The sequence below is a fragment of the Solea senegalensis genome, linkage group LG11 (genome assembly GCF_019176455.1).
Source record: "Solea senegalensis isolate Sse05_10M linkage group LG11, IFAPA_SoseM_1, whole genome shotgun sequence".
Taxonomy (NCBI): Eukaryota; Metazoa; Chordata; class Actinopteri; order Pleuronectiformes; family Soleidae; genus Solea; species Solea senegalensis.
The window spans coordinates 23,166,441-23,310,619 of NC_058031.1; the positions used below are offsets into that span (position 1 = coordinate 23,166,441).

The window sequence follows — 144,179 nt, forward strand, 5'->3', positions numbered from 1 at the left end:
ACAGTGGCGTGCAGAGACGTTTCATGGGCCAGGTTTGGGTTACAAAAGCCCCCCTATTTCTGCTGTTGATAATTTTTTATTTATTTCATAATTTTACTTATTTATTTATTATTCATTTCTAACTCTGGTATGTGCAAACGTTTCCTCAGAAGTGAGGACATTTTGGGAGAGTGAGGACATTATTTTGGCTGGTCCTCACAACTTTAAAGGACTCTCTCTGTGTTAAGAGAAAGGGAAAGAATAAGGTTTATTTTGGGATTAGGTTAAGGATTAGGGTTAGACATATTGTTGTGATTGCTAAGCTTGGGTTAAGGGGCTAAGGAATGCATTCACTATGTCTGTGAGTGTCCTCACTAAGGGACCTACACAAGAATAGTGTGTGGGCTTGTATTTATGTCTTTGTGAGGTCCAAAAAATCTTTTTGGGCACATTTGGTCTCTCTACTACAACTTTAAAGGGCTTTTTCAGGTTCTAAAACCTGGTTTTAGGGTTAGGGTTAAAATTGGATTTAAATTAGGGTTAGGTTAAGGGTTAAGGTTAACCACTTAGTTTTGATGGTTAAGTTTAGGGACTGCATTATGTCTGTTGTGTGTCCTCACTAAGACATAAAAACAAGATGCTTACGTGGTCAGAGGTGAAAAGTGCAGGTGCTTCAGCGCCACCTGAGGTCGTCCTGTGCACATTCGTGCTCATCATCATCATCATCGTCATGTGATCTCGACCTCAAACACGGTTGTGAATGAGTGTATTTTAGTCAAACGCTGCCAAACGGAATATTTTCTAAACAAGAGAAGGTGACGAGTGTTCAGGTGTATGTCACACTGGCAGCACAAATACCACACACACACGTGCACACACACACACACATGCACACACACACACACACACACACACACACACGTCAGCACAAATGTCTGGCAGAACTTGTGTCACGCTGCAGAGTCACTTCCCAGACTCATGATTCTTTTTCTGGTCAATGACATTATTGCACGATGTTGTTGATGAGGGCGGTGACGTAGAGTAAACAGGGCTTTAGCTCCGCCCTCTTCCACCACCACACTCTGATGAGCCAATAGAAGAACATCTCTCTCTCTCTCTTAAAGCTGTATTTCCAAAAAGGAAATCCCGACTTCTGTGACGCCAGGTTTCTCATGCTTCAGTGAAACATGAGCTGAATCCTAAACTATATTGTTTTTATTTGTTTTTATAAGCGTCCCAAATCCACCTTAATCAGAAAACGCCCAGGTTTGCCACAGGCGGCAGACGGATTTGGAGTTAAATTTAAGTCCAAATTTATCTCCGCGATCAGCTGACATGTCATGTCATGCAGTCATGGTTGACAGCAAATTACTGAAGTAATGTGCCTTAATAAGTTGAATTATGCATAAATCTAAGTGAATATATCAGTATACAACAACCTTATAACACAGAGGCGTACTTAAACTGTTCAAATGTCTCATGCAGGAAGCATTTTACTGGGAGAGAAACTATTACACAGTGGGAGATGATTATCAGGATAATGACAGACAAAAATGCTTGGTTTCAGGCCAGAATGTTCGAGAAGGGTCATCTGCCATGTCAGTGACTGACCACAAAACAAGAATATGTTTCATTTTAAACACAAACGTTTCTTATTTCCTCACCTTTGAGGGGTTAAAAACCCACCTGGAATTCAACTAAACCTGAATGAAAAGACCGGTGCAACAGAGACTTTCTCCACATTTTTAACACAATAGATGTTTTTCAATAACAGCTCATTTCCTTGTCTTTAACGTTGTGACACGCTGTAACACTGAGAAACATGAGGGGGGAAAAAACGTGAGCGCGTTTCACACACACCTGGATGAAAAGAGAGGTCTTTATTGTTAGAGAAACAACGGACGTGTCTTTAAACAAACTGGATTCTGGGAAATATATCCTTGTTCTCATTGTGCTCCTGGAGTAAAACGAGACGACGGATGATGTAATGTCACTGAGCTGGAACGGCGGGGGCACGGTTAGCTTAGCGGCGGGCGTTAATGTAAATAGCTGAGACACTTTAGCATAAAATATACATGTAATCATAGAATCACATTTATTCATGAGGAATTTAAAAAATAAACATTTTTCACTGCACCAATGTTTTGTTGAACCTCTTGAGTACACGCTGCTATGCTAACACCAGTGTCGTAGCCCTGTTGTTAGCATAAGAGTCTCTGTGTCAGTTTATTGACTGTTTTCTTTAAAGTGCTTGACAGATTTGTGCAGTTTAGGTTTTTTCAAGCTACTTCCAAGTAAGTAAGCAAGTATGGTATTAATCTTTTTATGCATTTTTGGTTAAAAAAAAAATCTTATTTAAGCTCTGAAAATTATACATTTTAAACCAATAGTAAGTAGGAATACCAGAAAATGTAAAAATTGCAAACATGTAAAAAGTGTATTTTCAAACAAATAAAATACAATAATTTTGCACTTTGTGTATTTTGATTTTCGGGTTCATTTTTTTGTTGTTGTTTGCTTCTTATTGACACAAATGTAATTCTATAAATCTTGGGTGTGTCGTCATCAAATAGCAGCGACAAGGCGTCAAAATCACGCAATACGCTCAATTGATCGAAACGCCATAGCCAAAGTATGTCTGACTTTTTTATGTTATTGTCTGTAACTGTATACTTCCGCACACATTATCTTGTTCCGTACGTAAATCTGTGTTTTCTGTGTTGGGCAGGGCAGCAATCAGGAGCAGACAAAACACCACAGTCATGACAAACCTGAGCCCGGTCGTGATTTTACTTTGATAAAAAAAAAAAATGATTCAGAATCCCTGATATTGATCTTCTTTATCTTCAAACATAAAAAATAGACAGAAACATAAATATTTCTGTCTTCTGTCTGAGACTCCACCCTGATCTTTATCTCGGGTCTACCTCCCCAATTTCTCCTTCACTCTTAAACAAACAGAGTTTTATCTTGACAGGAAGTTACAAAACAATATTACATGTATGATTTCTTTATTATTATTATAAATATTATTATTGTAAAACATGTTTTATGAAGCCACATTATTGCGACACTAAGCCGCTGTTTGTGTTCATCAGAAGCTCCTTTAGACTTTAATATCCTGCTGCAGCTTCTCGTTCCTTCCTGGAAAACAAACAAAGCGACGAGTGCAGAGGATGAGCGTGAACATGACTGCAGACTAAAAAGCATTTAGCTGGGGATTCTGTCACAGGAGTGAGGCGGCGGGCGGGCGGGGATGAGAACGTGGAAATGTGATTTTTAAATCAGTAAAGAAAGAGGTGGATTTGTGTCGGAGGTGCAGTACAGTGTGTGGAATGTGCTTGTGTTAAAAAAGCAGCAGGAGGTTTTTTTGGAACGTGTTTCCACTTGAGAGAAAACCATTGTTCCCACTTAACCACGGGGCCGGCCGAGGAATGGTCCCTTTGTTTCGTCCACATCCTTAATGGGAGGTGGACGTCCAGACGTGCGTCCGGCTCTGACGGAAAGATAACACGTCGTTCTCGACCTGACATCTGGATCCACCTCACACCAAAGAAAACTCCGGTCTGGAATCTGAGCCGGGTTTTATTAACAATCAGGACAAAAGCATTGTGTGTGGAAATGAAAGTATTTTTGTGCTACTCTTGATTTCCAGGTATTTTTTTATACGAGTGGCGACTGGAACGGTGACAACAAAGTGTTACATGTGAAGCTAAAGTGTGTAACTTTTAAAAAAAGTCAAATTAATGAGTTCACACCGTGCTGATAATTGCCGCGCTCCACGTCACAAGTCGGGGAGCGAGGGCATCGTCGCTGCGTTCCAGAGACAAGCTGGGAGAAACCAACGTATACTCGGGTGAGACCATTGTTAGCAATAACAGTCTATAACAACGTGTAGCAACACGTCTGTATTTAAAAAGTAAACTACGCGTACGACTAATTTACTGTGAAACAAATACGACAGAAATGCTATTAACGATAACGGTATTAACGTGTTGTTTGTGTGGGGGAAGCCATTAGAGGTGGGACACACCAGAGACACCGCGATATGATATTATCACAATAATTAAAGTCACAATATGACATTATCACGATATAAGATATTATCAGGATAATTAAAGTCACAATACGATATTATCACGATAATTAAAGTCACAAAACGATATTATCACGATATACGATATTATCACGATAATTAAAGTCACAATACGATATTATCACGATAATATTGTGATATTTTAAGTCACAATACAATATTATTACAATGTACGATATTATCACAATATTTAAAATCACAATACGATATTATCACAGTATTGTAAAAAAAGAGTGTTTGTTAAATCATATATTGTGACATACTCAGTATATTGCAAATTAATTTCATGGTAATCCACAAAAAGTTTAATGTTTATTCTAATAATGTAACATCAGTTTTAAAAAAAAAATCGTTATTTGGTCTCTTAAAAGCGACATGCAAAATATCGCATTATTTGACTGTATCAGGCATCTTGAAAAACTGGGAAGTTGCTACAGGTCGGAAGTCCGAAGTTCAGGGGACCTCGGAAATTCCCAATTTGACTGACTGTAAATGGAATGCGCCACAAACCTGTCAGACTCCAGCTCGTGTCACCCGGTGACATTGTTGTCAAGTGATTTGTTTTTTGTCAAAACAGAAGCAACGGCAACAAGTGAGAGTACGACCGAAAAACAAAGGCGCGTCCGCGAAAAATTTCCAGGAGTTGTCCCCACCCGCCCGACCTCAGCTCTGCTGCTGTATACACACAAACACTCCCTCAGTGAGGTCTGATAGTTTTGCTTGACACCGCCTGTTTTTTTTTTACACAATGAACAATGATGTCAACCTTTAACCAAAGTTACACACTTAGATGTTGTAACAGATGAGTCCAGGTGTGATCCTCCACACGGCGATGAAATCATCGTCTCGCGCGATGAATTCCTCCCTGAGATGTCACCATTTTTCAGGGCGAGGTGTGAGAAACTTAATGCAGCGTGTCGAACTGACAAATCTGTCTTCATGTCGAAATTTTGACTGTCTGTCATTTATGGGATGATCTGATTTCTTCACCTCACAACTCTCTCATGACACAGTAGCTTCAAACCCCCATGTGATGACCTCAGAGGACTTTGGCTGCTGTTTTGACTTTAACCCTGATGAATGAATGAATGAATGAACTGTGTGTGTGTGAGCAGAATAATGACCGGCAGAAATGTCAAATGTAATCATTTTAATTGTCCGTCATATAATTTAGCTTTGACACATTCATAAAAACTGTAAAAGTTGTTTTCAATTTCCTAAACTGAAAAATGTGAAATTAAATGACCACATTGTTCCATGTTTATGAAAACTTTCATGAGTTTTTTGATATTTACTTCCTTTTTCTTGTATTTATATGTATTATTGTCATTATTCTTTTTTTCATGACATTTGTGCTGAGATTGTGTGTAAATTTAAATTTGTGTGGTTTTTATTGATTTATTTGATTGTTTCTTTACATGGATTTATTTTCAGGTTTGTTTAAATCTTTTGTCTTTGAGGACTCACTTGAAAACAACACGTCCACAGGTTTATCTTCTAATACACTTTCAGTCCAATACACTTTTAAAATACTGTGTTTTTTTCTTTATTAAATCACTTAAAATTGCCACTTAACAGATAATTAACACATTTATCAGACTTTTCACAAAGGGTTCACCTTTGTGAAGAATGAAGGAGAACAGTTCATCACTGTTGAGTTAAATAATGACTTTACTAAAGTCCAGAGTCCAGCTGGACAAAGACAAGGTCTCAATGTTACCTTTGGGGAAACATTCTGGAATTAAAGCTGTATTCTTTGACTTTACCTTCTCTTAAAGTTACCTCCCAGTCTAATTTAGTATGATTCACGTCTCAGAGCTAAGTTTTCAAATCCCGCTGAGTCCTCACAATTTACCAACTTTGGAGGTTGTGGAGCACAAAGGCATGCAGTGAGCCGTCCTGCGGTTTAGGCCAGTGGAAAAGAGGGAGGCGACTCAGGGGGGAGTGGGAGTGGCCAGAGGGGCGGACCTGAGGGCCCACAAGGTTTATATAGTTTAACAGCGTTCACTCTCCTCCTGCCTTGTGTCTGTGAGCTCCCACTTCTTCCAGCCCAGCCGGTTCCTCTCTCTCTCTCACTCTCTCTGTGTTCTCGTGTCCCTGAAGTCTCACACTCTTCAGCAACAATGCAAACTACCAAGCAAACGTACTCCATGCGCTCCTCCACCAGTAGCAGGCCCGGTGGCATCTCACTCACCCGCACCTCTGTTCCTGTCTACAGGTCCTCCAGCGTGCACGGTGGCTCTGGAGGACAACGCATCAGCGTCTCCAGCACCAGCCGCAGCAGCCTGGGCTCCGGGGTGTCCATGGGCTCCGGGGTCGGGGGCTACTCCAGCAGCGTCCAGGTGAGCGGCAAGAGCGCCGACATCATGGGCAACGAGAAGTTCGCCATGCAGAACCTGAACGACCGCCTGTCCAACTACCTGGAGACGGTGAGGAACCTGGAGCAGGCCAACCTCAAGCTGGAGATTAAGATCAAGGAGGCGCTGGAGAAGAGTGGGCCCGACTTCAGAGACTACAGCAAGTACCAGGCCATCCTGGACGACCTGAGGAGGAAGGTGAGGAGCTGGAGGGATGGATGAATGGATGAATGGATGAATGAATGAATATAACTGTTGAGAAAGAGCAGATGGAGGAAGGTTGATTGTAGAAGATAGGGGCAAATGATTCAAGCTTCTTCATGTTCTATTACAACTTTCTGTTCAGGTTTGGTCCCACAGGTTCTCCATCTATGTGTGTGTGTGTGTGTGTGTTGAGAGGCTGAGGGGTGAGGACCGGAATGGACCGGAAGGAATATGGAGGAGGAATGTTGGGACGTCACGGGTCACAGAGGGAGAGACAGGAAAACTCAGAGAAACAAATCATGAGGGTCCAGGGAATTTAGAGACATTTAGAAAAAAGGGTCAATCTGCATCCGTCCAGAAAAACTTTGTTTTTAAAACAATAAAATCGTGTCGTTAGTGAAAACAATGGGTCTGAACATATGCTATGTAACGTCATCACGACTGAGTAGAAAGACAAGAGATAAGTGAGTGAGTGAAGAAAAGTGGAGCTTTTTTGGGGACTAACGATAATTAAAGTGTCATTAGAAAGTAATTTCAGTTCAGTCAATGTGAGGCAAAATAGAAGAATCTCTCTCAGTTTTGGTCCATTGATCATCCCTGGAAAAAAAAGTAAAGGACAGACAGAATGAGAGAGTTTTGGACGGTGTAAGCGTCCACTTTCTGCCACTGTCCACTGAAAATGACAGTTTCCACAGAGTTAAGCACAGTTTCCAAAATGGAACATTCCAGTGCCAGACTGCTCCACTGGGACCAACTTTAGAAAACACCTAAACTTCAGAGTTTATGGGATTTACAGCTGAAATAATAAGGAATGGACACAAAATGGACAGAACAGAGATACGAACACGTAGAGAGACTTCATGAAATGTTGACTTTTTTAACCTTGTGACATACTGACATGAATTGTAGTAAATAAACACAAACCTGGGGCCTCAGTTCTGTGTCGACAACTCATGCAAATACATGTTGTAATAATGTGACTGAGCACACACACACACACACACACACACACACGCAAGCCCCAACACCACCTATGCAAATCACCTCAGTCCCTGTGATGACACAAAGACCTTGTTCCCAAGCAGCAGCAGAGACAGTTGGACAGTTGCTGTCTGGCAGCTTCTGATTGGCTGGTCACTTGTGTCCTGTGTCCTGTGTCCACTTCTTATCTGTTCCACTGTAACTGCTTTGGCAAACATGGCAACCATCTGCTTTTTTAAGCAAAGCAAACTACATTTACACAGAGAGAGAGAGTGATAACTCTGTCACTCACAGTCAGTGTCGACAGAATCAACACCTACTTCTTTAGATCTGCGACTCACACTCTTCGTGTCAGAGTCAGTTGTATTTACTTATGTTTTTAGTGACACTGTTGTTGAATGAAGCGACACATTTACACACAGGTGTATATATACATATATTTACATATACATTTTGACCTTGGATCAAAATACAACTTAATTAAGATAAGATTCTTTTGTACCAAGCCAAGCTTTCTTGTTGCATCTTTGCGTTGACTTTGTGTTTGCGTTCGTAAATGCACCTTTTCATAAGTTTGTTGGCTTATTTAAAAAAGACTAACGATGATTTAATTAATGGTTGCCAGGTGAAGCTGCTGGCAGGTTTTTCATATTTACCGCGTCAGACTCGTAAAAAGTATAAACCAACTTTTCTTCATTCTTGAAACTCAAGAATGAGCGCTATGCTAGCAGCCTTTTTTCATATTTACAATCACAAACAGTGCTTAATTGTTCACATCAAACTTAGTTGCTTTTCTCACTAAAAGCTGTTTCTGGTTAAGAAACGCCAACATTAACTCTTGTTTTGATTCTTTAATGTTCTTTTCATGATTTTAGCATCAATGCTAAACCAGTTAGCCCCAGTTAGACAGGTCAAATCTCTTTACTGTCCGATCATAAATTCTGTGTTAGGGTTAATTTCATTTTATTTCCCCCCCAAAAAAACTCAGAATATCCTCGACACTGAGAATCTAAACCAATAAAATGTCTTTGGGTTTTAACTGGTTTATTCAACTCCGTATAAACTATGTTTTTGGGGGGATTAATGACTGACATTGGAACTTAATGGATCATAAACTCTGTTAGAGATAAACTCACCAGCGACCTCTCCATCATATCATCTCACAGCTTTGTGTCTGACAGGCAGTTACAACCACTGTATGGTACATTATATTCTTTTATATAGTTTAAAAATGTATTTGTGTGACTATAAGAGCAGTTCCTGACATATCTGTAACATTTGTATAGTTTTACTAACACATGTCATAAGTAGGTTTAAAATAACTAAGTCTTTTGTCAGTTCCTCGTTGGTGTTTACGCAGCTGTTGCTTCTCTTGTGTCCGGGGCTCTGAAAACCTCAATGACGTCCACCCTTTTGTTCCTCTTTCAGGTGTTTGATGCCACCACCGACAATGCCCGCCTGGTTCTCAACATCGACAATGCTCGCCTGGCGGCGGACGACTTCAGAGTGAAGTAAGGCCACGCCCACACTGTAACCGCTCAGATTATGGACAGACAGACAGCTGCGGGCGGTGGGCGGGCACACCCACTTTTATTGTATTGTAGTGTGAAAAACACAGTGTGCAATTTGTCTTTCTGTCATGAATCAACACCTTTGCATCATAACCAGTGTGGTTGTTATGAATGAAATGTTGTGCGGCAGCAAACACAGCTGCTGGTAAAGTGTTGAGTGACTGCAAACTTAATAACGACCATATTTATTATTGTAGTTGTTGACGAGTTGATGAGCTCATTGAAGGGATTTTTGTTTAGATTCGAGTCCGAGCTGGCCATCCGCCAATCTGTGGAGGCCGATATCGTGGGTCTGAGGAAGGTCATCGACGACACCAACATGAGCCGCATGAATCTGGAGAGCGAGATCGAAGCCCTGAAGGAGGAGCTTATCCACCTCAAGAAGAACCACGAAAACGTGAGTGTGACGCGCCATCGAGAGACCAAAGTAAAGAAATCAAACGTCTAAACGACTAATGAAGCAGAGAAAAGGCCAAAAGTTCAAGTTCACATCTGGAAAATCCAACTTAATTATAGTTTATGAAGAAGAGTTAAACTTTCAAGTGTGGGGTTATGGTTTCATCCCATTTTAGATCAGATTACCAAATACTGTCATCACAATTTAATCCAAATGTACTCACCACTTACTGGTCGCTTTATGACATCACTTTAAAAAAACCCACTTTGAAATGATTGGGGGGAATCTAAATTTAAAAAAATACTGATGTTTTCTTTCCATTGAAATAAAAAGTCTTTATTTCCGATAATAAAACCAAAAGGGTTTGAGTTGAAGAAAGTTTTTAAAAGTTTATAAAGATATGAGAGAACTGGATAATTTTGTGTTTTATTAGGTTCTAAATTAAGAAAATACATAAATTCAGAATTCAGAAATTCTCAAAATAAAGTCACAAATTTATGGATACACATACTTTACAAGTCAAAACACAAATACTATTTGAAGCATGGTGTCTTTTCTTTACTCTTCATCTAGTTTTTGTGTAAATTATTTTTAAAAAAAATATCCGTATACTATTCGTTCAAGTCAAATATTAGTCAAAGGCCGTGTCCACACTTGTGTTGAATCCCGAACTAACTCCACTTTAAATAACTCCTCGAGACATCACTTAAGCAAACATCCGCGCCCTTAAGACGAGCATTCAAACACACCCCCGTCCCCTTGTGTGTGTATGTGTGTTCAGTGTGTGTTTACACACTGTTCCACGACTGTGGTTGACACATCCTTGATGGACGGGGACGGTCTTGACAACAAACGATAAAAAAAAAAAAAAAAAAGGAAAAGACATGAGTGTAAAGAGGGAGGTTTGAAATCTGAAGCATCTGTGTGGAAATACTGTGGGAAGCCTCATCGTAAAAAAACGTCTCCTGTCCACATTTGGCAACAGAGGAAAACACCAAATGACTGTCATTTAGACAGCGTTAAACCAAGACACGCCCATTTGTTTACTGACGGAAAACTCTGAATTATTCACCTGACCGTAATTCTCACGTGATTACGCTCGGTGGAAGTGGGAACAAGTCGCGGCGTGGTCACAGTTCTAGTGATGAAAGAAGAATTCTGTCCATTTGAAAAAGATTCGGCCGGTTAAAAATGCTAAATAATCCCCAACAACTGTGATGAGTTGTTTCAGTAAAAGTCAAAGTCAAATGTTACGCAGATGACACTCAGTTATTTACCAGTCACACCCAAAACTGTATCTTCCATCAGACTTCGTCAAAACTATATAAAACCAAACATTGACATTGTCAAGACATTATCAACACTTAAACAGAAGCAAAGCTGAAGTTATTTAGTTTGGTAGTTCTACCATTTTGGCGTTTTTCCATTATACAGTTCTAGAGATTCTCGGCTCTACTCGACTCGACTTGTCCTGTACAGATTTGGTTCCGTCAAACTCCAAAACCTCCGGTTTACAAATGGTTGAGAGTTCAGCCACCAGACTTTCCCGTTCTGAGACAGTTGCGTTGTTTTACCTGTCATGTACAAACTCCAAGTCAAAGTCTAACCATTTGTCAAAAAGCACCGTTTTCTCAAAAGCTCCGATCTCTTACCTAAAAAACTAAAAGCGATAGTGTAGGCGCTTCTCATTTCACATCAGGTGCTCTCTCGCTATCAATGTTTTAAAATCTACTTTAAAGTTATTTTAATTTGGATGCTGTCAGATTGTACTTTGTTGTACAAACATTCTACCAAACTCAGGCAAGTCCAGTCACTTATATCTGAATCCTTGAAGAGATCTCTTGTACTCCTGCAGTTTTTTATCTGCTGTGTAAATAAATTTGACTTGATTTGACACTTGACTTTTTCTTTTACCAGGAGGTAATGGAGCTACGTAACCAGATCGCCCAGTCAGGAGTGCACGTGGACGTTGACGCCCCGAAGGGACAGGACCTGTCTCAGATCATGTCGGAGATCAGGGCCAAGTACGAGAAGGTGGCACTGAAGAACCAGGAGGAGCTGAAAGCATGGCACGAATCCCAGGTAAATTTTTATTAAGTCGTCGACAAACAAGGAGATTCCTCTGGAGCACAGGATGTAATTTAAAGAAAACAAAACTGACTCTATCGTAACTAAAAATTCTTTTTATTATTATTTCAGATTACAAAAGTTCAGACCGAGGTCAGCCAGAACACAGAGGCCCTGAAGGGAGCCCACACAGAAGTGAATGACCTGCGCAGACAGATTCAGACCCTGGAGATCGAGCTGGAGTCGCAGAGGAGCCTGGTGAGAAGTACACGCTCTGTCGGACAATCGCTGAATCAGCCACTCTCACTTCAACTCTCTCACATTTAATTTGTTGACACAAGCCGTCACACTCTGATGACCCGTCGCTATGGAGCTGTCATCAGACACCAGGACAGGTTCACTTTCAAACTTTAACCCAGTCTTTTTGCTTTGTCTCGCGCTCACAGAAAGCGTCCCTGGAGGGCACGCTGAGGGACACGGAGATGCGTTACAACATGGAGATCGAGTCCCTCAACAACATCATCCTGAGTCTGGAGGCGGAGCTCACGCAGCTGCGCAACAACATCCAGCAGCAGACGCAAGACTACGAGACGCTGCTCAACATGAAGCTGAGGCTGGAGGCAGAGATCGCGACATACAAGCGGCTGCTGGACGGCGGAGACTTCAAGTGTGTAGACGCATGACTTTTTGGTACACAAAAGTCTTAGACCGCCATTGGTTGATTGGTTTCGCCGTCTCTGTATTAGAATTCAACCACAGAAAAATGCATGTAGTATGTAAAAAGTGTGGACCAGGAACATTTGTGGTCCAAATAAACGTTTACATTCAATACTAATGTGACTCCGAACTTATCTGGACGCGTTAGTCCCAATTTGAGAAATTTCGGTTTACACGTCTGTTTTTATGTCTGGTACCACCCGTACGTCCAGGTACTTCAAGACATTTTTCGTTACATAAACACATTTTTACGAGTTTTTACCTCACTGGAAAGTTACATAATTCCAGTCAAGTAAAATCTGAGAAACAAGAACTCAAAGTGAGTACAGTTGCTATTCAATTGGTAAATTAATTAATGAAGTTAATGAATGAAGTTAATTCATTCATTAACTCAATAATTCATGGACTTCATTCAGGTCTTAACATTCAGAGGTTTGTCAAACATTTCCATTTTCTGTCTAAAACTAATGGTGGTACAGAACCAGTCAGTGGAGGCTGAGTCCCTGACCTCATTAGGCAAAGATGTGACCGTTAATCTTTTTCAAATTCAGACTCCAGGACGCTCTGGAAGACCAGAAGACGGTGAGGACCAAAGTGATGACCGTCACGCAGACCGTGGTGGACGGCAAGGTGGTTTCCTCCAGCACAGAGACCAAGAACCTTTAAGACAGTGGACGCAAACACAACGCAGTGGAACACTAACACGTTTTGATTAACAGTGGTTTCTCTCCATCTCTAACTCTAACAGTTGTTAGTTCAACTCCATGTCATGCAGCTCACGCACAGGCGGATTTAAAACAAACTGGATCAGAGGAAAACAGAGTCATCTGTTATTTATTTCATCATTTTTATTATTATTTATATGTTTGTTTTTATTGATCAGAAATTCAGAATTGGAGAGCTGTGAGATTTGTCCGAGACAAAGCGATTTAAAAAAAAAAAGAGTTAAAAAGTTAATAAAAGGGTCCAATTTAATGCATTTAAAAACATTTATTTTCCATTTTGTCATCTTTGGTTTTCTTTTTTTTGTTCCAGTTAAATCTGCCTGTCGCTCTGTGATGTTCAGACGGTTCAATAAAGTCCATCTGAGAATTCTCTGTTTGGTGTGAACGTGGTGTTTTTGTTGGAAACTGAAAGCAGCAGATCATATCAAAGATTATGATAATCACTGAATTCTCCAAAAATAAAATTATGTACATGACACACAGTGAACTCTTTCTTAAGTCTATGGCATCTTTAGAAGACGTCTTCCACTTTATTTCACAGTCAGACAGCCTTTTTACAGCTGTAAAGTGAAGTTTTGTAAACCACTCACGCTCCCGTGCAAAAGTCCATAGAGAAAATCAGTGATTTTAGCTCACGGCGAAACAGGAGCTGCTGGTCCACTGCTGCCTCTTTTGGTGAGTGTGTGTCACTGTGGTGAATCTGAGGAAAAGATTTCAAATGCCAAAGTCATGAGCTAACACAGTTGGACTTGAACTGATGGAGGCGGCAGTGGAATAATAACATGTGTGCTGTGTTGTAAAAAAGCTGATTTTTTCAATGGGATTTGGTGCAGGGAAAAAGATAACACAGACACAAGCAGGTGTAGATTTTTAGAGTAAGTGAGTGCTAAGTGAGTGCTGATTCTGTGCCAACACATACAAACACCTTTTCTTAATCTCTTACATCGTACATTAAAGCTACTGTATGTTTATTCTCTGGGGTGAGAAAATACCTGACAACCATTATTCAAATCCCTCAGATGACAGAAAAACACTCAGCAAACAAACTCACAGCCTGCTGTGAACAAAACGCCTGAGTGACTTAGTGTAATTACATTAAAGTGCACATTCCGGGTGGATTTTGTAACACGTACGGGGCAATTACCCTACCTTAATGTTTGTTGACTGTTGAGATGAAAGGATGTCAAGATAAGATAACAACAGTTACGAAATATTTCCTCATAGTAGTAGTGAGTCTAACTCTTTGTTATTCTGTAGAGAACCACTGCTAAATGACTATTTTTAGGTATAAAACATATGACTGTTATCATCAAATCATAGTATTAGCATAGGAATAGTTCAGTTTTGGGGGTCTGCTATGTTTTTTGATTGATATTTTTCTCTTCTCTGATTATTATAAATGTTATCCAATGTCATAAGGAGATACAGTTTTCACTCTTTTTATCATTACTATTGAATAGTTCAGTTGTTTAATGTATAACTGACTAAAAGCTGCAAGAAAGAAAAGGATGTTGAAAAATGACTCCCCATAAGTTCTTTTTTAACCATAAAACTGTCTTTTGAGACAATCTCGTCCCGTGGCATCGCGGTTACCATAGATACGTTTCTTTTAGTGCACACAATCAATCTGGAAGTGTCAGCACGCCCTAGTTCTCGCCTTTGACAATGGGTGTTGGGGGACAAAGTCTAAGCGAGGCTAAAGGTAAAAATGTAATATAGATAGGAGAGGAGTGGCAGCGGGAATTATTGCTTTTCTGAATCATATATAAAGCGGGAGACACTTCTCCGTCCTCCACTCTCAGCTGCCAACGCCCTCCGGAGTACTTCGCCTTCACCTCGTTGATCTACACACTTCTTCTTTGGCCATGGAGACCATGATGAGACGCCAGAGTTCCGTGGTTCTCGGCTCCAATTCAGGACCCAGATCTCTTCAGATGGACCGGCACTACGCCCACAGCATGAGCGGAGGAGCCGGCGGCCATGGCATCAGGATCTCCACCGCCACCCACCACTCCCGGGTCGGCAGCGGCTACAGCGGCGGGTACGACTACCAGTCCTCTGGCTCCAAAACCCACACCATCGGCAACGAGAAGGTCGCCATGCAGCACCTGAACGACCGCCTGGCCAGCTACCTGGAGACTGTGAGGAGTCTGGAGAAGGCCAACAGCAAGCTGGAGATCCAGATCAGGGAGGCCATTGAGAAGAGAGGCCCTCTGGAGGGCAAGGACTTCAGCAAGCACAACGCCATCATCGCAGACCTGAGGACCAAGGTGAGTCCCTGATCCTGATGGAACCATTGTCCTTACCATGTGAGAAACTGCCCTCCATTAAAGTTATTGAGATTTCTCACGTCATACCCACGGTCACGCTGAACTTCCTGATCTCCTGCGTGTCCGTGAACACCTTTGACACATTTTCAGACATTTACACCCCTGTAACGGGTCGCCTTATCTTTATGTGTGAGGCGAGGCGTGATATCGTTCCCTCCTCGTGTAAATAATCAGCTTCATTGTCAAGGCCGATCTTTCACCTGCAAAAGTCAAAGTGGAAATTCCCCTTTTCGGAATTCCTTCAGACTAAAGTCCTTTGAGAAGTTAACCAGTGTTTAATTTTAGATTTGCTTTTATGTGTGATTCCTCTGCACATTAGCACGGCCACACAAAGTGCCGTCAAGGGTTTTTCTGGTATTTGTTCTTCCCTTAGGATTTTTTTTTTACCACAAATGTCCCTTTTTTTCCTGAACAACACGCACATGTAATGTTCTTACACTCTGAACTTTATCAAGGTGGTTTGTTGCTTTAAGAACAAGAGTAAAGACAACTGGAAGATTTACTTAAACCCTTGTGTATAAATAAATTAACAGTTAGTTTTTCATCAAATAATGATTCCGTTATTCAGGACAATTAAATATGAGCAAATTTTAAACATCCACGCCCTTCTTGTGAGTACTTTATTGGTGCTAATCTCAAAAATGTCCCAATCCAAAAAAAGAGAACCTTTTATTTATTAAGATCACGTTATGTTGGCACAAAAAGTCACGGAGTCCATCCAGGTTGAAGCGCTTCATTAATTGCCCGAACCTCACTCTTACCTTTATGTGCAAGTCGAGCCACGATAGCATTCGCTCCTTCTGCAAATTATCAGCAAGTGCGGTATCGCGGCAGATCTTTCGCCTGCGTGATTTCAGCAAAGAGGAAGTTGGCCGTCCGTCAAAGTGACTTTGGGAAAATAAAGTAGCATAGACACAAAGAAACCTGCTAACAACAACGTCTTTTTTTTTTTCATTCCAGATATTTAACCAAATCAAGGAAAATGCCCATATCGCCATTTCCCTTGACAACGCACAGCTGGCAACGGACGACTTCAGAGTCAAGTGAGTCTGTTTTTACATTTTTAAACATCAGAGAGAGAGAAAACAACATCAACAAAGGAACATTAATTGTATTAACACAAAATAATATCAGAAATGATTCTACAAACCCAAAGTAAAGATGTAAACTTACATACAAACCTACAAGAATACATATGTTTAGTATAATGTTTAGTAAAAACAGTGACGCTGCAGACTATTTACAGTACACTGTAGTACGAGAGAGTCATCATGTGCTGTATACTTAGTTAAATAAAGAATGAGCTAAATTGACAATAGCTACATATAATCTATACTGCACACATTAAAACATGCATAAGTACAGCTTTATACCAAATATAGTAGTTTGTCGGCTGCCTGTAGTGTTTGACGATACTATTATTCAGAAATATTATATAACAAAAACAGATCCAGCTCTTCTGTATATTTAAATAAAAGTCCCAAAGCATTTGATATTCAATTAAATGAGGGCCTTTACATTAATAAACAACCTCAACATGTGCCTGATAGTAGACTAGATAAACCGTGTTTCCATCGAGTGGAACCGGTTGGTTTGGTAGAGTACGATATGTACTTTTTACGCTCCTACTGTTCCTTTTGGTAACATTCCCATGGGGCACCAGAGTGAAATGGTACGGTACGGTACGGTCTTTTGTGATTCTTCAACGCTTGTAGTCTTTTCTCGCAAAAAGCCGCAAACTGCGTTCGATGTCATCGTTCGCTATCGTCGCACAACGTCACACGTACAAGTTAAAGTCCTGCACTAGGTCTAGAACACAAGCCTGACCCAGGACAGGACTTTACCATTCCAAACTGTACCGTACTGTACCACGATGGAAACACGACAATAGTAGACTCTTCGTCCAACATGGACGGGTCAATCTAATGCACAAATGCGTGTCTTCAGGATGGAGTACGAGCTGTCCATGCGCCAAACGGTGGAGGCTGACGTCGTCAGACTGAGGAAGGTTCTGGACGACACCAACGTCATTCGCCTGCACCTGGAGAGCGACATCGAGTCTCTGAGGGAGGAGTTGATCAACCTGAGGAAGAATCACGAGACTGTGAGTGAAAGAAACCAATTTATTAATCTCACACAACTGTAATTAGGAATGAAATTGCCTGCCACGTTTGCTTCATGACCTTTTTGCACAGGAAAATCCAACTAACCTTGTTCTGGAAATCACTCCCTGTCTATTTCCTCCTCCACAGGATGTTGCTGAATTGCGTGCCTACATCACCCAGACCAGTGTCCATGTGGATGTTGACGCTCCTAAGGGACAGGACCTGGCTAAGATCATGGAGGAAATGAGGGCCAAGTACGAGACGATAGCACGGAAGAACCAGGAGGAGCTGAAAGCTTGGCATGAGTCTCAGGTAGTTTTCTCTGCGCAGACGGTATCTGTGGTCCACCTACTGTTTTTGGTTTTTTTTTGCACCATATGAATGAAATGTCTTTTATCTTGATTCCAGATCACAGAAGTCCAGGTCCAAGTGACTGAGAGCTCAGCAGCTCTGAAGGAGGCCACGACTGTCATTACGGAGATCAGAAGGAGATATCAGGGACTAGAAATTGAACTACAGTCTGCACTCAGTATGGTGAGAGCTTTTGAGCCACTTTTATAAATGAGTGAACTCTCATGGTGTCACCAGTGGTTGCAATTTACTATACTATACTATACTACTGTACTATACAGTAGGTCCTGAAAATCCACATTTGGTGAATTCTTTCTTGGTAGTTTTGGAAACTGGTTGGAAGCAATTCCTTGAGCATTTTAAAGACTGTCACAGGAGAATCCGACCAATCACAGGGCATTTCAGTATGTTTTCATTTAAAAAAGCTACTTCTTCTACCAATTTCCCTGTTGTTCATGATACCCTCGTATTTTAGAGCCCCCCAAAAATGGAAGAGTTTAAAAACTTTGCTAGATCGTATTTGTCGTGACAGACAAATATGGAGACCTGCAGATTAAACTCAACAATCTAAACCCTACAGTCTAGATCCATTACATTTGCTAAAGGAACCTAGCTCAATCCAAAGGTAGTCCTCCAAGGGTCGCCACGGTAGATCACCTCCACAGTGATCCACATGTTTTTGATTTGGGAGATCTTTTGTTTTCGTGCCCTTCATGGCACTACTCTCCCATTTATCCTGGCTTAATTTGCTCCCCAATCAATGGGGAGCAATGGGGATTAGGTACCTTGCTCAGATGTACTCCAGCCCTTGACCTACTCGAATCAGCAATCATCTGGTAACTGGCCAAGTTCTTTATCCATGAGGCAATGGGCTAATCTTTAGCTCTAGCTCTAGGTATCTCCCTGTGTTTCCAGTCTTTACCCTAAGCTAAGTTAATCAGCTGCTAGATCTATCTACATACGTACCAGTGTCGATCTTCTGTCAGTCTCTTGGCACGACCGCCAGGATTGGGGGAAATGGAATTTGGGGGGAAAAACTAAACCGTTCACCTTCCACCTATTGACAGAAAGCGTCCCTGGAGGCCACTCTCAGAGACATCGAGATGCGTTACAACATGGAGGTGGAGAAGTACAACGCCATCATCATGAGGCTGCAGGAGGAGCTGACTCAGATCCGCAGCGACATCCATGGTAACACCAGAGAGTACGAGCTCCTACTCAACATCAAGGTGAAACTGGAGGCTGAGATCGCCGAGTACAGGAGGCTGCTGGACGGTGAACCTTTAAAGTGAGTACGAGGACGGAAAAGAGTGATGAGACAATCAGTTCGTGAGCAGATCTCTGATCAAGGGCTGTTCCTGCAAATTTGAGTCAAATTAGCTTCATGCAAACATGAAGTGACCACAACATTGGGAGCTGAAGTACGAGTCAATACTTACACTTTCAATTCCTGAATATTAAGAGTTTATCACAGTGTATTAACCAAACTTGTACTCATTTTACTTCTGTAATCTTTTTTTCTTCCTCTCCAGACTGGAGGATGCAGTCGATCCCAAGTTGGTCCAGACCAAAGTGGTGACAGTCACTCAGACTCTGGTGGACGGCAAAGTGGTGTCAGAGAGCAAGGACGTGAAATCCAGCGATAAGCTTGTCCATTAACCGCAGCAACAGATGTCGAGTGGGAAACGGAAAAAACAACCTGTAACAAAATAAAACAAGCAACAAGGCGAAAAATCTCATCTGTGTCAACTGTCTTTATTTAACTCGTGATTCATCGCACATTTATGTTCAGTATGTATCACATACTCATGATTTCCGGGAAAAGGGTTAGACAATGTGAGAAATATGATGATTAGAAATCTGGTGCTGGTTTAAATGTGAGAATAGATACCACATGTTACAGATTCAGTGAATCGCTGGATCAGACATCTGAGAAGGAAAATAAAATGTTTAAATCAGTCTGTAAACTATAAATATTACAAAACAGCTCCACTACACAAAGGTACACTGGGTTGTTGTGACTTATTTTGATATAAACGAAGGAAAAAGAGTATTACATATTATTAAGTATTTAAAAGTGGTAAATACAACCATAGAAATGTGTTGTTAATAGCATGGTTGTTTAAAACGGCTTACATCAGTATCAGCAGAGATGTGATGTGATATGCTACCATGTTGCCACAACGTGAAGGTAAAGCCAATTGTTTGCTTTGTGTAGCTTAGTCCAGCTTAGCTTAGCAAGGTACCTGGGTGTGTCTGACCAAAGGTACAAAAGTCTCCCCCCACTTGTCATCAGGTTTTGTCTTGGGTAAATATGCACACACACACAAAAGGTATAATATAAACGTCACATGGTTGTTGTAAAGTAGTAGAAGAGTTCATGGGAGTGACTTCAGACAAGAAACTGCCTTTTAGAACAAATCCTGTACATTACACAGCCAAGCGAGTTTCCCCACAATTAAGATAAGCTAAGATAAGCTAACGCGCCCCTTTTCCAGAAAGTGTTTGCCTACAGTTTGTTTCACTTTGGTAAAGATACACAGTTGTTTTCATTTGATTGGGAACATTTTCAAAAAATACCAAGAAAACTGATCAGGTGCCAGTATTTGGCAGCTGTCTGTCGGGGTACGTACTGAAACACGTCTGTCTGATACTGAAAAGGTACAAACGGACTCACACTGTAGATTTAAAAATTGAGTTTTCTGTGCCATTGACAACAGACAATAAAATTCTTTGGAAGGCTTGACTGTTGTGTTGGTGCATTCCAGTTGTGGTTGGGTTGGAAGGTCGGATTTCCAACTTCACAAACCCTGACGTTAGATTTTAAAATCCGTTATTTGTACTATTAATTGCACTTTTGTCTTATTTGTTTCACATTAAGTCAGTCGTACGGATCACTTTTATCCATGGACATGTTGCTCCACTGTGAGTGTGAACAGAACACCATGTCGAGAGTGGTGTTATCAACTGATGTTGCTAACAGTGTTTAACCAGAGATACATTTGCATGTGTCTTTTTTTTTTTGTCATGACTTCCGATGATTGTAAATGGAACGCACCATTTAGGAGCGACGCCCAACTCCTGACGGCTGGTTTGGCAGTGTGTGAATGGGTGAGTGAATGGCTGAATGGGTGAAGCTGTAGTGTAAAGTAGCTTTGAGTGGTCATCAAGACTGCAGACCATTTATTTTCCCCTTCATGTATGTTGTCTACCTAGATTAATTGTGGGCGTGGCCTCTCTCACCTGTGCTCCTGCTCATCACCTGCATCTCATCAACTAATCACTGCACTGCTGCTACAAGAGCTGCCGCCTCCCTGACTCTCATTGCAGGGCTGTTTCATCCACTCATGAGGTCGTAGTTTACCTCAGCTCGTCTGAGTTCTGTTTTATTTTCTTCTGTCTAAAAATAAAAACTAAGGATGGGTTGTACCATAATGTGTAATGTAATTTTCTTTTTTAGAAATTATATTATAAAACAGGTATCGAAAAAAGTATCGATCAGGAACTGGTATCGAAATGAAGGTATTGGTACCAGTATCGAAAATTTTGGATTGATAGCCGGCCCTATATCTGACACGGGTATCTCTCCATCGTCAGTTTACACTACACACCGAGGAAACACAAGCCAGATCAGGGTTTACCGTTCCAAGCTGTACCAGGGTGAACTAAACTGCACTTTTAACTTCAAAGTGAGATAATGTAGGATTTCAACCTTCAAATAATAATGTCTCCAGAGATTATTCTGTTAATCTTATCTGTTAAAGCCTGAGCAGGTCTGCATCACCCGGAGCTTCTGGTTTCGGGTTCGTGCCACAAATAAACTTTTTGAATTGCGTGAGTTTCTTTGAGATCCCTGGACTCTCCTCCCTGAAATCGGTTGATTAAAACACCAAGTGTGAGATTCCTGAGTCTTAACTGGATCATTGGGTCTGTGCATTGTGATCTCCCGTGTTTTCCAAATCAACTCAGATTTGATAATCCTCTTGTGTGGAGCAGGTTTAAGAAAAAAAAGCTCTCTTTGGGGTTGAATATAATCTGCAGACTTATAACACATCTGCTCGTCAATAAAAATGATTTATGTATTATTACATAACCTCAGCGTGCGTACATACATGATGTAAGACAACTCCCACTTCTGCACGTACACATACACACCGCGGGGCCGTCTGACCTCTCGCCCTCCTCCTCCTCCCACACACACGGCCGAGTCTGCAGTGAGCTGAGGAAATTCTTTCTGCTGCTGAGAAATTCACATTTTGACCTGCTGTTACAGACGGAGCCGCGCCGTTCCCATGCTACGTCCAGGCAAACCGCCGTGCCCTCAAAAAAAACCGTCTCTGCGTGTTTGTGTTTATGTACGTCTGCATGAGTCAACATCAGTCCTGTGCTCTCTTTAATACAACACACACATGTCTTTGGTCACAGGACATATTTTACACCCCCTCCACCATGAATCAGCTTCAAGAATGGACATGTGTTCTCACGAAAGCGTGGCTGCAAGTGGTCGACATGCACATTTAGCTTCACTTATATTAACACCTAAATAACCAGCTTTATTATCGCCATTAGACAGCATTTTCCAACTGGAAATTGGAGTTTTTTAAAACACTCTTCTTCACCAAACCTCATTGAAAAAAATCAGCATTTTTAGCTCACAGGGACACAGGACTAACTGGTCTACTGTTGCCATGTTTGGTAAATTTGTGTCACTTAGTTAAGTGGGGACAAAGGATTCAAACCACAGAAGTCATCAAATAGCACATTTGGACTCAGTGACAGAGGCAGCAGTGGCGCAACAACAACCGCGTGCTGTGATGTAAAATCGCTGATTTTCTCTATGGAATCTGGTGTGAGGAAATGAACGGGTTACACAAGTGACACCATCTTTATTATTTCTTGCTAAAACAGGATTTCTACTGGTGAGGAAACATATTTTGTAAGATATCCTAGTAAATCATTTTATTTAGTGAGGTTTTTGCTTTTTTTAGCCATAAAAATCCTTCTCCTATGGCAACAACAACCGTACTTGAGGCTGATGATAAACATCATGAATCATGTCTGATCATCTGGATTACAGTGACAAACTTCAGTATGTGTCAGTGCGTCATAAAACACTTCAAAGAAAGTTAAATTATGGGGTTCAAAGGAGTCCATAATACCATCATTTCTTACGGTTAGCCCAAGGACACATATATAGACGAGCGGAGCCTGGAATCAAACCCACATCCTTCAAGTTGAGCTACTGTTGTTTTTTTTTAAATACTTCTACTTTATATCTGAAGACTTTATACTTAAGTACAGTAAATGTCAAATACTTTAAGTATGAAGTGACTTCAACTTCTACCAAAGTCATTTTCTGGTCACATACTTTTACTCAGTTATTTTCAATGATCATTATCTCATGGTTCTGTTCATAGACGACATCATCGAGAGCAGAGAAAACCCAATGAGCAAACAGAAACAACAGTGGAGAGAAAAAAAGGAAGAAATCTCTGATCTCTGACTGATGTGTGGCCATGTGCCAAGACAGGTTGGGGTGAAAGGAAAGATGGGGGACAGGGGAGAGGTGGGGGACAGAAAGGACAAGAGGGAGGTGAGGTAGAGACAGAAGAGAGAGACCAGGAGCAATTATAAATACAACCATTATATCGAGGTATAAGTTTAGGTAAAGACAGTTCTCTTATCAATTCTCTCAGTCGAAGGCTGACAAGTCACAGTTTCCTGCTTTTTGCCAATTTCCGGTGCAACATGTTGTGTTTCCAAAACTCTTAAACTCAAAGCCTCAATGAAATATGATAGAGAGAGAGAGAGAGAGAGAGAACAGACAGAAGATAAATGACAAGTGCATTTCTTCTGCATGCCTGTAATTCCTCAGTGGGCTCCAAACTGAGCTGAACAATGTCTGTCTGTCCGGGAGAGAGGGAGAGAGAGAGAGAGAAAAGAGTGAAGAGGGACACTTTCATCCTTTCATCTTTTACTCTTAACTTCAACAGTAGTTTCATAATAAATTTCTTTTATTTTTCAGGGGGCGGGGTTTTGCACATTTGTTTATATAAGAAGTGATTATTTTGTAACCAAGATGTAATTGGGACAAGTCATCTTGTGATTATTAGTTATTAAATGTAATGTAAAGTAATGTGACCAAAATGAAAGCCTTACAGACCCACAGCGTTAAAAACACAAATTCATGAAACATAAATCAAAGCATGAAAAATGTATTAAATTAAAAACACACAAGAATTAAAAGAATAAATCTGTCACTAAAATAAAAGCTGTAAATATGAATACATATGTTTTACGTTTGGATGAAACAGGTTTCAGCTTTTCTCCGTTACTTTTTCTTGTCCATCATTCATTCATTCATTCGTGGGGCCTGAGGTAAAAGAGAGACTCATCAAAGTGTGAAACTAACAACTAACGTGGACATTAACATTTGTTTTTCATAAAATCTTTGTCTGCTTATGTTTCACATTATCTAAAGAATATGTTAGAATAATGTTAGAATAATATTTGCCACTTTATTTAAACCTCCTGCACCAAACCCCATAGAGAAAATGAGTGTTTTTAGACTGTGAGGACACAGGAGCTGCAGGTCTGCTTCTGTCTTGTTTGGTAACTTTATGTCACGTCAGTAAATCTGAATGAAAGTGTTTCAAACACACAAGTCACACAAGCGATGGAGTCTGCAGTGTAAGAGATGACGTGACACGTAACGTTTGTCCTCCAGAATGTTGCAATCCTCCAAAAAAGAATGTGAATGCATTGAAACATCATGACATCGACTGCTCTGTGTTGCAAGTGCGTTGCATCACCCTGAGGTTTTTATTCAGCGTTCACAAGAACACGACTGTAAACTTTACAACAGCGTCAGAGTCCAGACTTAATGGCTTTATCTGGAAATGTCATTTCATGTAATGTTTGTTTTTAGCAATCATATGTGAGTTTGTCTGTCACCTGTCTCCTCACCTCCTCACCTGTCCCCTCACCTGCCTCCTCATCTTTACACGTTCTGATGACAGTTAGCTCAACTTTATAAAACTGGAGCATCACTTTCACACTGATGACCCATAACTCACTCTGTCACTCACTCACACACCCACCCACCAACACACACAGACATTCTTGATCTTTCCCTCTACCCCACACATCTGCTGGGTGTGTCCAGTGTGAGTCAATGGGAGCAAAACAACGCAAAAAAAGAAAAGGAGGGGAAAGTTATGGATGTTTAGTGGAAAGAAAAAAGGTGTGTGAGTATTTATGTTTCTGTGACGTTCAAATAAACGTAAAAACACAACTTTAAAGGATCTTTAAAGACCTGGTTTTAGAGTTAAGGGTGCGACATTTAGTTGTGAGGATTAACCCTTAGAACCCATAGTAGGCTACAGTGCACCGCCCTCCTTAAGCCACACGAAAAAAAGAGAGAAAAAACTAGTCTTAATAAGTCTTAATAATATCAGCACCCTTCAGGTTTCATTTAAGTCAATCTTTTAAAATGACATGAGGCATGAGAATGGTGCTTTAGTGTGTTTTAGTGGTGATAGGCGGTAACTGCATATCACCACAGTCCATCTGAAAAACTGAAAAATAAAACGTCACCAGCCGCCACTGCCTTAGAACGCACTTTTCTTTACCATTACTGTTTTAAAATGTATATAAAGCGTTTATATTTATGTGTATTATATCTTTTTTTTTTTAAGCACAACCTTCAGGCAACTATACAAACACACCTGAGCCAAAAGTGACTCAAAATTCTTTAAATTGGCTTAAATTTGTTAAATTTTGGAAATAGGTCACAGTTTAAAAGTTCACTTTTCTCATTTTTATAGACATAAATAAAAGAAAAACTAAAATGAATCATAATTTTGACTCAACAACACAAAACACATTTTGTAAAGGATCAGCAGGTAAATGTGGCGCAGGAGCCAATTTCTTTGTGAATATTTGAATATTTGGGCCAAAACATCATCAGGGCAGGCCATGGACAAGTGGACAGGACAGTTGGCTCGTAATAGGCAAAGTACCCAACCCCCATTACTCTACTAATTCTAGGAAGGTTTCAAATAGAGGATAAAGGACTTATTCAATTTAAGGCAAATTTTTATATCTTCATCAGACAAACGTGTCTTAAAAACGTCTTCAGTCACAAACATTGATGTGGACGTTGTCTTTCATGCGTGTGAGACACAAACTCATATACTGTTAATATTTACTCTGCGTCATTTAAATTTGAATTTTATTTAGTTTATGTCAGCTGTCAATTCTAGAAATAGAATCTAATTTCAAGAAGTTCATATTTTTTCAGAATAAAAGCTCTTTTTGTGAAGATAAGCAAATATTTAAAGATCCCGGGGCCACATACTGATGCTGGCCAGCCACTTTTGGCCCACGAGCCACCAATTGCTGACCACTGGGCCACTAGGGAGTGCATTATTTAACGTTAACGATGTGTCCTCACTAACATATGAAACCAAGCTTGTGTGTGTGTGCCACATATGGGATGGATTAGAGCAGCAGCGGACGAGAGCACGTTGAGTAAATAATCGACAGCTGAAATTGTGTTTGATTCACTGTAACTCACAGACTGAGCTCTGTGCTGCAGACAGACGCTCACAGGAAGTGTTCACGGTCTAAAAACCAAACAGTGGTGAGGAAACGCTCGGCACGGCGGCTCACCGACCTCGCCAAAACTCTCCCAGGCTCCAACGAAGTAAACACAAAAGTGTGTGTGGGTCGAGAGTAGAAGAGCGGACAAAGACAGAGAGAATGAATGGGAGGAGAGGGAGAGTGGGTGAGACGGGGAGTGAGTGTGGGAGAGCAGACGTGTGAGGCCCAGAGCAGATGAAGTCAGAACAGAAGTAGGCAGCGTGCCACCGTCGTCCAGACGCTGCTTTCACTTTCCACTCCTCTCTCTGAAAACTGAACCGCTCCAACTGCTTTTAAAATAAAGTTTCTGTGTGTGACTCATTTTTCTGGTTTCCATGGAAACCCACTCCACCGCAACAACTCCAGTGACCGGAACCCAACAGGAGTGAGTCGGACTCAGCAGAGTGAGGAGCGCGTCGTTTAATCCAAGGTTGGCTTTGTTAACCTTGACTTTCCTTTGAATCGGTAACTGACTCACATTCCAGGGAAGAGGGTAAATAAATGATTAGAGAGGAACAATGAGACTCAGTGTCATTCTAAAACTATAACTAAAAATGACTCATCATACATTTACAGACGAAAGTAAAACATCTTATCAACGAGGTGATAAAGGTTTGCGTCTGCGTGGGTTTAAAAAGCCAACAGTTCACACAATGAGCAAAAACTAGAGGCAACAGTGGAGAGAAAAAAGGAAGAAATCTCTGACAGAACCAGACTCAAAGATGAGCGGCCATGTGCCCAGACAGGTTGGGGTGAAAGGGGGGAAATGGGGGACAGAGGAGAGGTGTCTAAACAAGTAGTTTAAACAAAACTACTTGTTTTGTAAAACTTGGAGCCTGAGGTGCAAACATTCTTCTGACTTTTAAAATATTGTCTTGGGGCCACGCGGTTGGTGTAGTGGTTAGCACTCCTGCCTTTGCAGCAAGAAGACTCGGGTTTCTCCGGGTTCTCCGGTTTCCTCCCATAGTCCAAAAACATGCAATATGGGGATTAGGTCAATTGGACACTCTAAATTTAACTGTTGAATGGTTGTTTGTCTGTATGTGACCCTGCGATGGACTGACTGTGTCCACCAGTTAACTTCTGGATCTATGTCGTTGTTGTTGTTGTTGTTGTTCGAGGGACGTGTATCACTACTGATACCACGACGGAGACACATTCAGTGGAATCCCAAGATAACGAGACATGCATATGAAAACACCTCTGGACGTGAAAAATCATTTTTTGTCCAGAATGCCAAAAAACATCAAGCTACATAGAATATGTTTACGTTTAAAAATCCGATTTGTGCTGCAGTCTAAACAAAGAGTCTACGTTTCATCCACATCTGATCCAGATTAGTGATTTGGCTACAATTTAAATCTGACACGGGGGAAGTCCCGTTTATATCTCAGCGGCATCTGAACCGATCAGGATGAGTTTTGTCTCTGTTTATGTGAGATGGTAACAGCAAACATCTTTTCCTGAAGAATGAGCAGAGTGCAGCCAGTTACAAAAGTGTAAAGTAAGTTTTTAGCAGCGCTCAGTGGCGACACAGAGCCGCACACTCATTCTCCAAGGCCTCATGTTCAACTCCACCCTGATTTTCCAGGCTAATCTTCTCCACACACACACCCTCCTCCACGGTGGGACGCATTCCAACTCCTCCTATTGGCTGCTCCACTACATGTGGCCAAGGCCAAGTGGAAAGGGAATTTCACTCATAACCGACAGGTCAAGGGTCGGGGTTCCCTTGAGCAAGGTACTAGACCCCACTGCTTCCTGGGTGCAGATAAGTGCCGCCCACTCCTCTTGCACCAAGTGCGTAATCACTACTGGTGTGAAAACACAAGGGTCGGCTTTAGAGGTTTTTTCAAACGTAGCATAAATTGCCTGGTTCCATGTGGATAAAAAAGACGAAAACTGTTGTGGATTCTTGTGTTTTTACGGCCCCTGAATCTTAAATCCCTCGGCTTTTACTCCCGCTTGTTAAAGAGAAGGTTCCCACAGAGTCACACCCTTCAGGTTTCCTGTTTCTCGCTCTGTGTTTAGAGTTCAATTTCACCTGCAGAAACGGGGTCAAAATCCATGTCCAGATTATGTTACACGGGACTTATTGTAGGCTGGCAACATGCATGAAAATGTAGTTTGAAGGTGAGACAGCGTGTGTATGTGTGTGTTCTTGTATTTGTGGCTTTATGAGGACCAGAAAGTGGCTGCTCATCATGTCTTTAAAGGGCTTTTTTTGGTGTTAAAACCTGGTTTTAGGGTTAGGGTAAGGTATTTAATTGTGATGGAAAAGGTAAGGGTCCTCATTGAGAATGAAACACCTACATAGTGTGTGTGTGTGTGTGTGCGAGTGTGCGTGTGTGTGTGAGACAGAGGCTCGTTCCAAACCTTTGAAGCTACATAAATGCAGACTCTCCCTTCCTGTGATGGAACTTCTCACTTCAAACAACAACAACAGCGAAAGAAAAACAATCAGAGCCTAAAATCAGAGCACACCGCCCTCTCCAGCAGCATCCTGCAAACACTGGATTATTGGTGCCAACCTAAATTAATTCTATGCAATTCTCTCGAGTTATGTCTGTCAAATTTTGTGGTTTACGGAATAATTTTTGCATCAAAAATTTGATTTTATTGTGCACTACACATTGTTCCCTGTCAATTTATGTGAAATAAACCTGAGCTGAAGAAGAGGAGGAGTTAACAGCGGGGTAATGGTGGAAAATAAAGCTACGTTAAGAGAGGCTCCACCCACGATCAATACATAGACTTTATGACCTTTGTTCTCTGTGTTGTGAATAAACAGAAAAATCTTTTCACGTTAATGTTTTTGTTTTCTTTAGTTAGACAGATATCGTGATGTATCGCTGTACGATTGTCTCGCGATATATTGATTATCATTGACCATGTATCGCGTATCGTACTGAGAGGAAACTCTGTGATTCACACCAATATCATTATATAAGATCATATATACACTTAAGTGTGTCTTTTTTTGCTTGAGTGGCCCCCTACTGACCAAACTAGACACTCAGTGGCCCCCAGGTCATTTGAGGTTGGCCCCTGGTGTAGGTTAATGACCTTCTGTCAAGTGAAAGTTTTCAGTCTTGAAAGAAAACACTCCCCTGCCAGCATGACCATGTGGGTCCCATAAAGGTTATAATCGGGCTGACAATATGGGTCCTAAGCGGGTTTGTTCCTGGTTTTCATGGTGGCCCCATGAAAGGCCATGAAACCATATGGGACCTGTATAATTTTCCTACTTTAATCTCATGCCCACTTCATACCCAAGTAGCCTGGGAAGGGTACAAAGTGGGCGTGAGCTAAACAAAGGACAAACCATGGACAAACCTACTGCGGGGCCCATATTGTGAGTCCAAATACAAACCCTGATGGGGCCCACATTGACATGCTGGTTGGGGGTCGGCATTCCTTTCCGGAGGAGGTAATCACCTCAAAACCTTACATTTGCCTCTTGAAGAAAAAGAAAAGCAAAAGCTATCAGGGGTCACCTGACATCACTGTTTACCCACAATGCTTCAGGGTCGGGGGTTTGAATGTCAAAGACACAGAGGAAATGAGCAGCCGTTAATCTTGGTGGCTGCTGATTGTGTAGTTGTGGGTCAAAGTTCCTGTTGCTCTGGGTTTATTGTGTTGTCATGGTAACTAGATGACATGAGGACAGATTGCGTGGTAAACATTCAGCACATAATGGCTTTTCGGGGTTTGTTTACATTTTGCAGTGAGAAAACTCCAGCGCCAGCTGCCGGAGAGACTGATGACGGGTGATTTCAGAGGGTGTCACATGACCATGTGTCCTTGACGTTTGTGTCTCTGCCGCTGGTTGACTGAACTCATGCATCTTTGCATTCGGGTCCATCTGTGCATGAAGGTCCATCTACACTGTCAACAGAAGCTGTTCAGTGTCTGTCATCGAACCAACATGTCCTCATGACGTACTGCCACAGTTCCCTGCAGAGCAGTCATGCAGGTCATCCTCTTAACTCCTGAGTGAAGTACACACAACCACGCACACACAAGTTTGAGCAGCGACTCTTCTCACCACATGAACATCCATTAATTTATTTTATTTGATCTATTCCCACTTGTTTATGTTTCGTTCCATTTGCGTGTGGATTTGGCCTAAAAGAGCTCATTCCAAAAAGCAGGCAGAAAGTGAACGGGTACTGTGCTAGTTTATTGAAATGGCTGGTCAGCTAGGCAGTAAAAATGTGTTATTAACAGTTCAGTTGGTGTAAGAGAAGTAAAACATTGTACAGGGCTAATATTCGTGTCAGTAGAAGCTCAAGGTTGTGAGAGCAATATCGGGACCAAGAGTCGAGTCATTCCTAGTCCTTGACCTCCCGCTGTTGGGCAACAGTTTCCTCAAAATTCACGAAAAAATGTGTCACTTTGATCTGGAATTGTAATTTTCATTTGTCTTCTTTTGTGTCGGATAATCAGCGTCCGGTTGTAGAATCGCATCCACCCATTTTCGCCTATTCTTTAGCACATCCTCTGCATGGGGAGGGCTTGATCCCAGGGGAACCCTTTTTAGCGGTGACTAACAGACAGGAAGTGCCACAGTCTGTTCCTTCCCTCTGTGTGTGTGTATGTGTGTGCTACAGGATGTGCTTATGTTGGTTACAACAAGGCAGAACATTCTTCTCTTGATTCCAACAAGAAGTACGTGATAGGTCTCTGTTTTCAGCTTGAGCACAAAGTTCTTTCTCGATTGAAAAAATAATGAAATACAGAATAAAACAAGGAATTGCTGTTGGGAATGCTGGGGACTCTTTCCATGTGGGTGATTCCTTCAACGCGGTTCTATGTATTACTTCTTTTTCTTCCAATAAGTTCGTATGATAATAAAATAAGGATAAAACACAAAAAAATGACACAAAAGTACAATATAATAGTATACAATATGTGGTTAAAGTGGTATAAAGTATGTTTTTAAGAGCAGGTTTATCCCTCATCCTAAAATTGGGGCTTTTTTTTTTTTTGAACATTTATTAGAACAAGTTCCTTGACAGAGTCTCACACATTATGACAAATATCAATACTCGTATTGGTATCAAACTGACAAAATACAAAATACAAGGACAATCAATTAGCAAAGAGTTGAAAGAATAGTCTTTGTAGGTACACCATCTAGCCCAGTTGAACAGAGACAGTATTCTCACCTTTCAAAATACATTATAACAGGTGACCATTTTTCAAGATACAAGTCCGTCTGGAGTCGAAGGTTTGCCGTTATGTGTTCTATGCAATTTACATCCTTAAGCCTTTGAGACCACTGGTCCAATGTGGGTGGATGGGGCTTAAGCCAATTTACTATGATCATTTTATGTGCAATCAATAAAAGAACCCTGAGCATAAACACACTATTTTTCCCTAAATCCGTTAACGATACAGTACCCAAAATTAATTGCTGTGGTTCAATTGGTCTATTTGGGTTAGGGTTATTCAAAATCTCACATATTTGTCGCTTCACATTCTCCCAGAATTGTTGCAATTTAGGACAATCCCAGAAGATGTGGAAACAGTCCCCTGTTATACCGCACAGTGGGGAACAGTTATTATCATAAATAGCTATAAAACTTCGGGTCTTTTCATGGCTTTTCATCTTCTCCTTCTGTCATTTCAACGGGACATTTTTGGCTCTGAAGGCGCCGAGAGCGAGTATTTGACACTACACATAAATTGTGTAGTACATGGAGTACATGGAGAATAATGCATATTTTGTGTTTGGTTTTGTATTTTTTATGTTAAAATTTATGTAATCACCTCTGAAAAAACTGTACTTTATAGGGTTGAAATGCTTTTTAAAAAGTGCGGCTTCAAAAATTAGAGAAAGAAAGTATAAAAAGAGAACACTACATATATATCGTTTAGTAGCAGTTTTTAGGGAGGGTAGATTTTTTTAAGGTTTCATGAGAGCTACAAATCTGCTGATTTCAAACTGAGCAGTGGAACAAAAATAGCCTTTACTTAAAAGTGAGAGGTCGTTTTTATTTGTCTTGCAAATATTAGCACTTTACTCCCCCTCGTGTCTGTGCAGTCCCCACAGAGAACCCAAAAAAATGTCCAGTCATAACTGTATATCAGTGTTTGCCAAAGACATTATGCAAGACACACAAAAGAGAGAGAGAGAGAGGGAAATTCTCAAGATGTCTGTGAGCTGTGAGGGGGAAAGTAGATGTTGGATTAATCTTGATCTAATCATGAGGATCAAAACTATTTCCTTCATCTCCAATCTCCAAAAACAGTCAGCCAAGCCAGAACTCGCTGGCTGATGAATGTTTCACTCGAGGAAGGTCACACAGGAGTAATGTGGTCCAGAGCTGAGTCCACAGCGCTGTTCCCAGCAGCTGGCTTATTTGGCGTCCGATCCCTGTGATATGACCAAAAAAGGCCCTCTGGTTTGCTCACTGCTACTGGGAATCGTGGCCTTTATCTCTCACCCAAATGAGGCCGGACGCTTGCAAAACCGCTGCCAAAAGGGTCAACACACCGACTCTGTGAACAGAAAATAAACTGCAAAATTCAAACATTACAGGCCCGTTTTGGCACATATGCAGGTGAACGTGTGACCAGAGCATTCATGCTCGTTAAACACAGCTTAAGTTAATTGTTAACTCTTCTCTGTGAGTGGGAAAAGCAGGAAAATGAAGAAGTTGTTTTTATCTGCGAGGGCAAACATTTACAGTCCTGGACCTTGACTTGACAGCTACACCACTGACTCACACTGTCACAGATTTCAATGTGTTTGAACCTTCAAATTAAAGTTCACCTGCAGCCTTAAAGCTCCTGTGTGCAGGAATGAGTGACATCTACTGGTAGGACTGTGAACTGAAACAGAAAGGATGGTGATTTTACTCCAAAACTAAACATATTTGGGAGTAAATAATAATTCATTTATGGCTAATTGTCATAAATTGGTGGCAGAAAGGATGTTATTTTACTCCAAAACTCACAAGATGGCCACCTCTGTAAAGCAAGGCCCTGCATATGAAAGACAAACTATTAATTTAAGCCAATTATACGCTTCTTTATTTATTTAAACATATTTAGGATAATAATTAATTTCTCCTGACATGAGAACAGTTTGTGTAAGAGAAGAGGACATGAGGACAAGATGGAGGCAGATGATCCGCGGTGGCGTCCCCTAAAGGTAGACGCCGGAAGAAGAAAAGGATTATAATTTCTTTCTGCTAATTAATCCCTCTAAATCAGGATTCATTTTTTGGAAACCGAATTCTCCTCAGAATTCCGAGACTAAAGTCCAAATTCTGACTTTTTTCTTCAATTCTAGCTTTTTTAAACGTAAAGTACATATATTAAAATAGTGTGCAATATCATCCTAAATGGTTTTAATTGCAACATCCTGACGCATTTTCAAGATATATCTGTATATATTTTTAATTTCTAATCACTAGGTCATTTTGAGCCCATAAAAAAAGTGTTGTAGCAGCAGATTGACTAAAAACGGAGGTTAGTTTGAAGTTTTATTTGCTTTTCGTCAGTTTTCTACATCAGGTCTGCTTAATTAATGTTTGATATGTTCCACCATCTTCTGACCATGTCCATCAAAGCATACAGTTAAAATTTAGATTCTATCTGTTTCACAGTCAGGGTCACGTGTGTGTTTCTTTGCGTTAGACAGAGTCCTCTGGTCTCTGCTCTTATAAGGAAGACATGAAGACAGACACTGAGGACGGGACGCTGTTAGCACATCGAGGTGCAACTCCCTGGAGTTCTGTCCTGACTTCATCAGATTAGGGGGGGGAGTAATTATGAGAGGGCGAACTCAGTTTGACAGAATAAATAAAAAGATGCCTTGAAAGTGAGCTCACTGGGGGAGTCTCCGCTCACACAGCCTCATAGGTCTCAGCGCTCAGATGCACAAATTTGGCCCCAAATACCAGCGACAGAGCAGAACACTCCTCATCCTGAGCTTACATAAGAACCCAGTGTCTGAGCCAAGAAGAGCGAAGGTTTGATGCTGCGAGCGAGTGACAAACTTCATTTCCTCCTAATCTGTGTTGGCCGCTCCCATTCCTGTTAAAAGTTGTATTTTATGGATTTATTTGCACTGTGGGAGGCTGGTTTTGATGTTAGAGTAAAGTGGAAAATATGAGTTAATGAGAAATGACAACACTTATGGTGAAAAAGTGTTTGAGAAGTAGGTTTTAAATCACATAGACACAATACATTCCCGAGCATGCATCAAATGCCTTACTCTAACCCTTAACCCTCAAAAAGACCTTTAAAGTTGTGAGGACCAAAATGTCTTCTTCTTCTTTCTGTTTTCTTTAACCTTTAATGACTAATATCTATAAACCTGGGCTAAGCTAAAGTCCACTCTCCAACAGTTTAAAGCAGAACTTTGCAAGTCTGGTCGCTTTTTGAGCCTCTTTCTTTACAGAGCTCCCCCTACAGTTTTGGAGTACATATTTTAAGGACACCACCACAAATCCATCGATGGTCTACCGCTTTATCCTCACTGTTGTAAAAACTCACCATTGATGCTTCCCCTCTCCTGACCATGTGCATTTGTTTTTAACGAACACAAGTCGTGAAGCCATGTCCATGTTGGTCCGATGTTTACTCGTGTGTGGCCCCTCACTCGGTCAGACAGTTGTTTTCCTCTCCCTCACTTCCTCGGACAACAGTTTTCTCTGCTTCTTTTTTCACCGACTTTGCCACGATTAACGTCCAAAAAAACGCTATCGCTGACTCGATCGTATCATCGGATACCTGGCTAGGGTGTGTGTGTAGAGCTGTAAAGCAATGTGTTTCCCACAAGACTTCACTTTTTTTTTCAGGCGGTTTCCCCAAAGGTCCAGTTGGAATAACTTTTTTAATTTTTAATTTTAGATACTTTACTAATCCCCTTAGGGAAATTATTCTCTGCATTTTGACCCATCCTAGAGTTAGGAGCAGTGGGCTGCCACACTGAGTAGCGCCTGGGGAGCAATGGGGGTTGGGTACCTGGCGCAGGGGTACCCCAGCCCTTTCGACCTGGTGGGAACTTGAGCCGGCGACCTTCCGTTTACAAGTCAAGTTCCCTTTCCACTTGGCCACAGGCTCCCCAAGTTAACGGTTTGGAGAGTGCGACTTTAGATATTGACGTTGCAACTCTTCACAATTGTTATAATTAATCACAAGATCCTGAAATGTTTTGAAAGATGCAGACTCCCCTTGTGGCACTACAAAAAACTTGTACTTGTACTTGAACTGTATGTTTTTCCCATTCATGATTATCCCAATAACTGGTGATCGCCCTCTGTCAGCTGAGATTGGTACAGCAACCCCCGCAACCCTCATGTTTAGGATAAGGCGGTAGAATATGGATGGATTAATTTAAAAATAAAAATACAACAGCACAATGTATGACAGTTACAGACTGAATGAAATACCATCATGAATGTGAAGGAAATCTCTCCAAACAATGATGTCACTTTGTTTGAGTTTGAGTGTTCTGAGTAAATATTCAAACACTTTTTGATGTCTTTTTTTCCAGTGCCTTCAGGAACTGGTTGTTAAAGTATTACGACTAAAATCCTAGATACACAAGAGTAAGACTATAAATGGAGGAGAAGCTAAATCCTCCCTGTGCATGTCTTCTGTCCTGTCATGCAGAATATGAAGCAAACTGACGTTTCCGTGAGCGGGAACTCTGGAAAACCTCATGGGAGCGGTTTTCCTTGTCAAGTCGGTGAAAAGAAGCAGAAGCAGAAGCGAGGGAGGGAGAGAGGAGTAAAAGATAGAGAGACAGGGACAGAGAGAGCGGGAAAAATGTTGTGATAAGGGAAGACGAAATAACTGTGTGCAGCTTCTAATTAAAAGCGACTGTGTGCCAACGTAAGCCTTCCACATGAACCGCTTCATACGGTGCAGAATGAAATGGCAAACAAGTGGAGTCTCTGCGGGGGAATCGCTGCAAAGATACAGAGCTAGCACTTTTGGCAACAGGCTGTGAGATCATGTGGAAGTTCTCACACACCTCTGAAGATCAGAGAGGTTAACACAGTTAAACAGACAGAGAGAGTCACAGATTACATGAGGTGCACTCTTTATTTTACGTTCACTCAGAGTACATGCTGATATTTGAGGGAGACCTGACCGCTACTAACAGCTCACAGTCCTGGGGTGTCTAACAATTCAGAAAATAAATCTCAGAAATTCAGAACTGATTTTCTTTTTGTAAAATTCAGACCTGAAAAAAAATCTTGTAAATTCAGACCCGCGTTTCCCCCCCCCATCTATTATGACCCAAAAAATGCATGAACCCCCCCAAAGAAATCTTGTAAATTCAAAATGAAAAAACTTGTAAATTCACACCTGAAATAAATCTTGTAAAATTCACACCTGAAAAATATATTCATTATTAAGACCCCCCCCCACACACACGCACATTTATTTTAAGTTAAAACAAAAGGCTTCCGTAGATTCGCATGTATAATGATGTTTACGTTCTGAGCCAATGAAAAGTGAGTTTAAGGTCATGTGTCAACAACAGGAAGTGATTGGAACGTAGGGAAGATGACGTAGCAAAAATTATCAGTGAAAAACATAACTTACATATTCCCCCGCATTTTTTTGAATGATCTAGTAAAGCCGCGGACTGTTGTATTTGTTATATTGAATAGAGGGACTGATTTTGAACGATTTATTCTGACGAGGAATCTGTGTTCGGGCAGATAGCTGCCTTCATTAGCCTAGCTCTCCAGTGAGCCAGGAGCTATCTTCTCTGGGCTGCTAACAGACCGCCGCCGACACGGAGAATATAACCCGGAATAAACTGCGGTGTGAAAAAACTACACAAGACCCAGGATGGAGAAACTGCGTGGACGTCTTTATCTTCAATATCATGAGAGTTAAGGAAGTTTGACAATCTGGTATGTGTGACGTCATTCGTCATTTCTGTGTATGATTTAGATATCTGTGACGTCATTGTTAATAGTCAAAACTCCAGTTGCAGATTATCTGAGTCAAAATGACGTCACTTTCGCAATTCCTTTCTATGGGGCGTTGTCATTACAGATATCTGTAATCTGAATTGTAGATAGTCTCTAATATTTTGAATTCAAGAAGAATTCAAAATATCTTGAATATTAGTTTCAGAAAGTCGATACTCCGAATTTGAATCATGACTAGTCATAATAACGTAGAAATCAGAAATTGGAAATAGCTGTATCTACAATTCAATTACAGATCTCTACAAAGACAAACCCCACACACATGAATGGCAAAAGCAATGTCATTTTGACTAATGTGAATACATTTTGCAGGATTTGAAGTGTACAGGTGTAACAGATCCATAAAATGAAGTATAATCTATAATCGGGGTATAATCTAGCGTAGGCCGTTATAACCTCGGGTTTATTCTGGACTAGGGGTATGCTATGACACTGTTCTCAGAGATCAGATGTTTTCCTTTTGGGTGCTTTATCAGAATCAGAATACTTTATTAATCCCTGGGAGGAAATTGTTTTTGTTCCAGATGCTCCGTGCAAAGAAATGTAAATACAGAAGCGGAAACAAGGCATAAAATATGGATATAAAAACAGTAAAATAGGAAATAAGATGAAATGAAATAAAATATTAAATAATAATACAATAATAAAGAATGTGGAAATATATACAATATACAAATAGTTAGCAACGAAGTGAGGATGAAGGTCCAGTTCAGAAGGTCCCACTTGTTCTTCTCTCTAATAGCTGAAGAAGATTATGACCTGGATGAGTGAGACTACTTGCACTCATTTCAATTATTAAATATATATCATTGATCCTAGTCTTGTGTGTTGATCAGAGTCGTGATTCAAGGTTTGGGTGTGGACCTCAGAGGATTTTCAGATTTCTTAAATTTGGGAATGCTTTAAAAATTTAAAATCAACTTTTCAACTTTTGTTTCAGTGCAAAGTCATGTAAATACCCTATAATGATATCCAAGATATTATCTTAGATGACATATCTCAGCCACCTCTAGGCGCTACACAACCACACTCAAACGGACCTGAACTGTCCCTTTAAAGTCTTCCTTTATTTTGTATTTTTCACGTGATTGTCTCGAGTTCTGCTTGTAATCCTGTCGACACTCACACTGTTTACCCTCACTTTTATAGGTTTCACGTTTACAAGCCCAAAAACTAACCAGAGGCTCATTGTGACATTTTGATGTGGTGATAAATCAGCTGTCTGATCATCAGTCATGATGAGTGTGTGTGTGTGTGTTTGTGTAAATGACTGACACGAGTGTCTTCTGCCAGGTTTCACATGGACAACGCTGCAGCAAACAAGATTCTGGTTCTGGATTACAAGTACAGTAAGTCTCACAGAAGGAAGATTAATAGTGTTTATTCCAGTTTGACTTCCATAACTCATGCAGCACAAAGATCTCGCTGTATCTTTTCAACCAAAACTCAAATACCAGGGGGAAAAAAGTCTTTAGGACACTTCGGCTGATTCATTTGTCGTAAAAGCACAGTAAAACAATGCAGACAATGAAGTTCTTTCACCGCTCTGCTCTGCCGCTGCAGTGGAGCTGCACTCTCTTCCAGGGGGTGATGTGGTTGAATGAATTTCTGAAGACTCTAAACTTTTAAGAGAGTTCAGCGAGGAGGAGGGGCCGGGAGAGTCTGGGCATCTTTTCTGTGCTGAGGAATCTTTAGAGAGCAGTCTGCCAGAAGCCACACAGTGATCACACTCAAATCAAATCACACTTCAGCTCAGAGAGGACGAAAATCACGCTGGCATCTGCGGCCCGGTCACTCCTGGGCATGCAGTGCCTCGTTAAGCCCTCGATTTGTTTTGAATGCACTGAGCAGAGAAGAAAGTACAGGCACAGTCTGGGCCAGGAACACGGTAACATGAGGAAAAACATCTTAAAATATGTTTAAATCAGTCGTGCAAGGCGTAACTTGAGATAAATTGACAAGAAATTGATAAGTTAAGATAAGTCCTGGGATATTTACACTGTCACAGCAGCAAAGAGAAGAAAGACATTTACAATAAGACTAAAAAGTTCAAATAGAACGTACATTATAGACAACATTATCGTCGTATTGTCTTACCCTAATGTAAGACAACATTAAAGAGAACAACAAACATGACAAAAGTGAAATAGAACAAACACGGATACAGGGAAAATGAGTCTGTCAAAGACAAGCAAACAAACATCCCAGTATTGGGAAACATTGGCTATAATCTGTCATATTTACATGTCTTTAAAACTGTGAAATTTGACCAGTCATCCTCTGTGAGGATAATTAATGAGTTTGTGATGAGCTATTAAAACACATTTTTGTCTGTTTTTGCGTCAAAGCTCCCCTCTGTCTCCGTGACCTTTTTCTCTCCTCACTCAAAATGTCACAAACTCATGCGTTTCCTGTCTGTGTTGTGTTGTCGAGCGTTGTCACGGCGACGCAAAAATGAATGGGAAGTACTGTACATGTGACTGTCCGGTTAGTTGCACAACACGCGAGCGAGCTAACCGGGTCGGATGATGGACGGCTTTTACAGTAACACTTTTCTGGCACAGAGAAATCAACTTCCTTCGTTTTCTCTCTGTTTCTTTCTTTCGTCTGATAACTGGGCCTGTAACAGAAGCGAGGCTCTGGTACATTAATAAAAATGATATTAAACTGACAGTAGGTCACACGCTGTGGTTAGTGCAGGAATGTCTGGGGGAGTCTCTCTGTTGTCAAAACAATGATTGAACTGTTTGGGAGTTACCAAGACTTTCAGGCTTTGGTTTTTAATAAAAAAAAAGAAAAGAAGAAGAAGGGGGAGAAAGAAAACCCTCCACAGCTGCTGTCCCTTTTTTCCCCCCCTCCTGGTGTCTCAGGTTCACCCTCATGTTCACACACACATTACACAGCCCCTATAAACACAGTGACGCTGTAGCTTTCCTATCTCACACACACACACACAGAGGCCGAGACACCTTGTCCTTCAGAAACCGTCGCACGGAGATAATCTGAGAGTTTTGGGCAAAACAGGTTGCATGCGGCGATGGAAAATAGAGAGAAGTGTGTGTGTGTGTAACACTGATCTAATAATGTAGCAGAGAGCGTGCAGACACAATCATCATAATAAAAATATCATGTGATAGAAAATGAAATGAACTTGACAAACATGTGACAGCGAGTCAGCAGCAGCAGCAGCTTGTTTTGATGTTTTACGTCACTATAAAAACACATTTATGATGCAAAACAAATCATAAATTCATATAGAGCCCGAGCAATTACTAAATTCATCGTCAACTATTTCGCATTTTCAAGCTTTTTTCATGACTAAAACAAGAATTCTTATCGTTTCAGCTTCTTAAATGTGAATATTTTCTTCTTTGTTCCATAAAACAAAGAAATCATTTATAACTGAATCATTTTGGTTTGTGGACAAAAACAAGACATACGAGAACATCATTTTTTAACGTTTTCTGACATTTTATGGATCATTACTCGAGAAAATAATCGACAGATTAATCGATTAAGAAAACAATCATTGGTTGCGGCTCTAAATCCATATTAAAAACAGAGAAATAAATATAAAATTAACTAAATCATTTCACGGACAACTAAATAAAACACCAAATAAGTTTATATTCATTACACACATAGTTTCTGTGGTGGGCCACGAGTTTGACACCTCTGCCTTTTCTATTCACTTCAGAGCAATGGACTTGTTTTACGGAGGCAGCCAAAAAGGTGGTGAACGACTAAACGTGATGTCTAAACCAAAAGAGGAAATGGTTATACAGAGGAAAAAAAAGGAAAACAAACAAATAGGCTGATCTGATGACATCAATCCAATGTTTTAATCATATTTTTTGAATGTTGAATGGACAAAGTGTGATTTTGCGATTTTTTTAAATAATAAAATCAAGTTAATTATTTGGTAAATGACCCTGGGAAAGTCAATTTAATGATATGTGCGGAACAGATGGGAGCGCTGTCATGAGAGTCCTGAGTGCCACGTCCAACACAAGCGAACAATGCCGAACTGTAGATTAAAGGCCACATAGACCGGAAGCTCCAATTAACGCTGCGTTTGTGTGTGTGTATCTGCGTCATTACCTCGTTTATGAAACCCTAAAGTTTCAGAACAACAGTTCAGCCACTGCTGAGAAAATAGGGTTTTATTGTTTTCCTGGGCTCTGGGAAGCGGATCGGCACTTCCTTAATTTGATATCATCATCAGAAATCCTCACCACTCCTCTCACCACCGTAGCGCTGTAGTCCGGGCACATCCAGTTGCGTACATTCAACCGCAGAAGAAGAAGAAGAACTACTCTCGTTGTAGCTGCTGAAATGCAGAGCATCCACTGTGCCAGAGGGGGAGCTGTGTATCTGAGAGCTGGCCTATCTATTACGTCACTTCCAGGTACCTGGCCAATCACAGGACAGTGGGAAAGCTCTCGTTGGCTGGCCAATCACAACACAGTCCACGTTCTGGGGGTGTGGTTTTGGTCTGAAACGGCGCGGCTGACGAGAGCGTCAGTGAGGAGATATTTTGATCGGCTCGTTTGCAGCGATTAGGAGGTTTTTAACCATGAAAACAAGTTAATATATGTAAGTAGACCTCCATAACTAACATATATGTGTGATACAAGCATTCGATGTCGCCTTTAAAGTTAAAAAGATTTCAAAATCCCTGAAAACATGGACGTTAATCGCCAACATTTAGCAAAGGAAAAGTCTGAGGTGTCAATACTTAACAGAGGAGTCTGGTGTATTTAGCGACAGCACTGCTGAAAGCCGACGATCACGGCCTAACATTCAGTGTTTTTTGCCTTTAGGTCGAACTCACAGCTGTTCCATCGCATGAACAATAAGAGCCTATATTCTGTGGTTGAATGTGCAGTAAATTGTCTGTTTCCACTCTTTTCGTCTTTGTTTCCCAGCTCACATCGAACATCAAAGAGAAACCTAGTTCATTTTGGGTTAATGTGATGTTTTGGGTTTTTTTTCCTGCACAATGAAGTACATTCAGTGGATTTAAGGTAGTGAAACAAAGGCTCACACATCCAGACGTGAACACTTCAGTCTCTTTGCTCTCATCCTGTTCATATGTAGCTATGAACACACTGCCCCCTAGTGATACAACAGCACAAACCATCACAATTTGTTTTTCAGTAGCTGACAGTGAAGTATTCTGTAAAGCCAGGAGATGTTTCTTTGCTTCCTTCATCAGTTACTGCAAATGGCACAAACCAAAGCAACAAAGGCAGCACACGAGGAACTAAAACACTAATAACTTCACTTTCCAGCCTGTAAAAACTGTCTAGCAGTGAAATAAAGTGAACGAGCTCTAAAGATGTTCCAGGCTTAGGCTGATGTGGATTTTATTTGAGGAGTTATTCTATGTTAAGGGATTAAAATCTGTCTATTCTTACCATGTGTCATCAGTCAAAGTGTCCACAGAGCTGCTGTTGTAGATTTGATGGAACCCAAGAAAGTACTGGTTGCCTGTGAAGCCTTTCCTGTGAAAATGTCATGTATTTACACCTTTTCACCACAGGGTGGTGATGTTGTCATTTAGAGGACGTGTGCAGTGAGGCGTACAGTTTACAGTAAACTTGTTGGAGAACCAGGGATGTTCCCGAGAACTGAGATTGTAAGATTAGTGTTTATATCTGCCTTTTATGTATTGTGTTTATTATTATTCATGTACGCACACATTCAGGATAGTGGTCAGTGCACACACAGCTTCTCACGCATAACCAGGGGGCCAAACCATGTTAAAAAAAGCTTTTTTAAATAGTATACATAGTATTTTTACTCATTAATCAACTTTGTATAAATGTGCATGAATTAATGCAAAATAAAAATATGCAAACGCTGTGCAAAAAAAAACAGGTTTTAGCCACCTGATAAAATCTGTGCCATTTTATGACTATGATAGTTTAAGAATATTTTTATTTATCTTTTTTTGACTTTTGTGCCATTTTCCAATGAGCTCACTCTGCTGCACCAAATTCCGTAGAGGAAAGCGTTTGGTTTGACGTCTGTGTCTCAAACATATCAAATGAAGCAGCAGGAGACCAGCAGCTCCAGTGTCTCTGTGAGCTATAATTGCTGATTTTCACTGTGGACTTTGGTGTGGGAGAGTCAAAGGTTGACAAACTTCAGTTTCCTGACATAAAAAATGAGTTTATCCAGACACAGTTTTCTTTTGGAAGTTATTTTTACTTGTCCTCCTGCAGGAATGAAGACACGCGTCCATCAGTGGGAAGGGGCTGTTTCCCAGCCTGACATGACTTTTATTTTAATTTCCACCTCATCTTTTCCACGACGACAAAGCGAGACAAGTAGACATTTTGTTTCCTGCTTTTGTTTTCATGGAAATGTGACGTAAAATCTCGAAAATCGACATGCTGTAAATCCTTCTGAGCTTGGCAACAATAAACGAGACACACACAAGTACAAGTGCAGCACATCTCTTGCATGCCTCACTGTTTTCCCACCAATTATAATGAACTGTTTATAATCCCGTCTAATAAGTCTGTGTTAACTGGGCACGGTGCCACAAAAGGGGAACACACGCAGGTTTCACAGCTGTCTAACCTCATCCAAGCTTCAACCATGCTAATACTTTGACTTTAAGTGACAGTTTATTATTATTCTTGTTCTTATTTTTAATTTGATTGTATGAGATCGAGTCACATAGTCTCTGCTGGCTGTGCTGAGCTGGCCTCCTGTGCCAGGACCCAGTTTAACACAAGGTCACTCCAAAAGAGAAAAACATAGCTGCCTGAAACAGAAAACAGATTTAGCCTCTTAACATATGTTTAACCTCAAGAAGCCGCTTAAGTCTATGATATATTAACCTTCTGCTTTATGTTACCGTTATACAGCCTGCTTTGACTGAAAATTCAAGTTTGTGTCGCTTTGTTAACCGCTCACTCTCCCACACCAAAGTCCATAGAGAAAAAGACCACACAAGGCAGCACTTGACCAGCAGCTCCTGTGTTTTTGAGCTGCTAAAAATGCAGATTTTCTCTATGGGCTTTGGTGTGTTTACAAGCTTTGGTTTCCATTTGGAAAAGAGTGTCTGAAGACATGATAGAATAAAACTGTACATTTTATCAGGTTATCTAGCATCTCAGGCTGGTTTTTGACCTTATATAACCACTATGAAGTGTTTAAGGTGTGGGACAATGGGACAGTTTGATGTGTTGGATTATCCTGACCAAATATAGTTGTGATTTTTGGGGGATTTCAGATCAGATATATATATTTGGTGAACATTTTAAGTGAAAAATTTGAATTTCAGAGGAGATAATTTGAAACCATGAGGTCCCAACAATAGAAATTCACCTTGATCCACTTAGTGTGACTGCTTCAGTCATTTAGTCATGATTCATCCAATCTGCAATCTTCAATATCAGACTAGCTCTGTCTCTCCTCACGTTGTTGTTTTGCAACTTTGTTCTCAAGAAAATGGAAAATACAGAAAATCAAGAACCTCTTCTTGTGAAATGTTAAATATGCACTTGAAGTTATTTTTGCCCACGAGATGGCAAAGAAACCACGAAGCGCACACCCAGTTTAAAAAAAAAGAAAGAAGCAAAGCAATAAATCAAATATCTGTGTGTGGGACATTTCTGTCCTCCTGTGGGCGCTGTGGGCCTCAAACTCAATGAGATGTGAGCGTAAACCAGCACACACACACACACCCTTGGCATGGAAGTCCTGTGGCCTGGCAAACACACACTCTCTCTCTTTCTCTCTGTCTCTCTCGCTCACACACACACACACAGTGAAATTGTGGTGCAGTACAAGACTGTCCCACAAAGACAGATGCTTGGACACACCAGCCGAACTAAAGAGAGAGAGGGTGGTTTAGTAGAGACAGATGTAAATGTGTGTGAGACAACTTTGGGAAAATATGCGAAATATGTTAACAGCCACGAAAACAGCAAAAGTGAAAGTTACCACTGGATGTTGTTCTTTTCTATTGCAGAGACTCGGACTTGAACTTTATTTTAAAATGTACGGTGTCTTCCGGTTGCAAAATCTACACCCATTTTGAAGCCTTAAGACTTATATCATGCCTTTTTTTGTGTCCAATAGTTCACAGGTGGCACCTGCAACCAGGACGATACCACCTGTTTGGGCCTGTCACTTTGTCGAATTTGTAGTAACCCATAATATGTATGAATATGTTTGCCACTTCCTAATGTGCTACAAATATCAGTTTTATTACTTCGAGTAAAAGCTGCACCAGCTGTCGATCATACTCGTGTTAGTCATGTTTTATCGTCTATTTTCCTCCAAATGGGGACATCATTTAAAAAATTGGTATCGCGTTCTATTGAAGAAGAGCTGAAACTATTTTACTGACGTTATACATCTTATTTTGCCCTGGACTTCATTCTAACAGAGTTGTTTTTGCAACCAGAGTCGCCCCTGCTGCAATTTGCAGATATGAGTCCAATTAGAGAAACATTTATTCATATTTGTTGTCGTTATAGCATTGCTAAAACACCAAATCTAATGATGTATATGAAGTGTATATAAAAATGGTTGTCGTCTTCAGGTTGCAAAACAAACCCTATTTGTATAGCCTCGAGATTCACATTTGCTGGCTCCTATTGAATAATACTAGCTGCCAATCACACTCATGGCCCCTCTTACGTGCTTTATCGCCTATTATCATCTAAATGAAAACTGAAATGTACCGGTTGAGACCATTACCTCAAACTTTTTTTGACCGACATTAACAGCTAATTTTACACTAGAAGTCATTCAAACTGAGTTCTTCTTGCGATCAGTGGAGTCCTGCTCCACTTTGAAAACTTAAAGACCACATTTAGTTGTATATACAGTTTATACAAAGAGCTCCACCTGGCTAGTTTAAGTCCAATTATACAAAACGTATTCGTAAATACAATTATTCCTTCATGTGAACATTAGTTGATGACAGAGTTCCACAAGGCTCAATTCTTGGACCAATACTCTTCTCCATTTACATACTTCCTTGTAAGTTTTCCTGTATGTATTCTGGTTCTGCCAGAGATTTCCTCCTGTATGTATTTCATAAACGTCATCACTTTACATATAAATGTTTGTCATATTCAGGTCTAGTTGTATAGCCTCAAGATTTGCACTTTGACTGGCACAATTTCAGTTTGTGACACCAAACATTCACAGGCTCCCATTGGGCGATAGCAGCAGTCTGTCACACTAGTGTTCACTCATTTGTGGTTTATTGTCTATTTCACTCTAAATGGGACATTATTTATAACATTTACATCATGTTCTGTTGTAGAGCAGCTGAAACTAGCGATTCTGACATTATAAATCAAGTGAGAAGTAAGATAGACTTTAATTCAAAGAAAATTATTTGTCTTGGCCTTCTGTAAAGATCTGTAAAGTGGCTTCACATCATGTATGTGTGATTTACCGCTCGGTTCAAATAGAGCAGTTTTGATGTGATGTCACGGTTGGTTTTCTGTTAAAAGACTCTCTGATACGAGACAAGCCAAGGCCTTCACACTGGATTTGTGTAACATCATCACTGACGTCATCACAACCGTCTCTATTTCAGTCCCCCTTTGTTTCTTCGGATGACACGCGTCTTCTCTTCCTTCTTTCATTGTCCTTATTTGGACTTGGTTTATCTCATTTCTATCAGCCTCTTTCTCTTGCTGCTTTGCTCCCCAACGATATCTCTCGCCATCTAGAAATCTGTCATTGCATTATCTCCACTCATCCAGACCAGAACAGATTCCTGCCAAGTCTGTGAAACGTGTGCAACAGCAAAGAGCCGACACATTTGCCAAAAATGCTCTGGATTAGAGATCGTATGTCTTTACCACTGGTTTACCCCACGTGCTTTGATTTATTTGGACATCTATCTATCACCAAACTGTCCAACGGTTTTGTTTGACAGGCTTTAAACTTGGCAGGTGACTCACTGACTTTGACATTGATTGTTTTTGTCTTGCGTTCACTGTCGTCTGATTTGTAGTTTTTTCTCCCCGCGTGTTTCATGTCCTGTTTCAGTTAGTTTTACTTCCTGTGTTTTTCCTGTTTTGCCCTCCATTGTTAATTGTGTGCCCCACCCTGAGATGATTCCACCCCCACAAACACACGTACATAATCAACACAAGGAGGGAGATCATGTTAGTAGTGATGCTGTGCCTGGACGTCCCAAAAGAGAAGGGTGATAGTAAGCTATCAGTAGTACAATAGTTTACTCATGGAGAGGAGTAAGAGGCAGACGTACAGCAGTAGATTTGAGTCCAGGCCCCTTGACTGGTGGACCTTCTTCTTCCACATCTACTGTTCCCGTCTCATCATGTTTTAGTCGTCAAACGTGAGATGTTCATCTCATCACCGTCTCTTTATCGTCGTGAAAAAAAGAGGCGTCAACAAAATAATTTTGTCATCGCCATCGTTGACGAAATCAACACCGATTAGAACTCCATTAGACTGCAAACGATAAGGAATTGCACCGACATTCAAACGTCATATAACTGAGGAGGAGGAAGAGCTGAGGAGGTATTTCTTGGCCAATAGCTCAGTGGTTTTCTGCTGTGTAAAGATAGCAATACGCCAACAATGTGCCCCGACCACACATTTACAGCCACCCAGTGCATTTAATGCCTATAACCTGGGCGTGGAAAACAAGAGCTGCGTCATTTGGAAACGAGAAATGACGCGTGTGCCGCGCTGTATGCCAGGTGTAATGCTACGGTTCAGCCTTATAACATTTTAAGTGTAAGTAGATAAAACATTAACATTTTGTACACAATCAACAATAAAGGAATCTTATCTTACTCTACACCAGAGGTCTCAAACTGGCAGCCCGTGGGCCCTCCAAACGACTGTGGCCCCTGTCAATCGAAATTGTTATTTCTGTGGGTTTTAGATCCATTTTTATTGTGAACTATACTGTATATGGATCCATGACAAAACAGACACTTTTATTTTGAAAGTTTGAGACCCCTGCTCTACACCATGATGAAATGTCAAAGGTTATCTCCTCGCGGGAACTCGTGTATCAAAATTATCTTCCAATTTCCCACTGGCAATTGCAACATTAGCGTGGGTTCATGTGTATTTTGCATGTCGGGAATTTACCATAATTCCTATTGCATGTCAAGGCAGCCCGCGTTAGAGCCCCATAACAGAGTTTGAACCGATTCTGTACTACGGTCTCTGCGTGGAAATGACAAGTCAGAACATCAACAACAACAAAAATCAACAAAGGTTTCTGTGACTTTGAAAGACTGGTGTGCTTATTTGGTTCTGTGTTGCAAACACTGACTCATACTGGAATTTAATTAAGATGAAACATCTTTAAAAATAGCAGCACTGGCCGTGAACATGTCCTTTTCCCTCATACAGTATTTAGTTCGCAGATTTTAAACCCAGGACTCGAGAGTTGATTAGAAGGAGTTAATTTTACAGCACGTAAAAAAGCAGGGGGTTGGGGGGGTCGTTGTAAAAACGATGTTTGTAGCCTGAGCTCATGTCTGAGAGTCTGTCTGAAGTATATACATGAGGGGGGTGGAATACAGGGAGACGCAACAGGAGGGGGTGGGGGTCAGAAATTAAGTACGCCGAGAGTTGGAGGGTGGGATAGAAGGGTGGGTGGTAGAGAAACGAGGAAAGGAAGAACACCTGGGAGGATTGTCTGGGGCAAAACGCCTGCAACAACAACGCTGCTCCATCAGAAACAAGGTCTCAGGAAGAAGCGAGAGACGCGGAGGGAAAGAAAGAAAGAAAGCAAGCAAAAACAAGTGAGAGGAAAGGGGAGAGTGGAGATGGTAAATAGAAAGCAGAGAGAGGGTGGGGGTGCATTTGGAGGCACATCAAGAATTTGCCTTTTAAGGGGTACACGGTCTCACTCTTCCAGGGCCTGAGAGCTTCTGCGTCGCAGCCAAAAGACATTAAGGAGAAGAAATAAACAACAGCATAAAGAAGAAGAAGAATGTAAGAGAATGAAACATGAGCATGGCTCCTCACGTCTGCAGCCACGTTTAGAGAAATTAAATCTATGATGACGACGACGACGACATGTGTGTTCCTCCTGTCGCACGATGATGTTTTAAAGACAAACCTGATTTAACATAATCTGTATGTTTATATCATAAAGAGAAGTAGATTCTGAAACTTTATACAAAATCAACACGTGAACTTAACTCATTCTTTACTCAACAGAGAGCCACGTGTGAATATTTTTATATAAACAAAGAAACCCTCAGAATTCTGACATATACATAAAAAACTATTGGAATTGTGTAGAAGTCAGATTTCTGAAATTAAAGTCGGAATTAAGTCAGAATCCTGACATTTTGTAAAAAAATCTGAATTTTGATTTTAATCTCTGAAATCTGACTTTTTCTTTTGCTCTATTTTCTGAGATGAACCACAAAAACTCTAGAATCAGAATTGACTTTAAAGTCAGATTCAGGAGTTTTTGTGATCAAAGTCAGAATTCCAACTTTAATTTCTCTGATTAAACTCAGATTTTTGACTTCAATCTCAGACTTCTGACTATTATTTTTAAATTTTGATTCCCAAAAAAACTCTGTTACAAATGTCCATTTGTGGAATCCAATTTTTCTTCCTCATGGAGTCTAGACTCGTTCTGTTCAGTCCAATTCCCAATTTTTTTGAAACACATCCGACCAATCACGTACCGCATCACAACATACATTATTATCTCAGGCTCTGTACATAGACGACATCATCGAGAGCAGAGAAACCCAACAGTTCACACAATGAGCAAACACTAGGGGGCAGTGGAGAGAAAAAAAAAGGAACAGTCTGACAGAGCTAGACCCCAAGATGTGCGGTGATCTGCCTAGACAGGTTGTGGTGAAAGGAAAAAATGGAGGAGAGTGAATTTTGACAATATTGTGACTTTATAACAAGCTTTTTCTTTTTTCAAACAGTCTCTGTAGATTAAAGTTCAGGTGTTGGTATAAAACGATGAGTGTCTTCTCCATCGTGAGTCTGGTGGGGCAGCGTAGAGCAGCGTGACATCAGTTGGAGAATCTCAACACTTACTGGTTGGTTTTCAGCGAGTGAATAATGGGTTTATATTTTCCATCACTTTTCACTGATTACTTTTCATTCATTTAATCTAGTTGCTTTTTCTTCTGCGCTTGGAAATCGAACAATTATTGTCATAATAGATTCATCAGTCGGTTATTTGCTCGATGGAATGATGACGTTCTTGCTTTGTCCACAAATGTATTCAGTTTTAATGATTTCCTTCTTACACGGAAGCAAAGAAACCAGAGAATATTCACGTTTAAGAGGCTGTGGAAAATCTGAGAACTTGTTTTAATTATTGGGAGAAAAAAAAAGTTGTTGTTTATTGAAATAGTTGACTTATTAAATTTAGTAAACAATGACAAACATGTCCTGCTGTCCATTGTTATATTATGTTACATATGTGGATTCTGTGGCAATCACATCTGCGACGAAACAAGAGGAGCCTCAGTGTGACGAAGAATCACCGCATCCTAACATCTGTCGTCACTGCTGAGGTTTTTTTTCTTCTTTTTCTTTTCTAGACAACACCAACAACATGTTGCTGAGAGAGAGAGAGAAAGAGAGTGAGAGAGCGCCTGTATCTGCAGGAGCAGGAAACAGAGGAGAGCTGAGGAGCAGAGCTGGGTGGGGGTGAGAACAGAGAGGTGATTGTATATGTAAGAATGAGGCAACACTGGTAGAGAGGTAGAGGCAGGAGGAAAGAGGGAAGGCAGAGAGAGAGGGGGAGACGCGTTCCCCGGGATGGGAGGACTGGGAGAGGAGAAGAGAAGTAAAACAGAAGAGGACAGAAAGAAGGATGGAGCAGTGACACCGGGGTCATGAGTCCAGACACAGAGGATGGAGTGAGTGTAGAGAAGTAGAAGAGAAGAGGAAAAGTTAGGTTTGGGAAAAAGTACGAGCAGTGAAAGGGGTGGAGGCAAGAAAGAATATGGGGAGTTCAGCAGAGAGGTGTTTTTAGAGAGGAGGAGGTGGTGGTGAGAGGTGGGTGGAGGGGGAACAAGCGTGTATCCTTCCCTCTGTCCCTGCAGCGGCGTTGAAGCTGAGCCAGGAAAAGGGGAAGGGCCTCCTTCTCCTCCTCTGTCCAGCTGACAAAAACAGCTGCCCGGGCCAGGAGCCACAGGCTGGAGCCCGATCAGAGGAGGACGAGTGCACACAGAGGGACAGACAGACAGAAGAAGAGGAGGAGGAGGAGGGAAGACAGAAGGAGAGTAAACAGAAGGAGGACGAGGAGGAGGACATCCCCTCCTCGGCTGGGAGCCTGTCCACCTATATGGGTTGCGTCCTGAGCTCGGACTGGTGCGGGGAGGAAGAGGTGCAACCGGTACCGGTGGTCAGGAGCTCGTCTATGAAGAGAAGGAGCCTGGAGAGGAGTGACAGTGGCAGGATGAGGCTCATGAAGGTCAGTGTGTGTGTGTTTCTGTCTGTTACCTCTTTAGGATATGTCAGGACCTGTAGTTGTCCTCATGGAGACTAAAACCTGGTCCTAATGAGACAGAACCTAACTTTTGAGGAACTGGTCAAACATTGGTGTTTCTATATGTGGACTGGCGATCTGTTCAGGGTGTGACCTCAGCAACCCCTGTGACCCCTCATGTGGATAGGATTGTTGCCACACAGCAAGAACATCACCAGCTCAGATCCCAGGTTTTTGCATGTTCTCCTCGTGTGACTGTTCTCTTTGGTTTCCTTCAACGGTCCAAAAACATGCAGAGGATAAATGGACTTTCTAAATTGACCACAGGTGTGAGAGTGTATGGTTTTTTGGTGACCGGTCCAGGATGTGACCCTGCCTTTCCATCATGGTACGGTTTAGTTTGGAACAGTTAGACCCTGGGTCTCGCTTGTGTTTCAGACGGGGTGTGGGCAAACAACGACGGCAAGTTTTCAATCAAATCGATGATGATGATGATGACGGTGGTGATGTAATCTCCACACTGAGGTCACATCTGTGCAGATACCATGGTTGGGTTATTTTTGTTGTTGTTGTGATGTAAACAGACACACAGACACTCGGCGGGTGTGTGTAGACATTTTAAAGCTGCAGTGGGCGGGGTCTGCACTCTGAGCTGTGCTGTGATTGGTCAAAGCCTTCAGTGACATTACAGATGTAGTGATGTGAGAGACTGAACAGAGGGGGTGAAGAAACGTTGTTTACTTCCTCTATAAACACTTGATTTACTCTGACGCTAAAAGGTTGTTATGGAATTATTGACCAAAGTAAAGTCAACGTATACGAAATAAAGGGATTGTTTATGGATTAAGACTTAGGTTATTGTCTGTCATAAACACTCACCTTGTCAGGACCAGTAGTCTTTATGGAGACCAGAACCTGGTCCTAATGAGGCAGAAAGTTAAGTTTAGGACTAAGATTTTGTCATTTATGGTTAGTGATAAGACTTTGTTTTGTCTGTCCTAAATTATGTCATAAAAGGAATAATTGCCCAAATCTGTGTGTGCACAGTACAAACATATTTGTGAGGACCAAAACCACTTACTAACCACATTAAAGGTAAAATTGTGGACACTTTGGCTGCTCCTCACAACTTTAAAGGGCTTTTTGAGGGTTAGGCATGTAGTTATGATGGTTATCGTTATGGTATAGTCCTCATGGGGACCAAAACCTGGTCCTAGTGAAGCAGAATCTAATTTCTGAGGAACTGGTTAAGTGCAGGGCTAAGATCTGAGCTAAAGTTAACGTCAGAGATAAGGTAAGACTTTATTTGTTAAGGTTGTCCTGAGTCCTGAGAAAAATAAGTGGACAAACTTGTGTGTTTATGTGTGTTTGTGCTTGGTTGCTCTAAAGCCCCCGTGGTTTCACATCACACGCTGAGCAGTGTGGGAATGTTGATCCCTGTGGACGACGTCATTGCGCAGGGACTGACCCACAGCATGAGTGTGTGTGGGAACCAGCTGGATCCCACTGTCCGTCATCTATTTATGGTCAAAACTTCTCTTTCACTTCTTTTCCCTTCGCTTGTTTTTTAATTTTAATGATGTGGTTGTTTTCCGTCAACAACTGCAGACACAAATACTTCACTGCCACTTTATTAGGTACACATGACACCTAATAAAGAGACTCAGGAGTGGCATCTGGTGTGTTCTTCTGCAGCTGTAGTCCATCTGCGTGTTTTGTGGACCAAGAAGATCTTCATATCTAAAATGTAACGTGTACAGAGCTCTGGATGTCACATGACACTGCCATGTTGGCAGGAAAAGCTTCACCAGTGATGGTTTCAAGCGGTGAGAGTTCACTGCTCATTTTAAATCCACAGAGATCAAGCAATATATGACAGAACCTGACTGACTGACATATCTGACCTTTATACTGCCCCCTGGTGCTTTTCACAAGTATGTATATGATTCCAGACCTACTGTTACGACATCTTAAACCTTTCGATGCACATCTACTCCAGAGAATGCTTACGAATCTGAAAAAAACCACACGTAACATAAACACGTTTTTTAAGGATGCTGAAGTTAGCATCCAGATCTACACTTTAAGTGTGGACTTAAGGGAGAACAACAAAATGGAGGTTTTATAAATGTCATAACGTGTCATTTTGACACCCCGTAACAAGCACTTTCATTCTTAGTTTCCCTTAAGTTTCACCTTAACTGCTTCAATGCTAACTTGAGCGTTGTGATTTGATGACGGTGATAATGCTGTTGTCTGTTGATTCCCGTCACTCCGTCTTCTCTGCTCACTTTGAGTGAACAATGCTGAACTTTAGATCAGTTAAAAAGTCTTCAAAAAATCCTGAAAACATGAAAGTTAATCTCCAACATTTAGCAAAGGTCAATATTTAACAGAGGAGTCTGGTGCATATTTACGTCCCTGACAAAAGTCTTGTCACTTATCCATTTTGTAGAAAAACCAGCTCATAACCTAACTTTGAATTAATCCATTGGTTTTAGAAATGGCTCATATGAAAGCTAAAACCATCCCAAATCATGATCAATATACTAAAATAAATTTGCTTCACTGAAGAAAGATTGATCATTTAATGAACACAGAAAGGTCAGATTTTGGCAAGACAAAAGTTTTGTCGCCTACAGAGAGTAATGTGAAAATTGAACAAATAATTTACTTCAAATACAAAAATATGCTGCATAACATCAGTGAATTAAGTAGTGGTGCTGTGAGATCAATATTTAATATCTTGTATGACTTCCATGAGCTTGAAGGACTGCATCCACCAATAATCGATAATGATTCATACAAGTCATCAGGAATAGCAAAGAAAGCAGTCTTACATGCCTCCCAGAGTTCATCAAGATTCTTTGGTTTTCATCTTCCATGCTTCCTCTTTCATTCTACCCCAGACATGCTCAATGATGTTCATGTCCTCCTGAGCAGTTGTCTTGCGGGGTCTGCCAGACCATCTCCAGTCTCTTCAAATCTTTTTCTTATTCTTTGTATTTGACGCTGAGACACATTGAAGGTGTCAGCCACCTCAGCAGTGGATCTGGTCTTCAGCCTCTTGATAATCAACGCTTTGGTCTCAGGGTGAATCCTAGGCATGTTGTCAGAGGTCAAGTTGCAGTTGATGTGAAGGTCTGGTGTGATGGGGTTCTTTTTATACACACCCACTAATTGATTGATCATTTACTGATAACAGGTGAGGCTGTAATCTAGGATTGGGTGCATCATATGACAAGGCGACAAGACCTTTTGTCTTTGCAAAAACTGACTCAGTGGGCTTTTCCAAGCTGTGAACGTTAGAATGCTTTTCAGCAGTTTCATTTGACACCAAAACATTACTTCAAAAGCTGTTGGGATTGAAATTAGCCATTTCTTGTAAAAAATAAATTGAATAGATATTATATTTGAGGGGCACTTAGGGTCAACTTGTACCCAGGCGACAAGACCCTTGTCAGGGAACCACTGTAGTGGTTCAGTGGTATTTCAGTTCGGTGACTGTTGAATCAACTGATTCTAATGATTCAGTTCCACCCAAAACAACTGCTTTACAAGTCGCTAAGTTTGTTCCACGTTGAGGAGGAACTATGAAGTCATGGAAAACAGCCATGATACCAACCTGTGTAGAGCCAAGTCAAGTATTGCTTGAACTGTATAATGGAAAAGTGCCATTATCGCCTGGTTTATATGCTGACTGTTACGGATGTGAACAGTGCCACTTCCCCTCAGCTCTTCACTGTTTTGGTTGAAAAGACATTGTTCTGAATTTCTTTGTTAGAGCTTGTGTCAGTGTTGGCGTTGCTGTTGTCCTCAGCTCATCACAGGAACCTTCTCTGCTTTTATCTTCTACATCATCCACATGTCCTCAGTGTCTTCAGCAGCTGTTGACAGAGATCAGAGTGGCAACAATAAACAACATTCAGACAGAGGAATCCTCACATCAACAGCCAGTCACTGTCATATGGTTGTGGAAAGACTGTTGGAACTCATGTGGGACAAACCTCCAAGAAATGTTGGGGGCCCCAGGCGAGAAAACTTGGCGGGCCCCTCAACTTTTAGCTTTCATTTTTTGACTCTGAACTTCTTGTTCTTGTAAAACGTCAACATGACACCGGCCAGGTTGCTGCTTGATCCATGCATAAACGATATGAGCGGAAAGTGTGGAATATCTTTAATTTAGCAAGAGTTTTCCAAGAAATGTAGACACCTATATCATGGTTTACTAGCTAGAACAGGTCGAACCACATAGAAATAGCTATGTCTTTATTCATACCCACCTGTATGTGGACTGGACCTTGGTCTAGCACCACCAACAGGTGACAGTTTGCATTTATCCTGTCAAATATCTGGTTGTTTCTGGAGAATAACAATGTTTTCTCTGTAACTGTTGTAACTGCTGTTGTTCCCAGTGTTTGTGGTGTGAGCTCATGATGCTGTTTATTTAGAAATCTTTATTTGTCTTTTATCACATCCTGCTCTATAGCAACTGTTGTTGACCCTGGGTTTACATATATATGTATATATATATATACATATATATATATATGTATAATATATAGCAGTGGTGTTGTCGCAGTGGTTTTCTGTGTTTATTTGTTCCTGTTTGAGCCTCCATGATGAAGTTTCCCATGACCGACAGATTTTAGATTGCCCTTGAGCGATGCTGAGGCCTGGAACCGCAGGCAACCACAACACAGACACACGCAGACACACACACCCAACACAGGAAGTTAAGCCTGAGCAGTCAGGGTTAAATTTAGACCCCGACGTCCAGAATAGAAGAGAATAGAAACTTTAAAAATGACTTAGAATGAAAAAGTTGTCTATTTAATCTGAATTAATTTAATTTACTTAGGTTTTACTATCAAAGTACTTTTTTAAGTTTGTCAACACTTCAATGTTAAATGTATATACTAAAAGTGGTCATGCCTAAATTAATTAAGTTAATTCAAACTAAAGTAAGTAAGGTGTCTTCATATATCTTGGTATATTTAGTCTATATTTACGAAGTAATATTCTATGTTTGTCAGCCATTTTCCTCTTTCAGTGAAATCGAATAGAAGAGAAAAAGACAATTGTTAACAAACTTTAAAGAATTACACTGTAAAAAGTGAGTTAAACTAACTCAAAAAATTACTTCAATTGGTCAAATTTAATTTAATCCATTTAGTCAATTGTATTGGATTTACTAAATTTAATACATTTAAGTTAAAGTTTTCCCAACCCAGTTATTTTGCTTTTAGCCCAATGTGAAACCACCGTTGTTATAAATCTCCTCTTAAGACTTAATCTAGTCTAAATTAGTACACTTACTACACTTTTCTTTACAGTGCAATTACTTTTCCCACTCAATTTACTATTCTACTATTCAAATTGGTTGTTAATAAGTTCAATATACAGTAGTAAGTTATATGAATGAACTAATTAATGTAGGTGTTTCCAGTTGAAGTATTTTTTCAGGTTTTTCAACTTAATAGAATAAAACAGAGGTTTTTCACACTGGCAGGAAAAAGGTGAATTCCTGTGTAAATCCCGGGCTCAGGCGGTGTCTGTCCATCAAGGCCCGGATTCCTGCGGTTTTAAAAACAATGATCTGTCCCAAACCCAGAGCAGAGTTTGAGGAACGATTGTTTTTCGTGACACGCAGGGACGGAGGGAAAAAAAGGGGGAAAGACATAAACCATTTCCTCTGCTCGCAGTAAGTCTCCAAAAACCCTGCGACAAATCCCCGGCCTGCACCCACCGCCCTCTCCTCGTAGTAAACTCTACTTTCCTTTTTTTAAACGTGCAAATATGTTGAGTTTGACTTTTGTCCAAGTTCTGAAAATAAGTTCGAGAGAGAGCGAGACTTGACGCTGACGGTGAAGGTTTTGATTGGACTCAGAATCAGAACAATAAGTGTGAACACGTGCTGCCTGTTTGTGTCCTCGATGTTTTTCTGTCTCTCTGTTGCTTCCACAGCTGCACCTTATCAGCCTTTGGCTTCACGCTGTCTTACACAATACTCTGTCAAACTGCACAGCCCCCTGTTCTTTTTTTTTAGCCTCCTCCTCCTCCTCATTTCCTCTTGGCCTGGGCTCCTGCTCTGTCCACCTCTTTCGTCATTTACCTCCAAAACTTCCAAGACTCTTTCATCAAGACTCTGGACAACATTTATTGGTGGACTTAACTAACTTTTCACAGACACAAAACCTGCTTTGCGTTGACCTCTCTACAGTTTAACGTCATGTCATATTCTGGGTTGTGAAGACGAGCGTCAAGTAGAGGAAGTTTGGAGAAACGTGTTGTGTTTACTTCCACCTGAGTAACACGGAGTAACGTTCCTCCCAACTTTGGTTCCTCTTAAACTGGTGTGAATGCGGCCTGGTTCACCAGAACCAGAACTGTGTCTGTCTGAAAGCTCTATGAGAGGCAGCTGAACCAATCCGGACCCAGACCTATTACTATAAATCTGTGATAACTGTTGTTTTGAGTATTTGAATAATTTGGTTTTCTTAATGTCATGTAAACACGTTAGTGCGACTAAAATCCAGCTACTCTTAGTCGGACTAACATACCTCGATGATGCGATTCGTAGTCCTATTACTCCTGCATGTATACGCTTAGTCGGACTGGAGTCGGACTTGTTGCTCTGTACATGCACCAAAATGTCCTCCCTTGTCTTTGACCCCAAAGTAGACGGCGTATAAACTACGTCCGCATGTTTACTCGGGACTCTGCAAGTTGTCTGATTGTCTGACTTAGTCAGACTATGGCCTTAGCTCGATTAAACTGTGCATGAGTGGAGTGGATCACAGATAATGCTGTTTTTTTGGGGTATTTTAAATTATGTTTGACCAGTTAACTTGTTTTTCTTTCTCCCATCTGGGAAAATATAACTGTTTAATGGTAACACTAACCCTATTGCTTAATTTAAAAAAAAATTTGCTCAAAAACCATCAAATGAATTTAACATAAATTGATCTACATTTTGTGTATATTTTCAATTAAAAAGGTACCTTGGGGCTCTGTGGCCCCAAGGTCATTTGAGTTTGAGAGCCCTGCTCTAAACAAAAATTATAAACTCAGTGCAGAGGAAACTTCCTTCTCTCTGTTTTAGTCTCATCATCCTCTAACACCTCATTTCTTTCTCTAACTTCCCTCACCTCCATCTTTCCCTCCAAACTCTCCATCCCCCCTCTTTGACTCAGCAACAGCTCCCTCATTCCAATCCCAACACCAGCTTCCTGTCTCTGCTGCTCCCTCAGGAGTTTATTTGACCTTCCTGCACCTCCTATTACCTTTATTTCCCCCCCTCCCTCCTTTACTAATCCACCTCTCCTCCTCTTCTCTTCTGCTCCCTCCTTTTTTCCATCCACCTTGTCGTAATAGAAAACATTAACCCCCCCCAACACACACACACACTCCACCACCTCCCTCAGTCCATTAGTTTTCTTTTTTCTGCACCATGAGCTGGAAATTCCTCAGTTATGAGTAAAGTGAACAAACCACAGCACTGCACACATTGTTTGGCAGAGGGATCTTTGTGTGTGTGTGTGTGTGCGTGTGTGCGTGTGTGTCATGACTCACAGGCTTCACTGATTGGAGCTGGATATGTTTTCATATAATAGACGTCCACATCAGTCTCACATGGACGTGAGTTAAGAGGCTGCAGACGATTGGCTCGGAGCTGTAGAAAGTGGTGTGGTGCTGTGCCGACGAAGGAAAGATGTAAAGCCCCTTTTCCACCTATGGCCCTAGCTCGCCGCGCCTCACGGCATGGTTGGTTTTCCACTACAAAAAAGTACTGTACCTACTCAACATGGTCGTCACTGCACGGCTAGAATCAGTTCATTAAAAATATTTGGAGTGGGGGTGGAGTGGCTCAGTGGTTAAGACCCCTACCTTGTACCAAAGTACCAAAGACATCATGGTCGCAAGTTCGATTCCACCCCTGGCTAATTGTACTTGATTCCATTGTAAGTCGCTTTGGATAAAAGCGTCTGCTAAATGACATGTAATAATAATAATAATAATAATGTTCAGTAACTTCCTCCATGACCAGAGCACAGACTGGCCTGAACTACACCAGACTCCTGGGTTAAATATTGAGATTTTAGACATTTCCCTGGTAATTGTTGGAGATTAACCCACATTTTTAGGATTGTTGAGTCGGCATTTTTTCTCTTCCTGTGACGGCACTCTGACCAATCAGTGGCCAGCAGTCTGGCACAGTATCGCCTCAGCTCACTTGGAACCTGGTACTAAAAAAAAGTACCAGGTACCGGGTACTTTGCTAGTGGAAAAGCAACTTCACCGTGCCGAGGCAAGGCGGTGGAAACACGCCATATCCTGTCGCGGCCGTTTGTCGGCAAAAAAATCTGTTCAACGTGAATCTTAATAAACTGAACTCAATCAAACGACGCTGTATACCTCGCTAATTAAGTTTAAGTTTTTTGCGAATATGGCATTTTTGAATTGTTGTTATTTAATATAATAAATACAAGTGTCAGGGACCAGTATAAAACCAGAATGCAACTTTTTCTCTACTTTTTGGACAATAAAAGTTCACAGCACAGCAAAATAACCTGGACTGGACATGAAGTTTCTTTCACTCTCATGGTGTAAAAGCTAAATTTAGTTTGGCTTCAAGTTTGTTTGATTTATTTTTTTTTCAAACATAAAAGGAGAAGAAGAAACTCTCAGCTTGGTTTTATTAGCGATGATCAGCAGCTCAGGCAATGTTTTTATATATATATGTATTTTTGATTTTGTTGGCTCTTTAACACTTTACCATTCACTGATGTTTTTACAATTTTTTTTTTATATTTATTTAATTTTCAGACCCTGAATCAAATCAATCAAACATACTTTATTGTCCCCACAAGGACAAACTTATGCTGCAACATCTGCACGACGACAGAGACGAGAAAAGTCTTTTTTTTAAATGTATTTATTATTATTTTTTGTTTGCAAATGACAGCATATCAAACAGGAAACCACTATTACATGCAACAAAGCAAACTTTTCTCCCCGTTCTCCCTCCCATCCCTTCCTAAGGTGTTAAAACAATAAAATTATAAAATTGAGGAAAAAGTCATTTAATTCAAAAATAACTAAATAAAAGTGACTGTGATACAGAAACACAGTGAAACAACACGATTTATTATTAAAAACTATAGAAATCTGTATAAAAACAGTGTAAAAACTACATCTGTGGACATGACAGTTCCTATGTTTGACCACTAGGTGCTGCTGCTCACACACATGTAAACCTCAGCAGTATCAATGCAGATGTTGATGTGGGGTTAATTATTTTACACTATTATTGACTGATTAAAAGCTTTTAAAGAATTAAAACCAGTTTTTTTCAGCTTATTAAATGTGAATACTTTTGGTTTTTTTGCTCGGTTTAACAAAAGATCATGAAAAAGTCAAATCTTTGGTTTGAGCTCATCATTATTTCCAGATTTCAGAAACGTGGACCCAAGTACTTAAGTAATCAAGAAACTTATCAACAGATGAATCAATTATAAAAATAATAGTTAATTGCAGCCCTAGACTGATTGATTGTTTATTGTGTCATACATAGTTTGGCCCAAATGACATCATTATTTACAGATTAGAGACGATTAAACCAGAGGTCCTGATGGTTTTTTTTAGACATGCAGACATCAAACTTATATATGCATATATAAAATTAAACATCTGTTTACTAGGATTTAAGTGGATTTTAAAAAGACTGAGTGCAGGACTCGTTCAGTCTGTTTGTTTTCCTTTCACTGAAATCCCTGGCTTTTCTTATCCAAACAAAGTCTGACGTCTGTAAAGAGAACCATTCCACAGATATGAGATTATCATATTTATTTATAGATTATAATATTGTTCTTACTTTGTCATAACGAGGACAAGGTAAAGAGTTAGTGTTCTTAACTGATCAGCTACAGGACGCTGATGTCATGATGTTTCTCTGGTTGTTCTGCTTCTTACATGTGAATATTGACTTAGTTTCATTAGGCATTGAATTCCACATATGACTTTGTTTGATGGTGAAATCTGACTTAATGTGGTTCAGCGGTGGCATATTTTACAGTTTTAAGACTCTGCTGAAGCGTGTTTCAGGTTGAGAGTGTATTGGATTTTTCATTTTTAAGTCATTTTGATCATTTTTGGTACCTATATTGATACATACAGTATCGTATCAATCATCCCGCAGCAGGTATTGATTTTTTAGAAGGTGAGTTACGAGGAAAAAGTGTGTTCACAACGCTTAAGTGTCTTTGCTCAAGGACTCAGGAGGCAGGAATCGAACCCACAACTTTCCAGTTGAAAGACAACTCGCCCTACCACTGCTTTACCTCTAAAACTTAAGTACATTTTATATCAGAAAATTAAGTTTAAATACTTAAGGACAGTAAATGTCATAAACTTTAAGACTTTTACTGAAGTAATATTATAAAAAAGTAATTTTCTGCTAACATACTGATGTAAAATACCTTTAAAGTACTTTAAAGTACACACAGACTGTGTGAGTTCCCTCACTGTCAAACCTCAGTGACAGGTATTTCAACGCCACCAATCACGCTCCACCTCCTTCACGCTCCCCTCCTGTTAGTGACCAATCAGGCGCCGAGGGCGTCAGTAACTTTACTCCATACATACACGCGTAACATGCGCAACATGCGCGCGCGTGGATCCGCCTCCCCCACCCCCCCCAGCCTCAGCCTCAGCCTCAGCCAGGAGGAGGCTGGACCTGAGCAAAAGAAAACAAGTTATCTCACCAGCAGAGCAGAGAGAGCAGAGCTGCCGTCGTGTTCTTCTCACAGTCATGTTCCTCATGGACTTCCTCCTGAGCGCGAGCGTTTGAGGAGCAGCGGTGGGAATATGATGAGCGGGAAAATGAGCAAGGTAAGAGGAGACGCTGTTGTTGCTGCTGCAGGTTTTCTGGTGTCATGGTTCTGAACTTCAGTTTCAGGAGTTTGTGTGGATTCTGGATGATGCGGTGCAGATTTTTCGCGCGCGCGTAATGGCTGCGTAATTGCGCACTGGTTGTTGTGATTTGGGCTCCGTTCGTCTCTGTTTTGGCAACTTAATTAACTTTAAAATCATGTAAAGTTTCATCAGTGACAAGAGTTGACTCTGTTGCAGTGTTCACATGTCATCACTCTAACAACACACGCGCTGTATTTACAGGGTTTTCCATTGTTTTCATGGCACCGAGGACGCTTTCGTGCGTGTTTCTGTTCATTCAGAGCTTCAGAACCCATGAGTGCGCGTGCAGTGACAGTTCACGCGCTCACTCACTCACTCACTCTCTCGCGCCCTCGGACTTGCGGCAGCTGTTAGATGCGCAATCACGAGTAAAAGCGCGCACTCAGTGTTCGGCTGTTCTGCCGAAAACTGTGTCGCACTTAATCTGACATGAGTTCAAGTCATGTGACGTAAGTGTAGTAGTCCCCCCCCATCATCATCATCATCATCATCATTACCACAAACAATCAGGGGCGTTTCAAAGGACTGTGGGGGCCTCAGGCTAAAGGAACCTGGGAGCCTTCAAGTAAAAGAAAATAACTTTGTTTTTCTCACTCACCTGCAGAAGAACTTTGTATCCAACTAAAAAAACAAAGACATCTGGTATTTTAGAATTAATTCAATAATAAATTAATAAGTGAATACAAAGTAAAACAGGATGAAACTAAACAAGCGTGATAAATCTGCTTCCATGAAACCGAGCTCCCGAGAAGAAGATGAAAGTGTCTTCTTAATTCAGAAAAACTGTGGAACTTTTAAGGAGAAGCAGCTTTATAATGTTATGCTTCCATATTCACTGGCCACTTTATTTATTTATACAGGAGAAACTTTATACTTAAATGGCACCAGGTGTGGTGTTCTTCTCCTGCTGTAGCTCATCATCTTCAATACTGATTGTGTTACACGTTTAAAGATCTTTTTTAGTCTTAGTTAATCTATTTTGACTGTTTGGGTGAGGTGGAAGAAGCACATAGCGTGAGTAAAGTGAGCAAAGCTTCATACAGCAGCACCGAGGCTGAAAACACCTAATAATTGAAGTGAAGTGAATTCAACTGCTATAGAAAGTTCTGCAGGAGCTCACAATCATATTTTAGAGTACTGATATCAGTACATACCATACTCTAGTTTGTGATATCGGTATTCCGTCCATCTTCTACCACTTATCTTGTCCAGTGAGTCCTGGGTCCTCTCTGGGGTCTCCTCCTCCCCATGGGACGTGCCTGGAACATCTCACCAGGAGGAACCCTAACCAGATGCCAGAGGAGACACCGCACACCTCATCTGGCTCCTCTCGATATCAGTACTGTACATGAAAAAGTGATATCCTGCCATCCCCAGTTTCTATAACAGACTGAACCATCCAGATGTGTTTTGAATTGGAAGTCAACTCGTCTCAGGGAGGAGCGAGCAGAGGATTCCACGATACAGTAAACTCTTCCTGTGTATCCTCAGCTGTAAATACAAACACGCCGCTGCCAAGAACAAGAGCTGGAGAAGCCTGTTCAGGGTCAGGATCTGCTGCCTCAGACCTTTGAGCATTTGGAATCTTCTCCTTTATTTTTACTGGTGCATTTTTCTGACTTCCAAGATATTGATTTGGTGACATCATCGTCCTTCCTGCTCAAATGAACGAGAGGGAAAATTAGATGGAAGTGACCTGGCTGAAGACGAGGCAGTTTACAGCAGGATAGAGGTGGAGAAAGCTCCGTTAAGAGATGCTCCATCCACGTTCAATACATAGACTTTATGACCTTTGACCTTTGTTCTCTATGTTGTCCTGCACTTTTAACTTTTTCGCGATATCGTGATGTATCGCTATGTGATTGTCTCGCGATATATTGATTATCACAGAATCGGTGTATCGCGATATTATCGGTATTGTTGGACCGTGTGTCATATCGCGAGGTTCCCTGTGATTCACACCTCTACATGTAAACATTTTAACTGTTAGTGTGGTGTTTGGAGGCTGCACATGTGCACAGTCGAGCCTTCTGTTGCGCGATGGAGCCTGAAAGCTTGTCTTCTTGTCACATGCAGCAAATTCAAGTGTCATTAACTCATAATGACTTCCTCATTTTAAATTCTTGCTTCCACCGTTTTGTCAGATTGTGATAATTGACTCGAGTTGTGTGTGTGTGTGTGTGTGAGTTTTCTGGCACGAACGCTAATAACCTTGTCAGGATCGGTCATCGTCATGGAGACCAAACTGTGTCACTAATGAGGCTAAGTGTCACTTCTGAGCTCCGGGTTTAAGTCAGACTCACCGTGAGAAAGAGGTCCATTATGAGATTCTTGAGGGCGTCTCAGTGTCGCACACTCACACACACACCCACACGCACACACACACACACGTCAGACCACAGCAGAAGAGACAGTGATGAGTTAATGTAAATGAGCTGTAGTGAATAGCAATTATGTAACGTAATGTGAGCATCACAACTCCAGACTGAGGAATTCCACCCTGATATTAACTCTGGTCTAATCTCCTTCTCCTCGCCTGAAGCCCTTTTTAGCCAAAGATCAAGCTTTTATTTTGAAGTAAATCCTCAGACTTTGAACTACTTTCTGCCATCTTTCTTTTACGAATGTGTGCAGAACTCAGCATGTTATTTACTGGAACAAGTGAGGACCTTTGTAGAAAATGGCACCATTAACCCTTTACCAGGCAAAGAACTATATTTGGTAAAGTCCACAGGGACATGCCTGAAACATGCTGGACAGGACTCCCCGAGGACCAGGATTCTTTGGATTTTATTTTTCAACCTGTCCTCCAACTGAAATGTACATATAGGTCGTTTTCTGAAAACGTGACTGTGGGTCGTTTTTTTCAAACCCCTGAATGCGACGTAAAAGTAGTATTTTCCAACTCGAATATGCACAGATGTTACTGAGGGATGGGTTAGGGCAAAAAAGACAGGGTTAGGTAGTAAAAATTAAAAAAAATATTAAAAAGGTGGTATAGGTAAGGACCGAACCATAGTCGACAACGGCAAAGCCACTAGATACAGCATTTAAAGCGGAAGTGGTTGCTGTTATGTATACAACCGCTAGGGGCGCATGTTTTGAAAACGTAAATATAGGTCGTAATTCCTTCATACGACCTATATGTACGTTTTATTGGAGGACAGTCTCTGCCACATCTGGCAAAGGAGCCAGATGTGGTGCCTTCATGGACCTTGATTTTCTACAGGAGGGCTGAACGATTTGGAGTAAATATCTAATTGCTATCATGATATGATTCGTGATATCAGAGGGAATGGTCTTTTTTTTTTATACATCATTCTCGTTTCCATTTGAAAATCATGTTTTAAAAGGATTATACTGTGTGACTGAGGTTCTCTTCGGTGTGTAAATATCATGACAATAATTCATCTAAAATGATATTTGACTCACATTTTGGCTTGAAAAGAATATTGACCCCCCCTGCGATTTAAAAAATGCATGAGGCCGTGTTGCGATTTTGATAAGATTTTGACAAATTGTTCAAATGATGAGGACAACGTGTCAATTTGAATGTTTATGTACATGTTAGCGTCATTTTTAACCCTTCTGTTACCATCCCAGGATCTGGCATGAACGCCGAGACCTTGTGTTTTGACAATTCTACAGCCATAAAATCAAAATAAAAAATCACGATGGTCATAAGAGGGTCAACAGATCTGTCGGAGTTAAACAAAATGGCTTCATCTGACCTCAACAACCTTCTGTAAAATCATCTAATCTCATATTTTCCATAAGAATGACCTGTAATTTCACACGTTCTGCCAGTGAAATGTAAACGCATGAGCTCAGCTGCATGAGGTTTGGGTAAATACACCAAACCAAGACTGTCCTCAGGTAAAATGTCCACTTCTTACATTTCACAGTTCAAAGTAATGAGGATTGCGTGCATGTGTGTGTGCGTTCAGACGCTGATTAATGACCGTTACGTACTTGTTCATACGCCGGCCAGTTAGTGTTGGCTCCGTATCACGACCCCCTGGCTTTTTCAGAGTCCCCTCCCCCTCCTCCCCCCCAGTTAAATTCAAACCTGACGAAAAGAGCCCCGGATTAGTGGCGTGATAACATTGTTTTCAGCCTCTCTGATAAGAGTGTGAACATTAGCAGTTTTTCTCTGATGTGAACCATTTTTCATGTGTTGGTCCATTTCCACCTTTTTTTTATCAGATCGGACGGATTTTTGTCACTGGAAAAAAAAAAGAAAAATCGGATTTTCTTGGGAAAACTTGTACAGGAAATTTACTTTTATTAATGTACCCCTTCCTTTTCTGACAAAAACACTGTTGCCCTCTGAGCCATGCCTTCTGGATTAGTCCCAGATGACAGTTCCAGGATTGTGTTCTGGGAGCATGAGTCACTGCTCACCACAGCGTCCACACCTTTACCTCACGGAGATATTTGAGATTCTGTGCTGGAGAAGATTTAAAACTCTGTAGAGTTTAGATCTCGTGTTGCTTCCAACAATGGCACGAGTAAAGAAAAAGACGTTCCAGAAGTGAATTCTGCTGCTCAAAAAAACCCACTGTTGTTTTCAAAATAACTGCCTTTTGTCGCCGCCCACCCCTGCTCTGCTGCTGTATACCAGACGTGCCATGGTTCCATTTGCTGTTTTGTCTCAGGGTTTTCAGTTTGGTTCAGTTTTTGCCGTCACTGGTGCGACCTGGGTCCAAGGACTTGTGTATGTTATTGATTATTGTAGAGCTGAAACAATTACTCGATTAATTGTCATTGTTTGATAATGGATTCATCGGTTTGAAGCTTTTTTCATGATTTCAGCTTCTTAAATGTGAATATATTCTTTATTTCTTTCGCTCCATTTAAGCAACTAAGTAATCATTAATATCTGAATCATTTTGGTTTGTGGACGAAAACAACATCGTCATTTTCAGGTTTGACAAACGATTACTTGATTAATCGTGAAAATAATGGTTAGTTGCAGTTCTAGATTATTGACGATATCCCTTTTTAAGGTCTAATATGACACTTAACCCGTCGGTAGTTTTCCCAATGAATCGATGAGAAAAATGTCAGAAAATGTGGGAAAAATGTTGATCGATGTTTGTCAAACCTGGAAATGATGACGTGGTTTTGTCCACAAACCGAAATGATTGAGTTTGAATGATTTCTTTGTTTTATGGCGCAGAGAAGTTAAGAAACGATTCACATTTAAGAAGCTGAAAATCTCGCACACCTCTGAATGTTGGTTGTGCGTGCAGTGGACACACCTAAGGAAAAGACTGACTGAGCAGTTTTTTGTCTTTATATGACGATCACGTGGTCGTGACTCTGCCTCGGCACAATCCAGCGGTTGTGTTGGGAGGACGCAGACTACAGTAGGGGATTCTATATTTGCCATTATTGGGTGTAACTGAGAAGTTAAGACCCCGCATTCTGATTCTGCCAAGCTACGGGGACGGCTGAAAACAGAACAGAGGCCCCGGCTCACAGAGGCTCACATTCCCCCGGTGCCATATTCAGTTACACTGGGTTCACGTCTACAGTAGCATCCATTCACTCGCAGCTGGAAAGTTCTCCCTCCTCCTCCTCCTCCTCCTACTCTTACAGTAAGTGTGTGAGGCTGCAGTTTGATCAGCAGGTTCAGGTCCATGACTTAATCATCACCTCACGCCGATGTCATCCACCCACTCAGGACCACGCCACAGTGAATGGGTGACTTTTCCAGGTGAAACAGATGGTGCTTTTTGTGGGTAAATATGGACAACTGTGTGTGTGTGTGTGTGTGAGGAAGTGTAACATGGCGGAGTGCTGACCTCACCTCAGGAACAGGCAGTCCCTGTCCCCACCGCTGCCTGTCCCGCCCTTCGGACACATGTTTATTAACAAGCACACATGCTGGACATGTGAGACACTTGTCAATGCAGGGTGGGATTCAAAACACACACACACACACACACACACACACTCACAGACTCAGTGACTGTGTGTGTTGTGCTGCATTAGCAACAAAAACAAACCAACTGCGATTAAGTCGTTGCAGATTTGACTTGGATTATTGTCAATTTCTGACGGACTTTAAAGGGACAGTAACTTTCCTGAGACATAATCTGTCATAATCTGACTCATCCCCAATTTAAGTCTACAAGGGTATGTTTACCAGTTTATTTCGCCATTAAATGCATTTTCTGACAGTTTTCACTCCCCCTACAGACGTCCATAGAGAAAATGAGCGACTCCAGCACACAGGAGTTGTTACACCACTGCTGCCTCCGTCACTAACTTCACATGTGTTATTTGGTGACTTCTGTCTTCACACACACACACACACACACACACACAGCTCCAGTGCTTGTGTTTCGTGACACAAAAACTTCAAATATCAATTATCAAAATATGCTTTATTGTCCCCCGCATGGGGAAAAGTGCTGCGACAGCTGCGCAGCATAAAAAGCAGCACATAAGGACGTAGAGTATAAAAATAACAGCGCACCTGTCCTCACACAGAGAAACTACTTTACAACATAAACAGCTCTTAAAAGTGAACGAATTATTAAAAAGACCTTTTACGTTGAAAAGGTCACTGAGGTCAATGAAGCTGAGGTCAGCGTCTCACACACACACAATGTCCATCATTGTCTAAATACCAAGACTAAATTTAGAAAGAAACAAGTGGGAGCGGCGGCGGCAGAAGAGTTTCCAGGGATATTTATGTGTGTGTGTGTGTTTCTGCACATTTGTTTTTACATTTGTACGCATTCACATCTCTGAGTGAGTGAGTGAGTGAATCCAGCCACTGTTCTGTGAAGGCCGGCAGATGTGTGGTGAAAAAGGGGGCGTGGCCTCTGGTTAGAAAGCGTCTCTTTGACTCCACTCCGTCCTCTGGTTCCCCCTTCTTTGTGCCAGAAGGCTAAAAATATGATAAAAAGAGTCTTTTTTGTGTGTGTGTGTGAAACAGATGTCGTCGTCGTGGAGGTGGAGGCGTCGTGTGTGTGTGTGTGTGTGTGTGTGTGTGTGTGTGTGTGTGTGTGTGTGTGTGTGACGGGGGGGGCCAGAGATGGACAGAGGGAAAGCGGTAAAAGTGTCTTTATCTTCGGACTCTGTGAAGGGAAACGAGCGTCTTCTTCTGCACGTGAGTGAGCGACAGTGAGGTTTTCTTCCCGCTGTAATCTGTGTTTACGTCTGTTTTAGAGATTAAAAAGTCATGGATTGTTTCTATTATGTACAAATCAGGGCTTCAACTAATGATTATATTCATTTAGCGATAAATACGTTGGTTTTTCTTGAATAATTGATTAGTTTTATCCACAATGAGCAGAAATATGTTTGAGTTTACTGTAAAAGAATATACTTACTTTTAAGAAGCTGAAATCATAGATCTTGTCTTATTTTGATGAAGAAAACACTCAAACTGACGAAGCATTGATCAAAATAGTTGGCATTTTAGGTCACTGAGAGGCACAGATAATAGAGGAATCTAAATCTTCCTTGCTCCTTAAAGGGATAATTAAGGTGTTTTGTTTTATTTTAAGGGTACCTCACGATACATGGTCCACGATACCAATAATATCGCAATACAATCATACAGCAATACATCGCAATATCGGTCCATCTGAAGAAAACGTTAACGTGAGAAGTTAAAGTGCAGCATTTCTCTATTTAACAGATGATTTAAGGGCTAATCTCGTCAGACGAATGCCTGCTTTAGTCCACAGTATCGTAGGAATATATGTATGTTTATACGTATGTTTGCCACTTTATCAAAATATAACACAGCTTAAAACCAAAGTTTATAACCTCTTCGCTCTCCCACCAAAGTCCATATTGAAAATCGACAATTTAAGCTCGTGGTGACACAGGAGCTGCTGCTCTGCCGCTGCCACATTTACCAAAGTTTTATCACTCTGGTAAATCTGAACAGAGGACGCCAAACACCAAAGTCACAAGATAACGCGTTTAAACTTAGAGAAGGAGGCAGCAGAGGATCAATGACTCCTGTAAGCGGTGATGTAAAATCGCTGGTTTTCTCTATGGGATTTGGTCCAGGGAGTGAGCGGGTTACAAACTTCAGTTTCCGGTCAGAAAACATTGTTCTAATGAGGAGAATAAATCTTCTTGTGTTGTTGAGGAGTTTAAATTGATTTGTTCCATCATTTAATACATAATATTGTATATTATAATAACGCACATGCGATACAATAAAGACACAGTTTTCTCTCAGAATGTAAGTTTCTTTAACAGCTCAGAGTGATGAGAACAGAATAACACGTTGTACCGCAGCTTGTTATCGCGGTGACAGTAATGACTCTCCTCGAGGACCGGGCTCAGGGTTGTTTTTAGTGCTCGTACAGTGAAACTGGAGCAGCTGTTTTCTGCTGTAAACCTCCTCCGCTGTGGTTTCCTCTGCTGGACTCCCCAGGTTGAGTCGAGCTGAGCTGAGTTGTGTGTGTGTGTGTGTGTGTAGATTCTGTTCTGTGTTCTTTTCCTGAATTAAACTGTATGATATTTTTCATACTTGTCCTCTAAGGGGTTTTTGGTTGAGGCTGCAGGGTGTGGAGCTCGAACCTTTTGTTTGTCGCAGACTTCGTCTTTTAATTCTCGTTCTATAATGGCACACAGTAAAGGGACACTTCAGGTTTTTTGAAGCGTGGTTGCGTGAAGAGCACCCCCAGCTCGCCCCATGAGAAACATGAGAAAATACAGTATTTTAACTGTGTAATAAAGTCAATTCCAGGTTAAGTCTACCAAATTTTAAGAATGTTTTCACTATTACGCAGCCTTTTCAGGCTCAAACTGAATTTACATAACTTTTCACTTTTCTGCGATTTTTGCTCACTGCGACAAAGGAGCTGCCGATCCACTGCTGCCTCTTTGACGCGTTTAAGTCACTTAGGCAAATCTAAACTAAGAGTTTCTTCCGTCAATGTAACAAAACAGCACAGTTGAAGTCAGAGAAGGACGCAGCAGTGGATCAGCGTTTTAAAATCACGGATTTTCCCTATGGACTTTGCTGTGGGAGAGCGCCGCCAATTTTTTTACAAACTTAGAATCTCAGCCTTAAAAGAGTGTCGAGTTTAACCCCAACAATTGAACTGCTCTGCAGGTCGGCAGCTGCGGTGTTACCATAGCAACCACTCTGTGACAGCTTATCGCTCCCACTTCCCCTCGCGCGACCTGGCGTTGGGCGGCTCTTATCGATGTCAGATACGCGGCCGCCGGGCGGCGAGCGCAGTCATGTATCAGCGTCTGACCGCGGCCGCCTGTGGTCGGACCAGAGCGCGGTCTCTTGATTGTGTCTGAAAGTGGAGGAATGTTTGCCAACCTCTGCTCCCTGTGTGTTTATCTCTCAGCCCACATCACCACTGCGGTCCCACTAACAGTAACTGGCTGCTTTTTTAAACTCACACACACACACACACACACACATTATTGCACAAGTTCACAGATGACAGTGAGGACTTGTGAGTCCACAAATACACACACGCCAGAAAGAGTTGATGAAATAGTGTTTGTCCCGTTTTGACCGCACGTGTCTGTTTGTCTCTGTGATTGTGTCAAAGTCTGTCGCGCTTGCTAAATCAGCACAAATGTCAAACCAAAGCTCAGTGGCAGGCGGAGTCATAAGAGGAGGAGCCTAGTTCATGTTCAACTTCTTATACGAGGAAACGTATAAGAAGTTAATTGTAGTCTGCTTATTTTTTTTATTGTGCCATGAAGTTTTTGTTAGATGAGGAAAAAGCCAAAATAACATACACAAGCATATATTGTTGGTGGGACGTGTACGTTTGAATCATTCTGATCCAAATTACATTACATTACATGTCATTTAGCAGACACTTTTTTTCCAAAGCGACAATAAGTGCATTTAAACATTTGGGCTAGAAGTAAGTAAGTGCTTCAAGCTTCAAGTTTTTTTGTCTTTGTCGTCGTCTTAGTTGAGGTTGAGTCGAAAGAAATGTGTTTTAGTCGGCGGCAGAAGATGTGGAGGCTTTCTGCTGTCCGGATGTCGATGGGGAGCTCGTTCCACCATTTGGGAGCGAGGACAGCGATGGTCAGGTCTGTGGAGGGAGGACCCTTTCCTGGGAGAAAAAGAAACTCGGTCTTGTCAAGATTGAGTTTCAGGTGATGGTCAGACATCCACTGAGAGATGAGTAAAAAATAATTAAATATAAGAACGAGCCGAGTCTTTTCAACGACTCCTCGAGATCCGGCTCTTTTCAAAGAGCCATAAATCCCAGCTCTGGTTCTAGTCGTAGTCAGAAGTCGGGATTTCCGACTTAGAAAAGTCACAGCAAACCTTACAAGTTTCCAGGATAAAGAATAATGTCTTATTTGTTTGACATTAAGTCGGTCGTACTCGTAGTTCTGGTCGAGTTCTGTCCGTGGATCAGTTTGAGTCATTTTTTTTTTTCGATAGTTTCTTTGATTTTCTGTTTGTTTTTTGCTCCACATAACAAATAAAATCATTAAAACTCATGAATCATTTCGGTCTGTGGTGTACTCCATGATCTTATCACAGGAGGATGATATATCACCAAATCGATATTTTGACCCACCCATACAGAAGGTGAAGTCTGTGCTATCAGTCAAATCACAGTTTTGGAGGCTTCAAAAGCACAAGTTTAGATTTTTATGGGTGACATCAGACCAGTTGGTAATGTCCAGTCACCATCAGTGCTTTGGTAATTACTCATTATACCAGGGACTACAATGACTGTTCTCTGAAGACATTCTTTCTATGGTGAATTTGTGTTCATTCATTGTGTCGAGCGTCAATGAGGTCAGGCACTGAGAAGGTTCTGGCTCACAATCTCTGTTCCAGTTCATTCTAGCTTTGCTTCGCTGGGGTCGAGGTCAGATTAGTCAAGTTCTTCCACCAAACACCAAACTCAAAGTCCGACCATGTCTTTATAGTCCTTGCTTTGTCCACTGGGGACACCGGGTCATGTTGGAATAGAAAAAGGACCTTCCTCAGAGTGTTGGAAGCACAGCATTGTCCAAAGGTCTTGGTATGATGAGTTAAAGTGTCCTTCACCTCAGAGACCAAAGACCTGGATTCAGTGACCTGTGATCTGATTCGATGAGTTTGAACAGGAGTACCTAACAAAGTGGTGGGCGAGTGCACGTAACGTCCACCGTCCTCGGTGCTCCGGTCACAGCACAGACGTCCCGCTGAACACAGCTGGCAGAGGGCGGTGCCAGTGAGGCAGCTGTCCAAACACTGTGCAGTCCAGAGGAGAGAGTCTGTGCTGATCATGGAAAGAGTGTGTACACAGCAGCCTGTCTTTGTTACCAGGGAGGAAACACACACAGTCAGAGAAACACCAGGAAAAAAGCCTGTTAAATCATGCAGCTCTGGAAAGATGGATTCAGATTAGCAATGTTTTATGGTAATGATATTGATCCAGTGTGTGTGTGTGTGTGTTTGGGTCCAGGTTTCCTTTCCTTAGAGAAACACCTTCTGTCCCAAATCCAACTTAGTTTTTATATCTTAGTGAGGACACATCATTGACCTGGTACCGGGTATTATGCTAGTGGAAACGCTACTTAAACTGTGGCGAGGTGAGGTGAGTGGAGCCGGTGGAAATGTGCCATTAGTTGCCACTGATCAGAAAATGCTAGAACAGTTATGGATATCGATGTCTTTCTTCATCTTCAAATCATCTTCATCTTCTGGGCCAGATACTGAATCTGGCGGGCAAGTTTTGGCCCATGGGCCACCAGTTGCTGACCACTGATGTAGATGATTGACGTAACATTAGTTTAGTGGTTAACAGTTTGCGTTTTATGAGCTGAATTGATCAGATTTTTCATGACCGAGGTCATCTGAGCAAAGACTCCTGACCCTCTGGTTCCTGTTTTCAGACCTGGTTCTTTCCATGCTGCAGCCCCTGGTGATGGAACTCCGATTTAAATGTGTTAAATTTAAATCCGTGTAAAAGTGCTTTATAAATAAACTTTACTGATTTACTGACCAGATTCTTCTGTGTGTGTGTGTGTGTGTGTGCAGGCGGGGAAAGGAGAGCCCCACGTGTTCAAGGAGAAGACCTTCAAGAAGAAGCGTCAGTGCAGCGTGTGTCGACAGAGCGTGGACCACGTGGGCTCCTTCTGCAGAGGTGAGACATCACCGCCGTCACAATCTCAGTGTCATGACAAGCTTGTGTCGAATGAATTAATAAAACCATTTTTCTCCTTCTCATCCTCCTCGTGAAGTATGCAAGACGGCCACCCACAGGAAGTGCGAGGTCAAGGTAGGGGTCAAACTCCGCTCATTGCTTCTTAAGTGTCTGGAAAAAAAAAGGGAAATAACTGATAAAAGGTCAGATTTGTACGTTGCTTCCAAATAAACCTCCAAGAAACGTGAAAAATCTCCAAATATTACCCGTATCCTTCTCGTGATTTTCCATCGTTTGAAGTCTGCCGCGGTTTATTGGCAGCAGACGGGAGAACTAGATCCGCTGACGTCTCGGTTTGATTCGCTCGGCTCCCGGCGACAGAGGCTGGGAACACTTTGACTTTGTTTGTGGATGATGTTAAAAATGAAAATTCATTCTGAATGTGAACCCAAGTTTCACCAAAATGAAACACAGACTCGTGGAGTCAGTGTTTCCCAACCGAGCCGGAACCTCTGTCCAAAAGTTAGCCATAAAAAAGAAACTTATGATTATTCATTTGCAAAAACTACATTCTGGTCAGTAAAGGAACAGACTGTAATCGGCCTCAGATTACATTTGTTTTTCAGCAGTTTTTCCCCGTTGATATCCGACAAAATAATTGTAAATATCTAACGTTTAGAATCTGACAAATGTTAGATCTTTATAATTATTTTGTGGACAGGGACGGACAGCGACTCCAAGCATGTGACGACTTCTGGTCCATTGAGCTGTCCCTCCAAAACTCAGTAGCCAATCAGCAGGCAGTGTCCTAAGCCCCACCCACAAGCAAAAAAACATGCGGCAAAGAACAATTGAGGTTCATTTATAATTGCAGTAATAGAGGAGAACTGTTTGAAGTTAATCTGATTGTTAATCTGCAACTAGTTTGATAAGCATTGAATCAGTTTAGTGTTTGTTTGTTTTTAACTCAACTTCTGGGGTTTTTTAGCTTCTTAAATGTGAATATGTTCTGGTTTCTTTGCTCTGTATCACAAAGAAATCACTAACAGATTAATTCAGGTCAACATTTCATGGAGCAAACAACGAGCTGATTAATCTTAACAATAATCTGCAGATCAACAGACTGTGAAAACAATCTTTAGTTGCAGTGCTCTGGTCTTAAATCTGAAGATTAACGTATGTCCTGTTTGTCTGAGTTGTCAGATCTGTGTCAGCCAGAAGCAGGACGTCGTCAGTGATGTCGTTAGAGCTTGAAGTTTAATCCAGACCGGCAGAACTTCATGAGAACAGGAGCTTGAGAAAGTCCTGATGTAGAGTTGATGTTTGTTGAATATGCAGCTGTGACACTGAGGCTTGTGGCAGAAGCTCTGCGAACGTGAACGCCGCACATTCCTGCGCCGTGCTCCGACCCCACACTGCTGCCTCTGTCAAAGGATCATTGATGCAGGGACGACGGTGATGAATGGACAGAGGGAGGGCGCGGAGAGGCCAGGCCAGGCCAGGCCAGGCCAGGCCAGGCCAGACCAGACCAGACCAGACCACGAGCAGTAGCATGAGGCAAACGCAGCACTCGTTCAGCACTCGTTCATCTCTCATCCCTCCATCCTCTCGTCTTTTAACGTCTGAGAGTCCCGAGACTTTGAGTTTAGTCACAGGTTACCCGACGATACGATACCAATGATATCACGATACAGCGATACATCACGACATCTGTCTAAGTCTAAGTGAAATCGCGCTGTAAACTCCTCCCCCTCTTCTTCAGTCAGGTCACTTCCACCACGAGTTTCACCCTCATTCATTCCCATGAGCAGTGCCACTGTGTGGAGACATGAAGTAGTGACGCCCAGTGAGTGAAACTGGCAGAGACTGTTCACTTTAGAACATTTCAATTCATATATCGATATTTTTGACGGTGCATTGATTATCGTATCTCACGAGGGAGGACGACGATATGTCAGCAAATAATTTCATAATTGATATCTTTTATTTTCCTTTAAAATTAGAACTTCATTTACAAAATTGACTTAACGCTCTGTTGAAGAAGGCTATTCAAATGCAGTATTTGTTGCCACCAGTGGAGTCGCCCCCTAGTGGCTATTCAGTATATTCACTTTTTCTTTTTTCCTCTTTGAAAACACACACACACACACACTCTGTTCTCACTGAGCCTCAGCTGTCTCTATCCTGATGAAAACACACTGACAATATTCTTAGTTTTTATCATTTATTCCGTTTCTTAACTCCTTCTTTATCGCAGGTAAATTCCTGGTGTAGAGAAATCAGATTAAGATATTATTATTAGTTTATTTTTTTTAGTTATTTCCTTAATTTTCTACGCACTCTGGTCAGAGTTCGTCTGCTCCACTCCATGTATTTTGCTGCAACTAGCGATTCTTTTCTAGATGAATCGAGGAATCGTTTGGTCCAGAAAATGTCAGAAAATGCTGATCAGTGTTTCTCAAACCTAGAAAAGACGATGTTCTCAAATGTCTTGTTTTTGTCCAAAAACCAAAAACTATTCAGTTTTAATGATTTCTTTGTTTTTATGGAGCAAAGAAACCAGAAAATCTTCACATTTATAAGAAGCTGAAACGATCAGAAAACTTGTTTCAAAAACACTGAAACTGATTCATCGATGGTCAAAATAATTGACAACTAATCGATAAAAATACTTGACAAATGAATCAATAAGGAAAATAATCATTAGTTGCGGCCCCTAAACACAACCAGACTACATTCACACCAGTCAAGTACGTAGTAAATGTATAAATTGTCAAGATTCAAGAAATTCAACATTCTTTATTTGTGCATAAAACCAGTTCAGGCCAGACACAAAGGATTTTCTTCTCTTGTAGTCCAGCAAGAAACGTGCTTAAGACAAGACGACAATTTAAAAGAAGAAAATAAAGTAGAAGTCATACATGAGCTGAGCTGTAAAAACAAGAAACCAACTGATTACAATGGTTCGTTTTTATTTAACAGTTACGCACTGAAGCTTTACCAACTGAAGGCAGGGACAGTAGGTTATGTTTTTATTTTTGTATTCTTCTATGTCACTGTGTTCCCAACTCTGAAAGCATGAGGTCAAACGGCCACCAGCTGGACTGTCTCTCTTTTACTAAACACACACACACACACACACACAGTTTTAGTTCAGCATGTTCTCCTCTCAGAGAACAGTTCCTCCTTATCTTTGATCCCAAGTGGAAAATTCAGTCCACAGGGAATTTGGGAGAAAAAGAGAGAGAGAGAGAGAGAGAAGGAGTCGGACCCCGGGGCAGAAAGATGGACGAACAGTTGGTGAAAGACATAGAGACAAACTGAAGTGAAAGAAAAAGAAGAAGAGTACGAGGAGGAAAGTAAATATGAGTATCCATTTGGTGTTATACCGTCGTCCTTCCTCATGCAGTACGATAACCGATACACCGGGGCAAATATCCGTATTTTAATCAACAAATGAAGTCCTGTTCCCGTCATTTTGACTCATTTCTGTTTCAGCTGCTGCTTATTGTGCTTGTTGACATTCTCTGGGTCCTTTATAGTCGTCAGTTAACAGGGTCATCAGTTTTAAACGATATGTTTCTTAGGGGTGGGAATCACAGGGTTTCCTCACGATACGATATGCAATACCAATAATATCACGACACAACGATTCTGTGATAATCAATATATGGACGTGGATCTCTTAACGTAGCTTTCTCCACTATTAGCTCGCTGTAAACTCCTCCTTCTTCAGCCAGGCAACTGTTTACTTTAACCCTTCTGTGATTAATCCTGTCGCCGCCGACTGGATCTGTCGTGTACTTCTCTTTACCGTAACTCCGAGAGCGTTTGCGATATTTAGAAAATTCAAAAACGATGGACTGGCGATCTGTTCAGGGTGTGACCCCCACCTGTATCACCCCCCTCATGTGGAGGATAAAGCAGTAGAAACTGGATGGATGGTTTGGTTTGGTTGGGTTCCTTGTGTTTCTTGCTTTGTCGGTTGAGTTCCTTGGGTTTCTTGCTTTGTCGGTTGAGTTCCTTGTGTTTCTTGCTTGGTCGGTTGAGTTCCTTGTGTTTCTTGCTTGGTGGTTGGGTTCCTTGGGTTTCTTGCTTGGAGGTTTCTTGCTTGGTCGGTTGGGTTCCTTGTGTTTCTTGCTTGGTCGGTTGGGTTCCTTGTGTTTTTGCTTTGTCGGTTGGGTTCCTTGTGTTTCTTGCTTGGGGTTCCTTGTGTTTCTTGCTTGGTCGGTTGGGTTCCTTGGGTTCCTTGCTTGAGTTCCTTGGGTTTCTTGCTTGGGTTCCCTATACTCATCCATATACTTGTCATTACAGTAGAACCTCGGGACTTCCTACAGAACGACCAACATCCAATCACAGACAAGATTCACCAGCGCATCAAACTTTTATGACGACAGCTTCTCAGTACCGTGATTCCTAAACGGTTGAATAAGTGACAGATATGGAAAATGAGAAAGTTAATCTTGGAAGAAAGGGGCAGAAAGAACTCACATTCTACAGCTGCTTATTGATACTTTGGTATCGACCAGTGACCGGTTTAATACCTGTCCTTGTTACTCATGTGAAATTAAAGACTTCAGTACTGTACTGCGTCATGGCACACACGGGTAAACCATCCATCAGATTGTGTACGTTGGCACCGCCAAGCTGTTTACGCACAGTAATGACCAAGTCCCCTGCTTCCTCCCTCTCCGTGTAATCAGAATTCCCCGCTGCCTCTCATCCCTGTCACCCGACATGTTAACGTGAGACCAGGCTACGAAACTCCGCTTTACTGGAAGAGGATGTACAATCAAGTACAGATAGACGGAGCGGAAAGAGGGAGGGGGAGGATGCAGGGATAAGAGGAAGAGCAGCAGAAGCAGCCTGATGTTACTCTCAACATTAAAGCCTTCCATCAGGACAGTTGTGGTTCCAGTCGTGCCCAAGCTCAGCTTTATTTTTAGCAAAGAAAGTGCATTTGAGATGAAAGAACCCTGCTCTTTGTTTACTGAAGCCGTTTCCCCTCCAGGCCGTGCTACATACTGTATATTTACAGATCCTTATCTGGCTAACATCCTTATTGGTGGCAAGTAATGTCATTTATCCCAACTCTGAAATGTTGTTTTGCTCTTTTTTTCACTTTTCATTAACGTAAAGGGGGCGGCGGTTCTGTTTTGTGGACCCAGCTGTGGACACATGACTGCCAGCAAAGATTTCCGTAATAAAGTCTTCAGTCGCTTAAATCTATGACATCTTTAGATGTATGTTCTCTGCGTTATCTCAGTGTTGGGCAGCATGTTCTCTCCTGCTCCGAACCCCATAGAGAAAATCAGCGTTTTTAGCCCGCAGAGACACAGCAGCTGCTGGTCCACTGCTGACGGCTTTTCTAACTTTGTGTCACTTGGGTAAATTAGAACAAGGATTTCAAGGCCAGAAGTCACCAAATAATTGAATTTGAGTTGAGAAATATGAGCAGCCGTGGGTCAACAACTCCTGTGTGCCATGATGTTAAATTAGCTGGTATTCTTAATGGGGTTTGGTGCGTGAGGAAATCTCCCTTCTTGGTGGCAAGGAGAATAACATAGCAAAGACATCAGGACTTAAAGAGGTCCATTAACGTGTTGTGCAGTCAGTTTTAACATAATGTCAAAAAGTAGTCGTCTCGACAGTCTGTGCTGCAAACCATGAAGCAAAAAAACCATACAGTAGGAAGTTCTGCAGAGATGGAATAATGGAATCATGTGACTACAGTTCATGTTAACATAACAGCTGACCCCCAGCACACATTACACACACTTCCTGTCAAATGGGAAAACTCCCCGTCTGCTGCTGCTAAAACATGTTTTAGATTTCAGAAAAGAGGCATCGCGTTGCTGTTAGATTAAAGTATGAAAGCGTTCATTTAAACGGGGGTTTACTGTAAGCCACGGGCTTTATCGTTTGCAGGGATCAGACGGTGACATCAGTCGTGAGTAAATCATCTGGTTGGAGCCCTGTGGCCTCGAGCCCAGACCTCTGGTTTCCTCTCCTGAAGGACGACGGCTCTTCAGCAAGCGCTTGTGTAGTCAGTGAGTCACTCAGGAAGACGCCGTCCGATGGTTTTAACAGCAACAGCAGCAGAACTGTCTCCTCTGACTGAAGCAGTCACTATCGTAGCTCACTGCTGACCTTGTGTTTCCCAAACTTACCAGAGTAAAATTCATGGCTTTCTAGTGGCAGCGTTTAAACTCGCACACTCGCAGGTGTCTGCAATAACAATCATAATAAATCACAGAACGCTTTCCACGTTATTTTAGCGTGATTTAGATCACGGCCACGAGGGAACTTCACCGACTACTCGCTGAAACCTGAACCTAAACCTTTCAAAAAAATGACTGTGCCTCAGTCTGACAACCCGTTATATTATAAGTACGATTATTGCCAGATCCTGCAGACGTGGGGGTTTTTAGGTCCCTGAAAATCATGTTGCATGTCATCGTGAATGATAATCAAGAGGGAAACAATGACAGAAATCTGGCAATTCTCTGGCAATGCTCTTTACTGTTTGGTTAATAGTAAATAAAACAATCTAAATGACAAAGAGAAAGAGGAGCTTTTTGTTTGTTTGTTAGTTTTTTTGACTCCAGACACCATTGTTTGTTTAAATGGCCTCATACTGTAGCTCCGCCCCTCTTTGTTCCACCGTCACCACACGTCACCTCACGATTAAGTCCAGGGAACAAATTCCTGGCTTACATTCAGGATTTTTGTCCCTAAAAGAAAAGTAATTCTCTGTTTTCCATTACCATCAAGATACTGTGAACCAGTGGTGTCCAAAGACTGGGTCTGGACCCACAGAGGGGTCATGGGAGATATTTTTTGGGTCCCCAAACTGTTTTTTACCGTCATTGGTCACAATTTATGCTGCGTTTCCATCATGGTACATGATGGAAACGGAGTGGTAAAACCTTGGGTCACGCTGAGAAACAGCATCTGTTACTTGGTAGGCGGGGCTTGTGCTGTGACTGATGGCCATGTTAGCGAGGTACGTCGCACCGGTCGAAGGAGTTACGGTTTTCTGTCGCCCAATCAGCCGACTGCCGTTCCTACCCCAAAGGAAGGGTGCCAAAACTGGAACAGTTGGGGCAGGTTATTTTGGGTAGTATTCAAAAAAAAAAACATAATGTGGTGGTTTCTGAAGAACAAAACCTGGTCCTGATGAGGAACTGGTTCAGTTTAGGGCTAAGGCTTTGTTTAGACTGATCCAAATGAATGGAAGTCACTGCAGAGTCCCAGGAAGAATAGCTGTACAAACCCTGTGTGTGTGTGTGTGTTTGTGTGTGTTTACACACCAGTGGGCTTGGTCTGTCTTTAATTTAACAGGAAAACACAGTTTGGAGATCTGTGCTACCAGGGATTTTAAATATCCACACCCACGCCGGTGCAGGACGTGAGTCACAGATTTGACCGATATCCACCGCTCGCCGTGTTTACACCGGCTTTTCCTTTAGACGATGAGGCAGTTTGTGAAAATGTGTTTGTAAATCCAGAAAAGACCTGAGGCCGCAGAGTGAGTGTCACTCAATCAACACTGAAAGTCAACTGTAATTCCTGATATGGATCTGACTGTGAATAACATCTGGCTGCACCACATGTACGTACGGCTCTGACTCATGGTCTATTCCCGTCTTACCATGTCTTTCATCTCACGTCCCGTCACTTCCATGAATCCCCCCGCCCCCGCCGGGCCTTGATGCCGTGATGAAAAACCCCCACAAAGACTTTGACCGCAGTGTCATCTTGTTTGCGAGCTGTGGTTGACGTACAAACAGCTGACGAAGCACAAAGACCTGTGTGTCTGTGTGTTTTGGGGAACCGTGTCTCCGCCTACTTTTTAACAAGATAAATGACAGACAGATATGCAGCTTTGGACCAACTCTTCTGTCCTCATTTGGAGCAAAAACTTTCTCTTAACTAGCGTTTTAGCGCATGTTTGTGACATCAGACATGAAAGCTTATTCCGTGGTGGAAACATTTCATTAACGTACTCGGACCACGCTACAGAACGCAGAGCAGGTCCCATCTTCCTTCCATGTGTGATCCGGTTATTGGAGGTCAGAGGTCAGATTTAGTGACCGCTGGACCTTCAGAGCAACAAAGTCTCTTCTTTTTTTACACTTAGTTTACAACTTACTGGTTATTGTTACATTCTTGTTAATATCGAAATGGGAATTAAAACATTAAAAAAAAATTGTTACCATGACATAAAGCCAACAATCCTAGACTGAACTAGACTAGTCTAAAACCATCTGCCCTAAATGAAAGAAAGAAAAATTGAGAATTTACTCGAATCGAGGATTTGGAGAATCGTGACGGCCCTAATAATTTACAAGATTGACGTAGAACCTAATTTGTCCATCGACTTCCATACAAGCGGAGCTCTTTTTTGGAATCCCCAGTGTATATTCTTACATCCTGTTTAGCTTAAACCAACAAAATCAAACGACTACGTCCCGTTTTTTACGTACAGTCTCTGGTTGGACCTTTACTCTGATGGGATAGATGAATTTTATTTTAGCTTGTACCTGAGAAACTGTACAAATCCCCCAAATGGACGTATGGTGTAGTTGCTGTAGTCACAACTGTCGACACCCAGCTCCATAACAGAGATTTACCTCCCACCCGGGTCATTAAAGTCCCGCCATGGGGACCCATGTGACCCGGGATATCTTCAGCCTCCCTCTCAGCTGCTGCAGCCACAGACACAGAGACACTTTTCTTTCCTTTTCACGTGGAAATCAAGTGTGGGAACAAGAGACAAAGAGTAAAGAGAGGAAAACACGCTGAAGAGTGGGAAAAAATGTTGAAATGAAAGCAAACACATCGAGGCTTTGTTCGCCCGACTTATGGTCAGAAGGAAAAATGAAAGTGTAAGTTGAGGGGATCGACGTGTTGTTTTTGCTTAGTTGCGACCTGGACGTCGTCTTTGACTCCGGCCCCGCCGAGCTTTCTGCTTTTCTCATGAAGTCCACCTTGTCGTGATTAAGAGGCATTAGCCATGTGGGCTGCATTTGAGGGATAGTTACACGACTGAGCCAGGTAACTCTCAGAGCCAGTCCTGCGGGTCTGTGCGGAACAGAGTCTGTGTTTAAACTGCCAGACACACGAAAGAAGTATTTATTGGTGTATAATTTCATTTATTTGGTGTGTTTTGTTTTGTTTTGTAAAAAAACGAATTCCTGAAACATGTGAGTTTGTATCTTTCAAACTCTTTCTTTTCTTTCTTTCTTTGTTTTCTTTCTCGCACCCACTGGGAAACTCCGCCTCACAGCTTCTGAAGCGCGTCCTGATTGGACGTCACGTGTGTCTTAAAGAGGCCGATTTTCATTGGTCCCTACATCTGTGTGTGTGGGGCCACACGGTGGTGTAGTGGTTAGCATTCTCGCCTTGCAGTGAGAAGACCCGGGTTCAAGCCCCGGTTGGAACAAGGGCCTTTCTGCATTTCATGTGATTTATTGGCCGTGTATGTCTGACTCCGCCTCTGTAGGTGGCGCTGAATATAGGATGGTGCTGTGGTTTGTTCGTATCTGCTGTTCATGGTCATCGTGATAAAGATTAGATCAGATATGGTTCTTGTATTTGCTTGGTGGTCCGAAGAAAGACACCATTACCGCAGTTTATACGTCGTCTACTTCTACTCCCAGGTCAAAGATCGGAGAAGAGACTTAGGCCAAGATGCCAAGTCTGACTCCAGTCCGACTAAGCGTATCCATGCAGGAGTAATCGGACTATGAATCACATTATCCAGGTGCGTTAGCCTAACTAAGACTAGCTCGAGTTTTGTCGGATTAATGTGTTTAGATTTAGATCGAATTATAATTTCTTTCCCCCCACTAATCATATATTAGAACATGGCTTCTCCATAAGTGGTTTGAGGAACAGTGGCAAAGAAAACCGCAGCAACCGATCAGTGTCCCCCTGCCTAATGTTGATTCTAGGACTGAGAAAACCAAATGATAGATATTTTAAAGTGGGATTTTGTCATTGTAACAACCAAATACTGGCCCTTTAACGTTAGAGAAAGAAGGTTTATGCTTATTAGGACTGCTACAAATGATTTTTTTGATCATCAATTAATCTGTTGATTGTTTTCTCAGTTAACTGAGTCGTCATTTGGTCAGATTATGTTGAAAAATGTGGATCAAACCTGGAAATGTTGATGTTCTCAAATGTCTTGTGATTCAGTTTTTATGATTTCTTTGTTACATGGAGCAAAGAAACCGGAAAATATTCTCATTTAAGAAGCTGAAAAATCAGAAAACCTCAAACGATTCATCAAAATATTGCATGATTAATTTATTCATCGATTAATAATCAGTTAATCGTGCATATAACTGAACAAAAACAGTCTGGACTCACTTTTGTTTGAGATTCTTCGACAGTTTCCTTCGTTGTCATGTGTATGAAACCTGAACGATGACAGAGAACAGGTGGAATGTTCTAGAGATGAACCACGCTTGTCCTCAAACAAGCATGAGCAATGTTTTCCTCCAGGGAAGAGTTTGGGATTAAAACACTTCCCTGGAGGTGAATGAATGAATGAATGAATGACCATCTGTGGTCTCATGACGTCACAGTTTTCTGTTCTTCCTTCGTCTAAAAGCTCAGTCGCTAATGGCGATTTTAGCATCGGTTTTTCACGACGGATTCGTCGCGGCTTTCATCGCCGCTCTCTGATTGGCTCTCCCCAGGGGAGATGAAGGAATGGGGGGGGCTATTAAGCCTTAAGGCGAGGCTTCAAAGGCAGAGTTGTGTTCGTGTGTAATCACGGAGCAGATGCAGTTTGACCGCAAGCTCCACTTTGGTCACTGCTGCTAACTACTGCGTCTCTTCATTGTGTCCTGTTTAAGAATCTGTCATTCTTCTTTGTCCTGTCGTGACTCATACGTCTATATTTAATTCCACTTGGAAAGTTCAAGCTGAAAAATACTTAAACTTGTCATTTTGATGCTGGGAAACTCAAGTTTTTAAGACGTTCTGTGAAAGCATGGCTTCCAGCGGGGACACAAGTGCATTTTAGACATTCTAATCAGATCAAGTCCATAATATGTGAAGCATATGTTATAGCATATGTTATATCCTGTGCGCCTTGGTGATAAAATTGCTGATTTTCACTATGGGATTTTGTTCAGGCGAGTTAGCGGTTAGCCATCAAATCAAATATACTTCAGCTCAAGTCTGTAATATGTGAAGCATATGTTTGTTGATTTATTGTTAAACAGCCTTTTCCAACTGGAAATCACAGTTTTTTTGAACCACCACCCTCCCATGCCAAAGCCCATAGAGAAAATCTGCGTTTTTAGCATGCATGATCACAGGAGCTGCTACTCTACTGCTGCTATGTTTGGTTGAACAAAGAATTTTAAACACCAAGTTTACATAATATCACAGTTGAACTTGCAGATGGAGGCAGAAGTGGATGAGAAACTCCTGTGTGCTGTGATGGTAAAATCACTGATTTTCTCTATGGGGTTTGGTGCGGGCGAGTGATTTGGTTTCCAGAGCAAGATAAAGCGACAAACAACTTCTTATCACAGACATAAGCAGGTGTTGATTTAATGAAGTGAGCCTTTTGTTAGGTGACTAAACTGCTGACAAACACGTTTTTACTGCATGTCACAGCATCAAATATCATAATAATTAAGATGAACTCAAGAAAAAGAGGTCTATTTTTAGTTTTGTGTGTCTAATGGGAGTTTGATATTGACAAATGAGTCATGAGTGGACACTGTAAACAACAAAAAGGAATGCACAGATAAGCATGAACAGCTTAAAAATCTCTGTCACGTCCTGAATCGCTCTCTCTCACACACACACACACACACACACACACTCCCCTCACCCGTGTGTGTGTTCTCAGTAATAACATACCAGAGCTGCTGCCTCAGCCCACAGTCACTCCTCTCAGATTCTACAGCTGTTACGTCTCGTGTAGAGAGCACAGAGCTGTCGCTTTTCCGTGACTTTGCTTCTTTCTTTCTGTCTTTGATGCCGCAAACAAGCGTGCAGAGAGCCGGAGGAGCCGGGCCCACAAAACAAAACACATGAAGGACAGAGAGAAGGAGGGAGGGGTGAGGAGATGGGAGAGAGGTTTACGGGGGTCAGGGTCGCTCTAAGCGTCGCCAGAGGGAGCAACACCAGAGGAAGGATGAGTTCTATAAAATGATTTAATGTACGAGACTGAGTGCTCTGACTGTCTAATGATGCTGATGTTAAGGCAAAGAGTTAGCGTATTTAAATGACCTGAGGGCCAATGGGAATGTAGTCTGGTCAGTAGGGGGCAGTATTGTGGGGAAAAACAACAGTTCTGTTGATGCTGACGATACAAGGTTAAAAATGATACCAGGATATTCCGTCACGGTAAAGTAATAGCAATATCTGTGATGATACTTTACAGATTTTCAAAATAAAAGTGACCCATCGTTCACGTTAGAAAGTTATTTATTAAGTATAATAAATCTGCTAATTAAAAAACGTACAGAAGTAACTCATTATGACTTGACAATAAGTGGCGGGCCACGAGTTTGGCACCTCTGATGTGGAGAAACGAGACGCCAAACGTTTTTTCAAGTCAGTTGCCAATAATTGATGCCACTCTTTATATCCCATATATTTCGCTGATTGTAGAGAAAACAAGACATTTGAGAACGTCATCATTTCCTGGTTTGAGAAACAACGATCAACATTTTCTGACATTTTACGAACCAAACGATGACTTTGATCATTATTGAAACGTTAAAATAAGGAACTCGGTTTTAAAATATGTCCATATATCAGCGTGGCAGACATTCGGTTTTGTTTTTAAATCGTATTTGTTTGTCCTCTGATTTCTAATCCACTCGGCTGGAGAGTAAACGGTAAAACAGACGTAACGTGAGTCTTTATCATTGTTTTTGTTTCCTAAAAACTCTTTGAAGTCACGCTTGGGGTTCAGACTTGTATCCAGGACGAGTCCAGGCAGGCGGCGCTCGTCGTGGCTCTTTTGTCTTTTTTCAAGGATATTTGGTTACTTTATATTTGGACGCGGCGGAGGATCAAAGTCACAACCGCTCAGGGTTTAAGAGTTCTTCAAGGCCGCGGAGAAGAAGAAGAATAACAATACGGCGGCGAACGATGAGAAGTTGTCGAGACGTTTTTTTGAGAGGTGACGGGAAGAAAAACAGGAAGCAGTATTTTTAGCAACGGATTAGAAGAAGAGATGGACGAGGAGGACGAGAGGAAGCGGCGGTGCTCGAGAGACGAGGCGACGCAAGAGAGCACAGACGAGGAGGTGAAGGAGGTGAAATGGAAAATGTCAAACATCTGAAAAAGAAGGGAGTGAACGAGTGGAAGAAAACCAAGCAAGTTTGGAAACGGAGGGCAGGAATTCACTTGAAGAATGGAGGGATGAAGAGATGGGTGGAGGTCTGTTGGCAGGAAGTTTGTGCGTAAGCGTTGGCCCGAGGAGATGGAATCTGGTGTTTGTTCTGCCCTCAGCAGGCTCCTCCACCGAGGGAGGGAGGGAGGGAGGGAGGGAGAGGAAGACACGGAGGTGAAGAGGGAAAAGGTCGGAGAAAACTAAGGAACAATGACCCGGCCCGGCGAGAGTGTCAAGACAAGAGTCACGCTGTGTTCAGGAAGAGGCTGCACTCGTGTAACAAGTGGACTCTTCCACAGTGAAGAGAATCTGGAAGCAGTGGATGATTCCACTCAGTTTTTTTTCCATGTTTCTGTTTCTGTGCTGAAACGCATTCTTTTTACTGCTTTTTTTTACTGAGTTTTTTGATGAGATTTTTGCCGTTTCTGTTAGTGTAAACATGAAATCCAGAGCCGGAGATTTTGACACTGACACAAAAATATGGATTAGGATTAGGTTTAAAAAAAGTGAAGTAGAAGTAAAGTAATGTATTGAGTTAGGGACGAATACTAAATTTATCCTCTACTTTGATTATGGATTCTCTTCGAAGAGTTTCAGCTACGTGACTCATCCCGATGGGAAAACAACTGGTCAGCAGGTCACATGACGTCTGAAGCTCTATTGTGTGTACTCATTAACTCACAATGGTTGGTGATTGCCGTGTAATGACGACAATGCCCACAGAGAGACAGCCCCAGTGGCCTAATGGATAAGGCACTGGCCTCCTAAGCCAGGGATTGTGGGTTCGAGTCCCATCTGGGGTGTCTGCTGCTTTAAGGATATAACAATCTCCAACATTTAGCAAAGGAAATATTTAAAATGTCAGTATTTAACAGAGGAGTCTTGTGTGTTTAGAGACAGCACCTATGAAAGATTCTGTGAACAAACCTTTTTAATCGACTCATTCTCACAATTCAGTTACACCCAAAACAACTCCGCCCACGCTGAGGAGGAGGAGCTAGAGTCATGGAAAACCAGACCCAGTTGATTCGAGTCGAGCTGGAACTGTGTCGTCGATTTATCGAGTAATCCGTAGCCACGCGACTCGTCCTGATGGGGACACAAATTTCTGTGTCCAGTCGCTCACATAAACACAACTGGTCAGCAGGTCACATGACATTCTGGAGCTCTATTGTGTGAACTCAGACCTGCGTGTGATGTGTTGTATAATGCGCCCCAGTGGCCTAATGGATACGGCATTGGCCTCTTAAACCAACGATTGGAGGTTTGAGGCCCATTTAGGGTGATGTACAGAACATGAGTGACTGCTTTTAGGGTTTAAAAATCTCCCTTTCAACCAAAACAACTCCACCCACATTGGGGAGGAGCTACAGTCATGGAAAACGATTCAATGTCGAAGCTGGAACTGTGTTGTGGAAAAGAGCCTCACGTCTTCCGTTCGCACTGAAGCTGATTAAAAGCATCGTTGGACTCCAGATTAAGTGGATTTTTGACCAGTGGGAATCTTTGGGTCTTTAAGTTTTAAAAACAGCTCGTTTGACATTAGCGTCACGAAGGAAGATCTTAGTTTTGATGCCGTGACTGTTTTGATTTAGTGGGTTTGTGTAAAATGCGTACAATTTTGTCTATGAACAGACTCGTATGATGAGATCCTGGAGTTCTGGTCTCTCATGAAGACCATGTCTGTCTTTTCTTGTCATGTTCATACTTCTCACTTCTCCTGACTTTGTACCATATTCCTAGTCCACCATTTAAGGCGCAGTAGTAGATCAACATTGAATCCATAAGAACCTTTAGGTGCAGTTCGAAAACAACACAAATACAAGGTTTTTTAAAGCAAAGTGCCAGTTTTAGAGCGGGCAGCTGTAAAAACAGATAATGTAAAATAAAACGATGGCCACTCACGCACTCTTGTGCGAGGATTTACAGGACGACAGTGGAAATAAGATGTGTTTTTCTCCTAGATGAGAGCCAAAGACTTGAGTAGAGTTGGAAAGACGTGTTTGACTGAGACTCAGGGAAGGAAGCGATTGCTCATTTTGACACTTGGACGAGACGAGGACATAAAGAAGAGTTTGGAACCCGGAGAAAATCACATCCAGTCACACGACGACAGCGTAAAGTGTGAGGCCACAGATGATTTTCTTCAAATAAGGGGACTTTTTAAGACGTGCATTGCTTTTGTTTCATAGGCTCTGAGTTAAGGGGAAAAAATGCAGACACATTAAATGAAACTGAACTGTAAAGGGAGCCCAAAGGGGAATTAAGAGAAATTAGAGCCTCGCCCAGTCCAAAGCTATCTGCTCACCATTTTAGGTTCAGGCTGTGAATGAACAGCGACCACAACATGGGATGCTTCTTTTTTTTTTTTCTGGATCCATTTCCCTGTGGAGTTGGAAATAAATATGAATTGTCAGCGTGAGTCACACAGAGACCTCGTCCACTCGGACATGTGATATCTCCAATGTTCTCCTCAAATCTGTTTCCAGCCACTTCTTTTTTTTTGACAAAACACGACAAGTCTGGATTTAGCTCATTATCTGTTCCTCTGCCTTCCTGTTGATGTCTGTGCTGCTTGTGTGGAGGAGACACACACACACACACACATTCTTGTACAGCGAGAAACCCCCTTACCCTCAAACCAAAGTCTTAACCCTCAAAAAGCCATTTACAGTTCAAAGAAGGCGACAGGTTAGAATCAAAAATGTGTCCCTAAAGATAACCCTGACCGTTAATCTAACCACAGTTCAGGTGGTTCAGCCCATGGCCAAGCGGAAGGTGTTTGGGCTTGTAACTGGAGGGTCGCGGGTTGAAATCCGAGGACAGGTCAAGGGCTTGGGTTGTCCCTGAGCAAGACTACCCTGTCCCCCCATTGCTCCCTGTGCCCAGAGAGATCAAATTCACAATCCCCAATGAAAACAGTAATTCAAATCTTTACCCTAAACTTGCTTCACTAGGACCAGGTTTTGGTCTCCGTAAGGACGACTGGTCCTGACAAGGTCAATGTTTATGGGAGAAATATGTAATACAAGAACACACACTCATTCCCTGGCCCCTTACCTTAACCTTTACTCTAACCTTAAACATCACTACTATATGCTTAACCCCTGCCCTGCCCTTAACCTAAACCCAATTTACCTTACCCTAACCCTTAAACCATAAACAGGTCATCTAAGGTGTGTCCTCAATTCTTGTGGTTTTTCCTTTTCTTCTAGAAGTTTTTCGGTCCTCACAAACACGCACGTACAAGTGCACGCACACACACTGTCCTAGTGAAGATACATCATGGACATTATGTATTCCCCTAGCCCCTTACCTTAACCTTTACCTTACCCTAAAACCAGTACAAAAACAAAATGTCCTGACAAAGATAGGTTTGTACGTTTCTTTGGACCTCATTAAGATATAAATACAAGCACACACACACACACACACACACACAGGAGAGTGTGTAACTTCCCTTATGTGCACAATGTCATATACACAAGTCCTTGCCCTTTTCCTGTATCCAAATAAACAGTCCAAAAAAAGGGCCGTGGAGCTGTAACCGCCTTTTCGTGCATGCACACCCGTGTGTCCACGTGTTACATAAGCATGACTTTGGTCCCCCCCCCCCGTCAGGGCCGCTGCTGCTGCTGCTGAGCTCCTGCTTCCTTTGGTCACAGCCCATTGACCTGTGGGTCCGAGACAGACATGGGAATCGGAGGATGTGTCACTCACTGTGTTTCTGCTCCAGCTGTGGAGCCGGACACTCGTACTTTAAATACGTTTGTGCACGTGCAACATGGACGTTGTTTTTAGTTTGCACTTAAAGCTGTAATGTGTGGCTTTTAAATGTTCAAAAATAAGTTCATGCATTGTCAAGACAGACGGAGGTTTGGAGTTCGCCCATCACTGCTCTGCTGGTGTTTTGTTTGACTCTTATTCAGCTTTGTCCTTCTGGAACCTGACGTTTGTAAAGTTCTTTTTTTTTATTATTCCATAGAGAAAATCAGCGTTTTTAGCTCATGGAGACGCATGAATTGCTGGTCTACTGCTGCCTCGTCTGATCAGTTTGTGCCACTTTGGTAAATCCAGAAAAAGTTTTTCAATCCCTGAAGTCACAAAATAACACATTTGAACTCACTGATGGAGGCAGCAGTGGATCAACAACTTGTGAGAGCTGTGGCATAAAATCACTGATTTTCTCTATGGACTTTGGTACAGTGTGTATACCCTGACAGAATCACACTTTAAGAAACCTCTAATATTATTTAAGGGCATGAAAGTAGCTGTGCAGACTCTCAATTCATCATCATTTGACTTTTAAGAACCGTATACCACCTAAAGATATTAAAAAATGCTTTGATTTGTCCCTTTATGCAAATCCAAAGACAAAATACTAGCTAATGTAAACATATGGACAAAGGTCACTAAGACTCAGTTAAATTATGAAATACAAACAAAACAAAATGAAGAAGAATGGGAAGTTCTTGTCTCAAACTAAAACAGCCGGGGAAGCTGTCACTCCATCACTCCATATATGTTATTATTTTCAGAGGAAACATTTGTTTTGAATCGTCTCTTAAGGTTGTGTGTGTGTTTGAGTCTCATACTCAGACATGGCTGCTGTGTTTTTTCTAGGTGACCTCTGCGTGCATCCCGGTGCCTTCCAATGATCTGGTGAGTCCCCTTTTTTTCAATTTTTATTTCTTTTCCTCAAGAGCGCTCTCGTGTTTTTCCCACTGTCTATCCATCGCAAGAAAACCACCGTCGCATGATTTCCTCCTCGCTGAATTCCTGACGCGAGGCCGAAACCCTCGGCACAGTGAGAACCCGCTTTATTCCTGGAGTGCTGGGACATTCCAGCCCCGCGAGAAAATACGAGGGTTGATGTTGCTGTAGGAAGTCGTCATGTTTATCCATTAGAGAGTCTGTTTGTTTAATTAATTCTCCTTTCCTTCCTCTGTTTCCCCCTCCTACCCTTACATCTCCCTCTCCTCCCTCACCTCCTTCCAACCTTCTCCCTTTGCCCCACTTCCTCTCCCCTTGTCTCCTCTCTGCTGTCACCACTCCTTCCTCACATCCAGCAGCGTCGGGGGACGGCACCTTCTCGACACACCCAACACCTGGTGAGCACACTTTCACCTCCGTCCGTCCGTCCATCCTCTGTCCTCTGTCCACTGTCTTCTCTTCCATTTTCCTGTCTTTTTCCGAAAAAACGTCCCCGGAGTCACGCCGTCTGCGAGTCGTGCACATTTCCAGACGTGCCAGCGAAAAACACATGTTCGCTGAACTTGATTTAGCTAAACAAACCCATGTGTCAGACATGGGTCTCTGTCCTCAAGTTAAATGGAAAGCCTTCTTCCACTGGAGAGGAAAGAATTAGGATTATATTTTCACCAAACATTCACCAAAATCACCAAGAGTTCATGAAATGTTGTGCCTCTTTAGCCGCGTTTCCACCAATTGGAACAGTTTGGTTTGGTACGTTTCCAAAAGGGATTAATACCAAAATAACCAGACCCTACCATTCCATTCTTTGGCACCCTTCCATTGAGGAAACCAGAGTAAAATGGTACGGTGCAGTCAGGGTGGCGCTAGACCATCACGCCTACCAAGTAAATCCAGTGTGTTCTCAGTTTAAACTCAAGCCTGAACCAAGGTTTTACCATTCCAAACTGTACCATGATGGGAACACAGCATTTGAGAAGTAGCACTTTCTGGACTCACGTTAATTTGATTCCAGATGCTGTTTGGATGAGATCACTTGTAGAAACAGAGTCAAAGAAAACAAGGCACCAAAACCTGGTTCCTGCCAAACACGTCTGCTGAGTGGATTCCACCCAGGGTAATTCTCAGCCATTATCTGCTCTAGTTTGACCAGTCACATTTGTTCTTATTTATACTTGTTAATGGAGATTAACCTTTCGCGTAGTCGTAGATGACGTCTCTAAACTGCAACTCTCGGAGTTCCCACAGTTCCTTGAAACTTTCTGAAAATCGGCCTAAATTACATGGCTCGTTGAAAGTTTTTGAATTTTGTGCAAGACAGAAGTGAAGTTGATATTTAGGTAAATGTCTTCCATTGTTACGACGCCTCCTACTGTTTCATGCCCTGCATTGCTTGATGTACGTAGACGAAGCCTACGTAGGACAAACGTGGAGTCGTAATCACTAGTGGTGTTGTGGACTGTCTACTGTGTCTCTCTTACTGTTGACGTGAGATTCCGTGCAGAACAATGAGCAAGTAAAGTTGAGCAAAGAGAGAGAAAAATGACGACATGATGTCCCGGAAATGAAATTCCAACATCTCTGTCTCACCAAAGACAAATGACAAAGACTGACTTTGACCCAAGGATCATGAGGACAATCACTGTCCAGACCCCATGGAAGAAGTTGCCCTCCCATCTTAAGCTGTGTCCACACACAGCTTAAGCACATTCGGTCCTTGAGTTTGAGGGAATGGGTCCTGGAAAGTCCTTGAAATTGGTGTGGGAACCCTGAAGTCATGCATGTCACATTGTGCTTTATTGATTGAAGTGTTGTTGTTTTTTCCACAGGGATCCACCAAGTCTCTGACCTACACCAAACAGAGAAGCACTCTGCCAAGGTAAAGGTCACTCCAGTCATTTCTCATTCAGCAGAATGTTGTGTTGATGAGCTTTCACTCCAGAAATCAGTCCACACAATTGTGCGTCCTCACTGTGAAAGTGTTCCGTGCTCTGCTCTGTGTTTCTGCCTCCTTGCACTTGTTCCTCAGACTGATGGTCGCCTCTCCGTCGTTCCATTTCCAGAAGGTTTAGCATCAGCCGCCTGGAGAAAGTTGGCTCTGATTCCAGCCCACATGTCACACTCCGTATCCAGTTTCTTTGCTCTCCTCTCTCTTTCCCCTTCTTTCCCCACAAATCCTGCCACAGTGTTGCGTAATATGAAGGGCTATGATCACGTTGAGCTGCAAGAAACTGCTCACATTCTGATCTGTGTTGACCTTTCTCTCTGCGTGATCACCTGACCCTCCCCCCTCTCCTCTCCAGGAGCTTCAGCGTGGACCGTGTGATGGAGAGAGTGATGGAGCGTCACTACGACTTCGACCTGACCTACATCACCGAGAGGATCATCTCCGTCTTCTTCCCGCCGAAGCTGGAGGAGCAGCGATATCGGCTCAACCTGAAGGAGGTGGCGGCCATGCTCACGTCCAAACATCAGGACAAGTTTCTGGTGAGGGAGCCGACGTTTAACCTTCAGCTGATAAAACAGTGACACAGGTTTAATGATTTTCTTCCTGATGATTACAAACCAAACTTCACAATCTCACAAACTCTTTTACAAGCAGCTATGAGATGCTTTCAAGGACCCTCGTAAATGCAGGGACCGTAACATATTGTGCTTACAGGCGTAGCTACGAGATGCATTGAGGGAACCTTGTAAATTCATATTACTCCTTTGGGGTTCACGGCATGTTGTGCTTACAAGGTGCAGCTATGAGATACTTTCAGAGAACCTCGTCATTTTCATACCAGATTATCAAATCCGAAAGGTCATATTAAGCCTTTTTTTAATTAAATCTTTGATAAAACGTTGTTTAGTTATTATTTTTTATCTTTTTAATATTATTATAACATGTTTGACAGATATTTGAAGGAATTACAATGTTTCTGCTTTTAACTTTTGAATCTACTATTAGTCAAGTATTAGTTTTACCACGTAGCATTAAGAGACAAAAAAATACACAGAATGACTCACAAACTAACAGTTTCTTCAGTGTCCCACTCATAATGAAACAGCTAAAAGGAAAACATCTTTTGTGTTTCAGCTCCTGAATCTCTCCGAGCGACGCCACGACATCACCAAAATAAATCCAAAGGTATAACTTTTTTTCTCCTGGTATTTCTCACAACACAGAATCCATTTCACAACGTTGACTTCTTAATCTCCTCGCATCATGTGATCTTTCCTCCGTCTGACCACCAGGTTCATGACTTTGGCTGGCCTGATCTCCACGCCCCACCGCTGGATAAGATCTGTGCCATATGCAAGGCCATGGAGACGTGGCTGATCTCTGACCCCCAGCACGTGGTGGTCCTGCACTGCAAGGTCAGAGTTCAGGGAGGCGACGGCTGGGTGTTTCTCAGGCTTTAACCTGAGCAGATCAGAGAGCAGATCATGAGTTCACCGCTGTAGTGAGGCCAGTAACAAATGTGGCTTTAGAAGTAGAGCAGCACAGTTGATGTTAATTGTGTTAAAATAGCAGGAGGTTTTTTTGTTCTGACCTTCTGGGAAACAGGTCCCACACCTTTCACCAATTCGGTGTCAGTGTTTGGAACCCTTTGTTTTCACTCACATCAGTGTCACAAACTCACCAAAAGAGGTAGCAGACGTGCAGCAGCTCCTGTGTCCCTGTGAGCTTAAATCGCTGATTTTCTCTATGGACTTTGGTGCGGGAGAGTGAATCGTGTAAAAACTTCTCTAATGGCGAGATGACACTGCAAACATATTCTTACAATATCATAGACTTAAGCTGGCGTAGGTTTTACGAGGTAAGCCTTTAGTTAAGTTGCTAACAACACATTTTCCACACAACGATTCCAAAAGTTCCAAATTCTACTTAGAGTTCTAAATCCTAGTGATTGGTTAGAGTGTCGTCACTGAAGAGATGTCCGACACAAGAATCAAAGTGAACAATGTTGAACTGTAGATCAAAGTTAAAAAGACTTAAAAATCCCTGAGAACATGAATGTTAATCTCCAACATTTAGCAACGCAAATGTCTAAAATAATAATAGACTGATTCTAATGATTCAGTTACACCCAAAACAACTGCTTTACAAGTCACTAGTTTGTGTGTTTGTGTCGCGTAGATAACCATGATATCACGGCAGTTTCACGCAGCCATTGCCACGACAACTCCGCCCACGTTGAGGAGTGGAGTCGTGCTAGAACTGTATCATGTAAACGTTGTCAGTACCACACACACAAAAAAGCCTGAACTGTCCCTTTAGGCCGAGAAAGTGCATTTAAAAGCGGAGTTGACAAAAAGCAGAGTGTAATCATGTTCAGTAATTCAATAAGCCGTTTGCTCCTTTGCCAGATCAAACTCTGTCAACTCAGCGTTTAACGTCCTTCCTTTCATGATTCTCTGATGACATCATCGCGTGAAGGCGCCGGTTCAATTCCAGATCTCACCGAGCGAGGGACGGACGGACGAGCTCCCACGGCCTCGTCGAGAGCTTTTATTTATTGGCTTTGGTCAGGGAGAATTTAAATCCTAAAACCAGACTACTCCAGCGGTCTGCATGGCGCTCCAGAACATTCCTGCTACAGGAACAGCGGTTCTGTTTTTCCCAGCTGCAGATCAGGCTCTGGGGACGGGAATAAACACGATTTTGTCAATGAAGAATCTTTCACTGAGAAAAATACAAGCTGTTCTCAGTGTGTGTGTGTGTGTGGACGGGTCACTTTAGGAATTCCAGGCTAAAATGTCTTTGGAATGTGTCGAAACAGCCGGTGTGAGGGAAGAAAACTGGACTCAAAAACTGCTCGTCCACGTCTTTCTGAGTCTCTGTGTGTGTGAGTGTGAACCACAGTGTCCACACATGTCATCGTTGTCTCCTCTCTGTCCTACAGGGCAACAAAGGGAAGACAGGAGTGATTATTGCGGCCTACATGCACTACAGCAAGATCTCAGCAGGGTGAGTGTGTGTCTGCGTGTGAGTGAGTGTGTGTCTGTGTGAGTGTGTGAGTCATCCAAAGCCACAGTTTGACATGTTCTTGTTCTCCAGAACACGCACACATGGAAGACATTTGAACACTGATGAGGGAAAACCTGCTGCATGTGCATTCTGACCACTTAACAACACGACAACACAACACTGTTTACTGTGGCTCTCCCCCTGCACCAAAGCCCATAGAGAAAACCAGCAATTTTAACCTCACATCACACAGCAGTTACTGACCCACTGTGAATTCAAACGTGTTATTTTTACGACTTTGCAGTTGGAAGCTTGAGTTTGGACTTACATAAGTTAGTGTAAATAGACTAAACGAGGCGGCAGTAGTTAAGCAGCTGCTGAGTCCCCGCGAGCTAAAAGCGATGGTTTTCTCAATGGACTTTGATGCAGGAGAGCGAGCGGTTTAACAAACTTCTGTTTTTCTTCAAAAAACATGTTTTTTTAGATATCGTAGAATTCAGCAGGCTTTTTAAATGTACTGCACTAAACACTATATGTTGTTTGTGTACTGTATTTCTAACTGGAAATATAATGGAACTGTTGCTAAAGGCTGAGATTCACATGACCGTAGATTTACAATGTCCTGTTGAAACTGAAGCAGTGACAGCTCATCCTCCTGATTTTGATGTTCACGGAGAATAATTCCCATATTTACAGAATGCTTGGTTCTGTAGGACTCTGAGACGTTACTAGGGCTGCAAGAATTATTTGATTTATAGATTAATAACCAATTACTAAATGAATCATCAACTATTTTGGTAATCGATTAATTGGTTACTGTTTTCTGATTTTGTTTTAGCTTTTTAAATGCTTCTTTAATGTGAATATTTTCTGGTTTCTTTGCTCTGTTATAACTGAAAAATGTCGGATCGTGAACAAAGCATTTTCCGAACCGATTATTCGATTAATTGAGTGAATAGTTGACAGATTAATCGTTAGTTGCAGCTCTAGATTTTTTACTCATTGTGTTTCTTTTGAAATTCTTTTCAAAATAAAAGTGATTTTTTTAAACATTTTCAACTAAATACAAATTGCTAATTGCTGGAGTTTCACGTACGAGCTGTAATTCTCGTAAAAAAGTCGAGTCTCGCGACATCCGATTTTTCTTGTGAAATCTCGTAGACTCCACTTGATCTTAATTGACGCCACTGCACTGAAGTGAAAATGCAAAAGCAAGTGTTTCATTTACACTTTTGTGATAAACTTTCATATCGACGCGTCTGAAAAAACCTCCTCATTAGAGCGTACAAATGTTTTAGCGATATTTGAGAGGGTTTTGTGGATTTTTATTGCGATATTTAGGTTTTGCACATTTCCGGTAGTTCATAGAAACTCATGACATCAGTGTGAACGAGTGAAACACAGACGAGCAGGATTCCATTCCCATTAAATATTATCATCAAGTTTCTCGTCTCTCCTTCTCTTCTCGTGTACAGGCGGCAACAATGATTTCCTTTCAGACTTTTTACAGTCCATCAAAAGTCATTTGATGGATTAATCCCCGTGGATTACAAACAGGAACACTGGAAACTGGTTTGTCCTGCGGTCGATGCCAGCTGTATCCTCTCCATGTTCTCTCTGGCATCCACAGAGAGAGAGAGCGGTGCTGAAGTCACATGATGGAAAGTGTTGGCTTATACTGTGTGTGTGTGTGTGTGTGTGTGTGTGTGTGTGTGTGTGTGTGTGTGTGTGTGTGTGCAGGGCGGACCAGGCTCTCAGTACTCTTGCCATGAGAAAGTTCTGTGAAGATAAGGTGTCCTCGTCTCTCCAGCCGTCCCAAAACAGGTAGAGGCCACAGGATGATGGGGGGGTGTAAAGTGATAATAAACATAAAGTTCATTCAACCCTTGTTACATATGAGACCTTGATTTAAAGTCTGTGTGACATCCAAACCAACATGTTAGTGCTTTAAATTTATATATGTTGCTTGAAATGTCACCTACAACCTAATTATATGAAAATATTGCCATTTATATTTTTTATATTATATTTATATTGGATTTTAGAGCCCTCATATCAGCTTTAAGATGTTTGATGACTTATCTTGTACTCAGAGGGGAGTTTGCTCAAGCCCAATTCAGACAGGATTAGTTTTACATGTATAGGTCTTGTAAAGTGACGTCCATACTAACGCATAAGACACACAGAGGTATGTAGGGTAGTGACGGAGATTATGTTTGGGATGGACGGACATAAAACGGACAAAAATTAGTATAAATGTGGATAGAGCAGCAGTAAATATTCAGTTACCTATAAAGTTTACAAGTAGTAGATTCAAACCCCTGACCTTCCAGTTGACAGACAGCTCATTCTACCACTGATCCACCTCTTTTCCAGGTATATCTATTATTTCGGGGGTCTTCTGTCTGGAGCGATCAAGATGAACAGCAGTCCTCTGTTCCTGCACCAAGTTCTCATCCCATCACTGCCCAACTTCCAGGGTGAAGGAGGTGAGTGTGTGTGTATACTGGTATTTATATCTTTGTGAGGTCCAAAAAGCAACTTTAAAAGGTCTTTTTCAGGCTTAAGATCTGGTTTTAGGGTCAGAATTAGGTTTAGGTGAGATGTGATGGTTAGGGTAAGGGTAAGGGTCCAGTGAATGCATTATGTCAATGATGTGTCCCCACTAAGATGTAAAAACAAGTGTGTGTGTGTTTTCATCCCACACTGTGGACCGAGTGTAACGGGTGTCACCAGATTTGTTGTCCCCTCACATTCACACTGGAACCTCTGTCTCTTGTGTGATAGTGAGGGTGAGGCATGACTCAGCAGTCTCACCCTTATCTTAATTGTAACAACCTAATCTAAGCCTGATCCTGAAGTCTGACCCCTCAGACCCCTTATGTCCTCATAAAGATAGATTTAAATGAAAAATGTGTCCTCACTGACACGATGATGCAGACACTCACAAACACATCTCATCTGTTTATCTTTAATCACATGATCAGGTTTGGAAGGAGGTCAGCACATTCCTCCACATTCCTGGCTATGTGTTAATATCTCTCCCTCCCTCTCTCTCTCTCCCTCTCCAGGTTACCACCCCTTCTTGAAGATCTACCAGGCCATGCAGCTGGTCTACACATCAGGCATTTAGTGAGTACAGTTAGTTTTAAGGCTTTATAAGTCTGTAAGGTTCCCACAGGTCATTGAAAGTGCTTGGATTTTGTGTAAGAAAGAAGTGAAATCGACGCCATGATGACTCGCTGTGTTGTGGACACGTGATGCTTGACAAAAGACTAACTTTGACCAGAGGACAATCACTTGTCCAGATGCAGACGCCATCATGGACGAAGACAAGCTCTTACAAGCTGTCCTTGAATTTGATGTCAGCCCAGGTGTGGGAACCCTGATCTTAACACCATATCACCTGTTGATCTTGCCGTTAGGGGTTTTTAGACTGGAAGCTGAGCTTTTGTAAACCACTCACTCTCCCACACCAAACCCCATAGAGAAAATCATCGTTTTTAGCTCTCTGTGACACAGTAGCTGTGAATCCACTTCTGCCTCCGTCAGTGACCTCTAATGTGTTATTTTGACACTTTTTTCTATGGATTTTGGTGCAGGAGAGTCAGTTGAAAGCTGTGGATTTTATTAGGTGAGACTTTTGTTGTCCTTCATATGTGTCAGTAACTCTTTAGAGAGAGCTTTTAATTCATATCTCCGAGCTTTTTATTTCTTTATCTTCAGAGTGAATGCAAATGTGAACGTGTCAGTTGTCGAGTGAAAACATGGTCCCAGTGGTGCTAAAACAAAAGATTTTAGTCCTTGTGATGACACACACACACACACACACATGAATCTTCCCCCTCTGTGGTCACATCTCCATGCCGTCCTCTTCTTCGTTATCTAATATGTTTGTTTGTCGTCTGCAGTGACCTTCAAGGCACCGGGGGGAGGCGTCTGTGTGTGTCTGTGGAACCGGCGCTGCTGCTGAAGGGTGACATCATGGTGAGTCACATGGGAAAAAAGGAAATAACAGAACCCCCAAAACTTAGAAATGTGTCCTTCATGTACTGCTGAAGTTTGTTTAAGCGGCCATATTTCATGTGTGAAATATAAATCCTGCTCTCGGTTGTTGTCACTTTGTTAACATGGAATCATAATTTGTCTGTTTAGTGCACTCAGTCATTTTGAAAGTGTAGGCGACACCCGTTTTGGAACGCACAGCCTTACATTTACTCTCCGTCCCAAACCTTTCATTATCCCACAGGCCTTTTTCATCTTTCTGTCTCTCTGTCGCCCTCTGCAGGTGAAATGCTACCACAGGAGAGTCCAGAGCGCCGACAGAGACACGGTGTTCCGGCTGCAGTTCCACACGTGCACCGTCCACGGATCCCAGCTGTGGTTTGGCAAAGGCGAGCTGGACGAAGCTTGCAGTGGTGCGTTCATGTTCAGGAGGAGCAGAGAGTAACAATCACAGAACAGGCAGAGAAGGGTGTTAGGTGTGGAGTACAAGCTTCACAGGATTTATTTGTGGCGTTATTGAGCAATAATACCTTAATAAATATAAGAATATATTCACATTTATCTGGCAGATGTGGTCGAGGGATGGCTCTGTACCATTTTTACTGTATGGTTCTTTAAACACCTTCACAGGGGTTTTATCGACCATCACGTTGTTGTCTTACATGTAACCTTTTTGAGGGGTTTGGATTGAGGATCTCTCTTTAACAAATTCCTTTTAGCTTTTATATTCTGTTATTGTGAGTTTTATATCTAGAATTGTCTAATTTCTGGAACTACATGTTCTATCTGTGCTGCTGATCTTGACCAGGACTCCTCAGAGGAAGAGCTTTTGTATCTCAGTGGGATCTTCCCGGCTATACAAAGCATGATCACCTCTCTGTAGCTGTAACAACAGTTTTAAAGAGGATTGGATTTCAGGATTGGATTTCAAAAAACATGGAGGACCACAGACACAACAACGTTTAATCGTGAGAAAGCACAGACGAGAGCAGGGCTCTCAAACTCAAGTGATAATCCAGTCTGGTCAGGAAGGGGCCAGTCAAGTGAAAAAAATTTCACGCAATTTCAACACAAATGTGTTTGTTTTTATTTGAAATGATGCAAAATGAATCTATAGACAGGCACAAGTCACATGAAATCAATTGGAGGGCCGTATGTGGCCCATGGGCCGCGAGTTTGAGACCTCTGGACGAGCGGAGTTTAATCAAAACAATTTCAGGGAGGAGATTCCAGGGATTTGGGAAACTCTCACAGAAACTCACAGTGTGATTTAACATGACTTCTGGTGTGTGCGATGTTTTGTGATGGAAGACGGAATCAACTTTGTCTCGTACGACTTACGGCCTAAAATCGGAAGACACCCACGATTGTTGGGAAGAGCCAGATTATCCTCGACTTATTCTGTTTGTTCAACTTCCCAGCATGCAAATCCACCAGCACAGATCACGTTTGTGAGAGTTCACCGTCATGTGATAAATGCTGAAATGTAAGCTTTAACTGTCAAACATTAGTGTGTGTGTGTGAGGCAGGAGACTGTTAGAGCCATAGTTACATCATCTTTTCTAGAACCAATAAGTGTCTCCAAAGGCCCGGAGTGGATTCTACTTTGATTTCTTTTAATCCCCTTTAAACGCCTGAAGTCCTTAAGGATGGAGTTGTTAATTGTGGCGATGGTAATCACCACTCACTGTACTTTCATTGGCTATAATAGCAGCTCTTGAACTCGGCATTGTGGGAACGCATTCACCGTGGTTTTTCTGCTCATAACACCGTGGTCGCATAAATCCCGAAATAATAGAAGCATAATCTCCTCATTTTGGACATAATAACAGCTCTGCGGAGGCGAGTGGAGTGAAAATGAATTGTACTGTGTGTCGGAGTCTCTAACTATCCCCATGAGAGAGTAAAGTGAGCCTGCTGAGAGCTTGTGGATTCTCTACAGTAATTATATAATGAATATGCTCATTACTTCATTTCCTCGCAAGTTTTCACTTTCTCTGAGATGACAGAGCTGGTTTTTACGTACACGTACTTGGTCGCCAGTCCTCTAAAAACAACCATTACACATGTACGTAAACTCACCGCTGTGGGGTCATGTGTTGCAGGACACATCTGCAGAAAATATTAAGACATTTGATATGTGTATGATTCCTTTCTGGGGTTCCCCCACATCACTGCAGAGCTCCGCTAATCTGGATCTCATGTAGGGATTTACATCATTTACATCAGTACATTTTATAAAAAAGGATTCTGAAGTTTTCTGTCTCTTTCTTTCCGCGCAGATGAGCGTTTCCCATCTGACGCCACAGTCGAGTTTGTCTTTTCCTCTGGACCTGAGAGAGTCAAAGGTGGGTTCGCTGCTCTTCTGTTCTTCTGTTTGATGAAGGAAACGAGGAGAGTCCACTGAATGCAGATGAATTGAAAATGAAAACGTGTCTTCTCTCAGGTCGCGAGTACCAGAAAAACGACCCGGCTGTGACGGTGGACTACAACACCGCTGACCCAGTGGTGCGCTGGGACTCCTACGAGAACTTCAATCAGCGTTACCAGGACAGTCTGGAAGGTAACACACACACCAACTCACCAACACATCTCAACTTAATCTTAAAGGATAATCCACAGGTTGTACTTACTGATCTACTGATGGAGCCGGTTTTAGTTGCCATGTAAAATCTGCACCTGCTTTTCAGACCCCAATTTGTGTTGCTTTGTAAAACCGCTTGCTCTCCTGTACCAAATTCCATAGAGAAAATCAGTGATTTTACATCACAGAACACAGGAGTTGTTGATCCACTGCTGCCAAGATCACAGAGTTGAAATGTGTTAATTGTGTGACTTGAGTGTTTGAAATCTGTTCACATTTAGTGAAGCAAAACTTAACAAAAATAATCTGCAGTAGACGAGCAGTGTCCCCCGAGAGCTAAAAACACCACCTCCTGATGCCACCAGGAACAGTAAATAACTTAATAATCCTCCTTTTTTTGTTGTTGTAGATATTGCCCACACCAGAGGTCCACTAGATGGCAGTCTCTACGCTCAGATTAAGAAGCGCCGTGGCGCCGGCTCTGGTTCTCTCAGCTCTACTAACGGCAGCAGCCCAGGAGCTGGCCTTTGTGAGGACAGGCACGATCATCTCATCCCTCACGGTTCCGACTCCGCCCTTTCAGGCCATTCCATGCATTTGAACCAATCATCGGTCCACTGTGACCGGCAGGAGGAGCTTGTCCGTCCCCCGCCTCCGACTAGACAGGAGCGGGAGGAGCTTGAACGTCTTCTTGGCGGCATCGAGGGAAATCGCGACGGAGAGCGAGAGACGGCGATCCTGGATGACGGAGATTCTTTGCCCTCGGAGCGCAGTGGCACGCTGAGGCTTAGTCGCTCGTGTTCTTGCCGCGACGGCTACCGGTCCCAGCGCTGTGCAGAACCTGGCTGTGACCGCACCCTCCTCATGCCGAACGGTTACTGCCTGGACCGGGCCCCCGGCACCAACGGGCACCATGGGGCGACTCCTTCCGCCAGCCCAAACCAGACTGCTCCGCCATCACACATGGATCTATGCCAGCACTACCACCAGTCTCTTCCTCCTCCAGATTTGGTGTGGGACCGACAGAGTGGCCCGCCGCACTACCTACACCGCTCCTGCACGGAGGCTCCCTCTTCCCGACACATGTGTCCATACCCGTCCCCGGATCTCACCCCACTCTCTCACCACCCTCTGTCTGCGCCGGGTCGCCTCTGCTGTCGAGACGATGAATACGGCCCCTTCCATCACCCTCCTCCGCCTCATAGCCACCACCATCCCCACGCACACCGCCCCAAACCATCCACCAGCCCCACCTATCATGACATCATGCTGATGGACGGTCTGCCGGCCCCTGGCTGCCCTTGCCGGGACTGTGCAATCAGGAGAGACGACTATCACGGCATGAGGTTGGACCGAGGAGACAGCTTCCACTGGGATAGAGAGGTGGAGCTTCAGCAAAGGGAGGTGGAGCTTCGGAGAGTCAGGGACGCAGAGTTACCCAGAGGGTCAGAGGTCCACTGGGAGCGGGATCCTGGACCGAGGCGAGGCAGAGAGCTGTCCCTGCACTGGGAGCACGACAGGGCGGCAGAGCTGCAGTGGGAGAGGGACAGAGAAGCCGAATATTGGCACAGGAGGGCCACCGTCGCCGCATACGGCCCACAGGGTCACGACCTTCCAGCGTTCACTTTCGACCCGTTGCCATCGGGTCACCCAGCGTATCCAGAGGCCTCGAGGTCTCACGCTCACTCTCACCTGGATCTGAAGTACAGCAGCAGCAGCAGCGGTTACCAGACGCCTCGGCAGGTCTGCCCTTGCTCGCCCTACCAGCCCTCGCCGTCTGAGAGCAGGGGCTATGCTTCAGGCTACCAGTCTGAGTCCACGTCCCCGCTGCCTCCAGCCTCCTCCATGACGGGGCCCTGCAGCCACAGCAACGGGCCGGCGGAGCGAAACCAGAATCACCATCACCATCCAGACTCGCAGCAGTCGTACAGCTCTGACTCACACACCGGTGAGTCGCACTCAAACAAAGATGCTCAGAAATGCCTCTAATGGGAAACAGGAGTGGATAAATGATCCGTAATCAACAACTGCGTCCAGGGGAAATTCATGCGAAGCGAGACAAATACCCGGCACATTAGTCACAATTGAATGTTGAATTTTGTCCATGTAATCCTTTCCTCTTCTCAGATGGCCTTCGTAGCTCTGGTGAAAGTGTGGGCTGGAGGGATCACATCACCCACGGATCGTTTAGGCGGGTCCACAGAGATGCCCACGCCGCATGCTCCACGCCATCTGACATGTCTGGACCGTCCACTCCTGTCCACACCAGCAGCCCTTTGCGCACAGAGGAAAGGTACTCCACCTTTACGCCTTTAACAGACAAGAGTGTTACCAAATATAATCCAAGTCTGCTTGAGTCTAAATTATCTTCAGAATATGTTCCCTATTTTTTTGTCCATAGAGAAATGCAAAATGCAAAACGCAAAACATTTAACATGTGGAGGGGGGATTCAAAGGAGCTTCAGTGGGACAGTGTGTAGAATCCGTCCGGTGTGCAAAGACCTTTAGAATGATATATGCTTTCACGTCAGCGGCTCCAAAAGTCTCACAAGAAAGAAAGGTCACTAGATACATCACCAGTAGAGGGGTCTCTAGAGGGGTCTGAATGCTCACCAGACAGCGTACTTCACTACAAAGCGCCATCCCTCTAAAGTTGTTGGTAATCTGAAGTCTTTCGTGGGAAAGTTTGGGGTCGAAAGGAATGATTTTTCCATGGGCAATTTTGGTAAAAATCCAATCAAAATTACGGGTAAATGAGAAAAGTTCCTGCAGTGGAAAAGGAGCTAATAGATGTATTTAACGGAGTTGGCTCTAATCTTAACAAGTTCATGACTTTGCCTGTGGTTAATACTCATGTCTGTCCATTGAAGCCCCAGTCCCGGAGGAAGGGAGGACGAGATTCGGACAACCGACATCATCGATAGCAACTACGAGGTTTCCCAGCCGCAGGACAGACAATATCGAGCTGATAACGTCATCCAGGAATCCTCGGAGAGCCAAAAAAGTAGCAGCACAGAGCCGTCGTCCGCCAAAGACATGCAGTCGCACAGGACCACGACTGTTCAAACCGAAGGCCACAATCACTGCACTGCACAGACGGACCAGTGTCCTACAACACCCGTCCAGCAGCACCGTAGCCCAGACATGCCCTCGGCTTCTTCATTTGACTCTGTGACACCTTCCACATCAAACCAGGGACACTGCCAGGCACCGCCGTCTCCTGTTCGTGTCCTGCCTTCAGTTGACACACACCCCCAACCTGGACCTCTCACACTTCAGACCTCACACCCTTCAGAGGCTGCGGCTCTGCCTTCCACTGTGGCACCGGCAGCATCCCAGCCTCAGAGCCAGACCCCGACCCAGGCCCCTGGTTCTGAGAGATCATCTCCGACCAGGAAAGCTCTCCCCGAAAGTCTGAAACCCTCCAACAGCCAAGCCCCTCCCACCCTAGCTTCACCATCATGTCAGCCAGCATCCAGCAGCATGGAGGGTTCCCCTGTCTCAGACACCCCTGTCCCTGGTTTCGCCACCCTGGGTAGGAGGTTGATGTTGAGTGGATCTGACTCCCAACACCTGAACCATTTCCAGCATCAGGTGCCCCCACACCATGCTTACCCAGCCATGGAGCACAGTCCTGCTCTGGACAGGAGGCCCTGCTACTCTGGTCACACACCACAGCTTCACCCGTCTTCCTACTCCAACTACTCCACCATCTCCATCCCCCTGCCGCACCCACAACCTCCACTGCCGGAGAAGCGCCACCCGCCCGCCCAGGCGGTCTCGCCCAGTAACGGGACGGGGACTCTGAGGTCAGCTGAGGGCCATGTGGCTCACTCTGCCTCCAGCTCCTCCCAGCATCACCACCATGTCACGTTCTCCCCTGAGGTGGGGGAAATTGCGCTTCCTGCAGACCACAGCGTGGAGTCGGACAACGCAAACAGGGTCAGTGTGAAGTTTGTCCAGGACAGTTCGAGGTTCTGGTACAAGCCTGGTATCTCCAGAGAGCAAGGTAGGTCTTAAAAGACGTCTTCTTCTTGCTTTTCCAATATTTTTATTGGGAGTAAGCTAATCAAGTAAAACAATCCCATATTTTGGTGGTGTGTGTGTGTGTGTGTGTAGCGATTGCAGCACTGAAGGAGAGAGAGCCAGGAACTTTCCTGATCAGGGACAGTAATTCTTTCCAGGGAGCTTACGGCTTGGCCCTGAAGGTGGCGACGCCTCCTCCCAGTGTGAACAACCACAGCAGCAAAGGTAAGACATGAGCTGTTTTTGTAACTCATATCCACCTTATGCTACTCTGGAAATGATGATGGCTGGAACCTCCGGAGTAGCTTTGAGCTAGTTCTTTCCAGTGGCTATCAATGGTGGTGATAGTTACGTTAGCTACAGAATCAAGCTAGTCTTGCAAAGTAGAGCAGTTTGGGAGACGGAGGCGGGACATAAGTAGATTATGCTCTGCCTCCTTTAACAGAACACGACCGACCTTTTCCTGTTGTAACTACTGACTCAGCACAAAGCTTTTCAGGTTGTTGATCGCTTTTTCCTTCTGTAGCATCAACATTAATAAAGTGGCTAATTATGCTAGTGTGCATTAGCTGAGGCCCCTTCTTTAGGTTGTCCTCCCATCCCATAATACACACCAAGTCTATTGTGAATTACATGTACAGTAAAGCAGTCTAATAGTGTTAAATTTACACCAAACGAGTCAGTTTAGCTCTTTATGTTTAACTTTTAGTCACAAATCCTGATTGTATCTAGTCCTAATCAGAACTGGTGTTAAATTGACACTTTCATTGATACTTTAAAACTGTAAAATTTACTGTACAGACATCCTCTCTTATAGGTTAATTTAATTAATTTAAGTTAAATTTCACCGTCTAGTTACCCTGGGAAAACGCTTGTTCCGCTTCAGCGAGAGAGGAATACTGTGGACATCTTTTCTTTTTCTGTTTTATTTTACACTTGTAGTTGTTGACAGTGATGTGTCGTAACATGTAAACATGTGCTGTTGCAGTGAGTGATCCTCTGGAACAGCTGGTCAGACACTTTCTCATAGAAACGGGCCCTCGAGGAGTCAAGATTAAAGGATGCCAGAATGAGCCCTACTTTGGTAAGTGGTCCTTCCTCTCAGCTTAAGGGAAACTTTTTTTATTCATGGCAGCGTTTCAAGAACAATATTAACATTTAATGTGTTCAAGATGTGGCGCAGCAGAGAGCATGTGTTGTACGAGTGGGAATCATGATTATGATTGAGTCACTGAAAACAAGGCTGTCAGCAAGTGAAAAAGGTTTCACTTAATAAAAATCTACACCTGCTTCAGTCCACAATATCTTGAGAATAATGTTCCCACGTTTTTTCCTCAACATTACTCAGCTGTGTCTGACTGAAAACTCAGAGTTTCTCTCACAGCACCAAACTCCATAGAGAAAATCAACAATTTTATGTCACACCACACATCGTTCATTGATCCACTGCTGCATACTTTAATAAATCCAAACGTGTTCCTTTGTGACTTTAATGTTTGAAATCCTTCGTTCAGATTTACCTCAGTGACACAAAATGACCACACGAGGCAGCAATAGACCAGCAGCTCCTGTGTACCCCAAGAGCTAAAACACTGATTCTCTCAATGGGCTTTGGTGTAGGTTTACGAACTTGATTTTCCTGGCTCTAAAGACAATTTAATGCTGAAATAAAGCAGAGAATATGTTCTTAAAAATGACTTTTCTTTCCTTATAGTTATTGAACTGTCTGCATATTTCTATGATGAGGAACTTTAAATATTTTCACTCTCATTTGCTGTCCACAGGGAGTCTGTCTGCGTTAGTCTACCAACACTCCATCACACCCATTTCTTTGCCGTGTGCTCTGAAGATCACAGAAAAAGGTAAGACTAAACTATGACAGTAACTAACTAAACTAGCTAAATATGAGGTTTCTGAGTTGTTTTTTTTGGCAGGATGGCAAATACAGGTTCTTCTGGTAGTGACTGATGAATTCATTATTTAAAGAAATGCACTTAAATGATGAGTTCTAATGTGGATTTTTCAGATCTGATTGGTGAAGTGCAGGAGCTTCAGCCAGTGAGTAACATCAGCACGGCTGCTGACCTGCTCAAACAAGGAGCAGGTGAGTTTTCCCCATTTCATGTTAGTGTTTACACACCTGAGTTCATTCATTCATCCTCATGTAATGTTGCCTACAGAGCGACAGGTGTCACATGACTCAGTGTGACTCAGTGTGTTTATGCTGCCATGATGGCAGGAAAATCCTCTGCAAAAAATAGAACACCGGTATCTGTTACTATACTATGACTTTTTTGTCTCATTTTGGACGCCTTACTATACTGTGACTTTTTTGTCAAAATTTGGATGGCTTACTATACTATGACTTTTTTGTCAATTTTGGACTTCTTATTATACTATGACTTTTTTGTCTTATTTTGAACGCCTTACTATACTATGACTTTTTTGTCACATTTTGGACACCTTACTATATTATGACTTTTTTGTCTCATTTTCGACGCCTTACTATACTATGACTTTTTGTCACATTGTTGACACCTTACTATACTATGACTTTTTTGTCAATTTTGGGCCTTACTATACTATGACTTTTTTGTCTCATTTTGCACTATACTATGACTTTTTGTCACATTTATACTATACTATGACTTTTTGTCCATTTTGATGTCTTACTATACTACTTTTGTATCATTTTGGATGCCTTACTATACAATTACTTTTTTGTCACATTTTGGACGCCTTACTATACTATGACTTTTGTCACATTTCTTACTATGACTTTTTGTCTCATTTTGCCCTTACTATACTATGACTTTTTGTCTCATTTTGCACCTTACTATACTATGACTTTTTGTCCATTTGGATGTCTTACTATACTATGACTTTGTCACATTTTGGTTCTATACTATGACTTTTTTGTCCATTTTGGATGTCTTACTATACTATGGCTTTTTTGTATCATTTTGGATGCCTTACTATACAATTACTTTTTTGTCACATTTTACTATACTATGACTTTTTGTCACATTTTGGACTTACTATACTATGACTTTTTGTCTCATTTTGCACTTACTATACTATGACTTTTTTGTCTCATTTTGCACGCCTTACTATACTATGACTTTTTTGTCAATTTTGGATGTCTTACTATACTATGACTTTTTTGTATCATTTGGATGCCTTACTATACTATGACTTTTTGGACTTTACTATACTATGACTTTTTTGTCAATTTTAGACTATACTATACTCAATTTTTGGGCCTTACTATACTGTGACTTTTTGTCAACATTTGATGGCTTACTATACTATGACTTTTGTCAATTTTTGGACTTCTTATTGTACTATGACTTTTTGTCTTAATTTTGAACGCCTTACTATACTATGACTTTTTTGTCACATTTTGGACACCTTACTATATTATGACTTTTTTGTCACATTGTTGACACCTTACTATATTATGACTTTTTTGTCACATTGTTGACACCTTACTATACTATGACCCCTCAAGTCATGAATGTCCAACGTGTGTGTGTGTGTGTGTGTGTGTGTCTGACAAGTGAACCACCTCCATCACAGAGACTGCTGCAGGACGTCTGTAGCTTGGATAACGTTGTGGTTACTGAGATGATAAACACACATACATGCAAATGAAACACGAGCGAACGCATGTAGCTTAGCCTGTAGCCGACTATCGCTAATGCTAAACGACAGAACACGCACACAAAGACGGTTTTACGGCTTGTAAATATTGTGATATACATATTGTTTTAGATGAAGTTTAGTGTTGTGTCCTGCTTTCGTTTGTGTAACAATCCTCTGTGAAGTGGTTGCCGCGTACATGGAAATGTAGCAGGGATATTCCCATCAAATATGAAAGATATCCACAAAGCTTTTCTTTGCTCATTGGCGGGTTTCCACATGTTCTCAACTGATATGCTCAGCAGCTACAACAAGAGTAGCTCTTCTTCTTCTTCTACGGTAGAAAATGCGTCACCAGATGTGCCCGGACTCTAGCGCCCGGACTAGGAGGCGCTGCTGTTTACAGGAGTGGTGAGCTTCGCCTTGCCGCTTTTTTAGAGCTCAGGAAAACAATCAAACCCTGCGCTCTCAGCAGTGGCTGAACTGATCGTTATGGACTTTTAGGGCTTCATAGACGAGTAAATATTCTCAGTGACTGGGTGATGTTTGGGTTAAAGAGTTTTTAAGCCTTTTTTTTGCCTGTTCTTTATTGTTCTGCAGCGCCTCCCAGAGGCCAATGGTGCAAACTAAAGGAGACCACGGGTGTGAACGTGTTTTTAAACGTACGTTTACAGTCGTGTTCGTCGTTGTCGTCTTCATGAACATATTTACCTCATTCTCTGTGTAAACCATTAAACACCCCTCCTCCTCCCGACCCCCACAACTCCACTTTATGACTTTTCCACATGGCCTGCGAAGAACTCGCGGGGGCTTTATTTTGGACCGTACCATGTTTGTTCTGGGGGCCCCGATGCTTTTGTTGCACACACACACACACACACACACACACAGCATCCCAAACCGCAGCAGCGCAGGAACCCGGCGAGCCGCGCTGATGGAACGGAGACTGTGACCGCGGTCAGTCCGGTTCACATGAGGTCGTGTTGACGCTGGTCCACGACGAGCAACAGGTCCAGAGTTTAAAAAGTCCATTTGACGATTAGCGGTGAGTCGACAGCAGGAAACTGAAGCTAACAATGACAGCATGGTCATCAGAGAGGTCACCAGAGAGGTCACCAGAGAGGTCATCTCTCACCTGAGTTTGATTGACCAGGTAAAGAACGTGACGATCACATGGACAAACTCCATCCAGACAAAAACACGTTAACTAACCGTTTTTACGAACCTTACAAACAACACGTTAAAAAATGTGAGGACACAAAAATGTTAGAATGTTACAAAAAACGCTGTAAAAACATTTTAAAAATATGCAACTTCAGCTGTAAAAAAATAAATATAATGCTCTTGTTTTATGAGAAAAAAAACATGATACAAAGTTTATGAAAAATGTTGAAATAAACTTTACAACTGACTTGTTGCTATGGTTAAAAAACGATGTTGCTAAAGTTTCATTATAAACATAACCTTATAATAAAGTTGCTCTTCAACAGTCTTTGTGACTGACTTTACTAACTTGACTTTAACATCTTAATTTACAAAAACATGTAACTTTATATAAGTTTAAGAAAAACTTTACTATTGACTTTACTCTATGTGGATTAAATTTGTGACCACATTACTATTCAAAACATTTTTGTCTAGCATTAAAAAAAATGTTCCATTAAAAAAATCACACATTTACAAAATCATGAAAAAAATCTGTTACTAAACAGAGATTATTGACAAAATCAGAAACATGTTCAAAAATATGAACAAATACAATTCTAAACGGTATTGACCGCGCGCTCGTGAGGACATTTCATCGCGATAAAATCGTCCGATCTCTAACGTCAGCGTATGGAGGACGAGACGAGGACGAAGAGCGGGAGGCGACAAAATGTGGCGAGGGAAGACGGATGGAGGCAGATGTTGAGAAAGAGGAGAAAATACGGACAAAGGGAAGAAAAAGGGAATGAGGCAGAAAGAAAGTGGGAGAGAGAGAACGAAACCCAGCGGGGGGAGAGTTCAGGGCGAGGGTGGAACCAGGACTCGACCGCAGCTCTTCTCCGCCTCACTTCCTACAAAAACCATCAGTCAGCGACGAGAACAAGGAAAGATCAACAAAAACAGTCCAGCAGGGACCGCAACACGCCGGAGCGTCGCATCACTCACTGCCTCCTCCATCCATCACCCACTCCTCACTTCCTCCCCTTCCTTCCATCCATCCTTACTTCTTTCCTTTTCCCACTCCACAATCTCGCTTCCCCCCTCTCTTCTTTTTTTCAGCGTTCCTCTTGTTTTCACTCTCCATCACTGTCACTGCGCTCCGTGTTAACAAGTCACTTTTGAGTAATTGATATCTTCCTCGCGTCATTACGCGTCAACCTCAGAATCAAAACTCGGCGGAGGTCTTCTGGCAAACGCCGGCGATGACAGAAGAGAGCGCAGGAGATCTGAGGTCAGAGCCGGATTAAAAATACCAGCGGCTGACTTCTCTCCAGACAGAGATGTTGCCACATCACAGATATGTGCATTTAAGTCACTGCTGCTGCTGCTGCTGCTGCTAAAACTGCTGCTGCTGAAATATCAAAAGTAACTTTATTTATGTGCCTGCTTCACACTTTGACTTTTAACACCTTCCGTTCTGTCCTTAGGTCGGCGTGGGTTTCCTGGCCGCCACCTGCTCCGCGTCTGAACATAAGCATGTAAATCAAACTTTATAGACTTTCACGTCCCAAAAAAACGCCGACTAATGACTTTTAAAGCCGTGAAACACTCGGTGATTTGTTGTGTCCAAAGAATCGGAGGCGATAAATCTGATTCTGCGACTAAAGAAGGCAGAGAATGTGAAAACAGTTCAGTCACAGACATAAATCCAGCGGAGAAAGACGATGACAGAGTTTGGTGTAGAGTTGTAGTTCGTCTGTTTATCGCATAAATGTCGCTAACGGTTCGCGGGACCTGCTTCTAATTTAGCGGCGCCAACTTTAACGTTGTTTGGATACGAAATGCAGGAGATATGAGTGGCTATGACTCCTCCCACAGTCAGGATTAGGCAAACTGGACTCTAACTGACCTCAGGTGTGGATGGTTGTTTGTCCGTGTGATGGACTGACGTCTGTCCAGAGTTTGCCAGCCTATGTCTGTTGGGATGTGAAGGACGGATGGTTTTTAATAGTGCTGTCAGTTTAACACGTTATTAACGGCGTTAACGCAAACCCATTTTAACGGCGTCAATGTTTAATCGTGTTATTAACGTTCTTTTTACCCGAGCAAACTTTGTTGTTCTTTTCACATGTTGTTGCAACAACTAGCAACGTTAGAAAAACTACAACACCAGCTAGCTAGAGCGGCAACAAACAACAGGCACGCTGCACACACTTGTTTACGCTAAGGAGTAGTAAACAACATGAAGGCAGATTACTAGACAGATTACTCCATGAAGGTAGATTACTACATGAAGGCTCATTACTACATGAAGGCAGATTACTACAATAAGGCAGATTCCAACATGAAAGCAAATTACTACATGAAGGTAGATTACTACATGATTACTACATGAAGGCTCATTACTACATGAAGGCAGATTACTACATGAAGCAGATAACATGAAGCAATTACTACATGAAGGTAGATTACATGAAGGCAGATGAAGGCTCATTACACATGAAGGCAGATTACTACAATAAAAGCAGATTCCAACATGAAAGCTACATGAAGTAGATTACTACATGAAGGCAGATTACTACATGAAGGCTCATTACTACATGAAGGCAGATTACTACAATAAAACATGAAAGCTACATGAATTACTACATGAAGGTAGATTACTACATGAAGGCAGATTACTACATGAAAGTAGATTACTACATGAAGGCAGATTACTACATGAAGGCTCATTACTACATGAAGGCAGATTACTACAATAAGGCAGATTCCAACATGAAAGCAGCAACATGAAGGTAGACTACATAGATAGATTACTACATGAAGGCAGATTACTACATGAAGGTAGATTACTACATGAAGGCAGCAGAGAGAAGTACATGAAGGTAGATTACTACATGAAGGTAGATTACTACATGAAGGCTCATTACATGAAGGCAGATTCCAACATGAAAGCAAATTACTACATGAAGGTAGATTACTACATGAAGGCAGATGAAGGCCATTACTACATGAAGGCAGATTACTACAATAAAGCAGATTCCAACATGAAAGCAAATTACTACATGAAGGTAGATTACTACATGAAGGCAGATTACTACATGAAGGCTCATTACTACATGAAGGCAGATTACTACAATAGATTCCAACATGAAAGCAAATTACTACGCAAGGTAACTACATGAAGGCAGATTACTACATGAAGGTAGATTACTACATGAAGGCAGATTACTACATGAAAGTAGATTACTACATGAAGGCAGATTACTACATGAAGGCTCATTACTACATGAAGGCAGATTACTACAATAAGGCAGATTCAACATGAAATTACTGCAAGGTGAATTACTACATGAAGGTAGATTACTACATGAAGGCAGATTACTACATGAAGGTGCAGATTATACATGAAGGCAAATTACTACATGAAGGTGGTTACTACATGAAGGTAGATTACTACATGAAGGCAGATTACTACATGAAGGCTCATTACACATGAGGCAGATTACTACAATAAAGCAGATTCCAACATGAAAGCAATTTACTACATAAAGCAGATAACATGAAAGCAACATGACAAGGCAGATTACTACATGAAGGTAGATTACTACATGAAGGCAGATTACTACATGAAGGTAGATTACTACATGAAGGCAGATTCCAACATGAAAGCAAATTACTACACTTGATTACTACATGAAGGCTCATTACTATGAGCAGGTTACTACAATAAGGCAGATTCCAACATGAGCAAATTACTACATGAAGGTAGATTACTACATGAAGGCAGATTACTACATGAAGGCAGATTACTACAATAAGGCAGATTCCAACATGAAAGCAAATTACTACATGAAGGTAGATTACATGAAGGTAGATTACTACATGAAGGCAGATTACTACATGAAGGTAGATTACTACATGAAGGCAGATTCCAACATGAAAGCAAATTACTACATGAAGGTAGATTACTACATGAAGGCAGATTACTACATGAAGAGTAGTGATTACTACATGAAAGTAGATTACTACATGAAGGCCATTACTACATGAAGGCAGATTACATACATGAAGGCAGATTACTACATGAAAGTAGATTACTACATGAAGGTAGATTACTACATGAAAGTAGATTACTACATGAAAGTAGATTACTATGAAGGCAGATAACTACATGAAGGCAGATTATTACATGAAAGTAGATTACTACATGAAAGTAGATTACGAAGGCAGAATTACTACAATAAGGCAGATTCCAACATGAAAGCAAATTACTACATGAAGGTAGATTACTACATGAAGGCAGATTACTACATGAAGGCAGATTACTACAATAAGGCAGATTCCAACATGAAAGCAAATTACTACATGAAGGTAATTACTACATGAAGGCAGATTACTACATGAAGGTAGATTACTACATGAAGCAGATTCCAACATGAAAGCAAATTACTACATGAAGGTAGATTACTACATGAAGGCAGATTACATGAAGGTAGAAAGTTACTACATGAAGGCAGATTCCAACATGAAAGCAAATTACTACATGAAGGCAGATTACTACATGAAGGCAGATTACTACATGAAAGTAGATTACTACATGAAGGCAGATTACTACATGAAAGTAGATTACTACATGAAGGCAGATTACTACATGAACTACAGGCAGATGAATGAAGGCAGATAACTACATGAAAGTATTACCATGAAAGTAGATTACTACATGAAGGCAGATTACTACATGAAAGTAGATTACTACATGAAGGCAGATTACTACATGAAGGCAGATTACTACATGAAGGCAGATTACTACATGAAAGTAGATTACTACATGTAGATTACATACATGGAAGGCAGATTACTACATGAAGGCAGATTACTACATGAAGGCAGATTACTACATTACTACTACATGAAGACAGATTACTACATGAAAGTAGATTACACATGAAGGCAGATTACTACATGAAAGTTACATGAAAGTAGATTACTACATGAAAGTAGATTACTACATGAAGGCAGATTACTACATGAAAGTAGATTACTATATGAAAGTAGACATGAAGGCAGATACTACATGAAGGCAGATTATACATGAAGGTAGATTACTACTGAAAGTAGATTACTACATGAAAGTAGATTACTACATGAAGGCAGATTACTACATGAAGACAGATTATTACATGAAAGTAGATTACTACATAAAAGTAGATTACTACATGAAGGCAGATTACTACATGAAGACAGATTACTACATGAAAGTAGATTACTACATGAAAGTAGATTACTACATGAAGACAGATTACTACATGAAAGTAGATTACTACATGAAGGCAGATCTACATGAAGGTAGATTACTACATGAAGACAGATTACTACATGAAAGTAGATTACTACATGAAGACAGATTACTACATGAAGGCAGATTACTACATGAAGGCAGATTACTACATGAAGGCAGTCGTTGGTTGTCTTGGTTTGTTCCCTCAGTGCTCGCTGTTTAAAAATGCAGGAAGGTCTGTGATCGGTCACCTGATCTCCTGGATTATAGTTACATTGCTGCTTTGTCCTGACGAGGACAGGAAAGACACACACACACACACACCCACTGTATTAGACGGTTTCAATTTCCACACACACACACACACGATGATTATTTTCCACATTTTCCAGTTATCTGGAGACAGATTCAATCTCCTCCATTTAGAGGCCGTCCTTAACTTTGATTGACAGATAAATAGTCATCCACAGAGCCGTGTCTGTTCCGTGTGTGTGTGTGTGACATCGCTCTGTCTCTGGGGAAGTGGACGACTGTACGATCACTGTCACACACACACACACAGGAATCTTAACTGAGCAGTTATAAAGGAGCTGCTGATGGAAGATGAAGGGAAAATGATTGAATGGAAGGAACGAAGTGAGGACGAGACAACGGTGAGAATCGCTTCACTCTGGAACCAAATGATTGACAGGAAGCAGAGGAATGTAGAACCAGTATCACTCTGTCCATCCTCTGCTCTGCCCACTTACTTCAGGGAAACCTGAGCCTTTCCCGAGAGGAGGTGAGGCAGGGAGGAGAGGAGGTGAGGCAGGGAGGAGGAGAGGTCAGACGCAGGGGAAAAAGACAAAGAAACTTGACCTGAATGAAGGACAAGATCTTCTTATTGTGCTTTATTTATTATTTCCTTTTATTCACTGTTTCTTTTTGTTATTACTGTGTTCAGCTGTGTTTGCCTGGTTGTTGTTGACATCAGTCACTGAAATGAAATACCAGTGACCGTGGTCACGATGGCCGGCGTTCTCTAAATACACCGCTGTTAAATATAAAACCTGCACAGAGACTTTGAGAGACAAACAAATGGTCCATGAGACACGAGTGTCAGAGCGTCCATTAAAAATGTTACATTTAAATCCAAACGACACACTGCGGATTTAATCACAGAGTTTGGTTGCGAGAGAACATAAAATGCCATAAAGTGGCACCTGTGAAGCTAAAGAGCTCACAAATAACTTAAACACAAACATGCACACACACAAAAACACCACCCACTGAAAACCAATTCCTTTAAGTATGATGTATTCAGCTCACTGCGAGGCCAAAATTCCTTGCACATGTAACGACAATTAGGCCTCATTTTGGCCTAAATTGCTTCCTGCAATGATGAGTGGACATAGTTAGCGGCCGCTCTCAACCACTGAGCACAAAGAGACCTAAAGTATCAGTTCCAAGTCCAGAGAGTGATGGAGAAAAATGCTAAATGACCCAAACCATACACACACACAACTCCATTCCTAACAGCAGTGATAAAATCATTAAGAGTCACAGCGTTAAAAGTCTTTGTGCAGCATTGTTCTGAGCGAGCTGACCACACGTGTGAGCGCGCTGGTGGCCACACACACACACACACACAGTGTTTTTCCATCCACATCCTCATCAGAAACCCTCTCACTGTGCACAGTGGGGTTGCACAGAGGTTAATCTGATTAAACACGTTACACTGCAACTTTCATGACGGCGAGGAATCACTTTCCATCGCCTGCGAGACGACAAGCGCAACTCGAGACAGAAGAAATTAACCAGAAAATAGCATCGTTAGCATCGTTAGCGTCACTTAAAATGCTAAATATCACATTCACTCATGCTAGTTCTCTAATGTGATAATGACGCCCCCTGCTGGCCCCTCTGAGATCAAGACAATGATGATTTACACTCACTCAGCGTTTTTTGGTTCTTCTCTATGCAGACGATACTTTTCTGTCACAGTAAAGTCTTAAAAAAAATCCTCCATTCATATCATAATATACTGTATACAGGGTTCCCACACATTGGTTCATATCAAATTCAAGGACATTCCAGGACTGATTCCCTCAAATTCAAGGACAGAACGTGCTGACTCAGCTTAAGACGGAGGAGAACTAGTAAGAGCGTCTCGGTCCATGATGGCGTCCTCTTTTATTGATGTGCAGCAGCTCTGCATCTGGACAAGTGATTGTCCTCAAAGTCCGTCTTTGTCTTTTGTCTTTGGTGAGACAGAGATTTCCCAGACATCACGTCGCCATTTTCTCTCTCTTTTTTATCTTTACTCGCTCATTGTTCTGCACGGAGTCTCACGTCAACAGCGGAGAGAGAGACAGTGGACAGTGAGTCATGATGTCTCCACGTCTGTCCTGCGTCGGCCTCGTCTACGTACATCAAGCAATGCAGGGCGTCAAACAGTAGGTGGCGTTGTCACAAACAAGAAACGTCACTTCTTTACTGCACAACATTCAAGCACTTTCAAGGACCCATGTCTGTTTAGAATGATTTTCAAAAACTTTCAAGGATTTTAAGGACCTATGGGAACCCTGGATACTGTATGTTATGGGTGTTTTTAGTTTTGTACAACATAACCCGACTATTTGGCTTTTACTTCTATTCTTTAAGTGATGTTTGAGAATTATTAACATGAACAGACTCACCGTTAAATAATTCACATACGTCAAACGTCCTGCATTTGATAAGAGTGTTCAGGGAGCTCAGCCACGATCTTTTATTAAATTTAAACTTGGCTAAAACAAACCTCTCTTGCTGATTCATGAAAAAGCACCAGCACAGTATTTGTGGATCGGCAGAGAAACTTCGCTGCTGGAAAACTGCGATTTTTATCAATGTGCACAAACTTCATCGCACATCAGAACAGGTCCTTGAGACTTTCAAAGCCTTGAATAGTCATTGAAAGTGCTTGGATTTTGTGCAGTAGAGAAGTGAAGTTGATATTTAGGTAAATGTCTCCCTTGTTTGTGACGACGCCACCTACTGTTTGATGCCCTGCGTTGCTTAGTGTACGTAGACGAGGCCGATGCAGGACAAACATCATGCTGTTGTGTGGGAACCCTGATTATCATCAGTATTTTCACCCTTGGCAGCTGCATTCATCTGTGGTTGTGTCAGTTTTGAGCTGGAGCGCGGTGTGTGTGTGTGTGTGTGTGTGTGTGTGTGTGTGTGTCCACACTGACCTCTGTCTGCAGTGTACTGGCCCGTTGCTCCTTGGCGCTGAGCGACTCCTTGAGCACCTCGATGTGCTGCTTACAGTCTGAGTTCTGGTTGGTCAGCGTCTCCAGTTTGGTCTGCAGCGCCTGCATCTCCGACTCCTTCCTGTTCAGCTCCTGCTTCAGCTGCTCTATCTGGAAAACCACGCACAAACACACAACACGCTGATGAAAACCGTCATGTCGGGTTCAGTTACAGAAAACAAAACACTCTAAATAAAGAAGGGGAAAAAAGATTTTCTCTTTCTCTCAAGCAAAGTTTGTAAAAGCACACAGTCATTTTAAAAATGACACATACTTAGAAGAGAAGTTTCTATTCATATTTATGTATATTCTCTTGTTTTAATGTGAATTAAAAACATGTTTGACTTAACATTTGAATCAAGTTCACTCATTTAACTGAAGAGTTGATTTTTAAGTTTGTATTCCATTGTTGGGCAATTTTAGAGCCATAGATGCTAGTTAGCTAGCTATATATACACACATACATGCTAGTTAGCTAGCTATATATACATAGATGCTAGTTAGCTAGCTATATATACATAGATGCTAGTTAGTTAGCGAGCTATGTACATAGATGTTAGTTAGTTAGCGAGCTATATATACATAGATGCTAGTTAGCGAGCTATATATACATAGATGCTAGTTAGCGAGCTATATACACATAGATGCTAGTTAGCTAGCTGCGATAGATAGATAGATAGATAGATAGATAGATAGATAGATAGATAGATAGATAGATAGATAGATAGATAGATAGATAGATAGATAGATCGATAGATAGATAGATAAAATGCCAGATTTAAATGTTGCTAACTGAGTGGAGTCCCAGTCACACAAAGAGCTGAAAACTACATGCAGGCAGACGAAGATAAAATGATGGGAAACAATATTCCACTCGCATACACTCGAGCACAGAGAACCACAGAGGAAATCAAACACACCAACACAGGGAGGTTTCTTGTGTGGGAGATTGGCATCTGTCTACCGGTGCCAAAAATGCACACAGCTGATTGGAAGGGAGATTTCCCTAATTGTGTGAGAGCAGACTTCATTTCATAACCAGGGAATTCTGCCTGGACCAGAGCTCGGCCAATCAGCAGTCACACAAGCAGAGAGGAAGTGAAGACAGCCGAGAAGACGAGGGACAAGAATAATGAGAGGGACACCAGCCAAGAGGTGAGATGCTGAGACGTGACGAGAGAGAGCGAGGAGACGCGTGAGAGGACAGAGTTTTATCACGGGAGAAAACCGTCTTCAAACACATGTTCATATGCTCGTCCAAATGGAATTAAAGAATCAGTTTGACTGATTTTTCAGCTTCTAAAATGTGAATGTTTGCTGGATTCTTTGCTCCATATAACAAATAAAAGTCATTAAAGAACATTTCCAGGTTTGGGAATCAACCAAACAATTTATCAGTAAATCTAGTAATCAACAGATTAATCACTTAAATAATGGTTAGCTGCAGCCTTAAAAATTGTTGAACTACGACAGTCTGCTTAAGCCCCGCCCCACACTAGAGGATGATTGGTTTCGGTCCTGATCTGGTTCTTCCGACAATCGTGGGTGTCTTCAGATTTGAACAGATTATCCTTTCATGTGAGGGATTAAAAGACAGGATTTCAATGTCATCTGAAACATCAGAGTCTTCCCAATTTCAAGGATTGATATTTACGACTGAAAAGTGATTGAGGGCGTGAGCAGAACCCTGGGAACACAGGATCACCAGGAATCCCAGGAATCCCAGGAACCCCAGGATCACCAGGAACCCCAGGAACCCCAGGATCACCAGGATCCCAGGAATCCCAGGAACCCCAGGATCACCAGGAATCCCAGGATCACCGGGAACCCTGGGAAACGGATGTTGCATACTTTTGTTTAGAATCATAATTCGGAAAAGTTGATTCCGTTCTCAGCACAAAACATCGCGCACACACAACAGCTATTGACTGACGCCGCTGACGACGCCCTCCCTGAAAGGTGTGCGTGTGGTCCGGCGATCGTCTAGTCCGTGCTTTCTCAGGATTAGGTCAAAGGTCTCCCATGTTTTTAAAAAATCCTCTAATGTGGGGCAGATTTGAGGAGCTGCCCTCGGGTCAGGGTGGGAAACTTGAACATTCCCTCACAATACTTTGGTGTTTCCTCCCCTCCTTGCCCTTTTCTCCCCCGCGTGTCTTTCCCGGAGCTTCTGCTCATCTCCACAAAACTAATATGAGGGAACACAAAAGTTTGCTGTTAAAAATGTCCGACCCCAGCCCGAGCAATGGCACAAGAATAAACCAGTGAGCTGCACGGGGGACAGCAGCAGCGCTACTGACACACATCAGCTGAGAGACTTTATTCAGGGTGAATGAGTAGAATTCATCGTGAGTAACGACAGACTAAAAACACCTGAAGGTCACACGAGACAACCACAGACTAATGAGACTTGTACTTCTGCTTGTTCTGTGATCCAAGGCTGTTGTGAAGGGAGGAGGAAGGTGGGAGCTTGTCTGATGGAGGACACACATGGAGACATGGCCTGGTCCTACAGAGAGACACAGAGACAAGAAGACAGCGAGACGCTAAACTCCAGCCGGACAGATCTCCATCCAGACTGAAGATTTTACCGAGTAACAATGCAGCACATGTTTTTGTTTCTCACGCCGCTCTTGTTTGTTTGTTTGGTTGGTTGGTCGGTCGGTTGGTTGGTCGGTCACTATCATGAAGACATTGGTAAGGACGTCTGTGATGCTAACAGTATCAGGTGTTAGAGCATGGAAGGCTAATCCTGCTTTTCTGTTAGCTGCAGAAATGTTAGCTTTAAAGCAGTCACACTGCGTTTAGAAAGTAGTGAATCTCTAAGTGTTTGAAAGCGTCGCTAGTGTTACCCAACATTCTGCAAAGGTCGGCAGAACCTTTGAGCACCAGTCGGCCATGATGGATTTGTAGAAGATACCGATGTTTCAGTGGTTTGGTCTGATTCCGAGCGTGATTTATGTGTCCTGTAATTAAAAATATCTGCTGTTTCTGCATTTAGTTTACTTTCCACGTCGACATGTCCACAGACGTCCACATGGACCGCGCGACGCAGACTGCAGCGAGCACACCTCCAGTTTGAGCCTGTGCAACAGCATTCGTCCAGCTGAAGACGTTAACCATTAAAACGTCCACACAGACGTCCCACACACGCACAACTCAGCACGCTAACGCAACATACTCCGAGAGAAAAATCCCTACAACTGAAATGAAATGCGATATCCAGTGTGAATGTGTGGAACGCAAAGTAAGACCCGTGTGGAAAGGGGAGAGTTACATAACCTGTGTTAGTACTTCCAGTTTTTGGATGAAAAAGGTTTGATCAAATCATCCCTGGTCAGAATTATGTTTTAAAAATGAAAAAGATCCACTGTCTCTGATGCTGCTTCCTACTCAGAATCCACTTTACGGTGTTCAAGTAGATCAAAGTCCCGAGAGGAAACCAGAGAGGACAGCATCTCTGTCCTCTCTGGTTCCTCTCTGGTTCCTCTCTTATCTCAGTCTCCCCTCAACACCAGTGTGCAGCGCCGCTGACAGAGCGGAGCCCCAAACACTTCAAGGATATAGAATGAATCTGGCGTCTTTCTGCGTTTGTGTACGCGGTGGAAGAGCGAGCGCCAGGAGCCGTCAGCGCAGCTGAGGACAGACGCTCACATTCATCTCTCATATGATTCCATCAGGAACTCGGTGACAACAAAGGGCACCATTAATGAACTGCAGGGAAACATTTTCACATGACGAGCTAACAGAGCTAACAGCGCGAACACACAGCTAGGAGTCCTGGAAACTGGAAACCTTTAAAGGGATAGCTCAGTTTTTGGTTGTTTGAGGTAAAAACTGATTTCAGCCAAATAAAAACTTAACGGCACTATTTTAAGAGCACGTTCGCGCCATTATCTTGCAGCTAAACAGCTTTTTCCAACTGGAATCTGACGTTTGTAAATGGCTCACTCTCCCGCACCAAAGTCCATAGAGAAAATCAGCCATTTTAGTTTGCTGCAGTGCAGGAGCTGCTGATTCTGAAGACTGAAGTCACAGGAGAACCTACTTTTACATGCAAAATTCAGCTTTTTCTATATGGGATCTGGTGTAGGAGGGCGAACGGGTGTCTAACATGAGGTTACATGTCACTGTTACGTATTCTTATGATCGATCAGAGATGATCTGTTTCCTTCTAACCACCGACCAAACCATCACCTGCAGCAGCATCGCCTCACATGTGCATGACTCACTCTGAACACTGGTTTGTCTCGATGAATAAAACAGCACAGAGAAACCACAGTCAGGCTTTTTCTGAACAGAAAGAAGACACGGTGGACGGTCAGAGGACGCTTCACGCTGAACACTCAGCACAGGTTTGCTGGGTCTTCACATGAAGGAAAGAAATAAAGAAACGCGTCACAACAGAGTTTCTGCGCACGACAAACAAAAGACACAAAGAGCAGAACAATGTTGGACACAACCAGGTGGAGGTGGAGAGTAGGAGGGGCATGCAGAGGGCGGGACCGTCTAAATGTTTTAAGCGTTGTTGTCATGGTATTCTGAAATAGTGTCGTGTTTTTCCTTTTATGAAATGTCATTTTTTTAGTAAAAGTTGTTTCTCGTGTTGAACGTTTTTAACAAAGGTTTACTGATAAAAACACGACTTTCACAAATGTGACGATGAACTAAAACCTCTGGACTTGAGCTCCTCCTGAATGGACGTGTGACAGAAACATGCAAACAGCGTCTCATGCTGCTGTTACGAGCGTCGCTGAGCTCGTGCTCCTCAGGTGATGAGCGGAGACGTTCTACCTTAGACTTCATGAATTTGGAATGACTCTTGTAGACGTCCACCTGCTTGAGCTCGTCCTGCCTGTCGTCGGGCTGCAGCAGACCGCTGGTCTTCAACATCTGGACCTCGTCCTCCAGGTCTCGGATGTTCCTCTCCAGGGAGGAGATTTTGGTGTCCTGCACCAGGCGACAGCAGACAGAGAAGGTCTGACCATGACCATTCAACTTTAAAGCAGAACCTTATTTAACAGCTTTGTGTCTGTTAGTGACACACAAATGACACACAAATGACACACAAACAACCCGAGCCACGTTCCTGCTATGAGATCAAGGCAACACAGAGGCTAACGCAGTGGACGATCAATGGAAGGATGCTATAAAAATATGTACTCCCAAACTGTAGGGGGCAGACGTGTGTGTGTGTTCCTTCTTTCAACATTATTTGTGTGCGAGTCGTCCGGTTTAGCATTTCCGGTCCCACGACAGCAGCAGGACGACTTTGAAAGATAAAATTGCTTCTAGAAAAGCACTAGGTGGCGCCACATTTAAGGCAATGTTCAAATGTCAAGGACCTGTGGGAAACCTGGAGGAAGTCGGTCTCACGAGACGTTCACGCCACTCTCGCAAAAACCTAAAAAGTGAAAAACAGTGACGACGCCACGCGCCACTCACGCGCCGGGTCATTCGTGAACGTCACAGCTGTACTTCACAGCTCCATCCACGTTCATGACCTTTGACCCTTCCCTATGTTGTGAATAAACAGTTCTCTGAGACGCGGCGGGACATAAATGTGCTGCTTCTCTGCACTCGGACATCAGCCGTCCAAATGTTTCACAACGTCTTCAGCTGGAGGCGGAGAAACCACGCAAATCCAATAAAAACACAACACACAGGAGCACACGTGCGTGTGTGTGTGTGTGTGTGTGTGTGTGTGTGAGTGTGTGTGTGTGTGCAGAGGTGAGAACTCAGTACTGTACCTGCCAGATAACGTCAGGGTCAAAACAGAAAGGGGGGTTGGTGTTCTGGAATTACAGAGCGGACAAATGAACAACTCAGAGACAAAGACGCACACGTTAGTGTTAGCACTGGAACAAGAGGAGCATTTAAACAACAATGATGATATAAATGATGAATATGTTCATCACTTTAAATCACCAGGAGAAAGAATAAACTCCTCCCACTGCTGCACCAAAAGCACGACTTAAACTCTGTAAAATACGGTATATCATTTCCCATGTTCTATCTTTATTTATAATGTAAATATTCCATACTGTGTATATTCTGCAAACTATTTGAACTCTTTTTCTTTTATATACTCTTAGTGTTAAAATCTTTACATATTGTACTTTATGTTTGGTAACGCATGTTTATTATTTATCTTTATCTTTACCATCTTTGCTGCTGTAACGATGTAAATTTCCACACTGTGGGACAAAGGACTCATCTTATGTTAAATCCTTCAAAATAAATGTCATTAACACTTTTCCCCCACGTAACCGTATGATAAAATCACGACTAAACAATGCGACGCGTGGATTATGTGTCGTTTGCATTAACGGCGTCAGATTTCATTCACAGCCGCGTGGGCACGGCTGCTCGGCACATGTGCGCGCCGTTAATAAGCAGACAAATAAAGTATGTGTGAAAAATAACTGTGGTTTTGCAGTAAAGGAGCCACTTTTAGAGCGAGCGTTAGCTGAACAAGCACTTACACTGTGTGTGTGTGTGTGTGTGTGTGCGCGCAGACACATGTGGAGTCAACTGCATTTTTCACAGCTTTGACGACTTCAAAGGGCCGAGATGAGAGTGAAAGCTTCCATATGTGACATTTGAAACAAATTGAATAAGTGTTGAACTCGGCGTGGGCCAATAATGGACTTTACTCGAGCACGGCTGCTGCGCAGACACCGGGCGACAATAACGCACGTGTACGTCTGCTGCTGCTGCTGCTGCTGATGCTGATGCTGCTTCTGCTCACGTTACAGCAGCGCTCATTTATAATTGAACTTTAGTCCGTCTATGAGGCTGATATCAGAACTAAACTGGATAACGTGCGGCAGGTGGAGGAGAAGAGCACAACGCTGACATCATTCTATTAAAATGAACCTCTCGCTCCCTGTGACACACTCACTCACTCACTATTGAGATGCTTTTAGCCACTTACCAAAGGGCTCACCTTATAAAGTCTATACTGTCTGAAGAATGTGTCACTCAGATAAACCACAACAAAGATTCTCATACACTGAAGCTGAAATCATCGTCAAACGCCTGAGGTTAGAAAACATTTATGAAGCCATGACGTGATCTATTACACATGCACACACAGTGTCTAAGTCCTACCTTCATATCAATGACGGTCTGCAGAGTCCGGGTCTTGGCCGGCTCTGCCTGCAGCTGGCTGCGGCGATGGAGTTCCTGCGGAGGAACCCGGTAAAAATAAGCCTGACGGCTCATCATCTTTAGCCTTTGAATCACTCTTAGTGAGACACACTGAGCTGATTTCTCCTCCGTCTTTTTAATTATTCTTATTCTTATTATTCTTATTATTATTACATTCTTCTCCAGGCTGAAGATAAAAGACAAAAACAACAAAAGCGTTCCCTGTGATGGTTGAAACTCTCTGTGGTTTTCCTCGTCACAGGGAGGATGAAGAACTCAGACGTAAGTCCACGGACTCCATCGCTCTCTCATTCATCATCCCTCGCTTCTTCTCTCTGCTCGTCTCACAAACGCCTCGCTGATGTGTGAAAGCCTGCGCTTAGCAACGCACACGCTAACCTGCTCCTGTCAATTATTAATGGTTGCTCGGACCTGCAACTACACACACACACACCTGGTACTTGCTGTTTTTTCAGTTCCTGCTCCGTCGAGGTTCAGCTGAGCCGATGCCAAACTGTGACGTCATCAGAGAGTAAAAAACATGGCTAATATTAAAGTTGATGGCTGAATTTAAAGCTCAGTACGTCTCACATGTCCCCAAACACTGTAAGCTGACACCAGATATCTTTAGAAGTGCGTTCACCACTTTATGTCACCGTAACACAGACCTTTACGAGTGGAAAGTTCAATTGAAGTCTCTGTGTAATCCGTTTATTCTCCCACACCATTTTACATGGAGGCGCACAGAGTGATCCATCCAGATGATGTTGTTTTGTGATGCGAGTGTTTGAACGTGGCCGCAGTAGATCAGACGCTCACTTTCATAAACCTGAACTGTTGCCTCCCATTAACACGGTCCTCGAAACGGTTGTGTTTTTCAGTGTGTGTGAGTGTGTGTGTGTGGGGGGGGTGGGGCTCCCACATGGGGGGCTCCACATGTGTCAGACGAGAGAACATATGGATCAAACAGCTACATATAGCAATAAGTGCCGACATCCTGAACCGAGGATACGGTCAAAAGGTTCAATTCTAGCCCGAGGGCGATGGTGTCATTCTCAACACACACGCACATGCGCGCACGCACGCATGCACGCACACACACACACACACTTCAGTCCTCCTCCATCACTGCAGGGAAAAGGAAACACTTTTAGTGTAAGTGTGAAACGGGTGTGTTGAAAGTTCTCGGGCTGTAATTTTGTCTTGATAAACTTTTTTCCGCTCCAACAGCAGCAGGTCTGTGTGTCTGTGTGTGTCTGTGTGTGTGTGTGTGTGTGTGTGTGTGTGTGTGTGTGTCTGTGTGTGTCTGTGTGTGTCTGTGTGTGTGTCTGTGTGTGTGTGTGTGTGTGTATGTGTGCGTACAGTTGTTCTGTGATGTTAGTTCATTAGCAGAAGCTGTGAAGAGTGTCCAATCAGGAGTAGAACCTTCATAAAAAGACCTCAGTGAAACCAAACCACATACACGTAACAAAGAGACAGAAACTGTGCTGACTATAGTTTTAAGCTCAACTGCTGCTCTACTGCGGCTCTACTACTGCGGCTCTTCTACTCTGCTCTCTCTACTGCTCTCTGCTGCTCCTGCTGGCTCGGCTCTCTGCTGGCTCTTCTGCTGCTCTGCTGCTCTACTACTGCTCTCTACTGGGCTCTACTGCTGCTCTACTGCTGCGGCTCTACTGCTGCTCTACTGCGGCTCTACTGCTCTACTCGGCTCTTCTGCTGCTCTACTGCGGCTCTGCCTGCTGCTCTGCTCTCTGCTGCTGCTCTACTGCTGCTCTACTGCGGCTACTGCTCTTGCTGCTCTACTGCTGCTCTACTACGGCTCTTCTACTGCTCTACTGCGCTCTGCTGCTTGCTCTGCTGCTGCTACTGCTGCGAAACTGCTGCGGCTCTACTGCGGCTCTACTGCGGCTCTGCTCTGCTGCTGCTCTACTGGCTCTCTACTGCTGCTGCTCTGCGGCTCTTCTACTGCTGCTCTACTGCTGCTCTACTGCGGCTCTGCTCTACTCTTCTACTGCTCTACTGCACTGCTGCTCTACTGCTGCTACTGCTGCTCTACTGCGGCTCTACTGGCTGCTGCTCTGCTGCTCTGCTGCTGCTGCTCTGCTGCTCTGCGCTCTGCTGCTGCTCTGCTGCTGCTCTGCTGCTCTGCTGCTCTTCTACTGCTCTCTGCTGCTCTACTGCTCTACTGCGGCTACTGGCTCTGCTCTCTTCTCTACTGCTGCTCTGCTGCTCTACTGCTGCTCTACTGCGGCTCCTGTGGCTCTACTGCTGCTCCACTGTGGCTGCTGCTCTACTGTGGCTGCAGCTCTACTGCAGCTCTACTGTGGTTCTCTGCTGCTCTACTGCGGCTCTTCTGCTGTGGCTCTGCAGCTCTGCTGCTGCTATACTCTGCTGCTCCACTGCGGCTCTACTGCTGCTCTACTGCTGCTCCACTGCGGCTCTACTGCTGCTCTGCTGCTCCACTGCGGTGCTCTACTGCGGCTCTACTACTGCTTTACTGCTGCCTCTGTCATGTTTGAGTCAAGCCGATCAAATATTTTCAAACAATAAAGTCGCTGAAGTCACAAAACAACACATTTGTATGGAATTTGGTTCTTGTCATCGTGGAGTGAAGCTGGTGTTTATTTTACAAAGTTGCTTTAAATCCATTCTTCCTTTAGTCTCTTCATTGACACGCACACGCACGCACACACACACACACACACACACACAGCTCAGTCAGTAACTCTTCCTGAAATGTGCCTTTATAAGAGCAGAGCAGTGATTGAGACGTCTTCATATACAGCAGAGTCTCTGAGGACCAAATCAAATCTGCACCATGATGCATAAGAAAGAAGATATGGCATCTCGCCGTGTGTGAGTGTGTGTGCGTGTGTGTGCGTGTGCATATATGTGTGTGTGTGTTGGCAGCAGGTCAGGGCTGGGCAGGAACAGACCAGTGGTGCAGCTGTTATTATTGAGTCTACAGGGAACTGGAGGCTGGGGAGAGTCGATTAGGCCCAGATTTATGCCTCTCAGCATGTGTGTGTGTGTGTGTGTGTGTGTGTTAGCTACACCCATTCACACAACTCCTGCATGAATTCTTGTAGCACACTGCCTCTCTGTGGACACTGCGGGTACTGCAGAAACACTGTGGTCCAGTAAATATAACAGATCATTAAATGTTGAGTTTAAACCACTGAGACATTTCAGCTTCTTTCATATAAAATAATAAACATAAAACTACACACATGTGCCATGATCTCCCAAACAGGAAGTTGGCTATCTGAGACAGGAAGTGCACTGTAACTTTACTTTGACTGACTCAGCATTTCCCGGCTCATCAAGAAAAATTAAAACCAAACTAAAAAACCAAGCTATGGGATTAAAACGAGCAGTTTTCCTTCTTTTCTTTGACTTTGATGACAGATTACATCTAAACTGCTCTGTGGTGGATCAGATGAAACCATGAGGTCCTAAATCTGTGTCAGGAACTTCACAATCTGCTTTACAATTCAGCAGGCTACAGTCTTCAGCTTTAATAAGGACAAATAACATATTTATACTCCATTCTCTCATTAAAGCACAAGTTTTTACACGTTTACACCTGTCTTCATTTAAAATAAGATTCTACAAACACAATTTCATGGTGTTAATTCCTCTTCAAACTATTAAAAATACCACAGAAGCCCACATGTCAACCCTCAGCCACGTCTGACGGATAAAAAGGAGGCATTTAAAAAGCCAAACAAGCCGGGCCATTTAAAGAAAAATGACTAATGGCTGCGGTAATGAAAGGCAGCTCAGCTGGTTTCCTCCGCAGCCGAGCCTCCTAATAGAGGCAATAACTGCACCGCTGCCATCGCCCTCTTCTCTCACCACGACAAGAGCAAGTGTGAGGTGAAATTATGGTCTGACACATAAATGGCGGCGAGGGGCCTTCACAGGACCCCGACGTCTCCCAACAGACTCTCAGGAAAGTGAGGTTTGTGAAGCACACGCACACACGCGCACACACGCACACACACACACAACAGAGGATTTTCTCTGTGGACTTCGGTGTGGGAGAGTGAGTGGTTATTGAGAGTGTTTGTTTTACTTCCTGCTCTGACGAGGTTCAGCTGATACTAAACTGTGACGTCATCAGACTGCCGGCCTCTGATTGGTCAGAGAGTGTCGTCACTGAAGAGCCATGAGCGCGACGTCAACGCAACAATGTTTAAGTGTAGATCAACGTTAACAATCTGCAACATTGAAGGAGTGTGACAGCACCATCGTCACCACGTTCACTGGTATTCACTTCAGTGACTGCCTGGTGTGTGTGTGTGTGTGTGTGTGTGTGTGTGTGTGTGTGTGTGTGTGTGTGTCAGAGGAGGCCAGAAGGGGAGACGAGGAAGAAAAAAGAAAGATCAACAATTCCGTCTCTTTTCAATCAGGGCGGTCAGAGCGTGTTTTCCCTCATTAATCATACATTAATATTCAGACAAACATTCAGACTATTTTTCTACCTTAGAAAAACACACACTCCATCTCTACCACACACACACACGTCTTAAGTTGTCAAGCAGTTAAAAATAGCACAGCACACAGAGTGTGTGTGTGAATAGGTACTCTTACACACACACACACACACACACACACACACACACACTCATTCATAATAATAACAATAATGAACTCAATGCTCAAGCAACACAAGGCGGCCAATCACAATCTGAGAACAGGATTAATCTGTGTTAGGATTAGAGATGATACAACACTGAAAAGAAGAAGAAATTAAGTGAATGATGTTGAAATGTTCCACTGCAAGAGGCCAAGTGTTATATAAAGACACACACACACACACACACACACAAGTACGCGCAATTTAAATATTAATCGTACGCTAATAAATTCTATATTAAAGTTTTAAGAAAATACTCATCAACATTCTCTGAATAAAAAGATTATTTTTCTTTGGTTCACTCTCCTGCACCAAAGACAACAGGTGTGTGCACAGGTGGGTATATATATTTATATGTACATATACATATATGTAAATATATATATATATATATATGTATATATATGTATATATATATACATATATATACATTACATACACTGAAATGTGTGTCAGTCTATATAAAAACTCACCTCTCTCACGTGCATGTTCTCCAGCTGTGCCTCGGCCTCCTGCGCCGCCGCTGTGATGATGCCGCCCGCTCGCTGCCCATGACCCCTGTGCTGACCTTGACCTTGACCTTGACCCTGGAGCATCTCCAGCAGCCTCTGGATGCTCTGGTCGCGTGTGCCCAGCGTCTGCCGCTGAGAGTCGATCCTCTTCTCCATCTCCTCCATGGTCCTCCTCAGCAGCAGCAGCTCCGTGGCCTGACGCTCGTGCTCCGACTGCAGCCGCACGTAGTTCTCCTCCGACGGGACGAGAGGAGACGGCGAGGAGGAGAAGCCGTCACAGCCGGGAACCTGGCAGGGGCTGCGGGGACGCGGGGAGGCGGAGCCTGACACTGCCGCCACTGCAGATGGAGCCGTGTGAGCGAGGCCGGGCCTGAGTCCAGACTGAAGCGTGCTGGCCGGGCTGAGTCTCTGCGAGGTCACTGCGGCGCTGAGGCCGTAGCCCGGGCTGTGGATGATGACGTCGGCGTCCTGGTGCCTGCGCTCATAGGTGTTGGACGGACTGACTCTGGGACTGTGGCCCACGCCTCTGTGGTGGTCCTGGTCCATATGGAGGTCCAGGTAGGAGCCTGGGTGTCCCTGCTGCTGCTGCTGCTGCTGCTGCTGCTGCTGCTGCTGCTGCTGCTGCTGCTGCTGATGATGACGACCGTTCATGTCCCTGTGAGCTCTCAGCTCCTCCTGAAGCTCCTGCACCGTTAGCGGAAGCTGCTGCGACGACAGAGAAAGTGTTTTATTGAAATAAAAGCTCAGAAACAGGTTGATGGGAAATGTTTTGCGGCACAAAGACACAGACCTGGTTTCTTCTCAGGTCCTCGTGCTGCAGCAGAGAGACAAATAAAGACTTATTTAATAAAATGATCAACAGATTTTCTGGTATGGATCAAAATATACATAGAATTTAAAGCTGTCGTGTGACGCTCTGGCCACAAGAGGGCAGCATGTCTCCAGACCAGGCTGAAAAACAACTGAAACTTAGCTTCACTATTATTTATGTTTTCATATTTATTTATATACAGTGCTTTACAAATGCATTAGAGTGCCACCTAGTGTAAGGTTTATGCCACAGCTGCTCTAAATTAACATGAATTAATTATTCTATTTTATGTTTCTGTAATGCTTAATACAAAATTAGAATAATTAGTGTTATCCATGCATTTACAAATTAACTGTTTTACAAAAAACTGACGGAAACTTCATTATTTTTTTCATATATTATAACTTGATTTTTAAAAAAACATCATCGTCATCAATATTTTTCTACATAAAAATACGAGTTCTCGATTAACGGAGAAAATAATCGTTAATATCGGACGTTAATATCGGATAATAAAACGATAAGGAAAGTTTTTAGGTGGAAAATTAAGTTTCACGTTTTATCTCTAAGAGAATTTTAAACATTCTGAAGCTTCAACGCAAGTTTCATTAAAGAAAATCAGAGAAAACCTTAATTCTCAGATATTTTCACATTTCCTCCTCTGCTCGAGTCCAGAAGCTGCAGGAGGACGTAGAGGACACAGGATTTAGGATGAGGAAGGGAGGAGAGGGAGGAGAGGGAGGAGCACGGATAATCAATGTAACAAAGCAAACACACACACACAAACAGATGGCGAGGGGTCAGTCGTGGTCGTTGCTTCACAGTCCAGAGATAAGGTGACTTTCTTTATGCTAATGAGAAGAAAAAAAAGTTCTCTCTTGTCAAAATGAATCTTCCCCAAATGTGGCAAAGGGCAAAAAAACAACATGACGAATAGAGAAGAAGAAAGAAACAGAGGAGAAAAGAAGATAAAGAAGATAAGGGGCAACAAAGTGACGGCTTAAGATAAGAAGTCTGAAAATATTCAATATTTCATGTTTTATGCAAACGCACTCATAAAAATATCTTTTTATAGCCGCACAGAAAAATGATAAAAAAAAGGGTTTTAAACTGTCTCTCTGTCCACGTGACAGATAAACACTCTTGAATGTCTTAATAATATGATTAATGCTTTAATCTGACTGGCTCACTCTCGCGCACCAAAGTTCAGAGAGAAAATCGGTGATTTCAGCTCACCGGGAAACAAGAGCTGCTGCTCTACTGGCGCCTCGTGTGGTGAGTTTTATTCACATAAGTAAATCAAAATGAAGGATTTTAAAAGCCCAAGTCACCAAATAAATGACGGAAGCAGCAGTCGATCGAAAACTCCTGCGCCATGTGAGACGCTACGGTTTTCTTTGGCACACGGGAGTGAATGAGTTTCCTGTATAAAAAGTGGACATTTTATAAAATACAGTGTAAAATTCACTTCCTCCTTAAGCCTTTTGTTCAGTGTTTTCTGACAGCACACACACACACTGACTTTGTATAAAACACTAAATTATCACTTTAAAGCCCAAAGATTTTCAGTTTCAGGTGAAAAAGAATGTGTTTGCGTGAGTGTGTGTGTGTGTGTCACAGTGTCCACACGCTGCATGACAACGCGTGATGACTAAAGCTATAAATACAGATGCAGAGGAGGCTGCTTAGTTACAGGAGGAAGGAGTCACACGCACACCAGATACAAGTTTTTAAAGACGAAAGAAGTGAAGAGTGAGAGAGCAGCTTCACAGAGGGAGGCGGGAACGAGGGAGTCTCACAGCGTGAACAAGCAAGTCTCACAGCGTGAACGAGCGAGTCCATGACGTGAACGAGCGAGTCTCACAGCGTGGAAGAGCGAGTCCACGACGTGAACGAGCGAGTCAATGACGTGAACGAGTGAGTCCACGACGTGAACAAGCGAGTCTCACAGCGTGAACGAGCGAGTCCACGACGTGAACGAACGAGTCTCACAGCGTGAACGAGCGAGTCCACGACGTGAACGAGCGAGTCTCACAGCGTGAACGAGCGAGTCTCACAGCGTGAACGAGAGAGTCTCACGGCGTGAAAAAGCGAGTCCACGATATGAACGAGCGAGTCAACGACGTGAAAGAGAGAGTCTCGCGACGTGAACGAGCAAGTCTCGCGACGTAAACGAGCGAGTCTCACGCCGTGAACGAGCAATGTCATCTCATGTCATTTCACCAGTATTTCACTCCAGAGTAACACTTTTGAGGTTATTTCTAAAGATTTTCCAGCACCTTGCAGCTGTGGCAAATTAATATAAATACAAATTTACTGAAAATTTTTTATTGTTTCGATCAGATTAAAATCCAAGCATTTTCAAGGATTTCAAGGACCCATATGAAGCCTGGTGGTTAGGCAGATGGACGGTGTCTCAGACGTGCTGGTTCTGGTGTTGGTGCACCAGTCCCTTCATTCTAACATTTAGAAAGGAGCCATGTTCCCATGGAAACAGACGGCGCTGCGCTCTGCATGGCAGAAAGCTTTCTATGCAACCTTGAAGACGCACTGATATCTCACTGTTAGACACACTCAGGAAACTGAAGTTTGTAAACAGAGAAAATCAGATTTTAACATCACAAACACACACACACACACACAGGAGTTGTTGATCCACTGCTGCCTCCATCACTAAGTTCACACATGTTATTTTTGTGACTTCAAAGTTTGACAAAAACTTGTCAGCCAAGGCGGCAGAGGACCAGCAGCTCTTGTTTCCCAGTGACTAAAACTTTTCTCAATGGACTTTGGTGTGGGAGAGTAAGTGGTTTAAAAACCTCAGTTTCTCTTCAGAAAAGTCAGTTTGAAGGTGAAATAAAGAACTGTTCTAAACATTCACAAATAAACCGGCTGCCAAATAGTGAGCTGTTCCAAACATTCACCCAAATAGTGAGCTGTTCTATACATCCGTTAAAGAGACTGGCTGCCAAATAATGAGCTGTTCTAAACATTCACAAACAAACTGACAGCCAAATAATGAGCTATTCTAGACATCCCCGAAGAGAATGGTTGTAAAATATGTTTTCAACTGTTGAATTTGCCAGATTCCTCACCTGCACATCCTCGTGGTTTGTTCTGTTGTGGTCCTTCAGAGCCGCCGTCCTCGCTCCATCTTCCCGCCTCGTCCCCTTCTCCCTCTTTACGTCCGGACACCAGAAGTTGACGCTGTTGGTGCCGGTCTTCCCGTCCCTGCCTCCGTCCAGCTCCCTCCTCAGACTGTCGTTCTCCCTCTGCAGCTCCCTCAGCTGACCCTGGAGATCGAATGTGGACGCCTCTCCCTGTCCAGCAGAGTCCAGCGTCTGAATGTGTCTCCTGGGCTGCCGCCGCAGACTCGACGTCCTTGCTGACAGAAAGTTCTGGTCCCCGTAAGGATCTGATGAGTGAGGCAGCCCAGAGGAGGTGATGTTCGGGCTGCTGCCCATCATGGTTGAGCGGCCAGTGCAGGAGGAGCGGCGGGTGCTCCTGCCCAGGGTCATGGTGCCTCTGGGGAACCCGACAGAGGGTTCCAGGGAATCCCGCTCGCTCGGGTACATGGTTCCTGATGTGGCGTAGGCCGCACTCAGGGACTGGATGTTCTCCATGGACAGAGTTTTACCACCAGGAGCTGTGGCAGAACCATGAGCCACTCTTTTCCCCACAGGTTTGCTCTTTGAACCTGGCCGTGACACCAGCTGTGGACTCTCTGATGTTTTATTAGACACTGGAGCAGAAACGCCTCCCAACACTGATCCTGGTTCCAGCCCTGAGCGGCAACCTGGTGTTGAGGCTGAAGCCTGTTTGCCTTTCACCTGCTTAGGAGACCTGGAGAAGCGTGAATGAGACGAGGTAGCGTCCACATGGACGCTGCTTTTCGTGGCCGCGGACAGTTTGCTCTGCGGCGGCTTGGCTCTGATATTCAAAGGCATTTTTTTTCGTTATATGGCCAAAAAAAAAAGAATGGAATGGAAAGGGTTTAAAAAGTTTGGACTACAGGCCACATCTTAGTCTTCACCTGTCCATTCCTGACTGTCGAGTCTCCGGGGTGAAGAGATTGCATGGTTTGAGCTTCAGTGCTGGACATCACGGATTCTAGAAGAGAAGAAGACAGATGAAAAATTGAGAGATGTTTTACAGCCTGTTCGACAGGAAACTGACAGTTTTGTTGCTTCGTAAACCATTCACATGGTCCACTGCTGTCTCACTGTATATGTGTACATATATATGTACACATATACATACATATGTACACATATACATACATTATATTATATTATACACATATATATATGTACATACACAAATAAACATGAATATGTCACTTATTTAAATCAAAAGAGAGGATTTCAAAAGACTTAAGTCACAAAATTCTGCAGTATATTCATCCATGAAGAGACTGACTGCCAAATACTGAGCTGTTCTTAACATCCAACAACAACAGCCTGAGTGCCAAATAATGAGCCGTTCATACATCCACCAAGAAACTGACTGCCAAATACTGAGCTATTCTATATCTGCACCAACAGTGATGTATAGAATAGGTCAGAAGTGAAAGGGAGGCTCTGGCAACCACAGCTGCCATAAAATGTACGGTTCTTTCTTTTTTAATGCAGGAGGTGAAAGAGTGTAAAAGTGACTTTTCATGAAAAACACTCACTGTAACGCAGGGACAGAGAGCGCAGACTTCATTATCTACACCTCCTCTGGTCACACTTCATCAGTGTCTTTGGCTTCATCTAAAAATAGAAGATAAGAAAAATGGCTAAATTAAAATAGGAGGAATGCATATTTTAAAGGGATAGATCGAGGTTTTTTTGAAGAGTGGTTGAGTGGGAAAAAAATCTATTTTAACACCAAAGTCACAAAATTACACATTAGAACTTATTCACAGAGACAACTTTCCCATATATCTACCAACAGACTGACTGCCAAATAGTGAGCCGATCTATCAATCGATCAAAGGACTGACTGCCAAACAGTGAGCCCTTCTATACATCCATTAAAGAGACTGGCTGCCAAATAATAAGCTGTTCTAAAAATCCACAAGATAATGAGCTATTCTCGACATCCAATGAGAGACTGCTTGCAAAATAATGAGCTGTTCTAAACATTCACAAACAAACTGACTGCAAAATAATGAACTGATTTTACAAAAGACAAAAGACTCACCTCAGAACAACAAAACCACTCACTCACTCTCCCACACCAAAGTCCAGAGAGAAAATCAGTGATTTTAGCTTCACTTGAACACACAAGCTGCTAGTCCTCTGCTGCCTCGTGTGGTCACTTTGTGTCACTGAGGTTAATCTGAACAAAGGATTTCAAACAATAAAGTGACAAAATAAAATATTTGTAGTGGATCAACAACTCCTGTGTGATGATGAAATCACTGATTTTCTCTCTGGACTTTGGTGTGGGAGAGTGGGTGGTTTACAAACTTCAGATTCCAGCCCGAATAAGAAGCTGTCTAACATTAAATTACAGTGGCAAACAGATTCTGAAGACATCGTAAACTTAAACCCAGCACATGTGAGTACAACCACACTTCGAAGATTAACAATAATCTGTATTTATTCCATTATAGTTTTAAGAATTCCTGTTTTAATGTGTAAAAATAGTGATGTAATAATGAAAGTAGGCTAAAAGTCAAATATTTACTCAACACCGTTTGATGGAGCAGCAGACATGAGGCAAATCCAAATTATAATCCCTCCCTCTAATCCAAAAGGATTGGGTGCTGGGATCCGCTGAACAGCTGAGAGATTGGTTCAGTCTACATGTCAGTCACCATCTCACCCTCATCCATTCATCCATCACTGTTTCAAAGACAATGGATGCAGGTTTAAGTGGAACACACACACACACACACACACGGTACTGTAATGGTGGAATCGCAGATTAAAAATAATCCGTCGGTGTAGAAATCATGAAGCAGAAAATAACAGCATATATGAGAGAATTTCAAAATAAAAGTGACTGAGTTCTTACTTGTTACTTTGTGTCCAGCTGTTGCTCCGTGCATGTGTGTGGGAAACATCACGTCATATGATCCATGTGTGAAAACCGGGGTCACTGTTAAACTCCTCGCGTGCGTGGCTCCAGTGTGAGCGCGCGCAGTCACTGGATGGAACTCTACAACTACAGACAACGGCAGCGACGGCATGATGAAGGATTAGTTTCCCCTTCTCATCTTCATCATCATCATCATCATCACGGGCGCGCACATGAGTGAGAGCCGCTGTGTTACGTAATAATTAATCTGCCGCACAGAGAGAGCGAGAGAGAGAGAGGGAGAGAGCGCACTTTCATTTTGTTTAAAAAGATGCTCAGTGACGATGATGATGAAGGTGTGGATGAACTCACACCTCCTCTTCCTCTGCGCAGCCTCATCATCATCATCATGACCTATCCTGACAGACAGGAACCGCGTGCACGCGCTCTAACTCCCAAGCTGGAGGAATGCCTGGAGCTGGCACGTGCCCGCGACCTCAAACTGTGGCGGGTTTTTTTCCCAATACACCTACTCTAACCATAACCACAGTATTTTATCAACTTTATAGACGTTAGACAAAGTTGCTAACAATAGCAAAATAGTTAGCTAGCGTTACCAATGTTTGCTATTGATTAGCATGATTTTTCGTGAAAGTTGAAAAATGTCATCATCCACCATCTTCGTTTATGATAAAATGATTTGTACGCGGTTTAGGGTTTTTGGCAAAACTGTTAACCGTGTCAAAATGAGTCAGCGTGGTCCCCCTTAGTGTAAGTATAGGCGATAAAACACTCGATGTTGAATTCCCTGCGCTTATGACGGCAGCATGTGCATTTCACCGTGAATGTTACCGCCCCACCAGTAAGTTTACTTGGAGAGCTCCACCTTAGCTCCACCTTGTCCCTGCGAGAGTGCAGGCGAGGGAGGAAGAGCGGTATTACGTCAACGCGGAGAGACAAGTGTGCTGTTGGTGGCTGCACAGTGGAGCACAGAGGATTTTATATATGAAGCTAATGTGCCGGATAAAGTCAGCAAACGTGTGTTCGCACCACTTCGCATCAGACTGCGGCCAGCGGTCGCCGTATTTAGTCAGGGGACATATTTCACCGACGTACAAACACACACATTGTTAAAAAATATTTGTTCAGTACGTCCTCCATGACCGGAGCACAGACTCGGTCTGATACAGTCACATACAGCAGCTGGCTGTATGTGGTGCTGCACTCTCTGTGAAAATCAGTTAAAAAGACATAGGGACAGCACCGCTGATCACCAGAGGCGAGCAGGGTTATTGAACTGATGCTTCATCCTTATGGTATTTTGACCAAAGGTGTCACTGACATGTTCATTAGGACACCAGGGAACTATTTTAATGGGGGAAATAGGGTATAATATGTCCACTTTAAGGTTAGGTTTGTTAGCAGATTAAAATGATAATTGTACGGACAGTTTGGACAGAAGATAGCATCAAGTTTCGGTAATGTTAGCAACTTTGCTAATGGCAGCGATGTTTGTAAATGTGGCAGTGTACAGTGATATCTATATGATCTTACACATCATCTTTGTTGATGATAAAATGATCAACCACCGGGGTTACGTGGTACATGGTTTAGTTTGTCAAAGTTGCTAACATTATCAATTTTAGGCAGCACTGCTAGTGTTAGCAATGGCAACATTACAATTTTTGGTAATGTTAGCAACTTTGCTAACAGTACGATGATATCAATATGATTTTAGATGTCATCTTTGTTGATGATAAAATTATTTCTAAGTGGTTTAGTTTGTTCAACGTTAGCAATTTTGCATTTGCAAATGTAAGCAAAGTTGAACATTAGCAAAATTGCTAGCATAGCTGTGACACCCACTCTGAGCGAAAACAATACTTAATCATAATTAGCTGTGTTTTTTTTTCCCTGTGCCTGGGAAATGGCTGTGAACAGATGAAAGGGGAACAGGAAGTGTTCACTTCACCCAAAGAAGAAGAAGAAGGAGAAGAAGCTCCGTAAACTTCACAACTTTCACACACGATCATGAGACTCACGGTGACGCTGCAGTCTGTGGATTCATCATGTGCTCATACATATTCATGATGTCACAGACAGATGAGGAACAGAAAGTGTTGATATTTTTAAACAGAAATTAATTTTTTTAACTAAATCAGAATTAGAAAGAATTGGATCGAAAGTCCTGTTTTTATTTATAGAGATATTTACATACAAAACACACATTTCTCTTTAAGAAATCACAGTTCATGGAGAAATGTTTTTCTTCTACTTTGTAAAAATAAAAGGTGTCCATGTTTGTGGACACATGGTCCAGTTCAGATTAATAGTATTTGCGGCAGAATTAGGATTACAATATTGGTTTTAAGCTTTTTATGAATTAAATGCTTTGATATTATCATTGATATAGTAGAATGAATATTTATACACACATGTCACATTGTACGTGTGTAAATCTGTAGGTTTTACACACACACAAACTGTGAATATATACAAAGGTGCATACATGTATACATACACACATTTAATAATACACACACATACTACAGTTAACCAGCTAGCATAGATAGATGGCTAGTTAACTAGTTATCATATACAGGTGGTTATAGCTAACTACTTATGCTGGCTAATAAAGAATTATAACTAGTAAGCATAGATTGATGGCTAGTTAAGCGGTCTTCATAGACAAGTGGCCATCTAACTAGCTGGCTATAGTTAACCAGCTAGCATAGATTGATGGCTAGTTAAGTAGTTATCATAGACAGGTGGTTATAGCTAACTACTTATGCTGGCTAATAAATAATTATAACTAGTAAGCATAGATTGATGGCTAGTTAAGCGGTCTTCATAGACAAGTGGCCATCTAACTAACTGGCTATAGTTAACCAGCTAGCATAGATTGATGGCTAGTTAACTAGTGTGTGTGTGTGTGTGTGTGTGAATGAAACAAAAGTAAAAAAGTATTTTTAGTCTGGCTTTTATGTCATCTTTTCATTTTCATTATTTTTAAA

At 42.4% G+C, this 144,179-nt stretch overlaps 5 protein-coding genes and 1 non-coding gene across 6 annotated transcripts in view; 4 read left to right on the plus strand and 2 right to left on the minus strand.

The window, feature by feature from the left end:
* The first annotated feature begins 6,074 nt into the window (after positions 1–6,074).
* Positions 6,075–13,466, plus strand: krt18a.1 (keratin 18a, tandem duplicate 1). Its single transcript, XM_044038758.1, has 7 exons — positions 6,075–6,630; positions 9,046–9,128; positions 9,429–9,585; positions 11,503–11,667; positions 11,785–11,910; positions 12,099–12,319; positions 12,921–13,466. Exons 1-7 carry the CDS (start codon positions 6,199–6,201, stop codon positions 13,033–13,035), a joined length of 1,299 nt encoding a protein of 432 aa, XP_043894693.1. The 5' UTR covers positions 6,075–6,198; the 3' UTR covers positions 13,036–13,466.
* A 1,413-nt stretch (positions 13,467–14,879) lies between these two features.
* Positions 14,880–19,616, plus strand: LOC122777834 (keratin, type I cytoskeletal 18-like). The gene is made up of 7 exons (XM_044039322.1): positions 14,880–15,364; positions 16,385–16,467; positions 17,372–17,528; positions 17,677–17,841; positions 17,938–18,063; positions 18,948–19,168; positions 19,413–19,616. The coding sequence occupies exons 1-7, from the start codon at positions 14,960–14,962 to the stop codon at positions 19,537–19,539; spliced, it is 1,284 nt and encodes a 427-aa protein (XP_043895257.1). The 5' UTR covers positions 14,880–14,959; the 3' UTR covers positions 19,540–19,616.
* Positions 19,617–51,508: 31,892 nt separating this feature from the next.
* Positions 51,509–115,136, plus strand: tns2a (tensin 2a). Its single transcript, XM_044037616.1, has 26 exons — positions 51,509–51,936; positions 74,933–75,038; positions 75,136–75,173; positions 93,040–93,078; positions 93,486–93,527; positions 94,959–95,008; positions 95,433–95,616; positions 96,212–96,262; positions 96,370–96,492; positions 98,022–98,086; positions 99,827–99,910; positions 100,463–100,575; positions 101,158–101,218; positions 101,998–102,073; positions 102,375–102,504; positions 104,374–104,439; positions 104,538–104,654; positions 105,085–106,623; positions 106,803–106,968; positions 107,546–108,684; positions 108,795–108,926; positions 109,690–109,785; positions 110,486–110,563; positions 110,728–110,825; positions 114,977–115,027; positions 115,122–115,136. The coding sequence occupies exons 1-26, from the start codon at positions 51,808–51,810 to the stop codon at positions 115,134–115,136; spliced, it is 4,788 nt and encodes a 1,595-aa protein (XP_043893551.1). The 5' UTR covers positions 51,509–51,807.
* Positions 89,147–89,219, plus strand: trnar-ccu. The gene has a single exon. It is a non-coding gene; the product is annotated as a tRNA-Arg (tRNA).
* Positions 115,137–120,496: 5,360 nt separating the features above from the next.
* LOC122776865 (ERC protein 2-like) lies at positions 120,497–141,382 on the minus strand. Its single transcript, XM_044037617.1, has 9 exons — positions 141,163–141,382; positions 138,252–139,266; positions 135,136–135,159; positions 134,307–135,050; positions 127,790–127,834; positions 126,834–126,989; positions 124,456–124,548; positions 121,986–122,153; positions 120,497–120,526 (listed from the first exon to the last, which is right to left on the minus strand). The coding sequence occupies exons 2-9, from the start codon at positions 139,101–139,103 to the stop codon at positions 120,497–120,499; spliced, it is 2,112 nt and encodes a 703-aa protein (XP_043893552.1). The 5' UTR covers positions 139,104–139,266; positions 141,163–141,382.
* Positions 141,383–144,145: 2,763 nt separating this feature from the next.
* The window catches only part of tlr9 (toll-like receptor 9), a 5,728-nt gene continuing 5,694 nt past the window's right edge, over positions 144,146–144,179 (minus strand). The window contains exon 4 of the mRNA XM_044037362.1: positions 144,146–144,179. This exon is cut by the window's right edge and continues 60 nt beyond it. The gene's annotated coding sequence lies outside the window, so the exon portion shown is untranslated.

Excerpts from the sequence above, each read along its gene's own strand:
- LOC122776865 (XM_044037617.1), bottom strand. The coding sequence starts at position 139,103 with ATGCCTTTGAATATCAGAGCCAAGCCGCCGCAGAGCAAACTGTCCGCG. Across the intron at positions 135,160-138,251 it reads CAAACCACGAGGATGTGCAG|CACGAGGACCTGAGAAGAAA; the intron begins GTGAGGAATCTG and ends TCTCTGCTGCAG. Across the intron at positions 126,990-127,789 it reads ACCCTGACGTTATCTGGCAG|GACACCAAAATCTCCTCCCT; the intron begins GTACAGTACTGA and ends CGCCTGGTGCAG.
- LOC122777834 (XM_044039322.1), top strand. The coding sequence starts at position 14,960 with ATGGAGACCATGATGAGACGCCAGAGTTCCGTGGTTCTCGGCTCCAAT. Across the intron at positions 18,064-18,947 it reads TACAGTCTGCACTCAGTATG|AAAGCGTCCCTGGAGGCCAC; the intron begins GTGAGAGCTTTT and ends ACCTATTGACAG. Across the intron at positions 19,169-19,412 it reads CTGGACGGTGAACCTTTAAA|ACTGGAGGATGCAGTCGATC; the intron begins GTGAGTACGAGG and ends CTTCCTCTCCAG.
- krt18a.1 (XM_044038758.1), top strand. The coding sequence starts at position 6,199 with ATGCAAACTACCAAGCAAACGTACTCCATGCGCTCCTCCACCAGTAGC. Across the intron at positions 9,129-9,428 it reads GCGGACGACTTCAGAGTGAA|ATTCGAGTCCGAGCTGGCCA; the intron begins GTAAGGCCACGC and ends ATTTTTGTTTAG. Across the intron at positions 11,911-12,098 it reads TGGAGTCGCAGAGGAGCCTG|AAAGCGTCCCTGGAGGGCAC; the intron begins GTGAGAAGTACA and ends TCGCGCTCACAG.
- tns2a (XM_044037616.1), top strand. The coding sequence starts at position 51,808 with ATGGGTTGCGTCCTGAGCTCGGACTGGTGCGGGGAGGAAGAGGTGCAA. Across the intron at positions 75,039-75,135 it reads CGTGGGCTCCTTCTGCAGAG|TATGCAAGACGGCCACCCAC; the intron begins GTGAGACATCAC and ends CTCCTCGTGAAG. Across the intron at positions 109,786-110,485 it reads CCAGAATGAGCCCTACTTTG|GGAGTCTGTCTGCGTTAGTC; the intron begins GTAAGTGGTCCT and ends TGCTGTCCACAG.